The sequence below is a fragment of the Rhinolophus hipposideros genome (genome assembly GCF_964194185.1).
Source record: "Rhinolophus hipposideros genome assembly, chromosome: 23".
Classification (NCBI taxonomy): domain Eukaryota; kingdom Metazoa; phylum Chordata; class Mammalia; order Chiroptera; family Rhinolophidae; genus Rhinolophus; species Rhinolophus hipposideros.
Window position 1 is genome coordinate 41,374,039 of NC_138069.1, and position 119,706 is coordinate 41,493,744.

The 119,706-nt window shown below is 45.5% G+C and overlaps 2 protein-coding genes across 6 annotated transcripts; one reads left to right on the plus strand and one right to left on the minus strand.

Annotated features, from left to right (window-relative positions):
* The first annotated feature begins 19,425 nt into the window (after positions 1–19,425).
* BAIAP2L1 (BAR/IMD domain containing adaptor protein 2 like 1) lies at positions 19,426–95,637 on the plus strand. Of its 5 annotated transcripts, none has more exons than XM_081036162.1 (14): positions 19,426–19,728; positions 41,377–41,452; positions 52,348–52,434; positions 72,987–73,048; positions 73,151–73,222; positions 74,519–74,656; positions 75,321–75,473; positions 77,704–77,871; positions 80,288–80,372; positions 82,119–82,326; positions 82,961–83,038; positions 83,763–83,949; positions 92,950–92,987; positions 93,521–95,637. In XM_081036162.1, exons 1-14 carry the CDS (start codon positions 19,678–19,680, stop codon positions 93,594–93,596), a joined length of 1,479 nt encoding a protein of 492 aa, XP_080892288.1. In that variant the 5' UTR covers positions 19,426–19,677; the 3' UTR covers positions 93,597–95,637. The 5 variants fall into 5 exon arrangements, with proteins under 5 accessions (XP_080892288.1, XP_080892290.1, XP_080892286.1 ...); XM_081036160.1 differs by having other exon boundaries at positions 19,457–19,728; positions 82,934–83,038; positions 93,521–95,629; XM_081036161.1 differs by having other exon boundaries at positions 19,458–19,728; positions 77,704–77,868; positions 82,934–83,038; positions 93,521–95,629.
* On the minus strand, positions 95,533–105,040 carry BRI3 (brain protein I3). Its single transcript, XM_081036165.1, has 3 exons — positions 104,707–105,040; positions 104,001–104,103; positions 95,533–95,946 (listed from the first exon to the last, which is right to left on the minus strand). Exons 1-3 carry the CDS (start codon positions 104,846–104,848, stop codon positions 95,814–95,816), a joined length of 378 nt encoding a protein of 125 aa, XP_080892291.1. The 5' UTR covers positions 104,849–105,040; the 3' UTR covers positions 95,533–95,813.
* Positions 105,041–119,706: the final 14,666 nt, after the last annotated feature.

Consider the following 119,706-nt stretch of genomic DNA (forward strand, 5'->3'; position numbering starts at 1 on the left):
ATGTCACTGAAAATAGGGAAATGTACCAACAGGTGAGAGCATCTTGGAGGCTTTTTTTTCAGTGGTTGGGACCTCAGTAACCTCTTAGCTTTTACCAACAGAAGATGGTTTCCACAGAACTGTGAGGCAGGGGTGGGTCTGTAAGCTGCACCTACAGTGGGCCTTCTCAGGGGAGCCTTGGAGCGGGAATCACAGGTGAGGTCCAGGTTAGACAGGAAGGGTGGGGCTCAGGTGAGAAGGCTGAGTGCATCACACTTCTCAGCCCAGGCGCACGTCCCACGTGAGACCCCACCAGTCTGTCCGTCTGTCAGTCTGATCCCAGTTGTCCCATTTCCCTCCTTCCTCAGAGAACCATTCTGATGGGTCCACATGGACACTTGTATTTCAATGTGGTTTTCAACACCTGTGCCTTTGTTTGTGTGCAGGTCTTTTCATGTACACTATGGCCACGAGCTGTGGGCTTCATGGGGTTTCTTCCTGGTTTGGGCAGCACTTGGCTTCACAAATGTGGCTCTGTGTACATCTCACCCTGACTCCGGACTGTCACACAGCAATCTATGGCGCGGCTGCTCACCTTGCCGACCCTCCCCTAGTACAGGCGTCTCTTCTCGGTACACTGATGATGGGGCCGGACTGGCCTGGGACGTGCTCTCTTACAGCCCTGTGTGGGGAAGCCCGGGAGAGCGAGGCTCCTCGAGTGTCCGCTGCTCTGGGTGTGTTGTCTCAGGTATGTCCTCCTTCTCTTCCTCTGACAGTGGTGGGGACAATTGGACCAGGCGGGGGGAGGCCATGCCTGAGAGAGCTCTGAGATGCTGCTCCATGTCAGAACTCATTAATTTCAGGAAGCCACTCTGAGGGGGACATGCAAGGACCAAGAACCAAGCATCACCTGAAAGACTGTACCCTGCCAGTCTCTAGGCAGGTGGCAATTAGAAAAATGCCTCTTTACAGGAAGCTGAGTGGTATTTGGGTCCCCAACTAAAAAGCCAGTTTTCCACACTCCACTGAAAGCTTTCTGTTGACAAGAAGAGAGGGAAACACCTAAGAGTGACAAGCTTGAGTAGGGAAGAAGGTGTGGGGCCCAGAGCTCAGGGGACAGCTGGCTTCGCAGAGAAGGCAGGATTCTTCCTCTGTAACCGTGGGAATGGAGAGAAGTGTACAGATGGCGGTAGGAAGATGACAGAACTCACTCTGCCGGCTTCTAATTTCTGGATTAAGTTAGAGACGTGGGCTTCCACAAAGCAAAAGGGGGTATCACGGGGGCTTGAAGAGAAAGAGGACGCATGAAGTCACTGTGGCAGAGAGTGGGAGAGCAAGCCTACAGGGAAAGCAGGGGTCTTGCGGGCGGCACAGGGCGCCCACCCATTGACGTCCATGATCATGAATTTAAAGTTAAGGGCGTCCAGCTGATTGTGTGCTTTTCCCCGGGATGTTGCCTGCCTGGGTGTAGGAAGAGAAGAGCCGGCCAGTGCGTGTTGTCCGTGCTGGGGTTTGCTCAGTGGGACACCATGGCAGGCAAGAGAGGAGAGGGAGTTGATTAAGTAAAGGACCATGAATAAGGAAGGAAGGGAGTCATTCGGTGAGGAGATGATGGGAGCTCTGGATAAGTGGGCGGAAGTGCTAGAGCAAGTGGAGTGGAGGTGGGGGTGCTTGGATCTCCATTCTCATTCTAGATGATGGCGGGGTACTGGGTGTGGCCACCAGAAGGGGTGGCTGAGTCAGAGTGTTGGAAGTGTGGAAGTCCAGGTAGTGAGAGACCAGGGGGCAGATGGCCATCCGCATGGGTCATTGAGAATAAGACAGGAGGCTGGAGGAAACAGTTGGCCAAGAGCAAAAGTCTTCAGTGAATGACCAGAAAACCAGCTCACTGCAGTCTCCGAAAGGGCCAACAGATGATGTGGCTGGGTTTGAATGAGAAAGGAAGAGAAATGTCTTAGAAACAGCCATGGCAAGCATAGAGGATACCGCCCAGCTCAGATTCTGCAGTTTGTAGGGTATAAAAGAAAAAAGGGCCCCCACAAGAGAGGGCAGGCACCAGGCAAAGAGGTGAGCCAGGTAAGAGGGAGGAGAACCTGCCCAGAGGAGCCCAAGGCTCAAGGGGATTTGCTGGCCACAGATGGAGTGGTGCCCTCAGTCCAGTTTGAGGTGAGAAGGGTGGGGGTGGGGAGGTGGGTTAAGTCAGATTAGAGAACGTGCAGATCTGGAAAGAGGTTCATGAGTTGGAGGCTTGATCCTTCCGTGTGACGAATTAACAAGGCAAGCAAGGCATGATACGAATAGCACTGTGTGACCCTCAGAGGGACACAGAATCATTTCAAGCTGTGAAGTTTGAATATTGTGGGAGCTTCAGGCAACTACTGGGATGACAGCTCCCCCTGGTGGCTGAGCAAGTAAAAGTTGTGTAGCCATCATCCCCAAACTTGCACCTGGAAAACAGGTGGCAGCCAAGACACCAAATGCCTGCAGTTAAGGGATTGCAGCAGCTCTGACAGCAATAGCCATGACAACGAAGCCCAGGGGCACAACTCATGCTTTTCCCATCATTGTAAATTCATTGTTAAGAATAAAAACCTACAACCTCCTGATGTGTCCTTTCTCCCCAGTGTATCTGTACAAGAATGGCTTAAAAACTGTTACCCTTGAGAAAGAAATGTATCTCCCTCCAGTGGTAGAATTTTTAATTTAGGATAGATATGGGCATCGGGTACCAGCATCAGAATTCTCTCCAAATTTTTATAATTTCATCGTAAAATTTTTCAACCTTAATGAAAAATTTAAACAATTTTATAGTAAATACCCATATACCCACCAACTGGATTCTCCAATTAACATTTTAGTATACTCACTTTATCACATATCATTCCAATCCAACTACCCCTCCATCCAACAAGCCACCTTATTTTTTGATGCATTTCAAAATGAGTTGTGACATCAGTGCATTTCACCCCTAAACACTTCAGCACAAATATTAGTAACTAGGGTTTACCGTCCTTGTTTTTCTTCTTGAGGTAAACTGTGCATGCAATGAAATGCACACATCTTCAATGTACCATTCAGTAGATTTTTACAAATGTATACACCTATGTAACTTACATTCCCAGCTAGACAAAACAGCACCATCACCCCAGAAAGTTCCTTCCTGCCCCTTCCCAGTCAATCCACCCATTCTGTTCCCCAGGCAACCACTGTTCTAATTGTTCCCATCACAGGCCAGTTTTTGTCTGTTCTAGAACTTGATATAAATGGAATTATAAAGTGTGGACTCTTTGGTGCAGCAGCATCAGAATTTAAGAAGCTGCCCAGGTGGTTCTAATGGTGCTGGCAGGGCTGGGAGCCTCTGCTCAGACTCAGGCCTTTCTCATGTTACAGGTGAGGAAACTGAGGCTTGACACGATTTGGCAATAGGTCACAGCTAACCGACTACAGATCTGGACTCAGGTCTCCTTGCTGATGGCCCTCAGTTTACTGAAAAACAACGGGGCTTCTAGGATCGTGGTTCTCAAACATTAGCATCATCAGAATCCCTGGGGTGCTCTAGGTTTGGGGTGGGACCCAAGCATCTTCATTTCTAACAAGTTCCCAGGTGATGCTGATGCCGCTGGTCCAGGGGCCACTGCTGAGAACCCCTGTTAAAAGCCAGGTGTAAGACTTGCTGTTAGAAACCAATGATGTGGGCCGGCCGGTGGCTCAGGTGGTTAGAGCTCCGTGCTCCTAACGCCGAAGGCTGCCGATTCGATTCCCACATGGGCCAGTGGGCTCTCAACCACAAGGGTGCCAGTGAGTCCCGCAAGGGATGGTGGGCAGCACCCTCTGCAACTAAGATTGAACAGGGCACCTTGATCTGAGCTGCCTCCCAGATGGCTCAGTTGGTTGGAGCGCGTCCTCTCAACCACAAGGTTGCCGGTTCGACTGCCACAAGGGATGATGGGCTGTGCCCCCTGAAACTAGAAAACAGCAACGACCTGGAGCTGAGCTGCGCCCTCCACAACTAAGACTGAAAGGACAACAACTTGATTTGGAAAAAAGGCCTGGAAGTACACACTGTTCCCCAATAAAGTCCTGTTCCCCTTCCCCAATAAAATCTTTAAAAAAAAAAAAAAGAAAGAAACCAATGACGTTATTTCTACAGCTGGCCCAAACTGGGTAAGCACCATAACAGATACAAACTAGAGGGAAACAAGGTGCAGATGGCAACCACATTGCAGCAGGGTATCCTCATCCCAAGTCCCAAGCTGGCTTTCTTAAGATTTTTCTCCAGGTCTCTATTCAGAACTTTATTGGGTGTGTTTCAGCTAAAGCGTCCCCACTTCACCTCACTTTCTCTTTAATTGAGCTGAGAGCTGCGCTGTTTGAGCTAGAGAGCTACTCTCTAGGACAGGACGCCTCACTTGCTGTATGGGTACCATGGGGTATATATAAGAGGTGCTTTTAGGAGAATACACCATATCATTTTTTATTTTAATACTTATGAATTGATTTTAATGTGCATGAATAAAATAGCCAACCTATGAATTCACACCTACTATCTATCCTTTAAGCTGTTTCCTCTCGAAATCAATTTAAGTTTAAAAGACAAATTGATTTGAAGAAACAACATTGACGAACTAATAAGGCAGGTGCTTCTAGGTATGCGGCAAAGTGAAGGCACTTGAGGCTGACTGAGGTCTGAGAAATGGCGTCAGTAGATTCCAGGGAAAATGGGGCTTGTGGAGTCCTGCAGAGCAGCGTGTCCTGGTAAGAAAACTTACTTTCTTGTTCCTGCAACCTTGCAATCCTTATACTAAAACAAGAAACAACTCTAGTTATTTTGCATGTGTATTTTGTGACTTATTTTGCCTATTATGCTCAGTATCTTATAACTTATTTTCTTTAAAATATGTGAATTTACATATTTGCTGCAATTTCAAAGTGAGATTTTTATAACATTTTGAGAATAGACGTCTTTTTCCCTTGAGGAACATTTTCAATTTTATAATGAAAGCCAGTTGGAATATAAGACTACGCGTATAGAAAATTACCTTAGAGACAAATTTTCAATATCTTTTTTGCTTAAAAATTAGTTTTGTTGTTATTAAAAAGCAACTTTATTCAATTATGTTTATTTATTTTATACTCTACCACATTCCATATAGATTTGAGATGACTCTGGGAAAAATACATATGATAAAATAAAACTTAAAAAACTAAGACTGGGAATTAAAAGTAGGAAGTTGAGATGAGGGAAATTTAAAACACAAATATGCAGGCTCTACAGACCCAAGTGGTTTATGTATGATAGTTGAATTTCAGATTTGGATCCGAGCTCCCTAGCAGCTAAAGAGAAAAGAGACACAATCTTTTCATGATTTCCATTTTGGAAAAGAGGAAGCACATCAGTTCCTCAGGAAAAGCAGAGCTTTTCCCAGGACTTAGCAAAACATGAACGTTATTGGGATGGAGGGAGCATTGTATGCTGTAACAGGTCATGTCCTTGACATTCCTATAACAAAGAGAACAGAATCACTTCCTGATGCCATCAAAAGTGACAGTGAGCTAACCACAGTCCTGTCTATAGTCCTCTGTATAATGGTGCACTTTAAAGTTTCTCTTTATAACCAACCAAAGTTTTTTAAGACATTAAATTGTGGACACCATTTTTCAATCAATGACTCCCAAATTTGTATTCTCCCAACTCCTGACTTACATAACCATTGCTTCCCACACATCTCCACTTGGGCTCTAATACACATTTAAAACTCAACATGGCCCAAACTCCTGCTCTTCCCCTAAAAATATACTCCATCTGCAACCTCTCCCACCCTCAGTCGATGGCAGTTCTGTCCCTCTCTTTGATGAGGCCAAAGTCGAGAATCCTTCCCCATCCTCCATCCAGTTTCATGGTTTTATCTTCAAATCACATCCAGGATCTGACCATCTGACCACTTCCCACCACCTCTGCTGTCACCGCCCCACATGAGCCACTGATAGCTGTCTTAATAGGCCTCCCCACTTCCATCCTGCCCCCCCCTCACTGTCTAGTCAGCCTAGAGGCCAGACCAATCCTCTGCAAATGGAAATCATGCCGTGACCTGGGCTCAAATCCCTGGGAGGGCTCCCTCTTCTACCCAGAAGACATGGCAATGTCGTGCCTGGTGACAAGGCTCTACATAATGAGGCCCTGTTACTTCTCTGACCTCACCCCACACTTTGCTTCAGTCACATCCCCGCTTTGCTGCTCCGTGAACCCATCAGCTATGCCTCCAGCCTTTGTCCTGGCTGTTCCCCTTGCCTGGGACACACTTTTCTCCAGATAGCTACACAGTTTGCTTCCTTTTCAAAGGTCACTTTCTCAGTGAACCCCATCTTGATTGCTGTATTTAAAGTTCCATCTTCCTTCTCCCCACCAGCCACCCCCTGCTTCCAATGCTACTTATCCTGCTCAATCTTTTCTTTTCCTTGTGTCTCTAGTCTCCTTCTGACAACCTATATAAATACATTATATAACTTATTTACTATTGTGTCAGTCAGAATAGGCCAGGTTATGCTGCAATTAACAAACACCCCAAAATCTCAGTGACTTTTTTAAAAATGTTGATTTCTCACTCGTGCGACGTGTGTCAGGGACCCAGGCTGACTGTACAGCCCCGTCTGAAATGCTTCCGGTCTCCACATCAGGGGGCAGAGGGAAAGCTCTGGAAGGTCTCACACCGGCTATTAAATGCTATGGCCCAGAAGTAATGCATCACTTCTCACAATTCACCGGGCAGAACTGGCCAATAGTTTCACCCCACCACAAGAAGACCAGGAAGTAAAGTCCTACCATCCACCCTAACGGGGGACAACTGGATCTATTTAGAGAACTAATGACACTAGGCACTAATGGAGAATACAATATTGCCAATTTTTATCATGTGCCTTCCAACTCTAGGACATAAACTTCACAAAGGCGAGTATCTCCAGCACTTAGAACAGTGAGTGGCACAAGCAGGTGCGCTCAATAAATAGTTCTTGAATGAGTGGATGGATTACATGGTTCAATTCATAGCTGGGACAGAAAGTTAGGAGTGAAGTAAAAATCCCAAATCAAACACATTATACCGTAAACAGGTAAGAAAGAGTTTCTTAATCTATTCCTGTGTTGTCTTGAAGCTCGTGACATTATTTGCAAACTTTTTCCAAGAAGAGGCCCTGTCCTATAGCTTTCACCAGGTTGTCAAAGTTACCTTTGAAACACGTCAAGAACAACTGATTCCGGAAGATGGGGTTCTGAGGTCTGTCAGGTATAATGCCACAACACACACCAATATTAATTAGGGACGAAAGGATAACAGGTGAGTCACTTCACCTCTCCGTGCCTCAGTTTCCTCATCTATGCATTGGGCCTGCGGTGGAAATCAAATGAACAGATGCTCTCCACACTGGCCAGCGACTCACAAAACCTGGGATCGCCAAGGGGAGATGTGCCAGGCTCACCTGTGCAGCCTGGGTGCCCTCTAGTGGGCACAGTGGCCAGTCTGGGTGGCTGGCACACACCTGGCACTCCTGAGTCCCAGGTGGCAGCTGGCACTCAGGAGGGTAAGGGGTTCCAAGTCCATGCGAACCAGAGAGTAAGACAGGCCTTTTGTTCTTCCCTGCAGGGAGGGTGGAACTTCAGGGCTGGGCTGCCTGGGGCTGTGATCTCCTCTGTCCATCCACTCCTCTCTGGTTCTCGGATGGCAACTGGGGCTCATGCAGAAGGAACAAGACTGGACAAGTGAGGTGAGGAAGACAGTTGATTCCCACAAGACTGAAGGGAGAGCCAAATGACTTGCTCATCAAGATATCTTAATGCAACATTTTAGGAAAATCAAAATTAGTGCAAAAATACGGTCCAGGGTGAACAAAATATCAAATATTTAAATAAAGACACCTCGGTATTCCTGATCTTCCATCCGCCTCAGGCTCCAATAGGGCTCACAGGGCACATGACAAATTCTATGCCTTAGCAGCCTGGCCCTGGGAGAGCTGTGAAGGGACTAAGAGGCACCTGCCATACCAGCCAGGGGGCCGGGGTGGGCCAGAGCCGAGGGTCCAGCAGCATACCAGAAGCAAGAATGACATGACCCTGAAGAAAATGGTTACCTCCGGTCCCAGTAGGCCCTCCATTTACACGGAGAAGGTCAGTTGACGTTCTCTCTGCAGTGATGGAGGCAGGCATGGAGCAAGGGGCTGACCCTGCCCTCAAGAGTCCACCATCTTTTAGCTGAGACATATATGGGACAGGAGCAGAGTATTAGGGAACTGCCTTGTTGGGCTCCGCGAAACAGCAACCTGGGGGAGACCGTGCCCAGCCTCAGGGTAGCAAAATAGCCAACAGAACAGCTGTCACTGGGTGTCATTTCCCTGCATCAGCAAGGACGCACTGCTCCCCACCCCCAGTTGCCATAGCAAAATGACAGGATGGCCCCTGAGGATTTTTCCCACCCTGAAATGCTCAAGTCCCTTCACAGGCACATCATGACCTAAAGTTCACACCCACAGCCTTGGTGTCCTTTACCCTCTCGGCACAGGCCCAGACAGGGGGTGGCATTTATCTGCAGGGCAAACAGAACAGCCTCCATGCCCGTGACTGGTGGTGTTTACTGATGATGTCACATCCGTGGGGCTTCCTGATCGATATGACTCAAGGGTGAACTGCTGGTCAGAGTGAGTCACGACTTTACCCACCCAAACAGGCAAGAATCTGACTCCCAGGAAGGACCCAGTTGTTGGAGAACTAAGCTGGAGTGAAACCCTACAGATGAGCTATGGCTGCCGACGTAAGGAATGTCAGTGAAGGGGCATCTCAGAGCCGCACCCCTCACTCAGCCTCTGGCAGAAGCCCCCATCAGTGCATCTCACAGCATCTCATTCTCATTTCTCAAATAAGAAAAAGGGCTCAGCGTGGGGAAGTGTCTTGTCCAAAGACATACAGCAAGCAATTGACAGTTGGGGGATTGCTTATTGTCTGGTGGCACAGGTGGCAAGAATCGGGCCAGGAACAATGGTTTCAAAAGGCAGAGAGGGCAAGGGGGATTCCATGGAGAGACGGCAAAACCAGGTCGGACATAATCTAGCAGGTAACTGAGATCTCTGAAATGTGAGCCCAAATTCCAACAGCGTGTCGCCAGCTTCCCCCAAAGCAGTTTTGTGAAAATGGTGGCCTGGGAGCCATTGATGACCCAAGGACAGTGTTTTTTTCAGCCTGGTCACCTGGACCATTATGGCTGTCCCCTTCTCTAACATCAGTGATTCCCATTGGGTGGGTCACCCAAAAAAATAATAAATCAACAAGTGTTATAGAGAATAATCTGATGGTTGCCAAAGGAGAGGGGGGTGGAGGGATAAGAAATAAATAAATATCTGTTTAAAAAAAGAAAAGAAAAAAGACCCTGGTTTCAGGAATGGCTAGATCCAGGTGGGTCAGAAACAAAAAGAGCTGTTCACTCTGCGAAGAGTAGTGATGAGGATAAGGATGATGGTGATAAAACTTGAAATGCACATACACAGTCGTTGCACAACCTGTGAGGGATGTGGAATTTCCATGTGACTTGACCAACCAGGCTCGGAGCCTAAAGGTGAAGGTGAGAGAGCAGGCCAGCAGATCTCACTGGCAGCTGCAGTCTCTGTTGACAGTGAAATAGAGTGATCTGGAGAGCAAAGGCAGTCGGGAAAGGGGAGAAGTGGGGAGTAGGCTGCAGCCTCAGCATGTGGACCCATGATTCTCCCTTAGCCTCCACTAAGGCAGCCCCCGCTTCCCCGAGTCTCCTCCTGGCCAGCAGCCCCAGGAGCAGGATGACCGCTGGCCTGCACAGCTGCTTCTCATTCCTGTGTATTCCAAGGGGGAGGGGGCCCTGGACAGGTAGCTGCATCTCTGGAGAAATGCCACAAGGGAAAGCAGGCCCCTTACTGCCCTCCGGCTCATGTGGAGTACTGTCCACCCCCATGCCTACTGACCAGGACATGGCGGTCCAGGGACATGATGTGACTTGCTCAGTTGTTACCACTGAGATAGAACCGAAATTCACAAGACGCATGGTACAATGCCCTTCCCACTATGCCAGGCACCCTGTCGTCAGGTCCTATCCCATTTCAATGGCAGAGGAGACCCTTGTCACCAAGTCACAAAGGGGACACGCCCCAGGAACCTAGAGCTACTCTGATATTGGGGTCTGGTTTTCCAAGGCCTGGAAACATTACAGGGCATAAATGCTTCTTTCTCCCAGCTGCTGTTTTACACAGAGGAAGAATCCACTGAGTCTACACTCAAGAGTCTACTCATAACCCAACAACCAGCTCAATCAGAGGAGGAGGAAATACAGACACGCAAATATTTTGTCTGTTTAACATCAAATACCCAAATGTTTCACAACCTGGGGAGCTCCAAGTGACATTCTGTGGCAAAATCTCATCTCCTTCTGTGTTTGGAAGAAAGCCAGCTGCTACAGGAGAGATCTTCCAAGAATTATGAACTCAATTACAGCCCCAGAGATGGATCACCATTTTAACTAATAATAATGCAGGGATACGTTCCTATTTGTGGGACCCCTGGGGTGTTGTCGTTGTTGTTTTTCTGTGGGAAAAATAACTGTCTCAAAAGCAAAGTGGATGATTAATCTTTACAAGGTTTTTATTTCCCAGCTTTGGAAAAATGATTCAGAGATGTATTTCTTGGAAAACTGGGTGTAGAATTATGTTCTTTGAGGAAAGTAACATAAAAATGCTTTTAGAGAGTGGCCTAAAGATATAAACTCAGACGATGTGGGATTTCCCAGGAGAGTCCCAATTTGAATAACATTCCTGCTTTGGTCTCCATAATTATATTGTTATTTGGCAGTCCATGGGTCTTTTTTTTTTGTCTCCAAAATATGGTCGTCCCCCAAATGAAGAAATTTAAATGTATTAGCATTTCAAAAAGCCCTTGCTCACTATTTGGATTTTTCATTTGAAGATTCATTCTGGTTGTGTATGTTGACTTCAACACAATCTCAAATTCTCCCCAATTTTAATAACAATATATGTCACGTAGGAAGGCTTTCAGCTGCAAAGAACAGAAAACTCAGTGCTTACTGATGCTGGGGTGGGGTGGGGTGGGGTGGGGGCATTCTCTCTCTGTCCACTCACCAATCTCAGTTTGTTGATTCCAGTCTTGTGGGCTGCTTTGAGATTGCAAGATGGCAGCTACTTCTTTCACAGACATTATGTCTGCTTCCTAGGAAGTTATCAGGGGCCAAGCAAATGGCTGCCTAAAGCCCAACCTTTTTGCCTTTTACCTTCTCAGCAGATCTTTGTTTCCTTTATCTCTTTGACCAGAACTGTGTCTATTTTGCCACTCCTAACTACAAGTGAGACCAGAAAAATCCAATTTTTTGCCCTCCAGCCCCTACAATAGAAAAGAGGGGTTGAGTAGCTGTAGTCATATGCCTGCCTGCTTGTTGCCTTACCAAGGCTATAGCAAATACAGACTTCAAATATCTCTAAATACAGCAAATAATGCATAGAATGCATGCTTTTAATTGGTGAGTGCATCCTATCGAACACCATTAAAATACTGAAGCTTTCCCCCATGAATGCGTGAGTCCTATTCCTGTGCCCAGAATACTGCCTTGACATCATAGCCAAATGCATGCTAAAAGTTTTATAGTGATCAGATACTGATGGGATATTATAACCGGCTTAAGTAGCGAAGTCTGCCTTTCCTACTCAGCAGAGTTTCCATTGATTCTTAAGCCTTCTTGTGCTTCTTGGTCAATGTCAATATGTTGGGGACATTTTTAAAGAAACACATAAATTACTACTTAAGGTTATTGCTTAATTATTTATAATTGTGTGCATTTGCCTAATGGAAATTTTCATTTTATGCTGAATTTCAAGAACCACGGGGCTACTGCTTCCCCTTTAGTGAAACAGTTGCGTTCTCTCATCATTTATTGCTCTCCTAGGTCCGTGGAAATTCGTAGGCAGAGCGGAGGCACAGTAATAGACGGAGGGAAAGGTTACTGAAGGTCTGAGCTGCTCTGGAAACAAATTCAGTGGAAATGCCAGGGCCCAATGTTGAGGGGCCCACGAAGTGAAGTGGCACCTGGCAGCTGCGTGGACACAAACACAGGTGTGTGACAAGGCCCGGCGCAGACCAAAACGTTCATCAGAAGCAGGCCTTTGCTCTCCCGGAAAGAGAAAATGTTGCAAGTCCGACAGTCCTAATGGAAAGAGTACTCCATTATATTCCACCCCCTTAGCGCCCCCTGCTGTTCACTTTGGGGAACTGCTTGACAATCCAGTTGTGTCCTTCCTTCACAGCTGTGACAGCCATAATAGGGAAGGAATGAGAATTGTTTGTCCGGCTCAATAGATTTCTGTAAAAGCATCTTTTCCAAGGCTTCCCTCTCAGAAAAAAAGCCCCAACTGAAGGTAAAATTGTTCCAGAAGTTACTGTGCTTATGTATAAAGGAAAAATACTGGGCACATTGTACAAGGATTTAAGTCCTGTGAAGAGGAAATTTGCAGATGCGCTTGATGTTTGGAATCTGTTAAATACCGAAAACAAATCTGCTTAGGCAAAGAAAATCTAGAACTTTCTCTGCTGATGTTTTCCCATGAAAAAATCAAGACAAAGCAAAGGAAGATCGGCCAGGCAGATTCACGTCCATAAATCGACTATTTCCCATGAAGCCAAATCACCAGAGTTTTCAGGACAACAGTCCAGTGTCTCTCCTTTTCTGCCCTTGGAAAAGTAAAGAATGTTCAGGTTATCTTGGCCTCTGGCTAATAGCCTCTCTTCACAGAGGCCAACCTGCACCTAAAGAAAAAGAAAGGCTTCAGAATCAGTGATGTGGACAGAAGTTTAAAAAATATTTCTTTTCAGATAATTTTAGAACTAAAAGTAACTTGAAGACCAGCTACCCTAGTTCAGGGATGAAGAAACTGAGACAAAAAAGTGAAAAATGCCTTGCGGAGCCCTACATACCAACAGAGGCCAACTGGAACACGATACCTGGTCTCCTAGCCCAGAACTTATCGCTCCATGAGCAGTCTCGAAGGGAAACTACAAAGGCCCTTTCAGGCTTCTGGTAGACTGGAGGCCCAGGATTCCTCCTGTTACAAGTACTTAAAATTATGGATAAAATGTGACAAAAATATTTTAACACATAGTTGAGTTTGTAAGAAAAAAAAAAGAAAGAAACATATCAGGTACCAAAAACACAAAGGGAAGAAAATCAAGCCATGGAAGAGATGGTATGGCAGCCTTGGGGGTGTGGAGGGGAGTATGTGAGTTGAAAATGGGCCCAAATGGTCAGGTGTTTCAAATGTTATGTGTTTCACCTATATAAGAACTGGTGACCTGTGCAAGATGGAGAGTGGACACTAAGACCCAGTCATGCAGATGGGGCCCTCAGAAGACTCCATGCCAGTAAGAGAGGCACTAGAAAATACTTTTTGGCCAAGGGGGAGGACAGAGGAGTTTGACTTAACTGGGGACTTTAGTAGAAGAAAATAATATCCTAAGAGAAATTCACCCACCAAACGTGTGAGATGGAACAGGTACAGAGTCTGAATTTTACACTCTCCCTTGATAAGCTCCTTGGAGTGACTGGCAGGAACAAGTGCAGCAGTCTGGAGAAATACTTTACAACCCAGGCCACATGGGGTTCTTACACGGATCACCACTGAAGATGACCTCATAACAAAAAATGAAATGATGTGATCCACCATGATGGAAAATCAGGAGACACAACTGGGGCTGAATGAAACAGCAAACAACCAAACAAAATGAAACAAACAAAAACCACACAGAGCTATCTGGTAGAGACAATAAAATAATATTATCAATGATTAACGAGATGAAGGAATAGAAACCATAGGAAACAGCACTCTGAAAAAGAAACTGAAAGACCTACAACAAGACATTGGATTAGTAATCTAAAAAGTTTCTACAAAGCAAAGTTCAAACCTAAATGGTTTCATTGGTGAATTCTACTAAACATTTAAAGAAAAATAAACCCCAATTCTTCATAAACTCTTCCTCAAAACAGAAGATGAGAAAACACTTTCCTCATCTTTTATAGGGTTAGTATTATCCTAAATAAAAACCAAAGGCATCACAAAAGAACAACAGACCAATATCCCTTATGAATATAGATACAAGAGTCATCAACAAAATACTAGCAAACTGAATCCAGCAATAATAAAAAGGATTATACACCATTACAAAGTGGAATTTAATCCAGGAGTGCAAAGTTGATTTAATATACAAAAATCAACCATTGTAATATACCAAATCAACAGAATAAAGGACAAAAAACACATAATCATCTCAAGGGACACAGAAAAGCAGTGTAAAAATCCAATACTATTTCATGACAATACACTCAATAAACTGGGAATTGAAGGGAACTTCCTCAATCTGATAACTATTAGAATAAAGAAGTTTAGCAATGTTGCAAGTTACAAGGTCAAGATACAAAAGTCAACTCTACTTCTATACACTCACAATGAACAATATGAAAATAAGAAAATAATTCCATTTGCAATAGCATGAAAAAGATAAAATACTTAAGAATAAATTGAACAGAAGAAGTATAAAACTTATACTCTAAAAAAACTGTACAACATTCTTTAAACAAATGAAAGAAGACCTAAATAAAAGGAAGGACATTCCATGTTCATGGATAAAAAAAAAACTTGCTATTATTAAGATAGCAATACTTCCCAAATTCATCCACAGATTCAGTAAAATCCTTATCAAAATCTCAGCTGCTTTTCCTCATAAATTAACAAGCAAGTCCTAAAATTGATATGGAAATACAAGGCATGCCAGAATAGTCAAAGCAATCTTTAAACAGATGAACAAGGTTGGAGGACTCACACTTCCCAATTTTAAAACTTACTACAAAGCTACAGTAATCAAGACAATATAACAGTGAAGTGGTAGGATAGACAGACACACAGAGCAACTGAACAGAACTGAAAGTCCAGAAACAAACCCTCACCTTTATGGTCAATTTATTTTTGACAAGGGTGCCAAGACAACCCAATGAGGAAAAGGATCTTTTCAACAAAGGGTGCTGAAACCATTGGATATTCACAGGCTAAGGATGAGGTTGGACTCCTTTCTTACTCTGTATCCCAAAATTAACACAAACTGAATCATAGACCTAAATAAAAGAGCTAAGACTATAAAACTCTTAGAAGAAAATATGGGGATAAATCTTTGTGACTTAGGTAATGGTTTCTTAGATATGACACGAAAATCACTAGCAACAGAAGAAAAAAATAGATAAATAGGACTCAAAAATTTTCGTGCTTTAAAGGACACCATCAAGGAAGTGAAAGGACAACCCACAGAATGGGGGAAAAATTATAAATTGTATACCTGATAAGGGATTTATATCCAGAATACATAAAGAACTATGACAACTCATAATCAAAAGATTAAAATAACATAATTTAAAAATCGACCAAGGATCTAAACAGGCATTTCTCCTAAGGAAATGCAAATCAAACCACTATGAGATACCAATTCACACCCGGTGGGATGGCTATCATCAAAAAGATAGACAATAACAAGTGCTGGCAAAGATGTGGGAAAATTGGAACCCTCAATGGTGGAAATGTAAAATAACACAGCCACTTTGGAAGACAGTTTGGGAGTTCTTAAAAATGTCAAGCATAGAATGACCATATGACCTAGCAAATCTACTCCTATTTAAGAGAAACGAAAATGGACAGCCACACAAAAACGTATACACAAATGTTCACGACAATACTATTCACAGCAGCCAAAAAGTAGAAACAATCCAAATGTCCATCCATAAATGAATGGATTAAAAAAAGTGGTCCATCCATACAATGGAATACTATTCAGCAGTAACAAAGAATGAAAGACTGATACATCCTACAACATGGATGAACCTTGAAAACTCTATCCTGTGAAAGAAACCAATCACAAAAGACCACATATTGTTCACATTTGCAGAGTCCGTTTTGCCATATAAGGTAACATTCACAGGTTTCGAGGGTTAGGACTGGGACATCTTTGGGGAGCCATTATTCAGCCAGCATACCATCACCATCATAAGCACTATTAGAATGAAAATAGAGTGTGGTGATAGAGAAGGCCTAAAATACTACTTCAGGTTGAGTGGTTAGAGAAGACTTCTCTGAGGTTGCATCTAGGCTGAAATCCAAAGTATGGGAAAATGCTATGGGGGCAGTGGGGAGAACATTCAAGACAGAGGGAACAGCTAGTGAAAAACTACAGTAGTGAATTTGGCATGCTGGAGAAGTTAATGCTGCTTGGATTGGAAGAACATTAGAGAAAGGTAAATGAGTTTTCAGTTCACATTTGTTTTTCTCAGAATAAGAACACCTCAAGCCCCATCCTCTCTCCTGGTTTTTTTTTTTTTTTTTTTTTTAAGATTTTATTGGGGAAGGGGAACAGGACTTTATTGGGGAACAGTGTGTACTTCCAGGACTTTTTTCCAAGTCAAGTGTCCTTTCAATCTTAGTTGTGGAGAGTGCCGTTCAGCTCCAGGTCCAGTTGCCATTGTTAGCTGCAGGGAGTGGAGCCCACCATCCCTTGTGGGAGTCGAAGAGTTGAACTGGCAACCTTGTGGTTGAGAGCCCACTGGCCCATGTGGGAATCGAACCAGCAGCCTTCGGTGTTAGGAGCACAGAGCTCCAACCGCCTGAGCCACTGAGCCGGCCCCTCTCCTGGTATTTTATATGGGAATTTGCCCAAAACTACTGCTACTGCCAAGGACCTCTATTATCACAAAACAGTAGAATTCTCATGGACATCCCAGAGCATCCATCAAGGCTGAGGGCACCTCAGCAGGCCCCACAGTAAGTGCAGGAGAAGGCATCAACCTCAAAACAAGAGCCTGTTCAAAATCTTACTGATTTTATCACCTGCAATTGTGTCTTACACCTTTTGTTAATGTAAACAGGATTTTTGATTATGTGCACTCAAGCCGGAGCTAAAAGAGGAAAGCAACCTTGGTTTCCTTCCCTGGGGAGGTGTGGGGCTGATTTCTAGAGAGGCTAGGCCAGCTCTTCTTCAAGCCGGCCTCCTGGGCAGCTGGAGAGTGGCTGCAGGGCTTTCTCGGTAGGTGAAGAATTGTTAAAGCCAGCGGCTATTCCTCACCTATTCCTCACCTTCTCCAGAGTCATTCCTTTCTATTGATTCACTCCCCTTGCTCTAAGCATTATGAAGTCTCAAAACAACTGAGACTGTGGGTTTTCAAGTTTACATGAAATCCACAAACATACTTGAAGAACCTAATACAAATGGCCTGTTGAGAGCACTATGCCTACTACAGCTTTCATTGCCGCCATCCTTAAATTCTACCTACTGCACACGTATGAAAGGCTTGGGTCAAGCCCAGTTCACTCTGTATTGCAGCCCCCAGCGGAGTGCCTGGCACAGAGCACATGATTAGTACTCACTTGTTCTTTTGTTCAATAAACACCTTGGCACTTGGCATCCATGTGCCAAGTCCTGAGCTGGGGGCTGAACAGCACTGCTCTTCATCTTGGTACCGACCAACAACTAACCATTCTCAGACTTCTAAAGGAGCAGAATCTCCTAACCGGGAAGTTATTTCCATAAAGGAGACTTAAAGATGGCCAAATAGCTATCTGAAGATCTGCATACAATTATGAACTTGGTCCTTCGATCGAATTCCAACCTTGGCAATCAAATCAAGCCATCTGAGATAGTGGTTTTATGGTGGTTTGTTCATCTGTCTCTTCTGGCTTTAAATCACACTACTGAGCTGTAGGTTGTTAAAGGGTAAGCCTCTGCTCTCCTTCCAGTTCCTCTGTTGACTTCCTTGCAGCTGAGAGCAAATGACCCCATTCATCAGAAGGCACAGAGGAAAGTTCTCTAAGCTGACATGCAAAGTCAAGGTGGTGGTTTTCAAGTTTAAATGAAAACCAACAGACATGCTTGAAGAGCCTAATACATACGGTGATAATTATGAGGCCCAGAGTATATCTCAACATGGCAAAGGAAACCCAACTGGCAAATCTGATGAGCCCGATGCTAGAAATCTTTTAAGAAAGGAGGCAGCTGCTTCCACTGCCTGAAACCTAGGGCTGATGTGTGATTTCCCCCAACATCCAAGAACACAAAACCTTTTGGTTCCCAAGCATATGTTTTACAGCTTGCAAAACCTCTTAACATTGTCCCAGAGTCCAAATGTTAGTTTCTGTTCTAAGTCCAGCCGCATCTCACACTCTTGGAGTTCCCATCTGGGCCACACAGTGCTTTCTTTGTGTACATTTCCTAGTGAACTTTGTCACAGAAGCAGTTTAGAAGCCTCATATTGTAACATCCCATAAAAGATGCTATTGCACCAAGTTAGAAGTTTTTAAAAACCAAAATAAAACTTCCTGCCACTCTTGTGGGGTGAATGTCTCTGATGCTAAATGGTGATTCCTGTTAGAAGAAGCCTATTCTGGATCCTCAGGGACGAGGCTGGGGCTGGAGCTGGGGTGGAGACATTACAGGGAGCGTCAGCAGCCACTGCACTGAGTACCTGCACAACTCCTCAGCTCAGCTCGGGTGTCTAAACCTAGTCACGATCTTATGAATAGCACGGTTAAGTTGCAGAGTTAAAACTCGTTCTCAACGCGAAGCTTAAACACATACTGCTATTCCTATAACCAGATCTTGGTATTTATTAAATTTTTTATGTATGAGGAGTTTCCCAAAGTGCAAGTGACCCTGTCCATCTACGAGAGCCCGTGCCACGGGGTACCCCATCTTTGGGGTCAGCGAGAGGGGTGTGCGGGAAGGGGTCAAGCGGGGAAATTAACGCAACTGGGGTACGTGGGTCCCTTTGCCCGCAGTCCGCAAAAGGCAGGGCTGAGAGTGGGGTGAGCGCCCGCTGAGAGTGTGGGTGTTGGGAACTCTGGGACCAACCCCGTGCGGGACACTAGAGGGCTCTAGGACCACAGAGGTCTGGCCGCTCTTCGTGCGAGCCCTGTGTAAGCAGAACAGCAACGCGGGCTACAGACTCCTTGCGAGGTCCAGTGTCTAGGTCCCTACGTCACCTGGAGCTCCCCGCCGGAAGCGAAAGGGCGCAGGTTGTCCACCCAGCTGGTTGCACCGCAGGTGGGAACGCCCCGCCCCGTTGGCCCAACTCCCCTTTGCCCCCGCCCACTCTGGCCGCTCGGCCCCGCCCACCCGGCAGCCTCACGTGGGGGCTCTCCCGCCCACTTGGCCCATCCGGCCTCCGCCCCGCCCACCTGGGCCGCTCAGACCCTCCCACCACGGCTCGGCCCTCCTCCTCCCCGCCCCCCCGGCGGCTGCCCCGCCCCCCGTGGCCCCGCCCCCCGGCCGCCTCAGGTGGGGCCGCCCCGCCCCCCCGGCGGCTGCCCCGCCCCCCGTGGCCCCGCCCCCCGGCCGCCTCAGGTGGGGCCGCCTGGCCCGGCCCGCTCGTCCAGCTGGCGTCAGGCCGCGTCGCCCCAGCTCCTCGCGCTCTTCCGCGGCGGCGCTGCGAGTTTGACATTTTGGCGGCGGAGGCGCGCGCGGGCACTCGCGGGCCGTCGGCGGGGGTGGCGGCCGACCTTCCAGGGCCCCTCAGTCGCGCCCCGGCGCTCCCGCCGCCCGGGTCGGGCGACCACGAGGCCCGGCCGCATCCTCCCGCGCTCGCCCGCCCGGCGGCTGCAGCCATGTCGAAGGGGCCAGAGGAGGTGAACCGGCTCACCGAGAGCACCTACCGGGTAAGCGCGCCTGGGGCGGAAGACCCGCGGGGCCGGGGCGCGGGGCGCGGGGCGCGGGGTGCGGGGCGCGGGGCGCGGGGCCGGGGCGCGGGGCGCGGAAGCGGGGCGGCCCCGCCGGCCGAAGGTCGGGCTGTTTTACCTGGTGGGTGGGACGGGGACTTTACGCGGGAATGGGCTCCCCTCCCCCTCCCGGCTCCGAGCGGCCCGGGGGCTCCGTAGTTCACCCCCGCGTGTGCGGGGGCGTTGGGGAGGCGGGAGCACGTGCCATCGGGGCCGCGCCCTGCTCCCGCGGCGCCTCGGGGTCGGTGGCCGCCCGGCGTGGCTGCCGCGCCCGAGCTCCCCGGGACCGGCGCGGGGCCCGTTTCCTCCGAGGCCGGACGGCGCCGGGGAAGGCGGGAGGAAGTGCAGGTAGCCGGGGAGCGCCAGGTGAGCCGCGCGCGGCGCCGGGACGCCGCTGGGCGGCGGGGCTGCGTGGGTCCCGGGGCCGCGTGGCCGAGGCGTGACACCCGCTCCCGCGGACCCGCTCCTCGCGCGCAGCTCCCAGTCCTGCGTGGCGTTTACCCGTCGATTGTTTTGGGAGGCTATTGGAGTTAACGAACATCCGAGGCGTTCGTAAAACTGACCTAACTTCAAGGAATGCCTGGATGGGCGCTCGCTGAGCTTGCATCTGTTGTATTATGGGAGAATTTTTCCAGAAACACACGCAGACTGAGGCTCAGTGGTCAGTCTAGTAAGTTTAAATACTTATAAATGAATTCCATGTGAAATAAGATATGCGTTTAATCATCTGCTATTAATAGAATACAAAACGACTTTTGTTTTAAATTCAGCGTCGGCTCATGGAACCCCCGAGACCTTCAAGTTCTCCAAATTCATCGGTGGTCATTTTTAAGGCCCGCAGTGTGGTCGTTTTTATCGATTTTTTTTTTTAAACCCTAAAATTTGGATTCTAGATTTGCAAGGTCTGTGTGAATTCCTAAAATCAGAGGAGTTTATTGACTTGTTGGATAAGAATTTTAAGAGAGCATGAAACTATGTTCATAATCTATCCTTTGAAGTTCCAAAAATTGATTCCCTTCAATTGAGTCCCTGAATACACAAAATACTGTAACGTGAATTATATTTTATAGATACGGTAGACACAGCATTTTGGGGCTTAGTACGTCACTGTGACCAAAATCTGTTCCTTACTCATGTGTGTCCTCAGTAGAGGGTAAATTTCAGAAATCCCACAGACGTGAATGTTAAAGTTTTACATAGTATTGAGATTTTTAACATTAAATTGTTCCTGAAGATGGTAGATCGGGAAGTGTGGGGTGTTTTTAAAGTATGTAAATAAATCATCCTTATTCTTAGGCTGGGGTGTACTAGCTACTCTGATGACTGTCAGTTAAGGGAGAAATGTATGTAATTAAAGAATGCAGATCATTGCAATTTTGAGGTGGAGCCTAAGTGTCCGCAGGGCCACAAAAGCTTTAAAAAGTGAACACAGAAATTGCTCTTCTCCCACCTCCAAGAATACAGGCACATGTATCTACCTAACCTGAGATATCAACCTGAGATAAGTAATCAAATGCTCCGAAGTAACTCTTCGCTTTTTCTTCCACTTCTTCCTTTTACTTTCAGTGATGACTCCAGAGAAGGGGCTGTGTACTCATGTGAATTATAGTGCCTCAAATGCCAACCTCTTTGGCATGTCACATTCCCCAAGGAATTGGGGCAGGAGGAAAAAAGTGTGGATTTCATAGTTTTGGTTACCTGTATTTGTAGATGTAAGGCAGTGTAAATAATTTTCATATTTTATAAGAAGATCAGAGACCAGTATGTCCCTTTTGCTTTCCATTCCCGAGTGTTTTAAAATATACTGAAAGCTCACAAATGTTTGTTGATTGAGTTTAATCACCATTTCCTCGTTAATGTTTTGAGATCATGTTTTTTTTGTGGAGATGGTGGGATAAGAATGTACAGCTCAAGACAAGTTTATGTGTAATCTATGAAGTGAATGCTGCTAGCTCATGCTTTGGCTATAATGGAAGTGCACAGTGAAATTTTACATTCACAGATCTGATTGAAAGCCTGAAATCCTTTCACCACTTCCTCCCTGGGTTCTTCCTCCCCAGCCCACCTGCCCACTACCAAAGCTGAAAACAGTTTAAGCTTAATGTGGTAAAAATCTGGCAGTGTTGATGAATGTAGTTCTTTTAAAAAGAGACTTCCTTTATGTTACCTAGCAATCTACAATGTTTTACTAATAGAAACAAAACCTAACCAGGTGTGTTTACCAGAGCCACCTGCAAATGAGATTTTATGACTTGGTTGTATGGGTTTTAGATTTTTTTTAATACTCAAATTTCTCCCACTTTGAAATAAAGGAATAAATTCTTTAGAGAGAATGGGGGATTATAAAGTAGTGTGATCCTCTGTATGCAGTATCAAATACCTTTATATGTTTATATGCAGAGTTTTCTAAATATGTACTTAGACAAATGATTACAGGAGATCCATGCTGAATCCCAGGGGGAATGTCTGTTTTCTGGCTTCACAAACAAATGGCATGATAATAAGCCCCAAAATGTCAAACAATGTTACTGTTGTTGATTAAGAGGTAAACCAAAGACCCCTCCCCTTCCCCACACTTTAGTTTATAGTACGCCCATAATTTGCCCTCAGCAGCTTGCTTGTGATTTTGCATGGTTTTCTGATGAGTCCATGCTTCAGTGGTCTGAGGAAGAAATAAAATTCGAAACAAACAAACAAAAACACCCTTAATTAAGAGTAACCACAGCCTTCCTAGAAGTTAGAACTGTTAAAGTCTTAGGAAGTTGAGGAGAGATGGGTGAGACATCATCCAGGTATGTCATACCTACATTAATCTTGCTAAAGCAGCAGTGAATGCGGGGGAGGGGAGAATGACACTTACAAAGGAAAGGGACACGGAAGTCTTTCTTTAAATGTCACCTTCTCAGGCCTGTTGAAACAACTCTTTAACATTGAAGATAATACCATCCATCTTGAAACCCTACCTAACTTTACTTTTTCCCCATAGCTTATTGCCTTAGGATATAATACATTTATTAGGTTTATCTCTCTTCCCACTCCAACTAGAATGTGAGCTCCCAAAGGAAAGGAGCTTTGTTTTGTTGTATTTGAGCACTTGAGAAAAGGTCCTGGCACATAGTGGGCATACATATGTATTGAATAAATGGACATTTAATTAATTTAGTAAGCACCTATTGTATGCCAGGCTCCCCCTATGCCTTCACACTTTTCACAGTCTTTGTTTCATTCTAAATATACATCAGCCCTTGAAGTAGATACAGATTTTGTTTGTTTACCATTAGGAAACTGAGCCCAAAGCCTATGAGTGACAGATACCCTCGTGCCGTTTACCATGCCAGCCACCATCCCTCCTATTTTTGTATAGTAATTTGGGTTTTACTGATTAACAAATGCACAAACCAAATTCCTTTTTATAATTCGGTGATCTAAGATGTCACCAGCATTTTTTGTCATTCTGTTGATTCGTCATTATAAGAAAATGAGGTACTTTTGTTCTTTCACTGGGTAAAGCAGGCAATCTAGGCATGTGTACTAGGCTTTGTTTGTTTGTTTAATAGGTTTTTATTGTGGCAACTTGGGTTTCATTGGGGATGTATAAGTGGAAGTCCCGCCCGGTTGGTCTCCAGTGGGGACTGCTATACAGGTCTAGCTTTCACCGCTTAAAATTGCCTTTTATGTTTATTGCTGTAGCTATATACACTATTTGATGTCTTCGTTTGTTCCCACCGCACTACTTTCTTGAGGAATGCTGAAGATAAAATGGGATTTGCAGAAGCCCAGACAATTTGTTCTTGGCTCCACGGTGACAAAAAAGGGGACAGTAAGACTCATGTGCCAGGTAGCGGCAGAAAGGGTTGCCAAGTATCGATATTAAACTGAACAGCTCAGTCTTGTAGCTTTTTGTCTGTGAAAATGAAAATACAAAGCCAAACAATGGATGTCTTTTTCTGTCATAACATTTTTTTCTTGATTGGAAAGAGGTTTTAGAACTATGATAACATGGTGGCTCTGCAGACAGAGCAGCAGCCTTTATTATGAAGTCTGGGAGACTGGGACCACTTGGACAGGTGACACCATTCACAAGTTTCAGGTTCCTTTTGAGTTTACGTTTGTGGCATTCCAGTATTGGGCATTCTTGCCTGGCATTTCTATTGTAATGAGCCACAGGCTGACCTCCAAGGGAAACCTAATGTACGTGAGATTGTAGCACATTGGATTTTTGTTTTCCTCAACATTCTGTACAACTCTTTCTTCAGCAATTCAAAAGTAAAAATTATTATTAAAGCAGCACAAACATTACTTTAAATTCTGTTGGCATTTGCAAATATATTTTTTATTTCTAAAACTTTCTATTGAACTGTAATTAATATACACACAGAAAGGTGTGCGTAGGTGTGTATAGCTCACTAAATTGTCACTAATGGGACATACCTGAGTAACCAATACCCAGATCAAGCAGTAGACCATGACCAGCCCCCCTGAAGTCTTGGGTATCACCTTCTGGGTTACTACACCCCCTCCAAGGTAACGACTCTCCTAACTTCTCACGGCACTCATTAGTTTGGCCTGTTTTATCTGCCTTCGATGACTTGGTGTGTTTGTCAGATTCATCCACATCATTGGAGTAATTGTAGTTGGTTCATTCTTTTTGCTGTGTAGTAAGTAGTCCACGGTGAGAATATATCACATTTTATCTCTTCTCTCGAAGGGGATTCAAGTTGTTTTCAGACAACTCCAGGATATGAAATGCTACGATGAACATTCTAGTACGTCTGATGAGCATAGGCCTCCCTTTCTCTTGGGTATATACATAGCTGTAGATTTGCTGGGTTATAAGCAATATTTAGCTTTGGTAGAAACTGTCATGCAGCTTTGCAAAGTGGTTGTACCAATTACATTCCCACCAGCAGTGCGTCAGAGTTCCTGCTGTTCTGTGATCCTCATCAAAAGTCGATATTTTCCTTCCTTTTAATTTTGGCCTCTCTGATGGGTGTGTGCAAATAAAAGTTTTTAGTTAAAGACAAAACTTGTGTGCCCCAGGCTTGCTGGTTGGAGTCTGAAACTGCAGCAGGAGCCTGATCTCGATAGGGGTTACTTAATGTCAGGAGACAGAACCAGGACCTGGGAACGAGTCTGAGAGAGGCATTACAGTTGTGGTATTCAGGAGAATAAAACATAAGTTTACGTTTCTTAGGCTCCAAAACTATCATAGCTGAACACATCAAAGGGTTTGATTGTGTAATCGATGTTGGTGGCATAGATGAGCCATATTTAAACAAACTGCAGTGCTGGGGGCATGCAGAGCTAGGGATAATTGAATTTTCTTGTTAACTGAGTATTAACGAAAGTACCTTTCACGTCCTTTTTATGTGTTTTTGAAAATATACCTACTTTACTGTTACAGGCATAATAGACTAATTGAAAACATTTTTTTCAATGAGTTACAGTTGAATGAAGAGGTTTTAAGACTAGTACTTTGTGAAGGAAATGTTATTTTTAATTGGGGTCTTCTCCCCACTTAGATTGTACATGTTTGAGAACAAGCCCCCAAATTATATTTCTTAGCATTTCCAACACTCAGTCATTTTTTTTTATGTGTGTGTATGGGCTTCAATCACAGAGTTCTATTAAACTGTACTTTTCTCCAAGCCCAGAAAATTTCCAGAATTTCTATGAATATTTACACTGAAAGTAAAAGTCACTCGGAGACACAACCCAGAGATAACACCATTAGCTCTTGTCCCTCTTTCTAATATTTTTCAGCACATCTTTCTATGTCAGTCAGTATTTTTTGCCACATTTTGATGACTCCACATTTTGATGCTCTGTTCTTCTTCATCATGTATTGACCCAGTCCCCTGTTGTTGGACATAAGGTCATTGCCAGTACTTTGCTATTAAAGCACTGCAGTGACCATCATTGCAGATAGAGCTTTGTGCAGGCCTGTGGTGTTTTCCTTAAGCTAAATCCCCAAGAGGGAATGTGGGTCAGAGGGTAGGTACGTTTTAAAGCATATTTGCTGCACATTGTAAAATCCCGTCCAGAAAACATGCCCCAAATTATGCTGTAATCTGATTGTGTGAGAATGCTCTTTTCCAGAACCCCAACCAATAAAGTAGATCTTTTCAAACCACTTCCTCTTTTATAACCCATAGAGGGGCTTTCTTTTTTTAACAGTAGTAAAAGATGTATATTTATGTCGTAGCTTATGGATATTGGTCAGAATACCCGAGATTTCATGTCTACCACTGTTGGGTATAATTTCCCACATAAACTTTGTACTTGTAGATGTGTACAGAATAATTACAGCTCTGTGAACTTTCAGGTCTGTATACTTTTGTTCTTATTTTCCTCACCCTTGACTTTATACTTCTATTTATGTTTCCCAGGCCTTGAGTCCTTCTAGTTTATCTTTTTTTTAGGGACTCTGTTCTGTTTGTAACAGCTGCCTCAGATCTTTGTGGATAAAGCTGAAACTCCTGTAAATGAAGTAGAATGTTGCTGCTTTCTCTCTCATTCAAAACTAAATGAAAAATATTACCAGAATGTGTTTTCCAACTCAGGGAGCAAAATAAATGAGCACCCTAGTGAGATCATCTGTTCTAGAACTACCTGTGCTTCAGAGAGAGCAGCAGGTGGGTAAGGATGCCGTCAGTTTTGTTACTTAAACTGTTTCCATTTATATGGTACTTTGGAGATTTAAAAGTCCCTAAACAAGAGCAATTCCTTCACTGAAACTCCCGAAGGATAGCAATGGCTCACTCGAGGTCTGCACTGAGGGAGACCTTACTTCTTACTTACATTCTACCTTCTGGAGTGTTTACATTTTCTTTTGTGAGTGGACGACTTTTATAATGTTTAAGCTAAAAAAAAATGATACATCTATATACTCCATTTTAAGGGGCAAAAAGTTTAAAAAGCTAAGCCATTTTTTACCTGTTTGCAAATTAACATTTCAAAGATAAACCTAATTTAAAATCTTACCATTTTTCTCTTAGTTTTGACTTACAGGAGTATGTTTTTTAACATTTACTCACCTGAGACTATGAATGAAACAGAAAAAGAATTCAACTAAACCCGAGAACGCCCAAATTCCAGTTCTTATAAGTATCTTTTAAAATCTTTGTTCCTGATGTTGCAAGCAGCTGTATCATTGAAGGGTACAAAGACAGTAATAACAAGACCAAGAAAAGGTACAAAAGTAGTAATAACAGCCTGTCAAAAGTGAGTAGGGATAAAAGTCCAGATGACAAGAATACAAAAGTACAGATGACAAGAATAAACACGGGAAAGAGCAGGTTTCAGATGATCAGAACAGATCTCAGATGATCAGTTCGACCACCCGACACCCTGAATGCTTCTCCTCAGCTTCCGAGAAGGAGCAGCCCTGTCCCGAGTTAGGGAGAGGCGAGAGGAATGCAGGAGTCAGCCCTGGTCACCTTATGCCTGGCAGATACGGTGCCTGAGACCTCAGCTAACAGACCGATCCATTTCTGGCCACAAAAACTCAAGTGGCAAAAGAAAGTCACAATGATAATTCCTGATACTTAAGTGCTAGAATTTGGGGGGAGTAAAACCTTAACGGTGTATTTTATCATCGCATGGGCTCCCTTGCACGCTTGGAGGAGCCTGAGGTGCAAGGCGCTAACCATGGACAGTACAATATACACATATATCTAAGTTAAACATAGAAAACATCCTTCTTACTTGACTCTCAGTCCAGCTGTGCCCTTAGAAAAATGACTTCTTCAGCTGAACAGTCCATTCTTTGTGTTATCTCAGATTTTCATATGTACTCGATAATGCCCTGTTTCTCCATTTGACCTTGTGCTTCAGTTTTCTCATCTTAAGTAAGGATGACAATAGTAGCCACCTCCTATGATTGTTGTGAGGGTGACACGGGATAATACGTGAAAGCACGTAGAACAGTGTGTTAGCTGTTAGCAGTAGTGGCATGTGGTTACTAGACTGGAACACCATAAGAGCACTGATTTTCGTCTGTTCACTGCTCATCCCTAGTTTCTTATCCCAGAGTGACTGACACATAGGTGGAGCTGAGTAGATTTTGATAAAAGACGATGTGGAAAGTATCAGCACAAAGTTTTCTCTCTGTCCATGAGCTGTCCACTCTTTGAAGGTTGTTTTGTTTTTGTTTTTGTTTTTTTGTTTTTTGGGGTTTTTTTACCCTTCATTGTTCTGTTGCATAGCAACAACTCAGAGATATTTGTTGACTAAATACTGAAGGTTTATGTTTATCACAGGGTTGTCAGTAAATCCTCACCTGCTCCATGGCCAGTGGGACTCTGAGCCCTCACAATAATAGTTTCCATGTTTGAGCACCTGTTTTTATATGTGCCTCACTTCCCACCTACACGCATTCTTTCTGCAGCTATTTATTTATTTATTTATTTATTTATTTATTTATTTATTTATTTTTTGCGCGCACCACAGCTGTGCCAAGCACTAGCCACCACTGGGACCCACACAGGAAGAAAGACAGTCCGCACTTTTCTGCAGTTTATGGTAATAAACAGGACAACAATGCCCAATTTTAGCATCTCCAGCCTTTCCCCTCCATTGTCATCAATTATGTGTCCTTGCTCCTCCCCCTTGTCTCTCCCAGAGGGGTCCTGCCTTTCCCAGTTCAGTTCTTGGCACTTTGTTTTGTCTTGGATTGGAAGAAAGAAGGAAAAGATTACTATACATGCAGGTTAAGTTCAAGAGGAGTTTTTTAGGCAATTTGTGAGAAGTCTTTGGGAAGTTAGCTATATGAAAGACGTAGATGGGAAACAACAACAATAAAAATGTTTTAGAAATTTTTATTCCCCTTACTGGTATCTGAGAAATGTAAGTAATGAACTTGAGCTATTTTAAAATTATTTTGGAGTTTTGAACAGTATTTCTCAGATTGTAAAGGCTGTAATGTAAGTGCAAAGCAAAAGCACGATGACTCATTTCATGGGGTCTAGTTGAGAAGTTCACTAGAATTACCCCAGATACTATTACAAGAGTGGCTTTTGGAAAGAACTAGTGAACTTAAAAAAAAAAAACTCACTTGCTATATGAAATCATTAATTTACTTTGATTTGGTAAAGTTCTTATTACCTATTGAGTACTTTGGGGCTTTTTAAACAAATGTGATTGAGCACGTGAATCATTCTGTCCTGCAAATTCGCTACTAGCTTTTTGTTCCATGACACACCTTTTAAAAACAAGGAGGCAGACGAGAACCCTTAACCAAACAGTCCTGTGCTCTGTAGCCTTCACAATATGTATCTGTTGACAGTTATTTAGTACCAGTAACTACACAATTACTGTATGACATTTGGGATAAAGTTATATATTTCTAAATGATATTCAAGTAATATTAAAGATGTTTGCATTTCTTATTTTCGCCATGTCAGTCTGGACTGCCTTGGAATTTTTTCTTTCCTATCTCCCTGTTAAACTGTACATTTTCAAGGCCTATAACCCTTTCCTCATTCATCTTTGTGTTCTCTACGTCCAGCGTAGGGCTGGACTAACTTTAGATATATAATACAGATTGAACAAATGTATGATTGTTTCAAGGGCCCAAATGTAAGAAAGATTTTACAGAGTTAGTGGAGTGAAACATAAGTAAACATGTTGTGTAGTACTTGCCATGATCTCATCTCCTATCTCGAGGGAATGGGGGGGGGGAGAAAATACCAGGAAAAAAGGCACATTTTCAGATTCTGACTGGAACTTATATAGTGGTCATCCTGGTATGTGGCTGTAGAAACGATTGTGTTTCCATTCTTTCGAATAAGAATATGTACCTCTACAAACCAAGCAAAAATGGATACTCATATTATCATAGTTGGAATTGGTTTTTACTTGCGTCTCTCAGGTGCTACTTCCTATGAAGTTCAAGGTCCAAAAATTGTTTGAATTTTGGGATAGAGTCCCTAAATCTGTTCAGTGGAGACCAGTGTGGCCCAGATGTTGTTACAATGTCTGTTAGCCTAATTGCCAAGGCTCGGAATCCCTGCTTTTGGCCCAAAAGCTTTCTTGGCACTGCCAGGAAATATGTAACTATATGGAGCTATAGCACCTGCTGGATCTTGGCCACAGCAATCGTCTGCACTTGAACTCCAAGGAAAAGTGGTTTCAAATGATTCCACCCACAGACAAGTATAAAACTCTAGTGTTTTAAGCAGAATGAAACTTTCTAGTGTTGAACTGAGTTCTGACATTATTTTTTCTTCAAGTTACTTTATCAGATGGTCATGAACTCAGGTTGCCTGTAATTTGGTTCTCCTTCCACATTAAAAAAAAAAAAATGAAAACCTGTATTCTTACACTAATTTACTGGGTGAGATACCTCTGGGACTTAATTTGCTAGACACGCTTAATAATTTCATCCAAAAATTTTGAACAGTTGTAAAACACTCTTACTTTCTCCCACCAGTGTGTTGGCACCTTTTTGTTTTGCTTAAGGATGTTTTTGTTTCAGAACAGCCTTGCTGCCTAAATGAGTAGAGAATAGGGAAAGTGGAGTGTCATAGAAATCTGTTTCTTTAAACAATGAAATGAAAAGTTGTGGAGATGTGATTGCTTCTAGTAATGTGTCTTAAAAGGTAGTGATACATACCCTTCTAGATGATCACACTGGTTCTCATCGTTTGGTTGGTTCTAAAGGAGCTCGGGATCTATAGTAATAGGTGTTCTCAGAATTCTCTGAGAACATTCTAGGAGAGGCAAAGCCCCAAGAGGTGGCCCTGTGCTTCCCTGACCATTGGCCCAGTGGCTCATGCTCAGGTCTTGTGGGGTGGAGCCATGTACCCCTGTGGGCCTCACAGCTTATTTTCTAGCATGCCCTTTGCACTCTGAAGGACCACTTTGGCAGAAGTAATTCTTTATAAACCAAAGCCTGGATGACGGATAAAGAAAGGAAAGGAAGAATGAAAGCAAAACAATGTTTAAGTCATAGTGAAAGTTTTCTGGGTAGGCTGAAGATTTCCTATGAAACTACCTTAAAAGGACCCAGTAATTGGGCCGGCCCGGTGGCGCAGGTGGTTAGAACTCCATGCTCCTAACTCCGAAGGCTGCCGGTTCGATTCCCACATGGGCCAGTGGGCTCTCAACAACCAAAAAAAAAAAAAGGACCCAGTAATTACCTAATACTTAATTTATTGCCTGGAGACACATTGGCCAAAGTTCTTCTCCAATCATAGCTGGAAAGACAACTGCTAATCCAGTAGGAAATTTGTCTCAAAATTGCTGGGTTATCTTTTTCTGCTAATGGGTCTAATTGATTTTCACATAGGAGGGGAAGTTGCTGCCAACAGCTACCTGGGCATAAATGCTTTGCAGCCCATTAGTACTTTTCTGACTGGTCCTGGACCAATGTTCACCAAGGACAGCGGGTGACCTGGCTCTCAATACAGCTGGCTCTTATGTGGTCAGGGTCGCTACAAGCACCCCAGGAATGAGCAGACACACAGCGTGTGGCATTCGGTCTGGCTGTAAGGATGTGGAGCCTTAATCCTTAGCAGCCTGGGGCATCAGGAAGAGTCAAGGGTTTTTGTTATTGCTGTTTTTCTGCCCCACCCCCCCTTTTTTTAACAGAATAGTTTTATTGAAGTGTAGTTTATAAACTATAAAATTCATTCATTTTAAGTGTACAAGTCGGTGATTTTTAGTAAATTTTCAGAATTGTGTAACCATCACCATAATCCAATTTTATAACATTTCCATCATCCCAAAAAGGTCCTTTGTGCCCATTTGCTATCATTTCTCACTCTTATCCCCAGACAATCACGAATATAGCTTTGGTTTCTATAGATAGGGCTTTTTTAGACATTTCATAAAAATGGAATCATACAACATGTGGTCTTTTGTGACTGCCTTTTTCACTTAGCATAATGGAGTTCATCTATTTGTAGTGCTTATTAGTACTATATTCCTTTTTATGGCTAAATAACATTCCATTTATGGATTTACCATCTGTTTATCAGTTGATAGACATTTGGGTTGTTTCCAGCAAGATATTTTTTTAAGGACCATATTACTACCTAATACTTAAATTTGGAAAACTATAGGGTTAGGAAGCAAAATTCATAAGGAAAGCTCTGACATTTTCTGATTTTGTAAGCCTGTTATGACTTAGTAGGTAGAGGGCAGAACTTTGCAGCTTTTGTGACCCTTGATTGTAGCTGTTACTTTTAGCTAATGAAGTTGGAAGCAGTGGCCCCGTTACCCCATTTCCAATTTTCAAGGCTAATTGGCCCACTGGGTCACTGTGTCTGTGGCAGTGTGTTTAGATGAGCTGAAGGCACATCATGCAGCCAGTTTATCCATGAGCATATACATCTCTTATATTATAATAATAATAATGATAATAATAATTATCATTATTATTCAGGAACTGCTGCTGATGGGTATACATTGGGCATTGGCTGGTCCAGGCACTGTTCTTGGTGTTGGAGGTGCAGTAGTCCTTGGCCTTAATTCACATGCAGCTCCTACTAAAGAGACAGAGTACACAGTAATATCATGTGAGGTAGTGACAAGCCTTTTTAAAAAAGAGAGGCAAGGAACGGAGCTAGAGGGGGAGGCTGGAGATGGAGGAAGGTATCTTCTCCAGAGGTCTGGAGCTGAGACCCAGGGGGCTGGGTATCCGGTAGAAGAGCCTTCCAGCAGAAGGACGGAATGGCTTTGGCCTGTTCACAGAACAGCCTGAAGGCCATTGTGCCTGGAGCACAGTGATGGGGGTGGAGGAATCGTGGCCACAGCCAAACCTGCCTGATTGCAAGAAGAATCTAGGCTTTGGTGCCTCTTCCATCCTGTTAAAAGGACGAAAGTCACTGGGGACATTAATTCATGATGGACATGAGAGCTGAGGATAAAACTATTACCGTCATGCATCACGTAACGACAGGATAAGTTGTGAGAAATGCATCAATAGGTGATTTTGTCGTTGTACGGACATCATAGTCACACAGACCCAGATGGTACAGCCTACTGCACACCTAGGTGACAAGCCCGTACAGCATGTTACTCTGCTGAATACTGTAGGCATTTGTAACACAATGGCAAGTAATTGTGTATCTCAACATAGAAAAGATCCAGTAAAAACATGGTATAAACAAATGGTTCCCCCGTGTAGGGCACTTACCATGAATGGAGCTGGCAGGACTGGCAGTTGCTCTGGGTGAATCAGTGAGTGAGTGGGGAGTGAACGTGAAGGCCCAGGATGTTACTGTACCCGGCGGAGACTTTGTAAACACTGGGCACTTAGGCTACGCTTAATTTATAAAAATAGTTTTTTTCAATAATAAATTACGGTTAGCTACTGTAATTATAAACTTTAAAATTTTTCAACATTTTGATTCGTCCAATAACTTAGCTTAAAACACACATTGTACACCTGTACAAGAATATTTTCTTTCTTTATATCCTAGTCTATAAGCTGTTTTCTATTAAAAAATTTTGTTTCTAAACTTCTTAAAAACTAAGACACAAACACGTTAGCCTAGGTCCCCACAGGCTCAGGGCCGTCCGTGTCACTGTCCCTGCCTCCATCTCGTCCCACCGGAAGGTCTTCAGGGGCCGTAACACACATGGAGCTGTCACCTCCTGTGAGGACGCCTTCTTCTTTTTGAGGAGGTGTCACTCTTTTCAGAAATACGTCCCTCTCTGGTGGTTTGCTTGGTTTGTTTATTTTCATCATAGATTTGCCTGTAAGCAGGTAATCCACCATGCGCATTCCTATTAATGGAAACCTTTCTATGTGGGGTCCATGTCTGACACTTAAGGAGCTTGTTGAGGTCTGCAAAATCCTTCACTGAATTAATTCTCTTGGGGGTTCTTTTTCTTCTGCAGTTTCTGGGGTACCATACAGAAGTTAAAGAGTAATAAACTCAATATGTACCGGGGTGGGCAAGTCTCAGAGGCATAACATTGAATAAAAAAAGTAAGATGTAAAAGTGAAATGGATTATATACCATTTTATTAAATGCACAAAGCAAAATTATATATTAATTGTGACTAAATATATTGTGTATAAAAGTATAAAATATGAGTTAGAAAGTTAACAGCAGCCTTAATTAGCAGTTCCCTCTGGGGAGAAAAAAAGGGACATGAGATTTGAATGGGGTGGTTCTATAATGCAGTTCTGTTATGTTTTAATTCCTTTTCAGCAGAGGAAATCAATATGACAGTGTTAAATTAACCATTATTAATTCTTGTATGGTAGGTGTGGAACTTTCTTTTTCTTTCCTTTTTTAAGGGAGAGGAAAGGAGGTCAGAAATACTTGTTTGCCTGGGCAGAGTTGGTCCATGCTGTGATGCTATTAGAAGATCAATTTAAAAATCAAGAGTAAGATTATAAGAAAGCTTCTAAAAAGAAAATGAAAAGATTGTAGAGACTCATGGGAGTCTCTTAACTAAAACAGTGCTCCCTTGAAAAGCGTTTTCATCTAACTTCATTGCACAATTCACTTAAAGGAACGTGTATTGAGGCCTGAGGGGTGAGTGCAAAGGTTAGTAGGGAGGCTGGCCAGGCCTGACTCTGCTTCATGTTGCCTATGGAACCTTCAGCAGGGTTTTTAAATTTAGCATCTCAAAGATTTGGTGTCTTACCTGTAAAATGGGGGTAATAATAACTATGTTGTTAGGATCTAATGAGACAACCCATGTGAAATACTAGGCATACAGCCTGAAACAGAGTAGCACTCCATAAATGTCAAAATATATCTCAGGTGGAAAAAAGGAATAAAACGTTCTCAATTGAATAAGGCAGATAATAATACTTTCTATTTCCTTTGTACCGCACACTTCTCTAGAGGTTTTTGTATTCATGGTTTCTCTCATCCTGACGTGACCCTTTGAGGCAGGTGAGCCAGTATCATTTATTTTCATATTACAGAGAGGAAGTGAAGTACCTGTAGACATCTGTGGAAATAGCAGTGTTCATCCATTTGAAGAGCTAATATTTTAGAGCTTTTGTCATGCAGTGTTAATTACTGCAACTGACTCAGTGTGCAATAAGTGTCAGGTGCTTGGAAGAGCACAAAATAAGTGCTCCATAACTATTACTTACTATCTCATTGAATCCTCGTACCTCTCATGGGGTGGAAATTATAATTATTCCCATTTTATAGAGGAGGAGACTGAGGCTCAACAGAGTGGCGATGTGTGATTTGCCCAGGGATTCCAGGCCAAAGTTTTTTTCCTGTTAGGCCCCCCTCCCCCCCATCTCCCTTCCCCCCTCCCAGACCCATTGCTACTGGGATGGCGTGTTACTAATCATAGATAATACAAATTGATTCATGATGCAAGTTGATAGCTAGTAGCATAGATAATACAGATTGAGGGGAACCGAAACATTGTTCACATTTGACTGGTGGGAAGCATTTCTGTGTGTTTATGTATTTGAATCTGAGTCTTTCAGCTCTAACTTAATACTTCAAACAAAAACAATATCTCAGTTGTTTAATTTTCCTTCACCTGGCTTGTGCCCTTCATTCAAGATGGGTATGAAAAACATGACTCTTCTGACCATCTGTTAGCCCACAAGCAGCTGCCTTTTTGCCACATTTACTCTCTAATATTTTCCCTAAAGGCAGGAGATGTAATCAAGTATTGATGATGTTAGTCCAGGAACAGCGGCTTCCCACACGTGGAAGGAGGAAGCAAGATTTTCTACAAATAATGTCCATCTAGAAGTATCTTCAAACATTTAACCCTTTTTAACGGATATTCTTGTCACATGAAATTGAAATGTGTCTTGATTAGTTTAAGCATTTGCAACATTGCTAGGCTAATTTGTATAAAATTGTGTAGAACAAAAAGTATCCAGAATTTCAAGGATACATACGCTGCCTGGATCAAGTTATAAAATTCCCTGTTTACTTAAAGCTTCTAAAATCACTTGTAAAGCTTATTCCAGTGTAACTAATACCCACATTTCTCAACTGAGAAGAGTAAAGCACTGAAATACCAAATAATTTGTCCTTGGTCATGGGGAAAACAGGAAAAACAAATGGAAAGAGAAGCCAGTTTTTAGGAGTTTAAAGTCAGCTCAGTCTAGCCGTAATCGTATTAATTTATGCTTCATAGTCTCATAGTTCCACGCTGGTAAAGATAATAATTTTTCAAAAAATGAAGGAAAAATCTAAATGGTGAGGATGTTAAAACCATCATAAGATTGTATAATTCATTTTAAAATTAAGATCTGTAATTCCACGGGAGTAGAGGAAGTGCATAAGATATGTGGACCAGCTAGAAATGTGGTGGGAAGTGCCTGCAAGTTCCGAGTGGCCTTTTCCCCAGCACTTAACCTGGGATAGCTAACCACTGACTGCCCGGTGCTGCTGAGCTTGTGCAGAAGAACCAGTCCCTCTTCACATGAGACCTGGCACAGTTGGAAGACTGATATCGCCAGTCATTTTATTTCAGCGTAGGCGATTCGTGTTCTTCTTTGAATGGAAATAAAACTCATTCTTCTTGAAACTAGTTTGACAGATTATCCTTCTTGCCAGACAGTAACTGGTGGAATACATGCTAAACTTTTGTTATTCATTATAGTAAAATAGTGCTTCTTGGCCCACTAATACCTTTGATAATTTATTTTGTTTTTATACTTGGTATCTTAAACCTTTTAGTCTTAGTTTAAATTAAAATGGATTTGTTCATTACTACTGGTGATTCTCTAAATTTTAGGCTCTATAAACAGTTTGGGTCTTAACAAGCCCTGACGTAGTATGACCTTTAAACCCAACTGCTGCCCTCCTCCCAAAATGTGGGACCCATCCAATTCACAAGGACATCCACAGCTACTATAAAGTTTTACAGATTTGGAATAAAAAAGCAGCACAGCTTTTTTGTTCCTGGGTTTAAAAATACATGTATTTCAGCTAAAATAAATAGATTAATGCCAAGAGCCAGTATAGAAATGGATTTTCCATTGTTCAAAGAGGCCAACATTTCGGGGGGGGAGGGGAATTTCTGTAGCTAAACCTAAATAATAGAGTTGAAGTATATGTTGAACTTTCAAGCTTAAAAACTCTTGTATTATTTTCTGTGAAGTTGATTGTACTCAGGTCTTAGTTTAACTTTTTTTTCGAGTAGAATCATTTGGACAGTGGTTTATGTTTGGTGTTAACTTTCAAAGTTCTCATTAACTCATTGTTCATGAGATTTTAAGATACGAGTTAAATATATAAACATTTCAAGAATTGTATAAAGAAAACAGATTATATTTTCCCCTTATTTGGTTAAGCTGAACTAAGAATAATCTGAAAAACAAAGATCTGGGCTTCTTTTTGTGACTTCTTATATCCTAGAGAACAGACAGGGATAGCTCTGTATTGGTCTCATATTCTTACTGTCCAGTCTCAGCCTCATAAGATTATTATAAGAACTTAAAGAATTTAAAATGATATTTTAAACTTAGCTTTGTCTTTTTATTAGAACTTATATTCTTACCATCCAGATTTGGTCTCCTAAATTTATTCTGAGAATTTTAAGTAAGATATTTGAAAAATAGTTTTCTCTTTTTACTAGAAAATAACTATTGTCTAATGAAGGTATTAAATTTTAAAAATGATTGAAATCTCATACATTGCTGTTGGGAATCTAAAGTGGTACAGACACTCTGGAAAATAGTTTGGCAGTTTCTTAATAAAGTTAAACACACCTACTATATGGCGCAGCAGTTGAACTCCCAGGTGTTTATCCTAGAGATATGAACAGTTGCATTCACACAAAACCTGTATGTGATTGTCCATATCAAGTTTACTTGTAATTGCCAAAAACTGGAAACCAACCCAAATGTTCAGAGGGTAAATGGATAAACAAATTGTGATACACCCATACTATGGAATACTAGCCAAAAAAAAAAAAAAAGAATAAACTGCTGATACACCCAACAACTTGGATGGTATTTAAGGGCTTTATGCCAAGTGAAAAGTCAAAAGCCAGTCTCAAAAGGTCACATGATTCCATTTATGTAACATTTTTACAATGACAAAAATCGTAGTGATTGAGAACCAGTGGTTGCCAGGCGGTAGGGTTGGTGTGGCCATAAAGGAGTAGCATGAGAGAGATCTCTGTGTTAATGGAACGGTTCTGTATTATAATTGTGGTGATGGTTATACAAATCTGTACATGTGATAAAATTTCATAGAAACCTTGCAGGCACACACGTTGTGAGTGAGACTTAAACCGCTGACTGACTCCCATAACACAGGATTGAGTGGACTTCCAGTTAAGCATGGCAGAATTGACCTCGTATATTTTTTTTCTCTCTCTTCTGCAAATACATTAAAATGATGGGAAAAGAACTTTTAAAAAAGGTCTGTAAATCCATAGTATACAGACCTGAAAAAGGAAATACCCATTGACAAAAGGCCTAAAGAAATTTGGGGGTGATAGAAAATGGACAGAGGAATGGTAATTGCCCTAAGGGAACCTCAAGAACCTGCAGAGAGAAGTACTGATGAGAACTGAGCCATTTACCCCAGAGCACCCCAAAGGCCGAGGAGCAGGCCCTACAGAAGGTGGGGATGGAGGGGACAGACAGGGCTATAGTAGGAGTTCTTCAAGATGGTTGGATTGCCAGGTTCCCTCTTCTACCTCAGCCACCGACCACCAGCAGCGCCCTCCGCCTGGCAGACCAGAGATTTAATCTCTGAATATATTGAACCAAAGGAGCTTTTCGACTTGGAAACACCAGCCGAGGGTGGAGGGAGTAGAGCAGAGAGCCAGTAAAAACTGGCTCAGTAAACTGCAGTTCCCAGTCCCCTTCCTGACTGGGACAGCTGACCACCTGGTGACTGCTCCTCCCCCCACCTAATGATAGGGAATTAGAAACATCTCTGGAATGACCCAGTGGCCCCTGGTTTACTGTTGTGTGGCCAGTGTGTCTACTGACCTGCTGTCCAATCACTCCACATGAAGCCTGCTAGTCTACATGCACCCTGAAAACATACCCACTCCCACAAGTTTCCAGCCAGCATTTTGGGGCTTTACTCCTAAACACGAAGTGATCGAGGATCACCAGACATTTGAGGAAACACTCCAACACAAAAGATAGGTGGATACCAAACAATGAGAAGAAATAACCAGGAGATAACGTGGGGAACTGGAAGGAAGTACACCAAAACGACAGCTAGTTTATTCAAATAGGAGACAATATTGTATCCATTAAACAAGAACAGGATGCTTTTGAGAAAGAATAATCAAAAAACCTGACAAAGCCCAAATTAAAAATATATTAGAAGTGTTTAAAACATAGAAGTGTCAGAATGTGAAGTTGAGGATGTGTGTCAGATATGTAGAACAAAAAGTGGAAAATCAGAGAAAAAAAGTAAAATGATTAGAGAATAACTCCAGAATGTGTAAAATCCTTATCAGAATTCTACAAAGAGGGAAAAGACAGGAAACAAAACAGGAACATTTTTCAGACCTAAAGGACATAATTTTCTGTATAGATTACATAGGGTCTATTTTTTTTTTTTTTTTTTTTTTGCAATTTTATTGGGGAATATTGAGGAACTGTATTTCTCCAGGACCCATCAGCTCCAAGTCATTGTCCTTCAATCTGGTTGTTGGAGGACACAGCTCAGCTCGAAGTCCAGTCGCCGTTTTCAGTCTTTAGTTGCAGGGGATGCAGCCCACCATCCCATGCGGGAATTGAACCGGCAGCCTTGTTGTTCAGAACTTGCATTCTAATCAACTGAGCCATCTGGCCGCCCTTCCAGAAGCTCAGCGGCAGCACATCGTCTTCAGTCTAGTTGTGGAGGGCGCAGCTCACTGACCCATGTGGGAATCGAACCGCTAACGCTGTTGTTCAGAGCTTGCGCTCTACCCAGTTGAGCCATCGGGCCACCCTCGATAGGGTCTTTTGAGTGCCAGTAGAATAAATGAAAAATATACCCACAGAGACAGACCATTATGTAGTTTTAGAACACAGGAATTAAGAGAAGCCTTCCAGAAATAAGCCGAAAAAAAGAAAAAGTCGTATATGAAGGAAGAAAAAATGATGGCCAACTTCTCAATAGCAAAACTGGATATTTAAAGATTGTGGAGTAATAGTTTCAAAATTCTGAGGGAAAGTCACTTTCAATCTATAATACTCTAGCCAGCAAACTATCAATCAAATGTCAAGGTAAAGGTAATTTCAACGACATGGGTACTCAAATTTATCTCTCACATGTCAATTCTTAGGTCATTCTTGGAAAATGATCTCCAGCAAATACGAATCAGTGAAGAAAGAAAAAGATGTGGAATCCAGTTAGTGAGAGTTCTAACACAGGGGGCCAGAAAGGGACCTGCAAGAACAACAGCATACCAGGGACAGTCAGGCCAGACTGAGCAAGAGGACAGAGAGTCCTTGGAGGAAGTTCTGGGGGGAAAATGGAATGGAGATTAGCTGACAACTTTGTGTGCTTGAAAAATAATATTGATAGGTTTCTGCCAGATCTGACAGAGCGTGTGGGAAAATTTAAGGTAGATAACAGAGAAAACTAAGCATGGGGGTGGGGAGATGAGCCATGCTAATCCCAGGAGAAACAAACAGGCAGTACCAAGAAAGGAAATGTAATCCTTAGTACATTCCTTGCTTTGTAGTGACCAGTATCTACAAAGTAATAATAAACCCTGACTATTCACTTACCAGGAAGTTGCCACTTCACTATGTAGGAAGGATGGGGGAAGGATAAGTGGGGTGCTGGGGAGGCCCAAGTCCTCATCTACTGTAGCAGGAAGCCTGTACTTATTGTCCAAAATTGAAAAATTAAGATTGTCATCAAAACTATGGCAATAAATGCAAGAATAACAGCTTCGTTGAGAGTTCTCTTGAGACTAAGTCCAGAGGTGGGGAAAGGTGGTAAGGCGGGGTGGTTTTTCCCAATCGCTGTTTGATAAAATAAAAGTTAGATTCACTCTCGACTAACTCACAGTCGAGAACCTTTTATCCCAAACAGCATGTGTGTCAAGTATCTGTCCCTTTGAATGTTGTGTAGTTTTCATTCTTTTTATTGCCTGGTCCTCTACAGATGGCACACATTTGGGGAGAGGGGCTGAAGAGACCTGAGTGGTCTGTCTGGAATGACTAATTGAAGCTCATTGTGGAACAGATATATTCAGTCACCATGTGCTCTGAGTCAAGTCAGAGCCCCCCAGGAATAATTTCTGTATGTACTTCAGGTTTACGGTTTTTAAAATTTAGACCAACAGTCTCAATAATCGTCTAGAATGACAACCATTAACCTACTTAAACCCAAAAGGTGGCATCTGTTTCTGGGCCCACAACCCCTACCGGGCGCTTAGCACAGAGACAGCATGTCTGCTACTTGCTCTGTTTACAGTAGGTTCTAGGCAGCCGTTGGGCAGCTGGGGAACTGCAGGGTTACGTCCACCTGTCGGTGCTAGCACCCTGTTCCATCAGTAAGGAAATGTGTGCTCTTAGTTATTTTCGAATCAACATTCATGACTTCGTAGACTGTACTGTCAAGCATACATTGGTATGCCATAACAAAATCTATGTCGTAACAAAATCTAAAAATTACTTGGTCTACTCTTTGCTTATTTTATGAATTTGTTTGTTTTGTTTGTCAGAATGTTATGGAACAGTTCAATCCGGGGCTACGAAATTTAATAAACCTAGGAAAAAATTATGAAAAAGCTGTTAATGGTAAGTCAATTTTCTAAATTTATAAATGTAGAGCACATATAAAATTCATTCAGTAAATGTTTTACTTATTTTTAAATGCTTAATACTGAATTTTTTAAATAAAGTGGTAGAAATTATTTACAATTAATTTAATCTACAGAACTTTGCACTGATAGGATGTTCGTGTATTTGAAATGAGTAAATTGAATAATAGGCTACTATGAATAATTTTAATTATCAAATCATGCTTTTTGACATGGTTCAATCATTTATATCATTGCCATAAACATGTTTTCTACTTTTTCAACCAAATTCTTTGTGAACTAATAACATACATGAAATGTATACTTAAAATATTTATGTTAGCCTCCTACAGCATAAGAATTATTCTCCTTTTATTTATATAGAAGAATTTCTTGCCTTTGGGTGTACTTTTGATAGTAATCTGAGAAACCAAACTTTTAGCCTGAATGGGAATATGTCTCCATTAAAGGTTGAACTTAGATTCTTATTTCAAAATGAGAGCTTCCTTTAAAATGAATATGAGCGTTGGCTTTTGTCTGTCTGGGGACCAGAGTTGTTTGCTGGTTTGAAGAGGTTTCAGTGGAGGAAGCTGACATGCATGTACACACGCTTTTTCCTACTAACAGGCGCATGTTGTCAATGATCACCTTAAAAACTTGAGATGCTAATAACCTAACACAGTCCACACAGTGTTCCCTAGGTAGCAATCGTCACCCCCAAAACATTCACACCCTGGATTCACGTCCTACCCTGGTTCATTAAGACCAAGGAGCATGAGAACATCTAGTTTCCAGCCATTTTAGACTTGAAGAAGGCTTCAGCTCAAGCGTTGTGTCTTTGACATATCTCATTTCTCTCTTTCACCGTGCCCCACCTTTGAGTGCTCCCTGTTGGTATTTTGGAAATAAACCTTTGGCCTCACACACCTTCTGCATGAGCATGCCCTAGGAAAGGGAGTATGCTGACTAGACTTTCCATGACGAGTGCCTTATTGTTGTAGTTCCTGGAAAAGTAAACTGCTTATTTACTTTGGGATCTCTGTGCTGTTTGCCAGATGTTTTCAGTGTCAGGAAATGCAACAGGCCTAGGATTTGTTCTCCCTTACCCTCCAGCAGTATCGGTGACTTCTGCGATTGCCCCTCTCCCCCCTCCCTCAAAGAGCAGGAGCCTTGTTTTGTAAGTCTTGTACAGCTGACTCCCCCTGGATGACTGCTTAGTCACAAGGCTGCAAAGTCACTGCTTTAGGTGCCCCTGTGAAGGAGATCGCTGTGACCTATAGTGACCTTTTTCCTTTCTAGCATTTGCTACCTCTCTGAGGCAGTTTTACAAGGTGACTTAGTGAGTAGCCTGCAGCTTAGTCTTGTGCTAAAACAGCTTCTCCCCGAAGGGCTCTTATCACTTTAACACCTCCTGGGGACTATTCCATATTTTTAAAGGTATTTCCAGAATTTCTATAGACCATCTGGTTTTTGCTGACGCCATTGGTAAATGTAGATATATTTGTAAACTCCTTGGTAAGAATTTATGGTACCGTTGAGGATGCCAGATGTGCAGTCAACAGTTCGATTATCAGTCAAGATAACACGCATGCGCAGCTAACAGAGAGCATGGGATGAGCCGTGTCACTGGAATTTGAGCAGCAGAGGTGGGGGCTGGGAGATGGAACAGGGAGGAAGACTGGTAGGAACTGAACGCGTTGATAGATGTTAGATTTCAGTAGGCAGATGCTGTCTACAGGTACTTTAGGCAAAAAGGACAGTGTCCAACCCAAGACCTGGTGCCCACGCTGGCATGAGGGAGAAACTGTTGGGGAATACTAAAATACATGGTGGAGTACGGTCACATTATTATTACATTTTAATGCAGCGTCGGTTATCTATTGCCATATGGCAAACTACGCCTAAAGTTGGTGGCTTTAGACAACAATAATTTATTATTTATCATGGTCCTGTAAAGGCAGTGCAGTTCTCCGGACCCATGGGGCTCAGCTGTGGCCTGGACTAGGTTGAAGGCTGGGCTCACTCCCTCCTGCAGGCAGCAGTCTGTTCTAAGAGTGCAAGCCCCTGTGGGAGTTATGTTTGCTGGTACCCCGTTGGCCAAAGCAAGTCACATGACCAGGTGTGTAGGGGACTACGCCGGCTGGGAATTCTGGGAGGTATGATTCATTGAAGGCCGGAGTGTGGGCTTACTCGTTGAGCAATGCAAGGCCCTTGAAGGTTTTTGAGCAGAACTGTACCTAATGAAATAATATTTTAAGGAAAAATTATCTGGTAGAAGTAGATATATTGCATTGATGAAGTAATTGGTCAACCACTAAAATAGAACTAATATGAGAGTGCTGTAAGCGTCTTGGTGAAGTGAGAATACTCCATTGTTTCTACCTTTAAATTTACAAGTCAGACAACTATAACTCAACAAAGGATCCTCTGCTCAACCCATACACTAAGACCTGAAAGATCATGCACTGGGACATCTGAAGGTGGGCATGTTGGAGCAAGTAGGGGAGGCATGACAGGAGGAGGGACAGGAACGGTAGCCCCAGAAGCAACTCAGCACCCACCGCTGCTCCACCTAGCCCAGTAGTCGGGGAGGAGTTGGGTGAGCAGCCCTTACACTATGACTCGAGCTTAAGAAGGGCAGGAGCAGTTTCCCTCCCTGAAAAGGAATTTCCCTCCCTCATTCCCTTCCCCCATCATAGCAGAACCGGGTAGAGGTGGCTGGGAATTTGTAAATAACACAGCAGGGGCAACAGCCATAACTGGAAGGATAGGCAGAACCATGAGATCGCAAACTTGCCTCTTCTCCGTATGCCCTGGCAAAGCCTAGTAAAGCCAAAAAACAGCAGAAAAAGGAGGTAGCTATGAGAGTTCACAAAACCGGTTCTCCAACACCCTCCACATTCCCCCACCATAGTGGTGGTACCCTATAACCAAGGTGAGCTGTCACAGAGAGGACACCCACCATCCTAGTGAGTACACAGTATTTTCCTTAACTGAAGTGACACCGCTCCACCACAATCCAGAGGTACAGAGAGTGCAGGGAAGAGAAAACAAAAACTTTCACTAAACCACCATCTACTGGAAAACAAAAGAAAGTAGCCTCCCTGCTGAATTGTTGAGAGCAAAACTGCCCAAGTAAGAGAGTGCTACCTCAAATGCACAGACAGAGAAACAACCCATCCAGTACCAAGAACAATCAAGGTAAAATGGGAGCATAGAAAGAAAATGAAAAGTCTCCAGAAAACCAAGTCAAAGTCATGGAAAACTGATTTAAATAACATAATTCAAGATTGCAGTTATGAAGAAACTCAAGGATATACAAGAAAACTCAGAAAGGCAGTTCACTGAACTCAAATAATAAAACTCAAATGTTCACTGAATAAAATTAGTAAACAAAAACAATACTTTACCAAAGAGACTGAAACTATAAAAAAGCCAAACAAATTCTGGAGCTGAAGAACTCAATAAATGAGATGAGGAATGCATTAGAGAGCACTGGAAATAGAGCAGTCCAGATGGAAGAGTTTAGTGAACTCAAAGATAGAAACCTAGAAATGACCTACGAGGAAGAAGAGAGAACTAAGTTTAAGAAAATGAAAGAACTCTATGAGAACTATCAGACTATATTAGAAAGAACAATCTAAGGATAATACCGTGTTTCCCTGAAAATAAGACTTAGCCAGACCATCAGCTCTAATGACTCTTTTGGAGCAAAAATTAATATAAGACCCGGTCTTATTTTAATATAAGATCCAGTCTAATTATATAATATAATATCATATCAGGTCTTATATTAATTTTTGCTCCAAAAGACTCATTAGAGCTGATGGTCTGGCTACGTCCTATTTTCGGGGAAACACGCTAGATATATCTCAGGAAGAAGGGAACAGAGCCTACTCAAACAAATAACTGATGAGAACTTCCCAGGCCTATGGAAACAACTGGACTTTAGAATAGAGGAAGCTAACAGACCACCTAACTATATTAATGCAAAAAGACCTTTCTCCAAGGCACGTGTTATTCACATGCTGTCGAAAATTAACTGTTGAAAATTAATAACAAAGAAAGAATTCTCAAGACAGCCAGCAGGGGGGCAGGCTGGGGGGAGAAAGCCTGTGACCTCCAAAGTAAATCCCTCCTAAGTCGTCTCTAGGTTTCTGTCTTTGAGTTCACTAATTCTCTCTTCCATCTGGACTGCTCTATTTCAAATGCTCTGTAATGCATTCCTCATCTTATTTATTGAGTTTTTCAGCTCCAGGGTTTGTTTGGTTTCTTTTTAGATTATGATCAGATTTCTCAGTAGAAACATTACAATATGGGACAGAGTGGAAGGAAATTTTCAAAATATTGAAAGAGGGGAACCATCAGCCAAGGATAATATATCTAGCAAAGTTACCCTTTAGATATAAAGGAGAAATAAAAGTTTTCCCAGACAAACAAAAGCTGAGATTTGCCACCATAAGATCTGCATTACAAGAAATGTTGAAAGGAAGTCTTCTGCCAGAAACAAAAATACAGAAGTATATAAAATTTTGAATAAGATGATTAACAGAAGCAAGAAACTGCTAATCTACTTCAAAATAGTTATTAAATGCTTAATTGTAACATGTGAAAGGGCATTAAAAATGACTATGCTGCAATTTGGTAATGAATGCACAACGTAAAAGAGAGAATTTGTGACAAAATCATAACAGGAGGAGGTAAAGGACTGAACAAGTACGGGTGAAAGACGATAAGAGGGAACTGGGAGAAAAAAACTATTAATATGTATGCGATATTTTACACAGATCTGATGGTAACCACAAAACAAATATCCAGAGCTGAGACACGAAAAATCAAAAAAGAGGAAACAGAAAAAAATAATAGAAAACCACCAAACTAAAATAGCAGACAGAATCACAAGGGAAGAGAAACAATGGAGATACAGAGCAACCAGAAATCAAAAGATTAAATGGCTGTAGTCCTTCTTTATTAATCACCCTAAATGTAAATGGACTGAACTCACCAATCAAAAGGTACAGAGTTGCAGGATGAGTTAAGAACAAGATCCAACTACATGTTGCCTGCAGGAGACTCATCGCAGCTCCAGAGGAGAACACAGGCTCAAAGTGAAGGGGTAGAAGATAATACTTCAAGCAAACAGACTCACTCAGGAAAAAAGAGAGAAGACTCAAATAAATTAAAAAATGAAAGAGGAGACGTTACCATGGACACCACAGAATTACTGAGGACTATACAAGAATACTGTGAAAAGCTATATGCCACCAGATAACCTAGAAGAAATGGACAAAGTCTTAGAAATATGTAACCTTCCGAGACAACAGTGAAAAATTGGAAAACCTGAATAGACCGATCACTGGTAAGGAAATTGAAACAGTAATTTAAAAACTCCTAAAAAACAGAGGCTGGCCCGGTGTTTCATGTGGTTAGAGCTCCATGCTCCTAACTCCGAAGGCTGCCTGTTCGATTCCCACATGGGCCAGTGGGCTCTCAACCACAAGGTTGCCAGTTCAATTCCTCGAGTCCCGCAAGGGATGGTGGGTTCTGCCCCCCTGCAACTAAGATTGAACACGGCACCTTGAGCTGAGCTGCCTCCCGGATGGCTCAGTTGGTTGGAGCGCATCCTCTCAACCACAAGGTTGCCAGTTAAACTCCTTCAAAGGATGGTGGACTGCGCCCCCTGCAACTAGCAACGGCAACTGGACCTGGAGCTGAGCTGCGCCCTCCACAACTAAGACTGAAAGGACAACAACTTGAAGCTGAATGGCACCCTCCACAACCAAGATTGAAAGGACAACAACTTGACTTGGGGAAAAAAAAAGTCCTGGAAGTACACACTGTTCCCCAATAAAGTCCTGATCCCCTTCCCCAATAAAATCTTAAAAAAAAAAAAAAAACAAAGTCCTAAAAAACAGAAGTTCAGGACCAGATGGCTTTACTGATGAATTCTACCAAACATTCAGAAAACACTTAATATCTATCCTCCTCAAACTCTTCCAAAAAATTGAAGAGGGAATACTTCCTAACTCATTATACAAGGGCAACATTACCCTGATACCAAAACCAGGCAAGGACAAGAAAAGAAAATTATAGGCCAATATCTCTGATGAGCATAGATGCAAAAAGCCTAAACAAAGTACTGCCAAATTGAATACAACAATATATTAAGTAGATAATACATCATGATCAAGTGGGGTTCATTCCAGGGATACAAGAATCATGCAACATCTGCAAAATGTAATACAACGTATTAACAAAATAAAACATTAAAATCATATGATCATATCAATACATGCAGAAAAAATATTTGACAAGATACACCTATTTATGATTAAAATATTCAATAAAATGGGTATAGTAGGAAAGTGTCTCAACATAATAAAGGCCACAGATGACAAACCCTCAGCTAATATACTCAATAATGAAAAACTGAAAGCTTTTCCTCTAAGATCAGGAACAAGACAAGGACGCCCACTCTTGCCATTGTCATTCAGCATAGTATACTGGACTTTCTAGCCAGCACAATCAGGCAAGAGAAAGAAATAAAAGGCATCCAAATTGGGCATGAAGAAGTAAAACCATCACTATTTGCAGATAACATGATTCTATGTATAGGAAACCAGAAAGATTCCACCAAAATACCACTTGAAACAATAACCAAGTACAATAAAGTTGCAGGATACAGAATCAATATACAAAAATCTGTTGTGTTCCTGTATACTAACAACAAAATATCAGAAAGAGAAAGGAAGAAAACAGTCCCATTTAACATTGCAACAAAAAGGATAAAATACAAGGAATAAACAAAGAATGTGAAGTACCTGTACTGAAAACTACAACATATTGTTAAAGGGAATTGAAGATACAAAGAAATGGAAAGATAATCTGTGTTCATGGATTGGAAGAATTAACATTGTTGAAATGGTCATATTACCAAAAGTAATATACAGATTTAATGCAACCCCAATCAAAATCTCAATGGCATTTTTCACAGAAATAGAACAAAAAACACTCAAATTCGTATAGAACCACAAAAGACCCCAAATAGCCAAAGCAGTCCTTAGAAAAAAGAACAAAGGTAGAGGTATCACACTCCCGGACTTTGAACTATGCTGCAAAACTACAGTAATTAAAACAGTATGGTATTGGCAGAAAAACAGTCACACAGACCACTGGCATTGAGAGCCCAGAAATAAACCCACACATATGTGGCCAACTCATTTTCACCAGAAGAGCCAAAAACATACCATAGAAAAAGGAAAGTGTCTTCAGTAAATGGTGTTGGGCCAACTGGAAAGCCACATACAAAAGAATGAAACGACTGCTATCTGACACCACAGCAAAAAAATTAACTCAAAATGGATTAAAGACTTGAATGTAGCACCTGGAACAATAAAATACATAGAAGAACACATCGGCACTAATGGAACTTGATTTCAGCGGGGTTTGTGTGAACTTGACTCCAAAGGCAAGGGAAGTAAAATAAAGATTAAATGAATAGGACTACATCAAACCACATACCTTCTGCACAACTAAAGAAACCAACAAAACAAAAAGGCAACCAACCGAATGGGAGAAAATATTTGCAAACTGTATCTCCGATAAGAGCCTAATATCCAAAATATATAAAGAATTCATACCACTCAACAACAAAACAAGCATTCTGGTTAAAAAATGGGCAGAAGACATGAACAGATACTTTTCCAGGAAAGACATACAGATTGCTAACACATATATGAAAAGATGCTCAACATCACTGGTTATGAGGGAAATGCAAATCAAAACCACAATGAGATACCACCTCACACCTGTTAGAATGGCAATTACCAATAAGATAAGAAATAAACATTGGTAAGGATGTGGAGAAAAGGGGAACCCTCATACACTTCTGGTGGAAATGTAAATGGCTGCATCCACGATGGAAAACAGTGTGGAGGTTCCTCAAAAAATTAAGAATAAAGTCACCATATGACCCAGCAATCCCTCTTCTGGATACCCAAAAAATTAGAAAACACTCCTAAAAATATGTGTGCCCTGATGTTTATTGTAGCATTACTTACAATAGCCAAGACATGGAAACAATCTAAGTGTCCCTTGATAGATGACTGGATAAAGAAGATGTGGTACATATATAAATGGAATACTACTCGGCCACAAAAAAAAAATCAATGAAATAGTGCCATTTGTGACAACATGGATGGATCTTGAGAGTATCATGTGAAGTGAAATATGTCAGAAGAAAAAGGACAAAAACCGTATGATTTCACTCATGGGCTATAAAACAAAAAGCAACAAAGGAACAAACTCATAGATAACAGACAATAGAGTAGTGCTTTCCAGAGGGGAAGGTGGGTAGGGGAGGACAAAGAGGGTAAAGGGGGTTATATATATGGTGATGGAAGGAGAGTAGACCTTGGGTGGTGAGCACACAGTATAGTATACAGGTGTTGTGTTGTAAAGTTGTATATCTGCAATTTATATAATGTTATTAACCAGTGTTCTCCCTCCAGATTAAATAAATTAATTAAATAAATAAATAAATAAATAAATAAATAAATAAATAAATTGGAACCATTATGCTTCATTCCTTAAAACAAGAAGTGGTAGGAAATCTCTTAATGTGTTCACAGAGGGGGCCAAAATTATGAAAATATTTTATTCTGGATAAATTATATAATTTTTAAAGTTAATTCAATTTTATCATAAAAGCAAGGATATTTTACTAGACTGAGAAGGTAGTTTTAAACATAAGTCAACAGTTAATGAAAAATTTCAATTGAATGTGTGGGTTCAAACCAAAAATTTTGTTTAAATATTGTGTAATCCTGTATACCATTCTCTCACTAATTTGCTTTTCAGTTTATCAGTATCTTGCAATTTAAAATCTTCATACTAAAATATTGCATATATTAACTTGACAGTTTACTGGCTACAGACTTGTTTTTAGGTGGAGTCATCTCTTTTTCCGTTTTAACTGAGGCCAAAGAGTCAAAAAGCACCATAATTTAGAACTGAGTAAGTGAAGTACATTAGCTGGAGTGTGTGCACTCCCTCTGACTTGCCGTTGACCTTGGGAATGTCCCAAAATATCTCCACTCCCCTTCATGAAACAGGTTGATAACGTAACCGACCCATATCTTAATGTTGTCAACTAGAACAACTCAAGTAATGATTTGGAAAATTTACAGAAATGCTACTTGCTATTCGTCCTTTTTATAATTATACTTTAAGGTATAGTGAAAGGTATTTCATAGTCTTATGAAATAACGGTATAGTAGAACATTATATTTCCTAAACTTGTATACAAATATAGTAAAAAACATAACTTTTATAATTTTTAACTCTGGAAGAAATGCTAAAGTGGATTAATTTGTCATGAAAATACCTTTTTTTGGCCTTCAATATCTTTAGCTGGACTTGTACATTAATTTAGCCTATGACACCCTCACACACACTTTTTTTAATATATGTTAAATGCTTTTTTAAATTTACCAGTTAAAAATTGAGGCAGAAATCTACCCATTATAAATTGAGGCAGAAAACTTTGTTGTAGAGGGAAAGAAGGAATTGGTATAAGCAACTTCCATTTGTTTGTCCATTACTCACGCTGTTAGGGCATTTTATAGATGACCATCCTTTGTTTCACAAAGAATAACTGACTTGCCCAAGGAGGTCGTGTCATTAGAACAAAATGTAGAGGGCGGCCGGGTGGCTCTGGTGGTTGGAACGCTGTGCTCCTAATGCGGAGGTCGCCCGTTCGCTTCCCACAGCGCCCTCTACAGCTAAGATTGTGAACAACGGCTCTCCCTGGAGCTGGGCCGCCTGGGCCGCCGTGGGCCGCCGTGGGCCGCCAGGAGTGGCCGAGCAGCCAGCGTGAGCGGCCGGCAGCCAGCGAGAGCTGCCCTGAGCTGCTGTGAGCGGCCGACCAACAATTGCCTCAGCCCCCAGGGGAGCGCAAGGCTCCTAAGACCAGCATGGGCCAGGGAGCTGTGTCCTACACAACTAGACTGAGAAACACTGACTTAAACCAGAGGGGTGGTGGGGAGACTGAAGAAGTGGGGGTGGGAGCAGTAAAGGTAGAATTTAAACCAGGTCTGTGTTGCCCCTGACTCCACTCTACCTCCCTCCAAAATAAAAAAAAAAAAAAGGAAAAGGAAAAACAAATCAAAATGCAGATTTATGTAGCTTATAATTTAGTCCTCAGAATCAGTTTGAAAGGAGAAATATTACTTTTAAGATAATTAGAATCCAACTTGTATAGAGATTTTCCTTGTTTTTGCCCAAAAGGTGGGGGGGGGGTAGAGCATTAAGTTATTTTTCAGGTAATTCTATTGTTTTTGGGAATGATAATTTATTTCAAATTTCATGGATGTCTCCCCCGACCACAGTAGGTGTTTATGTCTCAAAATGTCTTTTTCAATAGAAAAAGTGCAAATGCCATTGCAGAACCAGGCTCGTCGGCCACCCCACACAAGCCCTTCTAAATAAAATCCAGCAGATCTGGATTGCTGTAAGAATAACCAGCAGGGAAAAGATGTTTTGCTGGGATGGACGTGTTCCCAGCCCTAATTCAACGTTAGAAACACATCCGCTCCAGAACTGGCATTAGGAGCAGGCAGGGCCTTCTCTAGATAGACTGCCAGGACCCTGGGGAACTGGCCTGAGGCGAGGACCCCACGGAACTCTCCAGCGAGTGGGGCCTCGGGAAGTACAGTGGAGGGACCTCTGCCTCCACACAGCTGTCGGCACAAGCACTGCCTTCTGAGAGCCACGCTGGCCGCAGCCCAGACCTTCCTGCAGCCAGAAAGGACAGGGATGTTTGGGAGAAAACCTGTGTCGTTTCCTCCTTTCCTTGTCTGAGTCATGATTTTGTGTGTCGCCTTCCCTGTCTAGCTATGATCCTGGCAGGAAAAGCCTATTACGATGGAGTGGCCAAGATCGGTGAGATTGCCGCCGGATCTCCCGTGTCGACTGAGCTGGGTGAGCTGACTGTCCTTGATGCATAAACCTAATGTGAGCTGCGGTTTCGGGGCCTTTCCTCCTGTGAGTGCCTGTAAGAACACATGAAGAGACCAAATCCAGAATAGAAAGGAGAGCTGGCCCAGCATTCTGGTTTGTGAACCCAGCACCCAGTGTGTTTGCTTCTGGGATGACTGAGTTCACAGTGCCCTGTCGAAAGCGGAGTTTTAGTTAGAGGTCAGACCAAGGCCAGTGCCCGGCCTCCCTGCTCCCTCGGAACTGGGCTTCTGATCTAAGCCTTGGGCCCAGCTCTTCCTTCGGATCCCTGCAGCACAAAGGGAGCCCAGGGAGCTTTGACCTACATTCCTTACTGAAGGAGATGGGTGCGCCGGGCCTCCCGGCTCTGGCAGGAGTATTTCCTGTGACTCACCTAGCAGAAAGTCAGAGCCCTTTACGTTCTGTTCTTGGCTCTCGCTGCTTCCACAGTTGCTCTCAGTTGTGATTTTTCCGGTTTTGCTGGTATGAATTGGTCTCCTGTGCACATACGAAGGGCAACCACACCCTGGGCAGTGCCAGCTGCAGAGGGAATCCAGGTCTCTTGTTACAGAGCCAGTTCCCTGTACCATCTCCTAAGGGGGGAAAGAACAATTTTTTTTAATAGCCCCACATACAATCATCATTTCAAAATCTTGACGAATATGTTTTGTTTTACAAAGGGTAAAATTTCTGGCTTCCAAATGTTTGTTATAATTTGGAAGTTTCAGAAAACCAGAGGAAAATGTTGGTAAAGTGTGTGTGTGTCTAAAGAAATGTGGGCCTGTCTCCAATTAAAAAAAGTGGAAAGGGAAGCAGAGGTGGGGTACAGGAGCATGCACTTAAGGTTCGAATAATTCACACCGATTCTATATAAAGTGTCTTGAGGGTTTTCACTATTGCTTGGAAAACTCTTAACTGACCCATAAAAGTGGAGAAACAAGTTTGAGGTGTGAGGACAGCGCTGGGGTTGGAGGCTGGGCTGCTTGGGTGTAAAGAGAGCTGCCTGCTCATTAACATTCTGACAGATTTTGTACTTGGAGAGTTTATAGAGTCTTAAAACTTACAGACAAAACCTAAACCTGATGTGACGCTGTATGATGAGTAAGTCAGTACTGCTATGTTTAATAGAAACAATTTTAGGCAGAAGTTTTTCAAAACCCTGACTTGTGTTCTGTTGTTGGTGCCATAACGTCTGCGTATTCTGGTGAGGACTGAGCTGGGGTAACTCTGTCCTAATAAGCAGCATCAATTTAATAAAATACACACTGCATTATGTAGACAGAAGAAGATAGTAAAACTTGGGACATTTGAGGGATGGCTGCGATGATTATAGGGTTGCAAAAACTAGGACTAAATGAAAAAGAAGCATCCTATTTGTGTCAGGCATGGGGGCAAATGTATGACCCTTACATTAAAGCTTATGGCGCTCTGACTCAGTGTCATTCAGTTTGACGTTTTTTATGTTTTATGGTTCTTGCCACTGTTCAAATAAGACTTCTGTTCCACACCTTATTTTATTCAGCGGTGAGTTCGTAATGTTGAATCAGCTATTTCCACAGCAACCGTGTTGTTATAAACACGAGCTTAAAACTTCAGTTTCAATAAGGAAAATACGTTGCAATGGTGAAGTTTCTTTCATGTGTATATGTATTTTACTCAGAGGGAATGGAAATAATTTCTGTTGTGTTTTATTTTTGTTTCAAGTTGTCCTTTTGCTTATATTCTCTATCTCATATAGTCATCAATTTTCTACTCATTTACAGCAACTCCATGATAAAATGGTATCCTAGTAAGAGGATACCTAATATTAACTTTTTTTGCTTTGCTTAGTTTTTTTATTTTGTTGTTAAAGTTTAGACTGAAATACTACCCTAGATCTGTTTAAATTCACTGTATGGAAGAACAGTGGACAATTCATAGAAAAAAGAGAGACCTGAGGTAGATTGTATTTTTCTCATTTTTCAAGAAGATTTTATTGTCTAGTTACTGACTTTTGGTATTGGTATTCATAACTTTATTATGAAATATATGTTATAAATTCCATCTGCTAAATCTGAAGGGGAATTACATATGTGAAGATCATAAATCATTTCAAAATTTTCTTAAGAGTATTGTCTTTGAAAAACATTTGTTTTCCTCCACAAAAAACATCTATAGTTTAAAATTTTTCAATTTAAAAATATTGCTCCAGGCAGAGGAGAAAGGGATGCTGAGGGATTCTTATTTCTAAAACTTTTATTGTAGAAGATTCTATATTAATGTTGAATTAAAATATTTTTAATGTTATATATATTTTTGATTTCATACATATTTTTACATGAAACTTCCCTTATATTCAGATACTTTTGTACTTTGGGAGATAGGTGAAGAAAATATACTCTGGGTAAAATATTTCATAGAAATTTATAGAAAGGATTCAACTTGGAAAACTTTGCCAAATACATTATGAATGTCGATCAGGGTGGCAGAGCTAAGCATTTCAGTCTTTTCTTAAGGCTGGCGCAGGAAGCGAAAAACTGGACGAGGACGTTGAGTAGCCTTCTGCTTCCTCCATAGTGGGTCAGAGCTGCGGCAGTGCCATTTCTGATTTCTAGCTTTGTGTGTGACCCTTTTAATATCCCGCTTTCAGCATCAGCTCACCCAATGATATGTGAATAATTTAAGATACTTTTTTGCCCGAAAATAACAAAATACCCAACTAATAGTGGTTTAAACAATTAGGATGTTTGTTATCCCACATAGGAAGGCTGTTGTTGATTTTCTTGCAATATTTTTGTAACAGCTTTATTGAGATAATTAAGATATAGTACAATTTGCCCATTTAAAATATACAGTTCAGTAATTTTTAATATGTTCACAAGGTTTTAAATTATCATCACAGTTAACTTTAGAGTATTTTTATCACCCGAAGAAGAAATCCCATGCCCATTAGCAGTCATTTCCCATTCACCCCCAACTCCAGCTGTATACAACCATTTAGCTTATTTTGTCTCTATAGATTTGGTTATACTGGACATTTCATATAAATGGAATCATGGTTTATTTCACTTAGTATAATGATTTCAAGGTTCATTCATGCTGTATCATGTTTCAGTACTGTAGCATGTATCAGTACTTTTCTTTCTCTTGGTTATGTATTTAGGAATGGAATTGCTGCTCAACTCTAACCTTTTGAGGAACTGCTGGACTTTTTCAAAGTGAATACACCATTTTACATTCCCACAGCAGTGTGTGAGGGTTACAATTTCTCTACACCCTCATCATCACTTGTTATTGTCTGTCTGTTTTATTATAGCCATCCTTGTGAGTGCGAAGTAATATTTCATTTGGGTTTTGATTTACATTTCCCTAGTGACTGATGATGTTGAGCATCTTCTCACGTTCTTATTGGCCATTGCATATCTTTGAAGAAATTTCTATTCACATCCTTTGCTCGTGTCTTACTGGGTTATCTTTGTATGATTGAGATTGCAGATTAACTTTTAATAAAGTTTTGTTTTTATGTTTTGATTTCTTTTATCATCACTACAGTAGTTCTATTGTTTGAAGTTCTTGACAGTCTAATTCTGCTGATACTGTTATTGTGCCTCTTGATTCTCATTCATGAAGGAGCCCTTCCTGAAAGGGTTTTATTGTCATCTTATGGCTCTTCTCCATGCTGGGCTCATCTATGGAGAAACATTGGGAGTCACCGAGAAATGCAAAGGAGAAATGCCAGGCAATGGTGAAGCTCCTCTGATTTAATTAATAGAGTTTACTTCTTCGAAAATAGAAATAGTTGATGTAATATGATTTTTCCGCTTGATAAAAATTCTCGTAAAATATTTAGAATTTGCAAAGCAGTAGAAATGCCCCCTTTATTTTTTGTTGTATCCAAATGAGCAAAGATGTTCTGTAAGTTTTGCAGGGGGAGGTGATTCAGACTTTATGGAAAATATTTCAATGTAAATATCTAAAATTTGTAAGTTATTTAATTACCTGTAAGTTATTAATTACCTGAAAGAAATAATGGCAGATTTTAGTTTTCTATAAATCTTGCGGATACATCCCCTTCCCCCAAAAAAGTCATTTCCTGATCATTTTCTCTTGAAAATAAAAAGTCCTTTCTGAATAGTCTATTCTCCTATTTAGAGAATATTCAGAAAATGTGTCATTTCTTTTTTCAACTGTAATTGAAAGTGATAGGAAAATACTAATGATTGAAGAGAGATACCAAATTTTAGTCACTTTTATGCTGAATCCTCTCAACTACTTGAAGATTACAATAAGAATTGCCAAATATTTTGAAGTCTCTGTCAAATTCATTTTGCTAAAGCATCACCTTTTATCAGTTGTACCTTACCTGCTAGGGCGAGCAAACTCGAGCCAGGGGGCTGACCAGCACCTATTTGTAAATAAAATTTTATTGGCACACAGCCATGCCCATTGGTTCATGTGTTTTCTAGGGCTGCTTTCAGGCTGCATGCAGTTCAGGCTACGATGGCAGAACTGAGTGGTTCCAACAGAGAAGTTTGGCCCCTAAGGAGCCTTAACCCGATGGTGGAAGACCATTAGTGTCATACAGTTTCTTAAATGTGTGGACTGCGTGATCTTGGGAGGGATTTGATACCCTTTTCTGCAGAGAAAAAGCGGTTCCTCAGCATGTGCTGTCTAAGCGCTTGGGTTTAGCATACATTCACAGCATGATTCTAACCACAATAGCCGGAGGAAGGTCAAGAGCATAACCCTCCTGCCTTGTTGGGAGGCACGAACAAACAAACGAAAAGCCAAAGCCCAGAGCTCTGTAGTCAGAATGTGGCAGCTGAAATAGTTTAATCTGCTGTGTTTAACTGTTAAATAATAAGTCACATGAATAATAATTGATGTGACTCAGGTCGTCAGGGTGTGTGCCTGTAGTTACACACATAAATATCACAAGCACAGTTCACCTCCAGGAACAGTACTCATTTAAAAGAAGAGACTGAAATTTGTGTGAAACTTCCAGTTTTGTCCCTAAATCAAACAACATTTATTTTTAAAAACTTAGAAAATATTGAAAAGGTAGAAAGGAAAAACAGAAATGGTCAGGGGAATATGTTTTGGCAAAATATTTAAAAGAAAGTTTGAACCTGTTTTAACGTCTTAAAGCATAGAAAAATAAAGCTTGTTCTCATTTATTTCTCAAAGAATAACAGGGGACTTTCTTTGGGGAGTTTACAAATTTGCTTTGAGGTCCTTACAGCTCGCCATTACATAAATTTAGAGTATGTTATTTTGTTCCAGTTTAGTCAGCTATTACATTATTTTGAATCAGTTATTAAATTGTTTGGACCAGTTTCTTAAATTGGGCACAGAACAGAAGGTTTTTCTCCCCTCACCACCAGGCAATCTAGAAAATCATAGGTTTTCTTTTGTTATTGATAGAATGTTTATAGGTCGTGCAATTTTTTAAAAAATATTTATTATGGTTTTGACTTTTTGATACTCAAAACCCAACCTGACAGTCTTGGGTCTTAGGAACAGGGGAAAAAATCTTAAGTATTTTAAAAGAAATGTTATGAATTTGCAAAAATGTTACAAACATATTTCTAAGGTCTAGATTAAATGAAAGAATTCATACCAGAGTGGATAGGAGAGCTAAGTTGAGCCAAAGCAGTTATTATGGACCAAAACCACTTAACTTTTAGTTGTAAGTTTGGCTCACTTTAAAGAAATTAAAATCTTTCCCACAAAAATAGGAAACAGCCAACAGGGAATTTATTTTATTTGCTGAACAATAAATAGCACCTGCTGTGTGCCAGGCGCTGTTCTAAGCATTTTACAAATATTGACTCCTGCACTCATCATCATAGCCCTCTGACACATCTATTATTTCCATTTTACAGATGAGGAAATGGGTGTTCAAAGAGAGTAAGTAACTAACTTGCTGAGGTCACCTAGGTGGTTAATGGCTAGTTATTAGGTTGGTACAAAAATAATTGTGGTTTAAAGGGTTAAAAATAATTGCAAAAACCGCAGTTACTTTTGCATTAACCTAATAATTTGAACCAGGCGGTATGCCAGCTCTGTGGCCTCTCATGCCAATTGAATTTTCTGTATGTTAGTGAGATGTGCTTTTTCCGATGTGCTTTATTATGTGGCAGTCAAGAATATCATGCCCTTTAGGGCTCAGCGGATAAAAGGCGTTGTTAAATAGCAAACATCATATAGTCTGAAACAGATTCGGCATATGTAAGTCTGTATTTTGTGTTTCCTTCAGATATGATCAGTAGTTATAAGAAAAGCATTCCTTCTCTAGGCTTTGAAGTAACTAAATGTGCAAATGATGTACTGTATGATTAGTAAAAAACTACAGATGTGAAAAAAACAAGTTGTCAAGATTAGTCAATTTAACATATAATGCTTCCTGATTGCTCGATGGACACATCCTGAATGTAAACGTGGTACATCATAGCCTATTTTTCATTAGACTTTATTCTGATTGCCCATTCTCTTAAATCTTTGAATTTTGAAGTGTATGAAGAGCAGATTATCTTGTTTAAACACAATTTTCACAATTATTCAAATTGGTCTTTTTCTCCTTAAAGGATATTGTGTGTCCTGTCAACTCAAGATGGCTACTCTGTCGGCCATAGCAAAGGACAGCTGGCCAGGGGCACAGGCTGCACAGGCTGCAGTGAGTGGTGGTGGCTTACCACTGCCACCGTCATTGTTCCTGAGAGCTGCTCTCATCCTCTTACTACTGCGCAGTGTCTAACTCTTCGTGGCCCTGTGCTAGGCCTTAACTCATGTGTCTGGAACAAAACCACCAAGTTCTAACACAAAGAGAGGAGGAGAAGGTGCTTGGAAGCATGCCAAGACAGTGGCTCTGGACTGAAGCACAGGAAACGCAAAGGGGTGGCCCCTGTGACAGGCTGAGGAAGGAGGATGACTACGTAGAAGGGTGAGGGACCCGTCAAAGACAGGTGCAGGTAGAATCGTGAGTGATTCAGGCCTGGCTTGTCACATGTTCCCAAGCACACACAGATACCATGATGGAGAGTGACAGCCTGGGCTGGGATTAGGTAGATTCCTTGTTCGTGCAGGTGGGATTCTGAGTGTGGGGAGGAAGTGCCCTTCCTCAGGTACTCTCTCCTGTTCTGGATAACTTCACAAAATTATGAAAAGTAAAGGTGCCAACAAGCACATGAAAAAATGTTCAACATCACCAGCTGTTGGGGAAATGCAAATCAACACAAGGAGACTCCACTGCATACCCAACAGAGCGGCTCTGATTAAAAGACAGACAATATCAAGTGCTGGCAAAGATAGAGCAGTTGGAACCCTCATACACTGCTGGTAGGAATGTAAAATGGGGCAGCTACTTTGGAAAAGAGTCTGCCAGTTCCTCAAACTTTAAATACAGAGTTACCATATGACCTAGCAATTCCATTCTTTAGATACTACTCAAGAGATATGAAACATATGCCCGCGTAAAATCTTAGCACTGTGCACAGTGGCCGAAAGATGGAAACAACCCAAATGTCTAGAAGCTGTGAATGGATAAACAAAATATAGTATATTCATACATTGAAATATTATCCAGTCATAAAAAAGAGTGAAGTACTGATACCTGCTGTAACAGGGAAGAGCCTTGAAAACATGCCAAGTGAAAGAAGCCAGATAAAAAGATCACATACCGTGTTTCCCCGAAAATGAAACCGGTCTTATACCGTATTTCCCTGAAAATAAGACTGGGTCTTGTATTAACTTTTGCTCCGAAAGATGCATTAGGGCCTATTTTCAGGGGATGTCTTATTTTGTCATGTACAACAATCTACATTTATTCAAATACAGTCATGTCGTCATCTTCTGGAACATCGTCAGAACGTACTAAATGCGTCTGTCTGGCTGACGATCTTAACTGGGGCTTATTTTCAGGGTAGGTCTTATTTTGGGGGGAAACACAGTATTATATCATTCCATTTATATGAAATTTCCAAAGTCAGCAAATCCATAAGTGACAGAAAGATTGGGGGTTGCCAGTGGCGGGGGTAGGAGAGAGTGGGGAATGACTGCTTAGTGGGTACGGACAGGTTTTCCTTTTGGGGTGGTGCAAATGTTTTTGAACTGGATAGTGGTGATGGTTGTACATTATGAATGTACAAAATGTCACTATTGGTAAATTTATGTTAGGTGTATTGAATTACAAAAATAAAGAAACAGCAAAAAAACGTAAGTATGCCACTTCTGAGGAGTTCCGAATATGGAATAATCTAATTAATTCATACCAAATATAATAGACATTGTAATAATTCAAAAGGGTAGTTGCACACGTTTCCTAGCGCCCTAGAAAATGCGGCAGCCCAGCAGCAATGTTACTAACATCTAGTCATGCCCTTATTCTCCTCAACTTTTCACCAGAGGAGAAACCTGAACACGAGTTAGGATCCAGGTTGGTCAGAAGTCTGAAACAGTTTGCTCTGTGCTTTACAGCACTTGCCATGTGTCCTACCCCAACACGTCACCGTAACTCCATGAAGATTGTAGTTGGCCCCAACCCAGTGCGAATCATGCAGTAAATGGGTTTTGTTAGCATTACTGGAAATGCAGAATTCAGGAGGCTCATTTAACTCACAACTGTCCTCTGAGGTGGGAGGTCCGATCCTTTAGCAGTGTCTGTTGTAGGGACGTTCCAGAGGTGGGGGCTAGCAGCACTTAGAACAAACGGGCCATCTCTGCCCTGCTCAGTGAAACTTAAGATGAGCTGAGAAGCTGAGAAGTAGATACATACTCTAGGCAGGGGTGTCCAAACTTTTTTCAACGTTTTTCACCAAGGGCCATATGCGGTAAAATACACAAACAGCCGGGCCACTCACTCGAGGTGAAGTACGTATTGCCTCACCTGGTTTATTTAAGTAAACTAAATATATTTTTGGAATTTTCTGCGGGCCAATTAACAATGGATTGCAGACCGCGGTTGGCTGCAGTTTGGACACCCCTGCAGAGGAGCCTAGAAATGTTTGTTGATCAACTAAATGAGTGTATCAGAGAAGGTATTGGGCTCTTGCATTCTAACTATGAACCAGGTTTCTCTAGGCTCTCGAAACCATGGCTATCATTTGCAACATTAATAAACTTGGTCCCCACCTTCAAGGTACCTACAATACAGTAAGTGAGATTATGAAAATGTATACATGCATAGCTTTAATACAGGACCGAGTGCACGAGTAAAAGGTACAAAGGCTATAGGATTTCATGGGAAGAGATGGCCACACCTGCATGTGGGGTGGAGGGGGTGGAAGGAAACGCAGGGGGTGCTGTATATCCTGTGGTTCAGCGTTGGAGGTAGGAAGGGTGATGGTTTCTGGTGAGGAACAGGTAGAGGGATGGGATATTTCAGTTTGCCTGACATTTAGGACTCATGGAAAGGTCATGGGAGATAATGGGTACAAATTAAAATTAGAGCCTTGTTGTTCTGAGTGCCAGGCTACAGATTCTGTGTGTTTCATTTCAAATTGAAATAAGAATTCATATTACTGGAACTGAAAGCTTTTGAGTTATTAAAAGCTGACTTATATTTTAGGAGCATGGGTTCACAGATAAAATAAAAATTGCAAGGTGACTAAAGAAGCAAATTAAATGGCAAACTCTTTACAACTGAGAACTGGACTCATAGAGTCCAAAATAAGTCTATTTCTATGACTCTTGAGTGCAGTGGAGCTGATACATACCTGATTCATGTATTTATAGCTCAGATCCATGGCTGATAGTTAGTGGCTTCCATTGTTGTAACAGTAGAATCTGTGATGTACTAAGGTCTCTCTTTTCTGTGTGTGTGTGTGTGTGTGAGTGTGTGTGTATGACTAAATATTTTAATCTCATCTCACTCTTATTCTCTACTAAGTCCTGCCCAGCCTCCCATTTCATATTAATATTTTAAAATAACTTACGACTCCTCTAAGTTTAGAACTATACTTTCATTTTATAATCAGTATTAAAATTTCACGTTTTTTAAATTGAATCCCTTTACTAAAAAATGAACCTAATAAACAGTTTTTATCTTTATTATTTTAAAATATCTTGTTTTTACATAATTAAAATTTGTAGCTATATGAACTTTTATACACTGCTTTTTTTAAAATTTAACATTCCATACATGTTTCTTTGAATTCATAAGAAATTAAAATTTAAATCAGAATATGCTCATTCAAATGAGCATCTGCTATCTGGCAGGCATTGTTTGAGTCACTAGGAATAAATCAATAACTCAGCATCCCTCTAATGGGTGTTAAACTGGTCTCCATGCCAGGTAGTAATAAGGTGAGGAGCCCCACTGAGTGATGGAGAGAAGGGGTGGAGTGGGGCCGGGTTAGGTAGAGTGATCAGGGACATGCTGTAGAGAGAGCCAGGTGTCTGGGGAGGCCATGCAGTGCAAAGGCCCTGGGGCCTTGTGACCTTGGGTAACAAACTGTGGAAGCCAGTCAGTTGAGGTGCAGTTAAGGATGGAAGAGTGGGAGGAGATGAGGTCTTGAGGAAGAGCAAGCTCGAGGGTGGGGCCAGGTCGTGTAGGGCCCTGTGGGTCACGGAAAGAATGTTGCCTGCGATGGGGGTGGGGAGCCTCTGCGGGCTTGGAACTCAGGAGTGATGTGGTTTGACTGGCATTTTCAAAGGTTCTTCCTGGCTTCTGTGTGAAGAGTGGATTAGGAGGGTGGAAACTGGGAAACGGTTGGGAGGCCGTTGTTCAGTCCAGGTGAGAAGGAATGGGATTTGCGCTAGGATGGGAGAGAGAGACGTGGGGCTTGCTGTGCACTGATGTCAAGTCTGGAGAAGGCATGCGGTGATGGCGAGTCAGGGTTTGCTTTCAGGTGTGTTAGGTGTGGGGTACCTGTTAGACCCCGTGGAGGTGTCCACACGGCAACTGGAAATGAGTCTGGAGTTCACGGTGTGAACGTGTAGTTCTATATCCCTGTGAACAAGACGGACCCTGTCTCACTGGCCCAGCGACACTGATACTCAACACTCCGTGCCCTGTGGCTTCCCTCAGCCCGAAATCAGGGCGTGTCAGGTGCTGCACTGCCGAGTTCCCATTTGACTCTCACCGGCTCCTCTAAGGGGCTGTCGATTTCCATGTCCACCTTACAGATGGCCATGGGGAGGCAGAGTGCAGATAGGACCGGGGAGGCCTCCTGCACCCAGCCCTTCCTACCCATGTAGCAGGAACATGCCAGTCGGGGTGGCAGCCCAGCCCTTTTCCGAACCGACCCCTTCTCCAGTGTGAGTCGTGTGTATGGCAGGCATTGGGGTTCCCTGCCATTTGTAATAGGTGATCATCTTTTTGTGCCTGCTTGCTTCCTTTCATAAAGCATTTTTTAGTGTTTCAGAATTTCAGGTGCAGCAGAAAGCCAGGTAACCGGTGACCACTGTTTGACTTGGAGTTAGGTCACTTTGTGTGTCATTGAGCCATAACAAGTGTGGGGGAATGGTTTTCAGGGCGTGCCATGGGGAGTCAGTCTTACCACTTTGGTTTTACTTCCTGCCTGACCCAAACTCTCTGAGCTGAAATGGCTTCACTGACCAGGCCAGACCTCACCCAGTGGTTCATGCTTTTGTGATATATCCTGCCCAGCCCCTGAGGGGGCCGGTTCCATTTTCACACAGCACTAATAATTAAAGTGTTATGGCTGGTGTTGTGGAGATCGATGTTCCTTTCCCTGAGTGTCACATATACTGGGCATCGTTCTGTCCTTGGGTACCTCGTGGGGAAAATCTGATCCTCTTGTACGGGATTTCTCTTCGCACATGTGAGCGAGGGTGCAGAGTAGTTTAAGAGCACACGCTCAGGGTCAGACGTGAGTCCCCGTTACGGCCCCAGCACCTTTGGTGCTTGTGTAACCTTGGGAAAATCATCTCAAAGCCTTCGTTTCCTCCTGTGTATGATGAGGGTAATAGCTGTGTCCCTGTTAGGTTGTGAGGACCCAATGGGCCATCTCTGGAGGGCGGTTGGCACAGCACTCGGCCTAGGGAAGGATGACCCCTCCTAGCTCGCAATGTCTCTGAGGGCCCTGCAGTTGTGTGCTGGTGTCTCATCTTCCCTCTAAGGCAGGAGGACGTGGGATGACACTTGAACTACAAAAACACTGAGTTGTTCTTTCTGTTCTTGTTCTGTGTTTCAGTAGTCAGTGTGATGCAACAGATAATAAAATGGATCCTAGATTGTGTGGAATCTCCCTTAAATTCACATCATATAGAACCACCCAGCGTCCCCATGGGGTGTGTGCTTACATCAAAGGGATAAATGGCTTTCTGACTGAAAGGTGGCAGCTGGACCCCTGTTTTATTTTGTGGTTTTAAACTTGTTCAATTAGAAATGGTTGCTTGAAAACAAGATAACAAAAAAAAAAACACCTTAGTTTTTTTTAAAAAAAACTCTTTACTTAAAATGTTCAAGATGCTTTTCCTCAGTAATCCTGAATTGGAGCTGTGTCTTAGTGCCTTCTCTCTCTGAGCCTTGTGCATACCTTTGTGTTTTGGGTCCCGTTTTAATATTTTTAAAGAACTTTTTTAAAATTTCAGATATAGCATTTTTAAGCTTAAATGGAAATGTTTACAGTTAATTAGTGATATCATAGGGAATAACTAGTTGTCAGCTTCATTTATTATTGATAATACAGCTGCTTTCATTTTTTTTAGTATCATGGTTGTGTTTTAGCCTTAATCTACTAATCAATGAAAAAGCAAGATGAATAATTAATGTTCACTTGCCTCGCTTGATATAATAGCTTGTAGAAAACTTTCAGTCTTTTAATGCTGTATTTTATATTCATATATAAAGAAAACAATCACTTGTAATCTGTATGTGGATGTAAAATTGATAAATTATTTCTGTGTGATATATAATTGATACACATGAATAAATTGACATTGTCCTTTTAGCTAAAATAAGAGTAGTACATTAAAATCCTACTTGGAAATATTTTGTCTTCATCGCAAATCCTGTATTTTGTTTAACTTGACAGTACTAGTGTACAGCAGGGAGGCTAAATTAGTTTAATTGCTCATCAGAAATAATTCGATTAGTTGCTCATCAGTGGGTAATAAACGTTCCGTTTGCTTCCTGAATCAATCTTCTGTCCTCATGACAGGAGTATCACGTAAGCCCTGAGTCTCCCTGCTCTTTGACCCAGTATTTGGTTATAATTTTCAGAGACGTCTCTACTAGGTAGCACCTTGGGTATTGAGGGACGAGATCTCTGATTGTTCTGGACTTGTACTTGCTCTCTCCCTTGCTGAAAAGACTTGACTTTAAAATATCCAGAATTAAAAAAATTAAAAAAAAAATCCAGAATAGTTTATTTTTAAAGCATTTGTTACATACAAGTTAAGAATTCATATGTCAGTCATACGGGGTTGATTGGTTTTCATTTATTCTTTACACAAACCTTGTTAAGTCATCCCCTTTCTTAAAAATAAAAAATAAAAACAGTTTAATGTTGCCATCTCTAGCTACCATCTTGTTTCACTTTTATTTCCAGACTTCCCAAAGTATGTGATTTATACCAACTTGCTCCTTTCTGCAGCATCTCTTTTCCTTTCGCACTTTTTACCAGAAATCAGGAAGCTAGAGGGAACCTAACACAGTGTCTAGTGTGTGTCTTGCTCTTGGCACATTTCCCTTGTTAGGACACTTAATCCTCACAGCGTGGGTTGCCAAGTGTCCAGCACTGAATCCACATAGTCCGGTATTGTAGCTTCTTGTTTGGCAAAATGAAAATTTTGTAAACCAAAATGACCCTTGTTTTTTTAAAAAAGATTATCTTGTTTGTGGTTCAGGATCCTCTGAGACCAGACCTCGGTGTTACTAAACCTCGGTTAAATAAAAGCTGCCAGGAATTTGCTCCTGAAGGCTCCAAGGATGGAAACAGCTCTGCGTGGCTGCCAGGCCTGCCTGCGAGGGCTTGCTCTGCCGGGTCCGGGTCACTCAGACAGACGCCGGTGCTCACACCAAATGCGGCCACGGTCGGTGCTCCACACAGAAGCCTGAGAACAGGCGTGTCAGTGTAGGGGGAAAGGAGGGCAAGCTGAGGACCAGGCATTCAGGTTCAACAACAGCAATTTTTCCTGTAGGAATGTCTGTAGTAAATATTATATAGCAATAAAATCAGATAACTACAGATGCCACCTTTGGTGGGTCAGGCTTTTGCTGGAGTTTTCTTTTCCTGCACTTTCTTTTCTTTTCGCCGTACTTCTCTACATTGTGTTTCACTGCATTCACCCTTTCATTTGTTTGTTCACTATATTTATCGACCAGACTTTTGAGGCGTGTGGTGTGCCAGGCAGGCACTGCAGCACACAGGTAACTGGGAACCAGGTCAAGTTCTTGTCCACATGCAACTTCCAGAAAATTGAGACACGGCATGTGTTTTCCTCCAAGCAGGAAAACACAAGCAGGTGTTTTTTTTGATATTAGTTAACAGACTATATTTTTTAGTGCAGTTACAGGTTTATAGAAAATTGAGCAGATCGTACCCAGAGTTCCCACACACTGCTCTCTTCCCCCACTCACAATTTCCCCTATTTTTAACACCTTGCATTAGTGTGGTACATTTGTTACAAATGATTAACCGATATTGATACATTATTATCAGCTGTTACTCTTTGCATTCTATGAGTTTTGACATAGGTTTCAGGACATACCTCCCATCACAGTACCCACGCCCCACTCCTCCACCCTTGGCAACCCGGGATCTTTTCACTGTCTCTCTAGTTTTGCCTTTTCCAGAATGTCGTTTCGTTGGAATTGTATATGCAGACTTTTCAGATTGACTTCTTTCACTAAGCAACATGTACTTAAGCTTCCCCCATGTGTTTTTGTGGCTTAATAGTTCATTTCTGTTTTATCCCTGAATAATACTCAATTGTACAGATGTACCACAGTTCATCATTCGTCTTGGTTGCTTCCAGTTTTTGGCAATATGAATAAAGCTGCCATCAACATGCATATACAGCTATTTCTGTGGACATAAGATTTCAAGTGATTTGGGTAAAAACCTAGGAGCACAATTCCTGGATCAAGTGGTTAAGACTGTTTATAAGAAACTGCCAGACTGCCTGGCACGGTGCCTACCATGTTGCATTCCCACCAGCAGTGAACAAGAGCTCCTGCTGCTCCACAACCTCTCCAGCATTTGGTGGGGTCAGTTTTCTGGATTTTGGCTGTTCTGATAGGTATGTAGTTGTGTCTTGTTTTAATTTCCAATTCCTGGATTTTCCAATTCATTTTGTTTTTTTTGTTTTGTTTTTCTGAACATTGGCTTTTCTTTTTTCTTTTTTATTAAAGATTTTTTTATTGGGGAAGGGGAACAGGACTTTATTAGGGAACAGTGTGTACTTCCAGGACTTTTTTACAGTCAAGTTGTTGTCCTTTCAGTCTTAGTTGTGGAGGGCGCAGCTCAGCTCCAGGTCCAGTTGCTGTTTCTAGTTGCAGGGGACACAGCCCACTATCCCTTGCGGGAGTCGAACTGGCAACCTTGTGGTTGAGAGCCCACTGGCCCATGTGGGAATCGAACCGGCAGCCTTTGGAGTTAGGAGCACAGAGCTCCAACCGCCTGAGCCACCGGGCCAGCCCTGTATATCGTTTTTGGTGAGGTATCTGTTTGGATTTTTTGCTCTTTTTAAATTGAAGTATTTTTATTATTGTTGAATTTTAAGAGTTTATATATATATTTTTTGGATACAAGTCCTCTGTCAGATGTGTGTTGTAAATATTTTCTCTCAGTTTGTGATTTGTCTTTCCATTCTCTTGTCTCTTGCATACCAGAAGTTTTTAATTTAATGATTTTTTTCATTCACGGATCATGCTTTTGGTGTTATATCTAAAAACATCACTAACCCAAGATTATGTAGATTTTCTCTGGCACTATCATCTAAAAGTTTTACATTTTGCATTTTGAATTAATTTTTGTAAAGGACGTAAGGTCAGAATCTAGATTAATTTTGTTGCAAGTGTATGTCCAGTTACTTGTTCAACGTCATTTGTTGAAAGGATTATCCTTTCTCCATTAAATTGACTTGGCTTCTTTGTCAGCGATCAGTTGACTGTATTCTGTCGGTCTCTTTCTGGGCTCTCTTTTCTGTCCCATCTATTTGTCCGTTCTTTCACCAGTAACGCTGTGTTGGTCATTGTAGTTTTTATATAAGTTTTGAAGTCAGGTAGCATCAGGGCTCTGACTTGGTTCTTCAGGATTGTGCCCGCTATTTTGGATCTTCTGCCTTCCATATAAACTTTAGAGACACTTTGTTGATATTCAGAGTAACTTGCTGGGATTTGTATTCCAATTGTATTGAATTTGTAAGTCAGGTTGGATAGAATGTTAACAATATAGTCTTCTTACCCATGAACGTGGACTATCCATTTACTTAGATCTTCAGTTTCTTTCATCAGTTTTGTCATTTTCTTCATGTAGATCTTGTACATATTACTTTCACCTCAAACAATGAGAGTGCCTGAGAACAGCGTATAATTCTGTTGCGTAACTTATGTTTGTCCCACTTGTCTTCCTAAGATGGGATAAATCACGATCAGTGGTAGAAGACTTGTAGTCTGTGCGCAAGACGTCAGTTAGAGCTGTTTGTACTGTAGTTGGTTAAATCAGAAGCTACACCTTTGGAGTAATGTTCAGTGACATCCTCATCCTGTTTCTTATTTGGTGTTATACCCACACGCACACTGTTTACGGTGTCACCACTGACCAGGGGAGAGCACCTCTGACTCCACCCAGGGATTGGGTTTGACCAGCCCCTGGGAGCTCTTAGATGCCAGCAAAGCCTTTCAAATTTGGTCACATGTTTGTGACATAATCGGCCTGCGTGTGAATTCCGTGTTGGTCGCTCTAATCTGTAGAGTACATACCCCAGGTGTGTAGTTTGCTTTTACTGTCATCGTTCTGTTTTCTCCTCATCACATTTGATATTTGGGAAATTGTCAGGAAAATGTATATCCCTTTTCCAGTGACATTTTGGTCAGTTTTACTGGAATCCACGCAGTATCACTTTAGGCCACTAGTAGGCTGGCTTCCACCCTGTCATTCTACTGTCTGAGCCTACTTGAAGCGACATGGAGAAAGGGGTGTGTGATTCAGTCATTGCTCTCTGCTCTTGTGCAATAATCAACGTGTTCTAATTACCTATGATATATATGTATAAATGAAAAAGACTGTTTACGCCTCCATGTGCTGTGCTCAGGTCCACCAGTAATCTCCATTTGGGTCGTTGAAATTTATTCTGTGACTTGATAAAGAATTATCTAATTGAAGCTATATTAATAGTGCAATGACTAATCTATATTTTAGACGACAACTATGTATTCATAGCAATAAGACTCTTTTAATTTTTATTCAACTTTTTCTTTTAAGTCCATACTGCCTATAGGTTAAATGTATACCTTAATACAGTATTGTTGGACAAAAATGTTGGCCATATTTGTTCATGGTTCCTAAAATTAGTTATTATTTGTATGAATTTATGGAAAGTTGATGTTAGACATTGACTTAATTATGTCCAGGTCATGATGGTAAAATAGGTATATGTTTTAATTCCTTTAACATCACCACTTAAGAATATGATTCATTCAGACTGAGTCACATTGCTATACTTACTATGAGTTTCTTCTCAAAATGTTACGTCAGAACCTGAAAGGGAAAAAGGAAGTGGTTGGCCCAGTGCATTCAGTGCTGTGATTTCTGGGATCGGCGCGTTGATTCCTGGTTGGGTGTGTATTTAGTTCTGCTCCATTAGAGTCTGGGCTGTGCTTTCTCAACTCCACCCTCTTTTTTCAAAAAAAATTTTTTCTTCTCAAGTGTAATTTATGAAAAAGTAGGTTGCAGGGCTAAGAGTAAACGTGTGCGATACCACGTTTTAGGCATAAAGTAACTCCTGGCTATATTTAAGAATAAACTTCTGTAGATTGAACATAAAGGCTGTTTTCATTTTCTGTTTCAAGATACATTTTGGCAGCTTGCATAATCACGGTAAAGATGTTTTTTAATCCTTTTTATGACCGAGGACTCAGTGGCTGCTGCTATGAGGTTGGTATTTGAATTCCACGAACTGAGAGGGACAGGAATAACATGGATACGCTCACGTGTTCCGCTCCTGCGCCCAGAGTGAATGGGCTTTTCATGGAGCCTTTCCACCGCGCTGTCGGCGGGGAGAAACCATGGGCAAGAGGGGTGTGTGGCGGGCGGGGGCCCCCCAGGCCAGAGCACCAAATTCAGCAGTGTCCACACTAGCACGTACTTAGGTTTTGGCCACATGCCTCTTAGAGATCCGCATTATATAAAGTTGTGGAGTTCATGACAGTATGAAAACAAAAATGGGAATGTCTTAATTCTAGCTTGAATCACTCTGATTTAAGCCAAGTTATTTTTAGACTCTTTTTTAAGTAGATCTCATTTGCCAAAAATAGAGTACTTGATTTTCAAATAATTGAAGTGGGCTTTTTTGTTGTTTTTTATCTCTAACCAGGAATTATTTATGGGTTGAAAGTAGATGGGAAAGTAACTTAGATTATTTCAGTATCTGAAATGACTAGATGATATGAACTGACATTAATGTAATTATATTCTTGGCCATGTAAGGATTTCCTTTGTGAAGAACTCTGTTTCGTGTTGAGCTTTAGGAGACCTTAATTATGGAATAAATGAAGTCAGTATCAGTAAGGATGTACAGTGGGTATTCTGATCATTTGGCATGGTGGAACCCTGAATGCTGGGCGTGGGTCAGCCCTCGCTGTCCTATTTATCCAGCAGGCTGTTCTGTCAGAGGTTCCTAGAATCGCAATGCTTGGGGACTTACAGGTTATGTATGTATGACTCTATAACTTGATAACGTTATATCCTCAAAGGACTTTGCCCCCACATGGGCTTCATGCTGAGGAGTTGGTTTATCTGGGACACCATGGGGAGAGGTCAGGGGGAATGGCGTGTAATATTTGCATTTGGAAAGGTCGCTGGCATCTGTTTCAATTAGCAATAATCGCGCCTCAGATAAACCTCATTGGCTACGATACTGCCACAGCACAAAACTGGTTGTTGGCATCTGTAAGGAAGAAGAAGATCAGAAGAGAACGAGCTGGGAGTAAAGAGAAATGATAGTTTTGTGGGTGGGAGACTCCCAAGAGGTCCAGCTGGCAGGTTTCAATGTGTTGGAGGGTTTTAGACTCGGGAGGCTCTTTCACTCCAGTGGAACAGATTATTGGGTGAACATAGACATCACATGTGTCATTCCCACGTGCCTTCTCTCCTGGGCAGGGAAGGGCTGGCGCATTTGTTACCCAAGGAAGCAGGATGTGGAAGGGGTATGGGCTCACCCTAGAAGTGGCCCAAGTGATGGCAGCACACACACAAGCGCATGAGTCTTTGTTGTTGGGTATGACACGGGCGTGACCGGCTGCCTGGCAGCCAGGAGCTGGGATTAGAGAACGGGGTGAGTTCACTTTTAGGTTGAATATGAGGTACCTAATAGGGCAGCCAGGTGGATGTGTTCAGGAAAGGGTTAACTTTCTGAGTCTGAAGATGAGAGGAAAGACCGGGCTGGCCATTTGAAAGTCAGATATCCTAAAATGTTTTGAGAACAGGGCATGGTAGAGTCACTTGCATAGAGGTGACAGCTGAAGTTTTAGTCCAGTTGGTGTTCTTTTTCTCTTTCCCCATATTCTACTACAGTCGTAATTTTAATTTTCCGTCATCTACAGCCTTTCATTTCACCCAGAGAATTCCTTTTAGTCTGTCCACTGAACTGTGGGATGATCCACCCAGCACATTTTATTGTTGTTTGGTATGGTCTGGTGGGGGTTCCAAATGAGTCTACGGTCCTCTCAGTTCTTAGGTATTAGACCTATTGGTGCATTCCTGTAGATAACTTGGCAGAGAGGCTCTTGTTCACCTTTGTCAGACAGAGTTCAGTAGCAGAGATGTGTACACTGCCACGACCAAATCAGGTGGTCGTCTCGCTGCATTTGGAGTAAGACTCCTTTGTCCTAGAACATTCTTCTGTCATATGGCTGCAGATGCTTCCAAGAAGTGGCGTAGTCCCAGGAGGTAGGAGGCAGAACACTGTCCCCACTGTGGGTTTCTCACGGCGTTAATATTTTCCAGGATGATACATGACCTAATGTAAGAAAGAGAAAATAACCTTTATCTTTATGATTATCAGATACTCTGGGGGTTAGATCAAAATAAGTCATTTCTTCCTGTAGTTAGTTACTGTAATGACCAAGAGAATTCAGCTTAGAGAATGAGTAAGTATAGAAAGAACAATGTGAGTTTTAAGGCAAAGTTGGCATTCCTCTAATGAACAATGTTGTGGAGTAAGTTTGCTGTCAGCTGCATCCCTCTGGAACCCACCCCCACCGGGGGGCACAGTCAGTGTTTCTCAGTGTTTCTGAGTGTCGGGGCCTGAGGCCCGCTGACAGGGTCCAAGGGCAGCAGGGACTGTGCTTCACGATTTTACTTTCCTTAATCTCTTCACAGAAAACACACAATGACTTTTCCCCCTAACATATTTGATTTTATTCACAGGCCGCGTTCTCATTGAGATTTCAATGACCCACAAGAAACTCGATGAGAATTTTAAAGAAAATGTATGTGAACTCTTTTTGTATTTACAAAATATATTTACTTTTAAATTTTATTTTGTTTAGTCTCAAATCTGGTGTGAATTTTTTATTTCATCTTGTTAACAGTTCAAAACATTCCATAAAGAGATTATACACGAGCTGGAGAAGAAGACAGAACTTGACGTAAAATACATGAATGTGAGTAGAGTCCCTTCCGCCTGCGTGGACGGGGGCGGGCGTGGGGCACGGGGCCGGCTCTCTGGGAGGCTGCCCCTGCCTGGTCCCCCAGCCTGGGGAGAACTTCCTCACTGTTTACTCAGCAGCAGCAAACAGGGATGGAGCTTGGTGGTGTTTGTACATAAGCACACAAGACCAACAAGGCCCCTCCAGGCTGAGTGGGCTCGTTTTTGCTAACACTTGGGAGCTGTTTTTAAAGCATAGAAAAAGTATTGCGAGGAATCATACTGCTTCTGGAAAGCGCTGTTTTCAAAGAACACACATATGCCGATGACATCTGTGTCTGCATTGAGGCAGCTGTTACTTTCACAAAGCAGCACTTCAGGATGTGGGATGTGCATGGGAGAACACCAGCTGGGGCTCCCAAGGCTTGTCAGAGACCACTCCTGCGTGCCATTGCTTCCTGTCAGCCATATTCTGGATTCCAGCAGTGTTCTCCTTCCTCCTGGACTCCTATCCCAGCACACAGGGCTCTTTCTAGCTTCTCTGTTTGCTGTAGAGTAGCTGCTTTCTTTGCCACCCAAAGCCCCCTTTCTTCTCATCAAGACCCCATGTGGCTGGAAGCAGTGCCCCTGCGTGCACGTGCTCTGTGTACCCCGGAAGAAGGCTACGCGACCACCTGTGACTGCTGAGGAGGTGTAATGCCAAGCACTTTCCATACACTGGTTTTTATCCCTGCAGGATCTCCATGGTGTCGGTACTCTTATTATCCTCACTGTACAGATTAGACAGGAAAGATGGATTTTAGAGAAATTAGTAGGTGCTGAGATCGCACAGGAAGTGAGGGAAGAAGCCAGAATTCTAACCCAGGTCTGTTAGTTTCCAAACAACTCTGCTACACACCACCCAAATAAGCAGAAGTGATGATACTTCCTCATTCTCTTTCTCGAAATCAGAAGTCATAAAATAATCAGGAACATGGGATTTAATAGTTTGTTCATCCACCAAAGCACTTACTGACCCACTCGGTGTCCAGAAATCTTTAAGGAAAGAAGGAACAAGAACAAGAAAAAGAAAAGACATTGTTGTCCTCCGAGAGCTGCCCTTCGGCTCAAGGGCCCCTTATACAAACACGGAACTTTAGGACAAAGCAGTGAATGTTAAAGGGAAGAGGGCAGTGTGAGGTGTGGGTGTGCAAGGCCAGGTGAGGGAGTGGGAAGTGTGGCCACACCCAGCCACACCCACTGGAAATATTAGCAGATAACTGCCTGAGAGTTGGTAGGTGCTGCAGTAAAATACGCAACATTTAACTTACAGGCCACTCTTAAAAGATACCAAATGGAACACAGGAGTAAATTAGATTCCTTGGAGAAATCTCAAGCTGAATTGAAGAAGATCAGAAGGAAAAGTCAAGGAGGACGAAATGCACTCAAATATGAGCACAAAGAAATTGAGGTGAGCTCCTCCACACTGCTTTGTTGGTTGTTGGTGATTTGTGTAGTTTACAGGGAAGCTTGCTCCCTCAGACAGCCTGGGCTTGATCCATGGACTGTTGTGCTGCTATTGAAGTTGAAAATAAGCATGTTGGCTTAGGATGAGCTGAAGGCTGCAGAGTTTTCCAGAGTTAAGAACAATTAGTGGCCTCCTGAAAACACTGGCATCTTCTCCTCACTTGGTATGGGGGGCAGGAGGGGAGTGGTAAGAGACGCTCCATTACTGGCATTAGTATCCCCGTTTTCAGATGGATAAAATGAGGCTTGGGTTAAGTCATGTGGTTAACACTTGGACCTGGGGTTTGAACTTGAACTTTCTGATCCAAAGCCCATGCTTTTACAATAGAACATGTGGCGTACAAAGTAATATTTGTGCAAATTGCCCAGTGGAATGTAAGGCCTTTGGCAACTTCTCTTCACGTGTGAGTCAGGGATCGTAATGAGAATGATGGTATCTGCTCAGGTCAGATTACAACTTTGTTATTTTGTCTAATGTTTATCTGCATTTAATAGTTACTCCATTATCAAAATAAACCAGGTATAAAGATGGCAGGAGATAAATGTCAGGGTGTGTAGCTATTTGCTTCCTCGTGTCTTACTTGTATAATTATTATTTATTTTCCTAGTATGTAGAAACCGTTACTTCTCGCCAGAGTGAAATCCAGAAATTTATTGCAGAGGGTTGCAAAGAAGCTCTACTTGAAGAAAAAAGGCGCTTCTGCTTTCTGGTTGACAAACACTGTAGCTTTGCAAATCGCATGCATTATTATCACCTGCAGGTGGGTGTGACAGCAAGTTGTGTTGCGTGTACTGATTTTATTTCATATTTAAATGCCCCCGAAATGCTGTACCTTCCATACATGCCAACATAAAGCACTGGACCTTTTTGCCAATGAGATTTCAAAGAAATAGTTTGGTGCCCACGTGAATATGTACAGTTTTAGAAATATTGATGAAACGGTCAAATGTCAGCTTGTGATTTAATTAACTTAGTACTACATCCATATTTAAAATCTTTTATAAAATCATGTTTAATAATTGCGAACTGGCACTTTGTTGCTTTGCTCACCTATGAGTCGGCTTTTCTCGGACTCAGTAATGCATTTTCAGCACCAGTGTCTTCACCAGAACCATGGGGTGAGTCCCAGCAGGCCCCAGGTCCACCCCACCTGGGTGGTCTGAGAGGCTCCCTGGGGGGTCCGTGTACCTGGGGTCAGTGGAAATTGTATCCCAGGCCACAGACACAATCACAGCATCAGGACAGTTGGTCGTGGTTACTTTTCATTCCTCTTCAAGGATCCATGAGCTGAGTGACTTGGCTCACTGCCCTCTTTCAGTACGTGCTGCTGTGAGGCTTTACCCCCACGAATCATTACAAGACATGTGTTAACATTTCCTTTCCCCTTCTTTTTATAAGTTATGGATTCTATGGGATGTATGTAAGCATCCGAAAGTAGCATTGATTGAAGTTAGTGATTCATTGTTACTCATAAAAAAGTAATTTGGAGAGTGCTCCATGCTATGAGAAGCTATGTGAGAGCTTGAATATAAGGCAACTTCCTCTTGGCCTTGTATGTGTGCCTATGTCATATGTTACATACTCTATAAAGTTGTTGCAACTTTAAGGGATATTCAGCTACCAAATCTAAATACCTAAGATCTGAAATTGTTCCAGGAAAGAATTGCTGTGTTAGGTGATCACTGCTGTCGCCAGTGTACCTGCACTCATTTCAGCAACGTCGGCTCCACGGTGAGGGTGGCCTACTGGGCAGGCTCATAGGCTGGAGAGGGACAGAAGCAACCTTGAATCCCTCTTCCTCTGGCGATGTCCTGCCAGCGATGGGTCACTCACTGTCATGCGGCAACCCGGCCTATTGCCAGAGAGGTGTAGTTGTTGGCAATCTTTCTTACGTTCAACCTTGGGTCCCAGTTAGGCTTTCGAGAGTGACACAAACCCAATCTACTTCTTTCTATACGGGAAATCTCTTCAACTCGCTGAAAATCCTTTTGGTGCCTTCTCTTAACCCGACTAAAGTGTCCCAGTCCTTTCACCAGTTCCTTGGATGAAGCAGGCCCAAGCAACTGGCATGTCAGGGTTACAGTTGGGGGGCAGAGGTGGTTTGGGGGAGGGGCTCTGCCCTCTCAGGATTTACATCAACACTCCAGCACACCTGAGAACACAGAGTCTAAGTAAAAACAGCATGGTTGCAATGAAAATAGCTTCCAAAAAAGTTCCCTACTTCCCTTTTCCAATCAGATTGCTGCCTTGGAAAGGGGGTTCATTGAAAGTCTTTCAGGGAACCTCTGTGAGTCTAGTTGTAAGAAGCTGAGCCAGGCTCATGGGAGCCAGGGACAACTGCCTCTGCCTCTGGGGCTGTGGCACTTACCTCTGTCATTCTGCTCTGCAGACCAGCTTCTCTGCAGAGCCCCAGTCAGCTGTGGCCCGGGTGTCCCCACAGCACTGTCCCTAGCTCTGTCCCTGACGCTAAACCCGTCTCTAGTCCTGTGTCCCACCAATGAACTTCTCAGGATAGGTCTGAGTCACTTCTGACATGTAAATCTGATTTCTTGGGGTCAAAGAGTCTGCTCCTGGTCCTATCACCTGTGGTGAAGGTGCTCCTGGTAGAAGGAGTGGGTGGAAGAAAGCAGTGATTGGCATTTCTGGGGCCCTTGGGAAAAACAGTGAGCTTAATACAGATTGCTCAGCCCTTCCCTGTTAGTTTTTGAACTTGTTCTTAATCATTTACAACCCTTGTATTAGTCTTCAACTCTATTCACAGGGAGAGAGAGGGTAAATTCCTTTAGAATAGGAACCCACATCCTCTTCAGCAAATAAGACACAGCAGATACTGACAGATGCTTAAAGCGCTCATTGAATTTAACTCAAAGCTCCCATACTTCTGGTGGCAAGCCAGTAATATGTCGTCAGTGATAGTGTTTGAAGTCATTTTTGTCAACTCTTCGAATAATACACATTTGTCTTCAGTGTTGTTTCTTTTGGATTTGTAGTCTGCAGAATTACTCAATTCCAAGCTGCCTAGGTGGCAGGAAACCTGTGGGGATGCCACCAAAGTACCAGAGGAAATCATCAATATGATAGAAGAAATAAAGACCCCTCTCACTACCCCAATATCCGGAACGCCTCAGCCTTCACCAATGATCGAGAGAAGCAACGTGGTAGGAACTGGTTATCACTTTGAGATTTCAGTTGTGTATTTACTACTATGATCTGGGCCAGATCTGCACGAAGGACCAAGGCCTTTTTTGTTAGCAGAAATCACAAGCCCTCCTTTATTACTGCTAAGACCTGTCTTCTTGCGTTTAGCCCCTTACCTTCAGATTCGGAATTAGCTGTGCAAATGTTTTGTACTATGTTTAGCACTGTTTTCTTGTTTTAGAAGTTTTCTTGTTAGTTTTTAATTGTGGTGGTTCTGACTTTATAAGTTTATCCTCGGTGAAGGAAGTATATAGGTGTGTTAGAGAATTGATTAGCAAAACTCTGATGCCATTCATCACAATATAAGACACTTCAGGAAAAAACAGTCACCCAAATAATTCAGTGTGATAAATTTGTGCACTAGTTTGCTGTTCTTTGAACCTGGGCCTTAGTACTGTTCACAAACACATATGGAGAGACGGATCGAGCAGGTGGTTTGAGCATGAGTCCACCCTACCTCTCTGTCTAAAACTGTAAAATTGTCTGAAATGATAGCTAAGATACTAGAGAGAAGCCAACAGAATAGAGAGAAGGTGCTGCCAGTGGGCCAGAGTGAGGAAGGAGTCTCTCAAAGACGGGTGAGTGGAGACCAACATAGAAGGGAGCGTCAGCCCCGAGGATGCGCAGGGCGGGGTTTCTCCAGAAATTTCTCCAACAGTGTGAGCAGAGCCAGAGGACGCGAGCAGAGGAGAGAAGCTGGGGCGCCCACTGCTCTATACAGTTGGCTGGGTAACTGATTCACACCAGCTAGGCTGGTCGGTCCCTTCCTCTTGTTCCCCCATGTGCCAAACAGCAGGGGCTTTTGTCTATTGGCCGAAACGGCATGTTTGGACAGAAGAGGTCGGGCACACTCCTGTAAGTGTCTCCCCTCCTCCCACCTCATCATGGGTAGTGTGTGACCGAAGAACTGGCAAAATCCAGCGACACCATACATACGAGGGTTCGCAGATAAGCAGGAATCACTGGACAGGGGAGGAAAGCAGTATTAACACAATGCACGAGAAGGAAAACCGGAAGGACTAGTATTGGAGGCCACAGGGCCGGTAGGTAGAGGAGAAATCTTTAGAAAGAGACGAAAGGATGTTCCATCCACAGAGAAGAGTCAACTAGAAATCTGGGGAATTGAAAATTGGCTGATTATTTATAGTTAAAATGATATGTGTAGGATTGCTTTAAAATAATCTGGGCATGAGGAAAGATGGGAGGGGCATACATGAAATAAGACTGGCCAGGAAATGATAATTGTTGAAACTAGGTGTTGGGTACGTGGATATTTATTGTGCTATTCTCTCCACTTCTGTACCTGTTTGAAATTTTTCTAAAATAAAAGTTTTTGTTCTTCATTTCTCTCCACCCTTCAAAAAAACAAGCAAAACAAAACAACAATAGTTGGACTTGTTAGCAGAATGGAACCGCTTGGAAAATTAAGCCAAAACACTCTCCCAGAACACAGTTCAAAAACAGAAAGAGGATAAACATAATGTTAGACCAGTTGAGACACAGGGGATAGAGTCAGCTGCCTACTCAGCATCACCACCCAGATATGTAATGAAGATCTCATTCCCTTGTCCAAAACCAGATGACTGATTTTCTCACTCTATACCTGCTTCTCCACAGCCTTCCCCATCCCGTAGCTCAGAAGACACAAAATGGCAACTCCTCTCTTTCTCTTACGCCACAAATAATCCATGGGCACATCCTCGTTTCCACCTTCAAAGCATGTCCCAGGTCTAGCCGCTCCTCACCCCTCACCGCTCTAAGGCGGTCCCTGCAGAGACCACTTCCTAGCTTTCTGCCTGGTCTTCAACACGGCAGCCAGAGTGAGCCTGGATGAATGGAAAAGACCAAAACCTAATACACTGCAGAATGTTAGGGATAGATTCTGAAGACTTCTAGGGAGGGGAAAAATAGATTACTTACAAAGAAAAGAGAATCCTGTTGATACCAGAATTGTTGTTAGCAAAACAGACTGTTAGAAATTAATGGAGCAATGCCCTCAATTCTGTGGAAAAGTGATTTCTGTGAAATCATTTCTTAGTGGAAAAATGATTTCAAATGTAGACTCCTGTAGCCAAGTAGCACCTAAGAGGGAGGCTAAAATCCACAGAAACAGAAAGTAGATTAGTGGTTGCCAGGGAGCAGGGGAAAAGGGGAGTAACTGCTTTGTTTGAAAAAATGTGGTGTTGAAATCATTCAAAATGGGGCATTGCCCTACAACTAAGAGAACTTCGGAAAGAAAGTGGAATTTAAAGCATATAATTCAAAACAGCCCTAAGAATCTGTAATTCCTCTGCTGTGTTGATACTAAAATAATAAAGACTTTTCTCACAAGATGGGAAAGATGGTGATGACACCCTTTCTAAATATTTGCCTCAGGTGCCCCCAGCTCCTTCAGCCAGAGCGAATACCAGTCCTTTGATTGATATGTTTAATAACCCAGCCACAGTTGCACGAAATTCAGGTAAGACATTTCTTTTGAAATACCTTTTTAAAATTTTTAAATATTTTGGATAAATGTGAGGTAGAAACAAATAAGCATGCATGGTAGCACCTAATCCAACCCTGGCTTGGAGGAACTAACACCTCACAGCAAATAAAGTTCTGGATTTATGACAAAACCGTGAGACATTTTATAAGGGACACATTTCTTTGACACATACAATTCTGTATACTGATTAATATCTACAAGAGTAAATATACTATTGAAAAATATTATATTTTAAAATGGGATCTAATGTACAGAGAGCCACACACTAGTGTGTGTTCTGTATTTCTTTTTTCAGTAAAACAATAAAAGTTCACGTGGCAAAATTAAAATTATAGTTGTTAATCTTACCAGTAGGCTTAGTTTGAATTATAATCAGTGAATTTCATCATCTCTAACAGGACATCACGCTTCCTGGCGACTTAAGTTCTAACTGCTTAAATTTCTTAACTCTGTTGATTCCATTGTAATAAATCAGGACTAGTTATTGTTCACAGACATTTCAGGCGGCTTTGGTCAGGCTCATCTCTGCCTGCAGTCTTTGGCACCCAGGACCCTGGAGACTGTCGTGGTGGCTGACCCTGTCTCTGTGGGGTGTCTCACAAGCCCCTTGGGTATGAAAGGCGGCGATGAAGCCGTGTCCTAGGCAGAGCCCCCAGACTAGAGCGTTTGCAGCTGTCGGGAGGAGATGGGATTTCCTGAATAGCAACTGGGAAGATTATCATCTGTAGTCATTTGCCTTTGAGGGAAAGGCTATAAGTTCTGCAGAGTATAACGTTAAAGTGTATAATACGGTGTGTGTCCCAACCATTCAAGTGATTCTTTGAAAAAAGAGAAATGAAATAATTGCTAAATGAAATTTGCTGGTGGACTCAACACTACCAAGGTAATTAGTGGATGTTAAGCAGATGGCAAAGTTTATGTTATAATCATTAAGAATCTGCAAGAATAAAGCAGAAAGAAATCTTGGCATTGTTTTAAGTTAAGTGCTAGGCTTAAAGCAAAATTTGAGTGGAAAAAATACCTGAAAAGAAGAAAAAGTCCAATTTTTTTGAACGGTAAGTATCGGCCTGTATTTGAGTTGAGACACAAATGCATGGTCGCACTTCGGGCTGCACAGCGGGCTATGGAGCCGGCCGCGGGCCAGCCGTGGCCCTGGGCGAGTCGTGTGGACGAGAAGAGCACCTGCTCAGAAGCTGCAGCACTGAGAGGGCCACATCCTGACCACACTCACGGGTGACACGTTGAGCAGCCACAGCGGCAAGAACATCTGCATTCCCCGTTCCCTCCTTTCCTTTGTGACCTGGAGCATGGCAGTTGGATTAGAGGCAATGCCTCCCGCTGCCTTTGTGAATTGGACCGAGAGCAGGGGAAGGGAAGCATAGAGGGACCATCTGGATGGTGGCGGAGCACTCTGCCCCCCTAAGAGGCCGTCAAATGCTTGGCACACATGCTGACTTCATCCTCTCGGTCTGCAAAAGAGCCATGAGCCTCAGGGACCCTCTGTGAGACATGGGGCCACGACTCTGCCTCTGCGAGTTCCTTGAGTCCCTGTCCATGCAGGCAAGGGTCGGGTGTGGAAATAGAGCACGGTCGGGGTTTGAGAAGAACCACTGCTGGCAGGATGGGAAGGGGTGGGTTTCTGACGGTTGTGTGTTGCAATTGGCCTAATTATCATCCTTTGAAAAGCCATCTGTTAAAAGCCATGTTCGATTTTAACAGATTCTTCCGATGACCCCAGTTTACAGCGATCGGTTTCTGTTGCAACTGGACTGAACATGATGAAAAAGCAGAAAGTGAAAACCATCTTTCCACATACGGCTGGCACCAACCAGACCTTACTTAGCTTTGCACAGGGAGACGTCATCACACTGCTGGTCTCCGAGGAGAAGGACGGCTGGCTTTACGGAGAGCATGACACCACCAAGGCGTAAGTCTCAGTGGGGGCTGCCACTGGCTAGTCAGTCGTGAGGCCCAGCACTTCAAAGCCCCGTGTCTCTCCTTTTAGCAGCAGGTTGTCGTCGTGGACTTTCTGGCATTTAGGCAAAGTTAAGGTGATAACTGAGTTCTGGCTCTAGTTTACTTAGCTGCAGTTACTCTGTCCCAGGCTATTTCCTGAATGCATGTGCACATAGAAATAAATTTGATGTGTAGATAGAGCCTATGAAATCACCTCTGAAAGTAGGTTCAAATATTCTCTTATTTTTTAAGATGTGACTCGGATTTCTCAAGGATAATCTGAGTGTCAGATATACTTTAAGACTAGCTCATGAATGGTTCCCATGCCAGCAAGAGCAGTTCAGCCGTCAGTCTATGCACAAGCTTTACTGTCAGTAGTTTACATTGGTTTTCTGTGTAGGTTATTCAGCTGTGAAATAATATCAACATGGGAGTGGGGGGAGACAAAAAGGGAATCCAAATAAAATCAATGCTACGTATAAAATACATGTTGTGTAATGGGTGAAAATGGACCAGTCTGCCGTGAGTTGCCTTAGTGTGTTTGTCGTTCACTTGTCTACTGCTAATAACACAACCAGGTCTTTTTTCCTACTCTTCACGTGTAGGAGGGGCTGGTTCCCATCGTCATACACCAAGTTGCTGGAAGAAAATGCAAAGGAGACAGTGAGTGTGCCCTCACCAAGGTAGGACTGGCCTGTGGCTCGGTTTCCCAGTGACAGAAAAGTTACCTGCTGTTTTCAGGCAAATCAGAATTCCATCTGGATATGCAACAAACCCCTGGGAACCCCAGGTGGTGGGAACGTAAGCAGGCAATTGCTGCTCCACACTTGTTTCCTTGTGATTTCCATTTTCCGTGGACTCCACTGAAGAGGCGTACCCCAGGCCCACCTGTCCGCCCTCTGGAACCACTGTCACCACCCCCCAACCACCCACTGGTGGCTACTCCCAGGCCCACGTTTCCCTCCTGCTCTTACTTATCAGCCTTTACATTGGGCACATTCTTTCTGAAACGTCCTCCTAACTTGCTTCCTTGCCCTTGCCCTTCCTCCTCACCGGATGTCCCCTTTCGGTCTCCGTGCAGGTGTGTCTTCCGCCCACTGCTTACGTATAGGTGTTCCTCGGGGCCCGACCTCAGTCCTTTTTTCCATTTCTCTACTTCCTGGGCCATCTCTAGTCCCATGGCTTGAATTACACCGATGGGCTTCACTTGGCACCTCTATTCCAACAACCCTTAAATCTGTACTCTGATCCAGATAATAGTAATTATTGCGTGTGTGTGTTTTCTAATCTCCGCCTGCTGCCCTTTGCTTTGTTAATCTGCTGTAGTTCTGGCTATAAGATATTCAGGATGTTTGGGGTATGGGGGGCAGGATGTTACCTAACTGTTCTCTGATTCGGGGTTCTTAGCCCAGCACCCGTGAGAAGCGTGAGCACGGTGGACTTGTCTGAGAAGCGCAGTACTGCTGTCCCCATCCCCCCACCGGACTACTTGGAATGTTTGTCCATGGGAGCGGCTGCAGATAGGACAGCAGCTTTATCCAAACCTATTTCCACCTTTAAAGCACCGCCATCCAAACCGGAAACCACATCTCCTGTGAGTAGAACTGCAGCGTGTCGTCCTGTGTACCCAAGTCCTGAGTGGCGGTCTCTGGAGGCGTGGGGTTATTCCCACCAGAGTATGGAGTGGGTGTGGGGGGGCGTTCTCCATGCTCCTCTGGAGTCCCGTCTCCATCACACCGCCTTTCAACGTCCCGAGCTGCAGTCCTTTTGTTTTTGTTGTCTTTCAATGGTCGCTTAGTGAGTCCTTAGTTTGCCAGGTTGCCTCAGGTTGTAACTCTCCTCGCTTTTGGTCATGGCTGCAGCCCTTTAGTCATTTAATCGCCTTTTTCTGCACTTTCTTCAGTTTTCATATTTTCTGAAGGAAGGCTTAGGGTTAAAAGTGGTAACCTAATTTCTACATCTCACCATGTGCTACCGTGTTTCCCCGAAAATAAGACCTAACCGGAAAAGAAGCCTTAGCATGATTTTTCAGGATGACATCCCTTGAACATAAGCCCTAGCGCATCTTTTGGAGCAAGAATTCATATAAGACCTGGTGTTATTTTCAGGGAAACACGGTGTATACCACTTCGTGTACTTAGTCTCTGATCCTAAACAACCCTGTAAGAAAGCCAGAGCCATCGGTGTGTGCTGAGTGCCAGGCCCTCGTGGGTTCTGGAGACGCAAGGAGGAGCAGAGGGCCATCTGCCAGCAGCGTCACCAGCCCGGAATCAGTCCCTTAACTTAGGTGGCACATGACTCTATAGCACAGGACTTCTCTGAGGAGGTGACACCTACGGTGAGACCTGAATGGCAAAGAGGCCCCCCATGCAGGGGGCAAGGGGAGGAGATTCCCAGACAGAAGGAGCAAAAAGTTTAAAACCCTGAGGAGGGCACATGCTTTGGCAGCCTCGAGGGACAGAGAAGGAATGTAATGATTCCAGGATGAGTCGAGAGGGAGTTCTTGTTTTCCTTATTTTTTTTCCAGTGGAGGTTATGCAGTAGAGGAGGAGGGATGAGAAGGCAGGAGGAGCACGCGTGGAGGGCCTGACCCCGGCTGGGAACAGAGACCAGGCCTGGCTGCCAGCCTGCGAGCCCGAGTCCCAGGGTGTGGGCTGGGGGAGGCCGGGCGGGCGACTGGGGAGGCCCGCAGCGTCTGCAGCTCGGGGAAGGGAATGTCAGCCCTGGGGGGAGCAGGTCTGACGAAGGAACAGTCTGTGCAGTAGGTGTTTTAAGGAGAGAGCGAGTGTCTGCAGCAGAGTGTTGGGACACAGCACTAGTGCTAGAGGCCCATTTACAATTTGGAGTCATGGTTTAAAATAAAACCCGTTGATCTGGTTGTTTTCTAGCAACATGCAGCTTCTCCGCTCAGATAAGAATTAAATGGGTTTGTCAGGGCTGTGGTGCTGGGAGAGGAGGAGGGGTGCAGGTGTTTGTGAGCGTGGGGTTGTGGTGTCCCGAACCCTCGAATCCAGGGTAAGGAGGCACATGGGGACAGGACAGGAGGGAAAGGAGTGGCCAGGTGGCACTGGCCGTCCCTGTGAGGCTGTGTCGCTGCTGGACTGCAGAGAATGGGAAGGAGCCTGGGAGGTCAAATATCTTTGTCTGGCTTCTGTTCTTAGATACGCTCACTGCATACTATATCGTTTGCAGCTTTATATTCGCACTCCCTGTGTGGTCCCAGTGCCCCCAGTCCATCCAGGCCCAGGGCTGCTCCAGGCAGACTCCACCCTCCGGCCCCTCCCCCACCACATACCATCTGCACTCAGTCAGCAACCTCGTCTCCCACGAAGCCCCAGACCTGAGGCTGGACACTGGGGAAACGAGTAGGAGTAAGTCCAGGGCACAGTGCGTAGTGTGTGTAAGCTGTTCTGACTGAAGACGTGACAGGAGAGGGGGGGTTCAGGCTCCTGAGGCGGCTCTGGGGGTGGGGGGCAGGCCTTCGGGCCAAGATCTAAAGAGCTCAGACAGTCCTCCAAGGGGAGGGCCGTGGGAGTCCCGTTCAGTGAAGGTGGGAAGGGGTGACGACAACTGTTTAAGGGGGAGGAATTGACAGCTAGTGACTAACTGGTTAAAACCCCTGTTCCGTCTTAACTCTGGGAGCAGGTCTGGTTTACTCAGGTTTGTGTATTTTGAAGGCCTTTTATATATATATATATATATATATATACATATATGTATGTGTATATATATATATGTATAATTTATATGTATATTTTTTTAATTTATATAATTTTGAGCTCCAGATCTTTAACATGCCAACATTAAAAATGAAAGACATTCTTATCTGAAATTAAGTTACACATTTAACTACTAGAGAAAAACTATTTTGGGACCTAGGTTCTCAATAATTAAAAATAATCAGGGTCCTATAAATATGGTTGTATTCATTAAAGACAGACTTACTTAGGGTTTTTTTAAGTACCTACAATTTGAGAGAGCCCTCTTCCCACTTTTGAGAAAAAAGTGTAAGTTGTCTTTCGTGGGGATATTTATGTATTTTGTGATTTGACCTATATTAAACATAGAAAGAAATGGCTTTATGGTGGAAATTTTGTCTAAAATTCTACAAATAATCAAATTGATAAATGACCCCACTCTTGAGACAGAAATAAGGATGAATTCTTTTTTTTTCTTTTTTTTTTTTTTAAGGATTTTATTGGGGAACAGTGTGTACTTCCAGGACTTTTTTTTTTTTTTTTCCAAGTCAAGTTGTTGTCCCTTCAATTCTAGTTGTGGAGGGCGCAGCTCAGCTCCAGGTCCAGCCGCCATTGCTAGTTGCAGGGGCGCAGCCCACCATCCCTTGTGGGAGTTGAACTGGCAACCTTGTGGTTGAGAGGACGCGCTGCAACCTCAGCGGCAGTTCAACTTAAGGTTCCATGTTCAATCTTAGTTGCAGGGGGCGGAGCCCACCATCCCTTGTGGGAGTTGAGGAATCTAACTGGCAATCTTGTGGTTGAGAGCCCACTGGCCCATGTGGGAATCGAACCAGCAGCCTTCGGAGTTAGGAGCATGGAGCTCTAAGTGCCTGAGCCACCAGGCCGACCCAGGATGGATTCTTGAATTAACATTTATCAATCCCATACTACTTTAAGTAAACAAATGTGTATTTTAATATGTTTTTCACCTCAAATGTTGCTGTTTTGCTGGATACATCAGACATATGCTGAAATGAGGTTTCCTTTTAAATCTACCAGTCACAGCTACAGGTTTTGCCTAAAGAGGAAAGTCCAGGTTTGGTCAGGGTTCCTTTGTAAAAATTGAAACATCTAATCATTATACCTTAAAGTACTTTTTAAAATAACACTTTTTCTACTTATAATAACCCAGAAAAGTTTTGTTTTGGTAGAAATTTTGGAAAACATAAAGTATTAAAAAGAGAATTTTAGGACCTCCAGGGAGAGGAGAGAAGCTAGAGGTTGAATCAATAGCCAGTGGCTGATGATGTAATCAATCATGCCTATGTAATGAACCCTCCATAAAAATCCAAAGGAGAGCTTTCTGATTGGTGAACCTCTGGCCTAGAGAGGGTACGGGAGCTCCTCGCCCCTTCCTGCCTGCACACCGTACCCTACATATCTCTTCCATCTGGCCGTTCAGGAGTGACAGTCTTTTACAATAAATCAGTGATCTAGTAAGTAAAAAAAAAAAAAAAAATTCAATTATCTGTAATTTCACTTCCACGGTAACTGCTGTTAACATTTCATTATATTTCCTTTGAGATTGGGTAAATATATTTAGATATATAAAAGACGCTTCACCCTCCCTCCCAGCGCCCGCACACACATGGGAGCAGAGCAGCTCATACAAGTGCCAGGGAGCCCCTGGCACTCTGCTTGGACTCTGACGAGCTGCTGGCCTGTGACGGGAGCAGGGCTGGCCCATGAACAGCACCTCCACGCCCTTCCCATCCTCATGGTGCCTCGTGGGTATGGGCCCAGCTTTCCAGCATCCCAGGAGGTATGGTGGGGTCTTGTGACATGGAGAAAAGGAGACTGCACAGGTCCCCTGGCACGTTGAGAAACACAGTTCTGAAGTCTCACCTGGCAGCTAATCAGTGTCCCTCCGTCAGAACACTGGTGAAGAGACACATACCGTTGTCACTGTGTGTGCTGTTTATGAGGTACTGGCAGGTGGCTGTACTGTTTTTCTGACCTGGAGGATATTGGAAAACTCCAATAATAAAGGTTGAAAGAAAATATTGGCTTTTAAGAATCAGCAAAGGCTGCAAGGTTTGAGAGCCTCCCGGAAAGAGGCTCTGCTGGCTGCAGTTCCAGGATATTCTCATTTCCTTATCTGTAAAACAAAGTGCATCTAATCCGGGAATGAAGAGGGTAACAACCCCAAGAGAAGTGAGTACAGGGTGCGTCAGAGATGCACAGTGAAGTGAAAGACTGGCTTATATTTCTGTCTCTAACACCTTTTGAAGTACTATTTCAAGATCCTGTGCAAACTGCCAAAGAAGCAAGTGCAGCTCTATCAGTATTCACCCTCAGATGCCTCAGTGCTGCCACGCCTGTCAGCTACCCCGCGGCGTCACCACCACGTCAGAGCCGTTCCAAGAACACAGCTATCTGGTGGACAAGCAGGCCTGGCTCAGGGAGAACAGAACCGGTTCTGCCCCCAGAAGTGACCTCTGCAGAGGTGAAAATGCCTGCTTTTCATGGGCCACCAGTCTCGTAGCCTCTTGCAGTAGCCGCACGAGGTGCAGGGAAAGACGAGATGCTTCAGGGAATTAAACTGGAGAATTAGGGATCAGACAGAAACATTCCAGAACGGCACTGCCTGTCGCCACTGGACACAGGGGCAGCTGAGCGTTTGAAAAGTGGATAGTGCAACTCAGGCTAAGGAACCAAATTTTAATTTTACATTTGTATCTAATTTTAATCTAAACAATCATATTTGGCTAGCGGCTACCGTGTGGGACCGTCAAGTATTGGTCACACAAACTAGAAGTTCCATTTGAAAACTCGATCCAGAGCAGCATGGTTGAGAAGCACACACTGTGGCAGGCCTGCCCGGGGGCCCTCGAGGGCAGGGGGCACAGTCCTGGAATTGTGTGTCTCAAAAGTTCTTACGCCCAGCTGGACTGGTAATTTATCTTTGCTAAACTCGAAGGTTTAAACCGGCTGGTGATGTTGGGGGAAAGAATGTTTCTATCTCAGCCAGATGTGGAGTCCCTGTGAGCTGGCAGCGCACCTTAGGATTGTATACGTAGTTTTCACATACAACCAACCGTCAGTGACTGTGGAGTTTGTTTAAACACTAGGACACGTGGGCTTAAGTACACTGAACACCTGATCCTGGGAGCCGCCCCCCGTGAGGGGGGGGTGTTCCTGACCCCACTAACCCAGCCGGTCCCGTGGCTGCCCTGTGCTGTCACAGCACAAAGGATCTGGGACGCCGTCGTCTCCCTCGGGCTCAGGGAGCGGGTGCTGGGAGTGAAGCGTGTGGTTCTCTGTTGTACTCGCAGCAGTTTTAAATAATCAGATAACTAGGCTTTAAAAGGCACCTGGAACACTGAGCCCACTTCATCTCCAAGCTGCCAACTGTGAGAGCCGGAAGTGCAGGCCCTGCGAGCGGCCTCATTTGCACCTACTCTCTGCTCCACAAAGAGGGCACCTTGGTTTCAGAAAAGAGCACTGTGACCCAGGGCAGTTGGCTTTTCCCTGGCTGGGCGTCAGTGTCCCCATTTTAAGAATAGAGCAGAGGTTGTGAACTGGGAGATAAGCCTGGCCCACAGCTGAGGGCTGGCATTTGCTGTTAACATTTAAACAGGTATCAGTTAGGGCTGCTGTGTTGCAGGGCACAGCTGACCTCCAGCTGGCTTCCGAGTTGAAGGGATGTTCTGTTTTGTGGGAGCTGCAGTCCAGAGAGCGCAGGCGCCCGCCCTGCCTTCCGTGTGGGCTCCGTTCCCAAGGCAGCAGGCAGGGGGTGGAGGGCTCCCCACTCAGCCTTGTCAGCGGAACCCGCTTTGCCCGGACTGGCCGTGGAGGTCTCTTGCTCCGAGTGTCTGCCTGGGGAACAGGCTCCGCTGGGTGGTCTGAGCTGACCAGGACCCCCATAAGCTGAGATCCAGTAGTCCCTTTCAAGGGCCTATGCTGGGCACCCAAGGAAGGGGTGGACACGTACTGCCATGGCGTGTCAGCGGTGCCTGCTCCAGGTTGTGTTTGGGGTTTTTGTGGGGCAGTCACAAGATATGCCCAGCCTGCTGTTCCTGCTTGGCCACTGTGGGCTGGTGTGGGTTGTCTCGCGGGCAGCCCACTCCACTCCTAGTGACGTGCCTGGTTCCGGACCTTGGTGACTTCCTGTCTGGCTGAGTGCACTCTGGACCAGCACTGCTGGTTGCCAACAGGGGACACAGAGCATGCAACAAGGGGTGCCTACAAGGTGACACTGGGTGCTGGCCCAACCAGAGGCGCCAGTGCCTCGGAGCCTGCTTTGTAAAGTCTGAGAAGTGTAAGATGGGACATGTGCAGCCCGTGTGTGGAGGGTCAGTTTGTCTGCCGATCGGCTATGGGACCTTGGGCAGCTTAGCTGCAGACGTGGTCTGAGCATATGCCCTGCACTGTGTATGCTGAGGGGAGACAAGGAGGGACCCCGGGCCTGGCAGGAGCCATAGCACAGGTCCAGAGAAGGCCTCCAGAGACCCTGGTGTTCCCGCTGGACGAGGCCACATCTGCCAGCTGCTGGAGGGAAAGAAGGGTGGGGAGTGAAGCAACGGAGACCCCAAGCCCCACTGTATGGCCTGGGAGGCAGTGGACGGACACACTCAGGCTGGAGCTTCTGGGGGCAGCAGGCAGGACAGACGGCTCCCAGCATCCAGCAGTGAGAGGGCCGGGATTGTGTGGTCAGGTTGGACGTGGGGAGGTTCTGAAGACTTGGGAGCTAACGTGAGCATTCGTCACGGGGTGAATGGGGGCCACATTGGGCCTGCGGGTGCCCTTTACTGAGAGGACGCGCGGCGTGGGGGGGGGGGGACGGTGGTCAGTGTGACCGTGGCAGCAGGCTTGCTTGGAGGTGTTACGGGGGGAACCTTTCTGAAAAGGTCTTATTCTTTATAGTAAACTAAAGAATACCGTGTGCTTTTCACAAAGCCGCTGGGTATAACCAGGACCAGGTCAGGAAGCAGACCATGACCCCGGCCCCGGCCCTCCGCACAGTCCTGACTGCCTTGACTTTGGACACTGATCGGCCCTGCGCTCCAGGCCCCACGTGAGCTGTCCACTGCTGTCCCATTGTGTGGCATTCGCTAACAGAAGGCTGTTATCCCTTCTGTGGGTGGACATTTGGGCTGTTCAACAGGGCTGCTCTGAGCCTGTGTGCGTGGTGCTTGTATCAACTAGCAGAGGGCTTCCAGGGGCACGGACCCACCGTGTGCGCACAGCACTGAATGGTTTCAGGCTGTCACCTTAAGGGTTACTTTGCCCTCCTCCTCCACAGCACAAGTGTTACTTCTGGTCACTTTGCTTTCAAGGATGGAGGATATTTCTGTTCCACCTTTGTTCCTCTCCAGTGCTGTGGGATAAGCACCCAGGTGACACAAGGTCCCGGGTCCGTCACTGTCTTTTAAAGTGCTTTCTGTTCTTGCCCTTATTCTTTCCAGTGAATTTACAGATATGTCGATAGTGTCCAGCTCCATCTGCAGTTTGGGGTGGGGGGAGGCCCTCTAGGAACCAGCTCCGGGGTTTGGCCTTGAGGAGAGCTGGTGTGTGCAGAGCACTCCCCTGATGTGAGGACACACATGGGGGGCAGGCACTGCCCCAGGGAAAGGCGGGAAGTGGTTTCCAGGGTCCCGTGGAGCTACTCCTGGGGGGCAGAAAGTGTGCTTTCCGGCCAAGAGGACGCTGCTGGCTGGCCTGTGGCCGCAGGGACCTTTCACTGAAGACTGCATCCCCGCCCGGGGGCTGTCTCCTGGGCTTCCTGGTTCTGAACACGAGAGCTGGTGTAGTGTTTAAATAAATCACAAATTAGCCCTTAACCGTCATATAATGTGAACATTACCCCACAAGTGCTTGCTCTGGAGCATTTCAACCATTTAAAGCCGTTAGGTGCACTAAGCAGCCGCTTTGGGCTTCAGTGAGAAAAGCAGACTCTGCATCGGGGCACTGCCTGCTGGCCCTGGGGTGCAAGGTGAAGATGAGAGGTCCTCAGAGGCCCGGACACAGCAGGCCAGGTTTGCAGTCGCCCCAGTGTCCCTAGCGCCCCGCTCCTCCCACCTGGAGTCAGTAGGTCAAAACCCAGCAGAGCCCTGGTCTGGGCTTCTGCCTCCAGGTGAAGTGACAGGCGCTCATCTAGTCCACGTCCAGAGGTCTGCGCCCTGAGACACGCGCGTCCTGGGAGCTTTCTGGACCGGCGAGTCCTGCAGCCATTGGTCACACAGTGGCACACTGCCCTCTCCTGGACGGCTTCTGCGGGAGCCCCATGAGCTTGGACCAGTGGTTTCTTAGAACGGCCAGAGCCGATTGAAGGCAGACTCTTAGAGCCCACAGGTTCTTTGGAATGAAGCAGAGAAGGCACAGTGGGGGGCCTCCAAGTCCCAGGGAGGGAGGTGAGGCCCCCGGAGGCTCCAGAAGGCACAGGCCGTGTCTGCACAGTTGATCTGCTCTTTTCCTCACTTGATGGAACTTCTTACAAGTTCTCTGGGTAGCAGTTGGCACCAGTCTATTGGCATCAAAACCCAACAGGGTTTTATTGTCACTGACTGTTTTTCATGGCATCATTCATGAGTGGGCTCCCAACAAGCCAGCTGCAGTCCGTCACTAGCTTTGCACCTGGAAGGCCAGGGGCAAGGCACAGGCCCTGCCATTTCCCCAAGTCTGAGATGGCCCGGGTTCGTCACTGTCTTTTAAAGTGTTTTCTGTTCTTGCCCTTATTCTTTCAAGTGAATTTACAGATATTTCGATCGTGTCAAATGAGTTGGGACTCCAGGGCACTTTTAAACATCCGTAGCTTTAAATAGTCCCTATGTTGTAAATGCCTTTACCCTCAGGTTTTATTTAAAATGTCCCAATTTCATGAGCCTTCCATGACTTCACCTTTGTCTTTCCCACAGAATAATACAAACGGGACTGCCAAGCTTCCTTTCCTCAGGTATGTTCACTTTCTCCAAAAAGCCCTTCCAAGCTGGAAGCTGCCCTCCTGTTGGTGAGTTATCTGTAGTGTCCCCCAGAAGGTCCTTTCTTGGTGCACAGCGCAGGACGCCCGATCCTGAGAAAGGCCTCGGGCCTGTGGGGTCAGGAGAAGGCCGCCACCTGGCTCTTCTCACAGCCCAAGGAGACACCTCCTGGAGCCAGAGGTCCAGAGGGTGGTCTTCTGGCCACACACTGCGTTTGGCAACTTACTAATCCAGACGCAGGCCTCCGTGGCTCTCCCACGTGACCTCCTCCCCTAGAAGACCAGAGAGCTGGGCTCTCGTGTGTCCACAATGTTTAAAACTCTGGATAGTTCTCTAACCAGTAGCATGGAGAGAGCTGCCAGAGTGAAACTTTCATATTCAGAAAATGCCGTCTGGAATTTATATGAACTGTGGAATTTTACAGAGCAAGCACAATAGTTTTTGGCTCTGTTAAAGTCAAATTCCCATCTTGTAGCATTTGTGTAGACATTTTTTTCTTCCTCCACAGTGGAGAAAACCCCTTTGCTACTGTGAAACTCCGACCGACGGTGACAAATGATCGATCGGCACCAATCATTCCGTGAAAAGGTGGCCAAGGAATCCTGGTCCTTGTACTGTTCGTTCTCCCTCGCAGAAGACGCTGTACATTGTTTGGTGTGCCTGTTAACTGCCTCACCAGAGGGCACCTGGTTTTAAATGTCTTCTACTTGAGCAAATCAATGAGTTCTCAATTTCACATAGTTGGGTATGCACATTTCTGTCTTTAAGAAGATTAGTTTAGTGACCAAGTCAATCATTTAAAATATTTTCTTCCTATTCTGTTCAAAAAATAGTAAATTTGGTTCCAATCCTTACTGTGTCATTTTAAAAATATTCTATGATTAATTTTTAAATAGCCAAAATAAGGGATAGGCTATGCTTTCATGACTGGCTTTCTGTGCCTCAGTGTAAATGAGACCAGTTTTATTTCATAAAGCACCTGCTCTTAGGTAGTACTATGACGTTTATCTAAAGAAACTATATAAATTTGCGTCTTCGCATGCAAATAAGTTTAAGCAATATAAATTATAAGGATATTATATAAAATTTAACTTAAAAAATTTTTAATTTTTGTTTAATCATATTCAGAGCTACCCGAGATGGAGAAATCCCAAACTTCCCCATGATTTAGACACAGCTGTAGAGCCTAAGATTAGCCTGTTCCTGTGATGGCCATGATATTGGTACTTCAATAATTTCCGAGAGCTACTGAATTTGGTAGTTCTGAGTTACCAACCGGATTGACCAATGAAATCCCACCAGGCCATGCTACACGAGTCTGGCTCATAGGGTGACACGTGCATCTGAGGGTGCCACGTGTGGAAACTGGGGTGCTCGCTAAGCTAGTTGACCAAAGCTGCCTCCACCACTAATGTGGGGTCTGAGTTCCTCCACTTTTCAGTCAGGTACTGACTGCCCTATAATCTGCTTATAAAGCCAGGAGGACCTTTGTGAACCTGAGTCTGGGGCTAGAAGGGTCTGCGTTAGCTGACACCTGCCTGGCAACCTGAGCTGCTGTGGAAGGGAACTGAGCAGATGGCCGAATTCGTCTCTGGCTGTTGGGGGTTTAGCCCTATTTTGGAGGAGTGGAGAATCATGATTAGGAGTCACTGTGTGTGGGCAGGGAAGGGGGCTTGTTGCTTATCAAGCCCCTTTGGTCTTGAGCTCCTTTGGTCTCACCCTAAATGTTATTTTTCTACAAGCCTGAAATTGGCCAGGGTCAAATGCAGATAGAACTAGTGTACGTGCGACACTCCGGTTCATGGTCCTCTCCTCCTCCTGGCTGGTTGCTAAAGGAGGGCTAAAGGCACAGGACTGTGAGGGCTCCCCCAGGACCGACTCGGGAAAAGTGCAGTTGGTCAAGCCACACAGTCTTAAAAGAAGACGCTCCAGTCAGCAAAGAAACCACAGATTCAGTTAAGTGGTCCACTGTTCCTCTCACCGTTTAGGTAAGAGCGGGGTTCACAGAAGCCCATTACCTGCAGCAGTGGGGAGGGAATGAGGTGTATACTTCTTCAGAAGTGCCTTAAGGGAGAAGGGCTGGGGGGGTGCCACACCCTGGCCCCAGCCTCGGGATCGTCTGGCTTTGTTAGAGGGAACCGTAGGCCCTGTTAGGAGATGCAGTCGGCAGGCCCATTCGACCCATCCAGCCCATACTCACCTTCACAGAATAGACTAGTGGTCACTTCCCTGCCTCAGAGACGGGGGGGGGGCTTGCCTTGCCCTTGGCACTGAGGTGCATGCTCTGTAAATGTCAAGGTATTGTGTTTCGTGATAGTAATAAAAGAACTTGAAGAAAGGACTTTTTGAGGTATAAATGCCTATCAGGAAATGACAGTAGATGAGTACTGGCCATGAAGTGAACAGTGCTGAAACGAGGTGACAGGTGTGGTAGTCTGTATATCTTTGAAATTTTCCAAACAAAACTTTACTTCTGTAACTGGAAGTGTACAAACACCGAATAAGCAGAACCAGGTAAACAACGGTATGAATCTCGTTTATTGAAAACAGTATTTCTCACCTTTCTCAAATTGAAGACTGCAAAAAATAAAAGCAGTGCTTGATTGAGTTGGCCCTGACGCTGGGAGCAGTGTTGCTGCGTGTCCCCTCTGTGACCCGAGCCCGGGAGACCGGCTCGCACATGCTCACTCTCGCCCACCTCACTTTACAAAACAGTCCTGAAGCGTAATCAAATAAAGCTACTGTACACGACATTTACATTAGAAAAAGAGCTGGGTGTAGGAAAGCCGGGGGTGTTCTCTTTAGGTAAAGCTTGCTCCACAGTTGGGACATCTTCGCTTCCTCAAGGCGAAACAGCAGATGAACCCAAAGGGGAACAAGACGATGGCCAAGAAGATGCCCAGGAAGGTGAAGGAGTCCTCCAGAACCCCGACTCTGCGGAGAGAGAGGGCACCGGGTTAGGGCCCTCGGCCTGATGTCCCACCGGACCCCCGACCCAGAGCCCCGGCCGTCGGCACCATCCGCATGTGCCAGATACAGAGGGGAAGGCAGACCACGATCAGTCACTACCAGAAAATGTGAGGACGGGGTAGTGACAACTTCCTGGAAAGGTACGCTGCCTTCCAAAGGCAAGAACGTCCAGTTGCCATGTAACCTGCCATGTTTTCTTTTACAAAAGAAGGAACAAGAAGCAAGTGCTATTTTCTATAAAAATTCTTGCATCTCTGAAAACAGCAAGACCAAGAAAATCAATCATTTGAGAGTATCCTTTCCCAATGTAGGAAAGTTTTACATTGGGTTTTCCATCCCCCAGAGGGAAATTCCAAAAATAGGGATCGAGTTCAGAATTTTGTTTGCTTTTTGTTTTGAGGGGAAGGGGGCAGCAGATTTTAATGAAAGATTAAAATCAGTTATGTTCACACAATGTCTAGAAGGCGACTTGAGAAATGTCAAAGCTTCCTCTTCCGAAAAGTCAAGTTTACCTTTAATGTGCACAGCACGTAATCCCTAAGACACCTAGGGGCCATCAGCCAACTCGTGCCAGTGAGTGTAGGTGCAGACACCTGAGGTCACCACTCAGACTACGGTCATTTTCAAAGGCCCGACAAGTGGGAAGCACAGCCCCACCACTGCTCCTTAGGCTCCTTCTGAAAAGTCCTGGACACAGAGCTGAAATTACAATGAGAACCACAATACCCAGCTCAGCACAGATGAGAAGTGCTCACCCACCACCTGGGAGCCCGGAAAAGCAGCAGGAGCAAGGTCCTCGCGGGGAGCCGGGCACCGCCAGCCCTTGTCCGCCTCACTGAGCTTGAGGGCCTGTGCTGGGCGAGGCGCTTCACCAGAAGACACGAGGAAACAAGGAGGGGGTTCGGGGTGAGGCTGTCCTGAAGTGGGAAAGGGCCTGGCGGGGAGCTAAGGCCATAACTGCAGGTCGGGAGGGCCTCCCGGCCCCTTCCCTGTGCTTTAAGCAGGAAAAGTCACGCTTACCCTCGCGTTGCTAGAGAGGACAACACGTCACTGGCCCCCTGGGAGCCCCATCCCCATGCCCCGCACATGTCCATCCCGGCTTCCTCGATCTTCCTGAAGCCACTCTGGCCACTCCTCAGCCCCCATCGCTGCAACTACTGCTGAGGATCCTTCATGCCCACAGCGCCTGGAAGCAGCGGCTGTGCCCAGTTTGGCCGCCCGGCACGGAGAGGAGGTGCGGCTTCACACACAGAAGAGCACACAAGTGTCAAGGGGCAGTGAGCCACACGGCTTCCTCCACGCCCAGGGCTGCTCCAGCTCAGCTGTCCGCCCGCCAGGCCGCGCACACAGCCCTGCAGAGCAGGCACGGGACCGGGGGGTGGCAGCAGGACCTGTCCCCTGCCCCGCGGGGAACCGTGATTAAACAGACCAGACTAAGAGGACGTCTGCCTTCCAACTACTTGAAGAGAAAGTCAAAGCCAATGGCCACCTCCCATGCACACACACAGGAGGGAACTGCCTAGAACATCTACAAGGGACACGGTACATTCTAGAAGCATTTCCCAAGGTACACATCCTGAAACACTAGTTTCCTTGATAAGCTCTGCAAAAAGAAAAGGGGGTCAACTTCTTTGGTCAAAGAAACTGCCTCTCTTCCCCTCGGGGTGTGTGTCAGTTTAGGAAAGGCCCTGAGAAGTCCTGCAGTAAAGATTATCTGTTGAACTTGGTTTCACCCAGTGTTCCCCAGACTCACTGCTGCCGCCCCTGAGTGTGTGCTGACTGGCCAGACTGGAGCACACGCAAGGTCAGATCCACGGGGCCTGAATTTGTGTCCGCAGGTACCATTTCTTACAACTGCAAAGGCGGTCGGCTCCGCACACTTCAGCCCTCCCCGGAGCTGTCCCTGACCGTGAGTCCTGACCCAGCCAAGTGGAGCCCACACCACATCTGCCCCAGCTTCCACGAGTCAGAGCAGGTGGCCGAAGATCCAGCTGAAAAAGCACCTACGGCCATGCTGCCAAAGTAGGGGCCGGGCCTTCAGGAAGGCCCTGAACCACCAGCTGTGTCCCCATAAACAGGTGGACGTGACAGCTGCCCTTGGCTGGGAACACCTGCCCTGTCCACGGGCATGGCCGACAGCTCCTCCCACTACTGATGCTGAGCACACCGCTTCAGAGGAGCTGGAGGCGGCCTGGGACTGCTCGCTCTGGCGCCACGCAGGCTCCACGTTCTGCTTCCTCCTACAGAACCACACGGCTCTGCACGTCCCGTTAAGACGTCCGGTGAAGAGGCAGAGGGCAACGCGAACAGGCCTCACACCCAGGTCACCTGCACCAGCCGAGAACTCTCCAGAGGAGAAGCCTGCCCTCTGAAGTCGCCAGGTCCTCGCCCAGCATCCCCTCCAGGGACCAACAGGCCCCAAGGACAGTGATGACCTAACCGAGCAGCTCCCCGGGCTGGACACAATGTGTTATCTCACCTGACACTCAAAGCTCTTAAGAGGCAGAGCCCAGAACCCAATGTGTCTGCTCAAAGGCTCCAGGAGATGCCTCAGTGCCCCACAAGGGTGCAGATGTGCCCCCAGCAGCCCCTGCTGGAGTCGCCCTCCCACCCGCCAGTCTCCAGCACTGCTGCCCGGGAACCTGCCCAGCGACTCCGCCTGCTGGCTGCTGTGCTCCGGCATCCAGTGGCATGGGCAGCAGCCCCCACCTGCCCCTTCCCTCATTCTCTGTCCAGACCACAAAATGCTGGCCTACACCATAAAGCTGGCAGAAGCCCAGGAGGGCTGGCCAGTCGCCCCTGAGCCCTCCGTGCCACGAGGCCAGGGGAGCACCCGACCTGAGCACGAGGAAGCCCTCATTCCTCAAACCTGGTTTTCCTGCCCAGATCCATCCCTTACTCTGGCCAGAACCAACTGGCAGCCTGAGCCGCCCTTTCTGATGTCCTCAGACGGGAGCACAGGTGTGAGATCTACACAACCCCCCCCCCACACACACACACACACACGTGCCCCTCCCCAGCCCTTCCCACCAGAGCACAGCCCCCACCTTGCTGTCCCCTCACTGGGCCAGGCCACCAGGCAGCTATGTCCCCATAAAGAGCGAGGGCACTTCCGTCAGTAACAGGGAGCTGAGCAGAATGAGTTCTGCCAACAAGTCTGACCAGACCCAGACCGCCTTCCCCAAGCGATGGCCCAAGCCTAAGGGACGGAAAGGGTGTCTGCCCGGCCAGCAGGGGGCTCCGAGCAGTGCACTCCTCAGGTGCCACACATGCCACCCCAAGAGTCCACCTCTTACCCACGATTCTGAAGGGCCAAAAGCTCAGAAAGAACTTTTTCAGTAAGTTTGTCGGCAACTCACCCGGCAGCCACACGTGACCTGACCTGATTCCCTACTAAATGTGAATATTCATGTTTGCTGCAGAAATACTGACGTGACATGGGCACTGCCCATCGTCTTGAAACCCAAAATCTTCTAAGCTGAGAAATACAGCCTCCTCTCTAGGCCAGTTCTGATGCAGCAACACGTGCTCCCGTCCCTACCTGGTCCCCTGGAGGTGGAGGCCCCTGGGAGGTGTGGGGTGTGGAGAGCCCTGCCTGCAGGAAGCGCTGCCACCCTCTCTCCCTCCAACGCCTGAAAAGCCCTGACCAGTCCCGGGTGAGTGATTTTCAACTCCATCAACTGGCTCAGAATCCACTGCAAACAAGTGGCTGATGGCCCCTCCCCCATTCTTGAGCAACAAGTGGTGGGGCGTCAGGGAAGGCTATCGAAGCTGGAGAAATTAGAGAACTGACTAATTCTGAAAACGCTTGTTTAACTCGTGACTGTCCTGGGGAAAGTGGCCACTCCATTCCACTGACGTCACTGCCCAGATAGACAGCAGGCCTGCATGGGCCTCCAGGACGAAGAAGATGGAGGCCCTACAGCCCACAGGTCACCAGAGCACCCCCAGGCCGAGTCCCCAACCAGGAAGGACCTTGCCTCACCACCTCCTGTACTCACAGCTACCCCCATCCAGGGGCCATCACTGTCCCCCTTACCGGAAGGTGGAGCCCAGAGCAGGGAGCTGCCTCTGCGCCTGCCCGTGGGCAGTTAGTGCCCCCTGCCCCAGCCGCCCTCCTCACTTGACCCACACTCCACCCAGCACCGGCGGCTCAAGGCAGCACCCAGCCCCAGAGCAACCCCCAGACCAGCCCTCAAGGAAGGACAGCCGCCTCGGAAAGGGGAGCAGAGAATTTCCTCCAGGGACCGCAGGCCTAGAGCCAAGGTAGGGGAACAGGTGAGATACCCCAAAGCACCCAGCCAGCTCCCTTTAGAGACCAGGTCACACCCCCGTCCTGCGGGAGGCTCTCCACTCCCACCAGGCCTCCCTTGGGGGCGGGGAAGCTGCCTCACTAGGGGCAGTGCTCAGACCCACAGAGCCACCAGCCACTCCGGGGGCAATGAGAACAAGCCCAAAGACCAGGCCGTCTCAGGCCTCGGAGCAAACAGTGCAGGCCCGGCCAGGGCAGGGACTTGGGGGTTTTCCACCACCCCGAGTCCCCAAGGAAGCCCAGGCACAGCTGCCTCGGGGAGGCCCACGAGTGTCAGGCCTGCCCAGCACTCACTGTGGACCCCCCCAAGCTCGGTGCAGAGCAGCCAGACTAGAGACCCTGAGCGCTCTCTGGAGGGCCAGGGGTGACAGCAGCCCTGGGCCCCATGGTCTGCACACCCTGCCCAGTGCAGCCCAGGGCACGAGTCCCAGCTCATCTGTCTGCTGCTGCCCCTCGGGCTAGGGAGAGCACACAAGGCATGGCCGTGGGCAGGCCCATCCTGGCGGCCTGCTTTCTAGCCAGTCCAGGCACAGCCAACTCCCCCAGGCTGTCACAGGCCCCTCCTCTCATGACCCCTCCACATTCCGCCTGTCACCCCACACCTTGTGTCGCACCCTCGTGACCTGCGCCTGCCCCCAAGGACTCCCCAGGTCACCCAGTGTGCCACCTCCTGGATTTACTGTCTTCACCTCTGGGCAGCATCTGACCTGACAGTGGTTCCTTGAGCTTCTCTCTTGGCTTCCAAGGCCTCATGTGTTTCTAGATCCCCTCATACCTCCCTAGTCACCCCCAAAACTAACTACCCAATACTACTACGCCAGTGTCAGCAGGAAGTCCGGTGCAGGCCAGGCTCTGCACCTGCTTTCTACATGGTCCGGACTTTGACCCCTGCCGCCCAGGACGCCTTCTCGACAGCCCGGGCTAACCTGGCCTGGCCCAGACCGCTGACCCACAGTGCTGCCACCTGTCTGCATCGAGGGACAGCCACACCCCACGGGAGGACCAGTTCAGGGAGGCCCAGGGGCTTGGCAGAAGCCCCAGTTGGTCAAGGGCCAGAGATGGGTAAAATAAGGAGCACACACACTCCCCTGCCCGGGTCAGAAGAAAGGCTCATGCAGCAGCTAAACAGGGAAGATGGGGTCTGGCTGCCTGAGAGAAGGCTGGACGATGGCAAAGTGACAAGGGACATAGGCCTCTAACGCCAGACCTCAGAGGGAATCACAGACGTGTGACTTCAACAAATTCCTGCCAAGCTGCCAGGGAGGGAAAAGGACAGAGCTTGGCAGGCCGGATGGAAAGGGAAGCAGTATCTCCCAAGCTTGTGACGCCAGACAGACAGTGGCCACACTGGACGGAGCCCAGGGGAAACCTCTCCATTCTCCCAAGAGGAGCCGCCCCAGGGCCCACGCCCCAAAACACAGCAGCGCCTCCTCCCTCCTGCCCACCCCTCAGCCTACTGGCCAGCTGTGCCCCACGCCCCGCATCACTGCAAAGGCAGGAAGGCCTGCCGGGGCTCAGGGGCTGCCCACTCTCCAGCAGCGAGGGAAGGGACACTCCCGTGTGAAGAACCCAAGTGCGGGGAGTGCCCTCACTGCTGGCATCCATGCTTCTCACCCCACAGACAGGAGGACATGCCTCGGGGGAAGTCAGAATTTTTGGTACCAACTCGGTCTCCCAAACTTGTTCTCAGAGCACTCATCCTCCTCACTGCCTACCACCCACCACACAGAGGCAGGAGAATGTTGATCAATGTAAAAGGGGAGAAGCTTGTTCCCAAATGCAGGCGCCCCCGTCCCCCACTTCAGCTGAGGGCAAGACCCTCCCCAGAGAGCAGAGAACACAGCCTGACTTTGACCCAGATTCTGCATGGCTGGGGGTCCTGGGACAGAAACCACAGGCCTCCGAAAAGACACAGCTCCCACCCTAGGGAAAACGAGGCATCAGGGAAAATGCTCCCACCCAGCAGCGGCCTGGAAGTGTCACAGCCCTGGGGACATCTCAGCCTTGGCTCCCAGCCTCTGCTCCTCTGAGCTCAGGGGCTTGGTCTCCCAGACCATCCCATCAGATGGGCACACAGGCCCGGCTGGTAGCTGGCAGGGCCAGGATGTGAACCCAGCCCCTCCTGTACGCTGGGCACTGCTGGGAGCTGGCAGTCACACACGGCATGGAGAAGCTCAAAGTCCAGCCCAGACCGCTCTGCCCAGGAGCCATCCTGATCCTCCTTGAATCTGCCAGCCAGACACCCCAACTTAAAATTAGGAGATCAGCTGAAGACCACCCCCCCACCCCTAAAGAAACAAAACTAAACAGGGTCTTGGGATTCTCCAGCTGGGCTGCACACACAGCAGGGGTCTGAGCACCCAGGACCAGCCTCAAAGCCAAATACAGCGGATTTCCCATCACCCACCTCTTCATGCAACTTCCCAGAAATCCTGGTGGCTCTCTCCACATGCGACCAAGCCTTGACCCTTGCCTGGCCCAGCAGCATATGACCAGCCTCAGAGTTCATGCCCCCTCGAATCCAAGCCCATCCATGTGCCTTCAAACCCCAACAGCTCTGACGCCCCCTAGTGTCACATCCGGAGAGAAGCACTCAGGAGGCATCGAGGTGTCTGCCCTCCCCTACCTTGCCCTTCAAATTCTCCAAATGCCTAAGTTTCACCAGCTGTGTCAGAAGAGACACCCTTTCTGGGCTTGCAAATGGGGTCCCCTGGCTGGCACACAGCTCCAGGCGCTCTCCCCTGCCCAAAGCTCCCTTTATTAGGCATACGGTTTTGGCTCTGGGAGTCCAGCCTTTTGCCCCCATCTCTGTCATGCCCTCCTCCCTCTTCCCAGGCCCTGGTCTCCCACAGCTGCCCCCGGTGACTCTGAAATCATTAACTTCCCTTTGACTCCACTCTGGGCCTTCCAGATACACTTTTGAAACTAAGCGTAAGTGTAAACCAGGGTTTCTCAATCCCATCTCAGAGACTTGAACTTCCTCCTTCCAGACAGAAAACAGCGTCCTTGCCAAGTCTGCGCTGACTTTCTAAACTGTCTGAGTATTCCCATTCCCCAAGGGCAGGGACCAGGTTTTACCTGGATGTGAATCCTCAGGACCCACACAGAACAAGCATCTAGCTGCATCTTGGGCCCCATATAATAATCAGTCATCAGAAGATTCTGCAGGCTCCAGTGTGCAAATATGAAAAATCGCTCCTGCCCCAAAAGAAAGAACCAAGGTGTCTCCATCCTCATCCAGCTAACAGCCCTGCTAGGTATGAAGCAGCAGGTACAGCTACTGCTCCTCTGGCCCCTTGTACCTGCAGCTCCTGGAACAGACTGGCCCCCTGGGTCAGGCCTCCCCTGCCCAAGCGCTTCAAGCAGCCCCTTCCCGGTCAAAGAGAACTTCCCATCACCTTCATGAATCAACTGCAGAGCAAACTTGCAGGTCCCTGAACCAGGGATGAGAGGCTGTCAATCTGACTGTTAACAGTTCTGCATCCCATCCACTTGAGACTCAATGGCCCAAAGCACTCAACTCCCCAAGAAAGGGAACCCACCCCACTTGCCCCATGTTCCCACCCAGGATGACTGAGCCCACTCTCCCCCACACCACAGCTTGTCGCAAGTCAAGACTGACCGGCCCCAACCACTCTGCCCTTGTGAGGTTCTGGTATGTGTTCGCAGAGGCTTCCGGGGACCAGCGCCCAAGCCTGGGACATACCTGCAGACTGGGCAGCCACCGACGACAACGATGGAATTGGCAGGGTACCGGGTGACATTTCGACTGTGGATGCTGTAGACCCTGGGGTGGTGGGTGGGTATCCCTGCGGACAGGAAGGCACATCAGAAGGGGGCAGGGAGGAAAATCTGGGAGCTGAGGACCGCTTCTGCCCTTCCTCCCCTGCCACAAAAGAACCCTTTCCAAAATCGAGACAACAGCTGCCTTCGCCCAGTGCTTCCTGGGGCTCAGTATTAGGGGCTGCAGTGCACACAGGACCTCGTCAGCAAAGTTCATTTGAAACGAGGTTGTGATGCTTCCGGGAAGGGTGGGCCTGGTGTGCACAAACCCCCGGGTGGGCAGCGCCCACGCGCACAAGCTTGACAGCAGCTTCGTGCTGCGGGCGATTTCGCCCCAACCCTTCCCCACGGACCGCCGACCCTGAGGCCCCGCGTTCCCGGCACCGGGTCGGCCTCGCGGCAGCGCCCGCGCGCGGGTCCCGGGCAGCACTCGGCTGCGTCGGAGAAAAGTTGGTTTTGGGGTGAAGGGTCGCCGTAGGGCTCGGCCCCCAGTTGCTCCCGGCGCCCCGCCCCCGCCCCGCCCCCGCCCCGCCCCCGGCCCCGCCCCCGGAGCCCGGGCCCCCGGCCCCACAACACGGCCCTCCCCCGCGGCCTCGGCCCCCAGAGCCGGCCCTGCGCCCCGGGCCCACCTGTGACGAGGTAGGGGTAGGGCGGCGGCGGGGGCGCGGCGGGGATGGCGCCGTAGCCGTGCGGGCCGCACGCGAAGTCGCCCTGGCCGGCCTCCAGGTTGTAGGCGGGCGGCCGCTCCTGCAGCAGGGGCTTGTGGTCCATGGCGGGCGGCGCCCACTGCGCCCGGCCGGCTCCCACTCCCGCTCCCACTCCGGCTCGGACTCGCGGGGACGCCCGGACGGCGCAGCGGCGGATCCCGCTCCCTGCGGGCGGCGGCGGTGGGGCTGGCCCCTCTCGCGGGCCGCGGGCGGGTTTCCCCTCCGCGCCTCCCCCGCCAGTCACAAGACCCGGGTCACGTGGCGCGGCTGCCGGCGGGGGGGCGGCGTGGGGCGGGGCCGAGCGTCGTCTTAAAGGGGCCGTCCCGGGCCGCCCCGCCGGCCACTTGTTGGCTGAAACCCTGCGCGCCTTCCCGCCTCGCCTCCCGGCCCCGCGTCGGCGACCCTCATCCCTCCCACCGCGAGGAGGCACCTCCCCTCCCCCCACACACACAAAGCCCGCAGTTACCCGCTAGGGTCGTGACCTTTAGGGCCCAGGGCCCAGAGCTAGGGCCGGTCCCACCCACCTCCCTGCGGGCTGGGAATGCGGGCGCTGCCCCGCACCTATCGCCGGGCGGGGGCAGGGCCTCGGGCCGCGGCGGCCTGGAGGAGGGCCCTGGCAGCGCGCCTTCCAGGGCCGCCCAGCGGCTGTCACCGCCCTGGACAGGCAGAGGGGCCGGGCCTCCGTGTTCGGAGCGGCCTGGGAAACTCCCGCAGGACAGAGGAGTGTGCGTCTGCACCGGGCCTGCCCGCGCGCAGCTGGGGCTCGGTCCCGGGGTTTTACTTTTGACAAATCAAATTAGGTAATAACTCCCCCGATTTCAGGTTGGGCACCTACTGCAGGACAGGCCCCGTCCCGCCGCTGTTTCTCAGTTTTGTTACTTTTCCCAGCAGCCCAGGACGTCCTTTCTTATCCTTGCTTTCACAGACCGGAGACTGAGGCTCAGAAGAGGGTCCGGTGACCTGCACCTGACTGCCAAAATGGCTGTCAGGCTCCCTCACACCTAACGCTCAGTGGGTTTGTAAGAACTCTCGCAAGAGAAAGATCTGGAAGCTTGCGGCCCCTCGCATTTGTAGCTTTCTGCTGTGCCCACCCTTTTTCAGGTGGCCTGCATTTTGACCCAGCCGGGGGACTACAGCGCCTCTCAGACATTCCCCCCACCCCCCCCAATTTTTAACTTTTCATAACAGACTATTGTCAACCAAGGGTCATCCTCGCCAAGCCTCACCAACACCACCACCACCAACAACAACAACAACAACAACATAACCTCAGTGCAAACTCAAAACACGCTCCCAGAGCCCCAGGGGAGTTGACTTATACAGAAAGCAGTCCCCACGCCTGGGTTCCTGATTGGCTCATTTTCATGTAAATGAAGACTCCAGATCCTCACAGGTTGATTGGTCCAAAACTCACGCTACTGATTGGTTAGAATGGAGTTGTTTTGATTGGTCAGTGAAGATGCTAATAGCTGTGCAACTCCAATTGGACGGGAAGTCTCAGTCCCATTGGTCCAATTTCCATCCTAGAGCGCTTTGGTATGGGTGGGCCCGGTCAGGCTGGAAGACAGTGCAGGAGGCCGTGGTATCCCAGTCTGTAGCTCTTCCCTAAAATGCAGTGTGCATGAGGGCCTCTACACAGTGGCTGCCAGACTCTGGTTATGAATTTGAACCCAATTAACCACAAGGAGTCGTCTTTTTTGGCAGGTATATTCTTCTTGGGCTCAACACCCTCATATTTCTTTTTATCACAAGTTTAGCTCCTCAAAGCCCATTCCCATCTGTCTTTTATCTCCTGTGTTGGTCATCGTCCTGCCAAACCTGTGGGGAGAAATGAGAGGCAGGCCAGGTAAAGGGCCTGGCTAGCATTAAGGGGGGAGCCAGGTCAAGAATGGAGCTTGGTTGACAGTGGCCAGGACCTGCAGGGTTAGCAAAGGTCCTAGCCTGCAGTGAGGTCTATGGGCTGCTCAGAGCAGCTGAAAGCAGAAACGGGTATAACCCCATGCCTCATCAACCACTGAGGAGCAGTGGGCTGCAGACAGACTTCCTAACACCTGGACAGCTGTGGACACCCACATGGGGCCCCGTCCTTCCCTGCCTTGCCAACTGCTAACGAGCAGCATCAGCTAGCTCAATGACGTCCTCCCCGCAAGACTAGTAAGCTGGCAGCTGGCCCTTCAATTTCATGGTTAATTTTCCTTTCCTCGTGGGGCTGTGTCTGCTAATCAAATGCCACAAAATCCATAGCTTCTGGCTCCCTTCTCTTCCAATAATCCACTTTCCCCTTAGCAGTGCCTCCAGCTTGGAAATCCATATTCATGAATGATATGGCGTGGCTTGGGGATTTCCCAACATCACTTTGAAGAAGGCTGCTCACTGACTCAAAACCGGTCCCTCCTCTTCATTCATCCAGCAAGCCCAGTGTGGCCTGCTATCCCAGGCTCCGCCATGCAAGGACTGGGGGACAAAGATGACTGACCAGGGACACAAAGAATGAGCAGCCTGGTAGGAAGCCAGACAATAAACTCACAGCGGTAGTGCAGTGAGGCCCATGCAGTAAGAGGGGTTAGAGGTGCCCAGGAGCCCTGGGCGCCCTGAGAGTGCCAAGGCAGAAGCCTCGCCTGGAAGGCCAGCGGTGACTTGGCCTGAGGGACCAGCGGACAAGCATTCCGGGCAGAGTGAACTGCAGTCCCAAAGAGCATGCTGCATGCAGCCCAGTACCTGCCAAGACTCTGAGTCATTTGGTGTGGCTGGAGCCCTGGGAGTGTCTCCAGGAGGCAAAGGTGGGGCCGGCCAGGGGAGACAGGCCCCCGTGTTGGAGATGGGACGGCATCCTATAAGAGCTTATTGCCGAATTGCTCAGAGTTTAACTGGGGCAGAGGAGCATCAGATAAGAAAAATGACGTTGGCAGCAGTGTAAAGGGTAAAGGAGCAGGGGGACCCAGGGGGAGGGACAGTTGCCGAGATGGAGAGGAGCAGGTAGGTATGAGAGAGGTTAAGAGCCCGTTAAGACTTGATGACCTCCTGGGTGGAAGACAGGAAGTTCAGGTTTCTGGCTCAGGTGACAGTGGTGCTAGAACCTGGATGTGGATCAGGAGAAGCAAGCTGGTGGGGAAGGGTGGAGAAGCCAAGCTGGCACCCACCGACTTGGCGCATGCATGTCCTGAAGTGACACGTAACCGAAAGACAGCGTGTGCAGTCCGTATTATCCGTATGATAAAAGGTCCGAGACCACCTCAATGGCTTGACAAGTACCGGGGGTCCAAAAAACTGTATAGAAGTAGACACTTTGGTCAACATTGTTCAAGCAGTAGTTCACCGTAATCAGAAGTGTCTGGGGATGGCCGATGGCTCAGTTGGTTACAGCGTGAGCTCTCAACAAAGAGGTTGCCAGTTCAATTTCCACATGGGATGGTGGGCTGTGCCCCCTGCAACTAAAGATTGAAAATAGCAGGCCGTCCCAGTGGCTCAGGCGGTTAGAGCTCCGTGCTCCTAACTCCGAAGGCTGCCTGTTCGATTCCCACATGGGCCAGTGGGCTCTCAACCACAAGGTTGCCAGTTCAATTCCTTGACTCCCGCAAGGGATGGTGGGCAGAGTCCCCTGCAACTAACAACGGCAACTGGACCTGGAGCTGAGCGGCGCCCTCCACAACTAAGATTGAAAGGACAACAACTTGACTTGCAAAAAATTCCTGGAAGTACACACTGTTCCCCAATAAAGTCCTGTGCCCCTTCCCCAATAAAATCTTTAAAAAAAAAAAAAGATTGAAAACAGCAACTGGACTTGAAGCTGAGCTACACCCTCCACAACTAGATTGAAAGACAACTATTTGGAGCTGAGGGGCCCTGGAGAAACATACTGTCCCCCAATATTCCCCAATTTAAAAAAAAATTTTTAAAAAGAAGTGGACGCTGATGGTAACCACTTTAAGCACCTCTTGTAATTGCAGAAGTCAAACGTGATTTGTACTCTTGTTATCGGCATATATTGAGTATTACAATTTTAATAGTTTTTTCCTTTCTTAAAATGTGTCTACATTTTTTTGTCACCCTCTGTATTTTGGAGCACATACACTGCCCTGGACGCATCCTGCCTGTGGAGCCCACACTCTAAAGGGATGGGGGTGGTGTTGGGAAGTGGTAAGCTCTGGGGTTGGGGTGAAATGAGCAGGGTCAAGGGCAAAGGGAGTCAGCGTGGTGGTGGGGTGTTGAGTGGGCGTGGCCAGCAGGTGAGCAGAGGCTGGAGGAGGCCAGAAGCACCAGCTTTTGTGTGTTTGCTAGTTTGTGTTTAAAGGAAGGGAAAGTAACAGCATGTTTATAAGCTGGGAACAATCTGATCCCGAAAAGGGAGGATTTGGAAGAAAGAGCTGAGGAGGAGGCCAGAAGGAATGGGGTCTAGGGGCCTAGTGCCCAGTGGGAGCACCCCCTGCTGGGATTCTAGACAAGTCACCCACAGAAACGGGAGAAGGTGGAGCACGTGGGCAGCCGGATGGAGCGGGCGCTCTCTTCTGATTGCTTCTGTTTTCTATATGAAACGGGACTCAAGGCCAGCAGCTGGGACCAAGGAGAGGAGAGGGGGTGTTGGGGTTTGAGGAGAGAAAGGTGTAAAAGTCACCGAGGAGAGTGGGTGCTTGACCAGCCTAGAGAGCCGTAATGTGTAGTGTAAGAGCGGAGGTCAGTGGTGCTCACTTTAAAGTGACACCGGGAGCAATCTCGTCTGCAACGTACTTTATGTCTCAGTTCATCCTCCAGCCGTCCCATGAAGCAGACAACACCCCCCCCCCAACTGCTTGATGAGGAAACCGAGGCACAGAGAGATTTCGTAACTTTTCTCAGGACTCCCAGCCAGGAACAGTGGCTCTTCAAATCCCAGATCCAGCACACGGGACCCTGAGGATCTCAGCACACTGCCTCCATGCAAAGTGCCCAAGAAAAGCCAGCCACTGTTTGCCGACTGTAACAGAAATGCATCCTTATTGAAGAAGACTTGGAACATACCTTCCGCTGCTCATATTTTAGCTGAAATTCTGCTCTTAATCTACTTTTATATCATGCACACATTAAAAAAAATAGTACTGCCATTTCCATACCAGTAAGTAAACATGATTTTAACTGCTATGTATACATGTTTTTGCTGGAAGCGTCAGCAGGGGGCCTGGTGGGGCAGTGGACCTGCTGCACCAGGTGGGGCTGGAGGCGGTGCCGCTGTCTTCTGGACGTTGACAGTCACCAGATACTCTCCTCGGATGGAACCAGAGGAAACCGAAACAAGGCCTTTCTGGTAGGCTTTGAGAAGTGCAGGCAACCCATCACGTGAGCTTCTTGCACATTCAAACTAGAATCTCACATGGTTGGGATTGTGGCAAAAAAAAAAAAAAAAAAGGAAGCAAATATTTCAAACATACGCACAAGTGCCTGGCCTTCACCAAATGTTTGCTATTTGCTAAATGCTTATCTTCGATAAACACTGAGTTTTAAGTTTTATAGTAAGCCTATGGTTAGCCTTACAATGCTACTAGGCACATATTTCTAAATATTTTATAAATGAAGCACAAACATTTCTACACAACACACAACTTCATGCCAAGTCACGTGGTAAATCTTATCACAAGTAACACATATATGACTATATTTAAATCCATACTGCACCCTCCATTCTCTACAAGGTGGTCCTCACTGTGTGATTCTGCCCAGTAGACCCACTTACTCATGCAATGAAACATAGAAAGCATCTCTTTCAGTCAACATTTTCTAGCAGTTCTCACAAGAACGAGTAAATTCTGGATAGCAAGTTCCTACCTGAATAAGTGTCCAAGCATCTATGCTAAAAAAAAACAACAACAAAAAACCGAGAAGCCGTGCGGTATTCACGGATATACTGACATACAGACTAACAAGAGGCTAAAAACATGGAGGTCAACATGCTTGTGGCAAGCACACACAAAATGAGTTTAACGCCTTTTATCGCTGCCATATTCAGAGTAACACCCAAGAGGGGGTGCTCTTCCAAGACTTCTTGACGAGGCAGTGGGAGTCCAAGAAAACGTCAGCCAAATCCGGACGTTGTGGCAGGCGTGTGGAGGAAGTAGGTTGTGGTTGGACCGCCTGGCTCCCATCTGGGTTGTTCAGCAACTCCCTGTGAGACCTGAGTGAGTCACTTGACCTCTGCGAGCCAGCCATTCTTACACCGAGACTTCCAACACCCTTTCGGAATGACAACAGTGTCTCTTCTGTAGGGGAATTTTTCCCTCGTCACCTTCCAGAAGGACACAATCCCCATTTCTAAATGGGGCTTCAAGGAGCGTCTGCCATGTTTCTGTTTTGTGGTGATTCATACTTCATATCAAGGCCGTGATACTCAGGTGTTGTCACCTCTGATTTGCAGATGAGGAAAGAGCCTGTCTCCCACTGAGTCGGGTCCACTGACCCCCTGTGGGCCGGGATAGGCTTATCTCTGCATCCTCAGTGCCTAGAACGTAGTAGGTGCTTGATAACTGTTTAATTGAACCCAAGGTCACTTGCCCAGGGTTATTTGGCTCGTCAGTAAAGATTCAAACCTAGGTTCTTCTGCTTCCAGCATTGAGCTCTGGCCCGTAGGCTGTAAAGTGCGTTCATTTCCAGGCTAGATACAGAGGCAGTCCTGGTTTTAAAAAATCTAGAGCTCTCAGATAATCGGGCAGATGCCCTTGGACATCACTAATACTCTTTGGGATCACATTGGGTGTTTTTTTGTGATTACAGAGTATCACTCAGAGGAAATGATGTAACTCTGAAACTTTTCTACCCTCTATTAACGGAAGATTTACAGAAGGTATTTGTCACCATTGTTTATGGTGGTAGAGAGAAACCAAGGTGAACTTGAAGTGAACATGTTACCATTTACAGAGTACTGAATTTGGTGACAACCAGCCATCTTCTTTGGTTGGGGGCAAGCAAATGACCACTGCCAAGTTGAGATGGAGAGGTCATTTTCTGGGGTCAGTAAGAGACTTATGTGAACCACTCTCAGCTGAAGATTTTTTACAGGGCCCTTGCAGACCCATATGGGACTTGGTCTCCTTCTCTTAGCCATTTTTCTACTTTGCCAGCAACTGCCAGGCCTCAGTTCTCCTGCAGGCCGCAGAGTGAAGCAGGAAAACCAAAGCTTTGAGGTGGTGTTGTCGTGGAGCCTGGGCTGTGAAACGAGTGGGCTTGGAGGACTGCAGTGGGCAGGGGTCCTCAGGAAGGAGAGGCCACCCCTGCTGCAAGGGCCCCTTTCCTCTTCCTCCTGTCCCTTGTCCCTGCGGGAGCTCTATCCCCTCCTCTGGCCAGGCCCACCCTGCACTCCCTCCGTGGCTGTGTCCGGGGCTCCTACCTGCTGCCTGCACAGTGGACATGGCTGGCCCCAGGGAGCTGCCTCAGGAGGGAGCCTGAGGACAAGTCTGGGAAAAGGCCCTTATGCTCCAGCAGAAGACAGTGGCCCATGACATGAATGGGCCACTGGAAGAGGAAGCCACAGGGGAGGTGCCATCTTGGGATGGGGCAGCCTGGGAGGAACTGGGCAGGGCTAGAAACAGAATGCAGCCTCACAATCCTGCCCCACCATGAAGATTCTCAGGTTCTGAGCCTGGAGTCCCGCCACTAGAAAGAGGCTCCTGACGCCACCTTCCCTACTTCACCTCTGGGAGCGGGACCGGTCGGGGAGAGGCCAGCTTAATACCATGGTCAGGGGGATCCTTGATAAAAATTACGACTGTGAGAGGTAGGGACCACAGGGCCAGCCAGGGGGGGACAAAATGTGACCGGCACGGAACACAAAGGCCCAGTGTCGGGTTTTTTCCTGTGTCCCTAGGAAATGTCCACAGGGACAGGTGGGGTAAGGACTGTAGCCTTCGTTGTCCATAAGTAGGCAAGAACGGCCCCTTAAATTCCAGGAACCAAGCCCGCCTCAGATGAGACCATCATGCATTCATTCGCTTTTATGGGCCATTTCCCTTCCTTTCCTAGAACAAGTTCCTTCTGCAGTTCCAAAGTGGACGGAAGAAAAAGGGAAAGGTAGTCGTACGAGTATACCTGTGCCAGGAAGAAGGGGGCACCGAGAAAAGCCAGGGCTGACGGGAGGAGCCCAGAGCACGGTCCACTCTGTCTGGGGTGTGTCCTGTGTTCACTGACTCTCAGTAATTCAGCCTGGCTGCCACGTGAAGCATTGGAACAGATGTGGAATGTGGACCAGATCCTATGTGCATACAACATACCACATTGCCTGACCTATCCGTTTTCAAATTGGAGCCGTTACCTGAAGTTTACGTGATTATAATAAGCAAAATCCATAAAGCAAGCTTTAGTCCTCTTTAGGTTCAGTGAAAACATATCCCCTTCCTGTATTCCTACACATAGGAACCAGGACCTGTATGTAACCTTTTTTTTTTAAACAGCCTTATTGAGGTATAACTTATTGTGGTCTTTCATTGAACAGCCACTCAGCCTTCTTTTCCGTCTCGTGACTGTGGGTCCCAGCCTTGCTCGTGTCCAGTCTCTCTGCAAGCCCCTCACACCAACGATCGGAAGAAGCATCCCTGAAAGCCACGTGCTCAGCCATGGTTAACTGCAGTCCTGTCCCTGCTGAAAACTCTCCGTGGCTCTCCACAGCCCGCAGTGTAAAGTCCATGCACTTCCGTGCGTCATCTGAGGTCTCGGACCCCTGTGACAGTCTTTCCTTCCTCCTCTGATTTCCTGCACCGCTCATTTGGCACGTTTTCATGGGAACCTCAGCAAGGCAGGGAGGGCTCTCCCACAGGTTCCTGACTGAGAAAGGCTTCAGGGCAGGCTGTCTGGCTTTCTGTCTTCCATTTCCTTGAACAACTAACTAGGAGCCCACCTGTGACTCAGTTTGCTTGTCTGTAAAATTGCTTGTAATAATTGCACCTACTTCATTGGATTTTTGTGAGAGGCAGAGAAGGTGGGCAGTGGCTGGCACCAAGTAACTGTACATCAGAGAGGTGTAGTCACTGCCTCTGAGCACGAGCTGCTGCCCGGGGACGTGGCACAGGGCATCTGCACATCGAGCACGTACATACATTAGGTAAAACATGACAGTCCCTCTGTCCCCCCACAGGTATCACAGGGAAGGCTTTAGAGTGGATTTGGTCATCTTTTTCCATGAGCTACATGTGTATGTAATGTGTGTACATGTGTGTGTACTGGGGTTGGCTTTTTCCCCATGTGGGATCATGCTCTATGTTTTGTTGTGCGATTTGCCTTTTTCACTTGGCGATCTTTACAAATCCATCAACATGTCCATGTGTCTGTCCTCTCTCTTATTACAATATAACAGATGTCCGTTTGTTGGAGGGCCAGACCCCCTTCCCTTGCTGACTAGATTTCTAACAGTCCCAGGGCTATCTGGCATGGAGAAGACATCCACACTCTCTGTATTCTGTTGAATGCTCAATTTAAACTCTTAGGTCTAATGAACCAAATTCCACAACTCTTTGTGAGGTTTTATTTTTTCGCACATCTAACCAACTGCAAACATATTAAGTCCTCTTAAACAGTATAACCTGCAGCTATAAATATGGCATGCTTGATTCTTTTGAATACTGCAGAACACCTTAGATGGCAAGCAAGGCATAGACTACTGTAATGATGAAAAAACAAATTTATTCCTCTAAATATCAACATCATGGATTTAACATGTTCGTTATTTCTTTTACTTTTTTAAAAATACCATTTTCGATGACAGCTGTATATATTGGGATATTTTTACAGGGTTGAAGGCCCCAAAGAAAAAGAGTACCATGTCTAACCAGCTAAGTTAAGGCATTGGGGTTACAGATGGACTGATTCTTGGCGAGGGCTGGTTGCTCTTCCCAAAGACATCAGATTCAAGTTGCTTTTTATAAATAAATGCCATTTGCTGCATCTATCAGATTTGGGAAGCTCAGGCCCTTCACATAGGTTTTAGTTCTCAGCAACCGTGTGTCTCCCCTAAAATGATGCATTTTAAAAGTCTTGCGTGGTCATATTACATAACCCACCTTTGGGCTTTCATGACTAATTTACCTAGTCCTGCGAAATAGTGATCTGTTAGCATTATTAAAAGCTCATGTTTGCCTATTAGCACTGTATTCCAATTAGCAAGACCATCTAGAAATTCCATCACCAAAAAATGGAGGATTGACTCGTCATGGTTATGTCTTCTCTTGAGTACCCCTGGGTGCCCTGGGAACACACTGCTGAGCTCGGTCATTACGTGGCTTTTGTGTGTGAGCACCTCCGGTTCTCACCAGTAACCAGCCGCCAGTGCTGACAGTTCCTGCTTGTTCTGGGGCCACTGGCTCTGTTCACTGGTTCCATACATCTACCTGTTTCTACTTACACAGACAGAAATACATACACAGCATTGCTTTATAATCGGGGGAAAACAACATGCCCATATGTTAGCAATCTCCTGCTGTATTCGTTTTCTATGCTACACAACAAATCACCACTGATTTAGCACCTTAAAGCAACACATTTATCATCTCACTGTTTCCACGAGTCAGGAGTCGGCACGGCTTAGCTGGTCTTCTGCGCTGGGCCTCACGAGGCTGTAGTCAAGGTGTCGCCAGGCTGCATTCTCACCTGAAAGTGTGAGTAAGGAAGAATCTGCTGCCAGGCCCATTCAAATTGCTGGCAGGTTCATTTCCTTGCAGCGGATGAGTGAGGGCCCCGGCTTCTCGTGGGCTGTGGGCGGCCCTCAGAACCTGCAGGCTGCCTTCAGTGGCCCATGGACCTCCCCAGAGGCCCTTCACAATATGGCTGTTTGCTTCTGCACAGCCCGCAGGAAGACATTCTAGCCTCAGAAAGGGCCAAGTCCCTCTTTAATGGGCTTTTACCTCATTAAACCAAGCTCACCCAGGGTGGTCTCCCTTTCGATGAACTCAATACGGAACTTTGTGACTACAGAGTGGTGTGGTGGCAATAACTGGGTCACTGTTTTGTTCAGACTCTTGTGTGAAAGGAAACTGGTTCGAGGTCGCTGCGTGAATACCAGTAATATGTGAGTGCTCGCTGTGTGCACGTAACTTCTCACTTCACCCATCTCCACCCCCCCGACAACCCCGAGAGGCAGCCAGGTGTTATTCCCTAAGTTAGGATGGAGAGGACAGAGCCCTCATGGGGAGACTAGTGCCCTTATAAGAGACACAGGAGAGCTGTGAGGATATCCGCCCCTGTGAGGATACAGCAAGAGAGGGGCTGTCTGCAAGCCGGGAAGTGGGCTGTCACCAGACACCAGATCGGCTGGCGCCTTGATCTTGGGCTTCCCAGCCTCCAGGACAGTGAGAAATGTTTGGGGTTTAAGCCATCCAGTGTATGCTATTTTTGTTATAGCAGCCCAAGCTGGCCAAGACCCATAGCACAAGGGCTGAGCCAGGCAGAGGGGGTGGTTCCTCAGAGAAAAGCGAGAGTACTATTAGCAGGCTGATGAGTGGCTCGGTCGACTGCAGAAACGTTAGTCTGGAAGTAGGGAGACCTGGATTCTGCTCTGTCTGTGATACTTCGTAGCCATTTCGCCTGTCTGGCCTCAGTACCACATTAAAAGAGGCACTGAACTAGGAGCTCTCCGGGGTCCCTAAGGAGCTCATGTGCTTTGCCCAAGTTCAGTATGTTTTCCAGAATTCAGGGTCTGACACTGGGGACCCATGTTCCTCTCCCGCCACCCTCCCACCACCCCATTCCTTTCGGCCTTTGCAGAGCTGACTCGTCAGTTGTTGTCAGGACGTCTATGTTTTTCTGCCCTCACCACAACTGATAATCCTCATTTCCATTTCTGCTTTTTTAAACTTTCATCTGTTTCTTCGCCATTCTTCCCTTGCCACTTCTCCCCCAGGCCAGGCATAGTGGGTTCAAGTCCTGGCTCCATCACTTATTGTGTGAGTCACTTAACCTCTGAGCCTGTGTCCTCATCTGTAAAATGGGAATAACACCACCACCGGCCTCTTGGTGTTGAAGGGAGGATGAAGCGAGAAGGTACCTGTGTACCACGGGGCCTGGTGCCCAGCAAGCACCCACGTGTATCGATATGATATCTGCTTAGGTGGGGCGCTTGGCCACTGACATCTCTGCTCAGTGAGAGTTTCAGAAACACTCAGAAACAGCGCTGGGATCAGCACCATACCATGCTTGGTAGAAGGCTGCTTTCAGGGTGACAAACATCATGTATATATCTCCTGGGACAAGGAGGGGTGGCAGGACTGATTCCAGGCTGGGCTCGCTGGGCCTCCGTCATTGCCTGTCAGCCACAGGAGAGAGCTCTGGCTTTTCCCCATTGGCTTCGTCTCCCTTGGTATTCTCATTTCTGCCGCAGCGCCCATGAACCTTGAAGCTCCAGCCTTGGGAGAACTCAGTCTGGTGGCCTCCCCCACTCCGTCCAACCCCTAGGTTTCCCCCACAGTTCCTGCCTGCCTTCCTTCTTCCACTTTTCATTCTCATTCAGCCGTAGACCAAAGGCAACTCTTCCTGAACCCTGGGTCTCTGTGCCCTCATAGTCTGTCCATGACCACCCTAACCCCTGCCATGCTGTATTGTCATCGTTTTCCCACCTCGCTCCCTGACCATACTTGTGAGATCTTTGAGGGAAGTGACTTTCTTACTCATACTGGAATTTCCAGGGCTTAATGACTGCCTACCACCTAACAGGTACTCAATCTGTATTAAAGGAATGAATATGCCTCCCTCAACCCCCCAGATAATGGGGACGCCATGCACTGAAATGTCAGAAGGTGGCAGAGATGAGCAGAACTGGCCTGCACACACGAGCATCCCTGTCTCCATTTCACCCCCCACCTCCACCAGCACTGTGTGTGGCTGCCTTGGCCCTCTCTTAACACCAGGAGGCTCTCTGTGTCAGTCAGAGGTGGTTAGGTCATTCCCGAGCTCTTTCTGATGGCCTATATCTCTGCTAACTTGTTCTTTCCCTTTTCCGTGGAAACCATCATTCCCTGGGAGTAAACTCTTAATCACAAGTGGTTCATGCGATTTTTAGCTTCATTCTGCTTACCATCATCCCTCCCTTTGTAAAGCCAATGAGCCAACGTCTGGTGGTAAGCCCAGTGGTTCTGGGCTTCAGCTACCCCCCATCACTCATCAGCAGTGCCCAGCTCCCAGGATGGCCCACACAGCACACAGCTCGTTCCTTGTACTTTGCGAATTAAATTCATCTCAACACCTTTGTTTTTCCTTGTGATACTTAAGGTGGTAAATGAAGCAGCTAAAAATGTGGTGTTTCCTTCCCTCCCCCCATCTTGGGCAGAGGAAGACTTGCAGAAACTGTCTGTAGAAACGTGCAACTTGGCGTTCATGTGTACACCCAGAGTCAAAAATCTAACTACAGGCAACAATGTCTTAAGTGAAGAAGTGATGGTTTTCTTTCTAAGAGAAAAAAAACTATAAAAATCTCCAACACTTAAAACACAAACAAACAATGGGCTAAATCAGGAAGCCAATGATAGTCACTTATGCCTGAAACGCTCAGCTGTCAGACCTCTGCCTGGTTATGGAAAGTCATGCAAACATGGCCCAGGCAAACCCTCATTCGACAGACAAACATTTACGGAGTGCTTGCTATGAGTTAGGTTCTACGCTAGCATTGCAGGGGATTCAAACTGACCAAGAGACCTTTTCATCTGGAGCTGAAAGGTTCAGTGGGGGAGAGAGACACGTTAGAGGACAGAAAAGACTGTAAACCATCAGGGTTTATGAGTTGTGTGTACAGAGTTATTAGGGGTTAAGGAGAATAAACTGGTAAGGTCAGTGGTAGCGTACAAAGGTCAGGAGTAGATAAAAGAAAACTCAGGTTGATTTGTTGAACAAAAACTATGCTCCAGGAAGCAAAATAAAACTCGCACTCTTACCTGTAAGTCCCTAATACGTATATGCCAGTCGGCACATGGGTCTAGTGGGCCAGGAGCTTCTCATATAGGAGCCACCTTCCGCCTGCTTTGTGCATTCCTCTGCAGCACGTGACAGCACTTTGAGGAGCTTCTACTACTGGCAGTAAATTCAAACAGTAATGTTCCAAACCAAACTATAATCTGTGTTAGACCTATATGTAAAAGGAACATACTATGCATTTTGACTCCAGAAATAGAATTTGTCAGACAAACCAATTGTTCCTAACATGACTTTCGTTGTGTGTTACAATCATGGACACAAATGAGGTTTATTATTAACTGACTCCAGACTGATATTTCCTATCCCTAACCCCATCAGCTCTCTTCCCAGCACAGAAACAGAGCCCCGCTGACTGCTACCACAGTAGGACCTGCCCTGGGTAAGGCACTGACTGAGCAGCAGCCGGCCTCAGCTCTGCTGAGCTCACCACAGGTCTCCCAGGGGTCCGACACCGGGCCACTAGGTGTGAGAGCTGGGCCCAGACCCCACTCTTCCAAGACACGCTCTGATGCTTCTCAGTGCCACTCCAATAGCCAGTGACCTACAATGGCCAGCAGTAGGAGGAGCAAAGAAGTGCTACTAACTTTGTTCCAAGAAGAAAAGCTTAAGGAAATTTTAGACACTTTTGAGAATAAAGGGGATGCTAAGTGGAAGAAATGCATAAACCTAGACGTACGGCCACTCTCATTACAGACCTAAAGGTGAAAGGTAAAACAAACCTTCTAGAAGATGATGTAAGAAAATATCCTAAAGATCTTGAGATAAGGATTTCTACCAAAAAAAACAGTAAACAGCACCAACCTTAAAGAAAGAGATGCACTCAACTACTTTAAAAATCAAGAACTTCTCTTTATCAAGACACCAGTGAGAGGGTAAAAAAGCAAACCACAGGGTGGTTTTTCCAACATCCTGTGAAGGTATTTCAACACCCATAACCAACCAAGGGCTAGGATCCAGAATATAGAAAGAACTCCGAAGTCCGTAAGAAAAAGACAAACATCTAAATCGGGG

Coding starts and splice junctions, on each gene's coding strand:
- BAIAP2L1 (XM_081036160.1), top strand. CDS start 19,678: ATGTCGAAGGGGCCAGAGGAGGTGAACCGGCTCACCGAGAGCACCTAC. Junction 19,729..41,376: donor TCACCGAGAGCACCTACCGG/GTAAGCGCGCCT, acceptor TTTGTTTGTCAG/AATGTTATGGAACAGTTCAA. Junction 73,049..73,150: donor ATGAGAATTTTAAAGAAAAT/GTATGTGAACTC, acceptor TCTTGTTAACAG/TTCAAAACATTCCATAAAGA.
- BRI3 (XM_081036165.1), bottom strand. CDS start 104,848: ATGGACCACAAGCCCCTGCTGCAGGAGCGGCCGCCCGCCTACAACCTG. Junction 104,104..104,706: donor CTACCCCTACCTCGTCACAG/GTGGGCCCGGGG, acceptor TCCTGTCCGCAG/GGATACCCACCCACCACCCC. Junction 95,947..104,000: donor GGTGGCTGCCCAGTCTGCAG/GTATGTCCCAGG, acceptor CTCTCTCCGCAG/AGTCGGGGTTCTGGAGGACT.